The 122,518-nt window shown below is 46.1% G+C and overlaps 1 protein-coding gene and 1 pseudogene across 1 annotated transcript in view; one reads left to right on the top strand and one right to left on the bottom strand.

Moving 5' to 3' along the window:
- Positions 1 to 844: 844 nt before the first annotated feature.
- Positions 845 to 83,185, top strand: LOC123096870 (uncharacterized; annotated as a pseudogene).
- A 27,523-nt stretch (positions 83,186 to 110,708) lies between these two features.
- LOC123097390 (phosphatidylinositol 4-phosphate 5-kinase 6) overlaps positions 110,709 to 122,518 on the bottom strand; it is a 15,884-nt gene continuing 4,074 nt past the window's right edge. Inside the window, exons 4-8 of the mRNA XM_044519101.1 lie at positions 122,380 to 122,496; positions 121,971 to 122,164; positions 121,772 to 121,851; positions 121,617 to 121,701; positions 110,709 to 111,527 (exon numbers count right to left, since the gene is read on the bottom strand). Coding sequence (XP_044375036.1) covers positions 111,236 to 111,527; positions 121,617 to 121,701; positions 121,772 to 121,851; positions 121,971 to 122,164; positions 122,380 to 122,496 — 768 coding nt within the window. The 3' untranslated portion in view covers positions 110,709 to 111,235. The remainder of the gene's footprint in view (positions 111,528 to 121,616; positions 121,702 to 121,771; positions 121,852 to 121,970; positions 122,165 to 122,379; positions 122,497 to 122,518) is intronic.

Below are 122,518 nucleotides of genomic sequence, written 5' to 3'. Positions count from 1 at the left end.
ATGCCGCACCTGGAGCTGGGCTGGCCGAGGGGGTGCACTCGCCTCCATGGCGCTTTGAATCTATGGCTCCGTGGCCCTTCCTCCACGGTCTGGCTTGGAGCTTGGCGGGCGTTCCCCGGACTCCCCCTCTGGTCATGGACAACAGCTGGTTGGCTTCGGCCTTCAGTTCCTCTTCAAGCAGCGGGCCCCGACTGGCCGGGGCTCCTCGTGAGGTCGGGTCGGCACCTGGAGCGGCACCAGCCCCTATCCCCCTGCTAAGAGGGGGTGCGCCACTTCAGGTCCCGCCTGCGGCCCCCGTGGCGGAAGACGAGGTGGGGCGCGCGTTGGAGTTCGAGTGCGGGCGGAGCGTTGTTCGTCAGGAGCTCTTCCGGGAGGCGATGGGCGCGATGAGCCGACTTGGTGAAGAACTCGCGGGTGTCGACTCGTGCCTCGAGGCCGAGGGCCTTTGGCTGGCGGAGGAACGGTGCTAGCTGAGGGTGGCTATCAACCTTGGCGCTACCAGCATGATCTTGACCACGCGAAGGCTGAGGCGTCCCTCAAGGTTTCCCGTGAGGCTTGCTCCCGAGCCTTGGAGGAGGCTCGTGAGGCTGACCGCCATCGCGAGGCTGCGGAGAAGCGCGCGTGGGAGCTCCAATCCTGGAGTGCATCCCTGGAGCAGCAGGTGGAGGCGCGCAAGGCCGCCCTTGCATCGCTGAGGGGGACGCCTACTGAGGAATAAGAGATCCGGAAGCGTGAGGAGGCACTGGCTCTAGAGGCCGGGGAGCGCAGCCTTGAGCTTGAGCAACTGGAGATGAGGGAGTGCCAAGTTGCCCAAGCGGAAGATGCCATTGGCGCACGCGAGGCCATGGCTCAGGAGGAAGTTGATCGTCGGGTGGCTGAGGCTCGTGCAGATCTGGAGGGTAGGTATAACTTGAAGTTGAAGCTAGCGGGGACAGAGGACGCGGGTAGGGCTGCCGCCCTCAGGCCCAAGCTGGCCAAAGTGGAGAGGCGCGAGAAGGCCACGGCAGCCGCCCTGGTTACGGCGCAGGCCGAACTGGCGTCCGCCCACGCCGAGCTGCTCTCCCTCCAGAAGCGGGTTGATGATGCCGAGTCCGTTGCGCGGCAGAGTCGTGAGGACCTGCTCCTGCGGCGGACGCTGGAGCGCGAGCACGCCCCATGCTCCAAGACCTTAGGGTCAAGGCCAACGCGGCGTTGGGCCATGTCTGTGACGAGAATGCTCCGCAGCCGCATTCAAACGACTACGCCAGTCATCTGTGCTTCTTTGGTGACGTGGTGATGCGCTTGGAGGCTCGGTCCGATAGAGCTCGCCAGCTCGTGGAAGAGAGAAGCCGCGGCCTGCTCGGGCGCGCGTTCTCCCGCATCTTCCGCCATCTCCGGAACACCTTCCCTGACTTTGACATCGACACCGCCATTGCCCCCGTACCGCAGGCCATCCATGGCGACCTGGCGCGGTGGGTGGAGGACAATGTGGATGCGCTGGTCAGAGCCTTCACTTCTGAAGACGACGCGGTGGTGGTTGCCGCAGACGAAGGCGACGTGGTCGACGATGGTGATGTCGGCGTTAGTGAAGGCGAAGGCGACGTCAACGATGGTGGCAGCAACGCCAGCGATGCGTCTGAAGACGATGTGGAGGACGCGGCGAGCAACATATCTGGCTGATCTCTCGTTCCCTTACTGCTTTATCCTGTATGCAAAAACTTGGGCAAGGTCCCTAAGAATTGTGAAAGCATTTTGAGAGGGGGAGCCCCTCATGTAAACAAATCACAATTTTTACTCTTTTATGCCCAGCTGAGTGGGCGCCTTCGTGGATCCCTGAGCCTAGCAGCAAGTTTCGCTGCTGCGGCTTACCTTAGCCAGGGCGGCCCCCTAGGGACTGTAAGGTCGAGAGTTGCCGCGGAGCTCCTGAAGGGTCAGCTGATCCACTCGAGCAGGCCTTGCGAGGATCTAGCGCCAACCATCACATTTGGTGCGTGTGCCACGCCCAACCCCACTCGCGAGGGGCCTGCGAGGGGGAGGCTGCGAGCGTGAGCTCCAGAACAAGGCGAGAACCAGATGGCAAGAAATTGCTTGAATGAGAAAAAGCACCCCCCGCACGCATCGATAAAAGCTCAGCTTCAACTTAAATCCAAATCCAAAAGGCAAGGTTACAGAAAAGAGATCCAAAGCAAATGGCCGCGTCCGGCGCCTAGTCTAGTCTTCTTGTCTTCAAGTCTTCTCACCATCGCGGAGCTAAGTGCTGCCACTAGGCGTGGGAGGGAGCTCCCGAGGCCCGAGGGCGGCTCTCCGGAGACTCCGGGGCGTGTACAGCCCCACTCATTATTACGTGAGAGTGTCACGGGCGGCGATCTTCATAGTCACTGGGCCTTCTTCACAGGTACCGGCCTTGCTTCATATCGCCAGACGAGGGCCCCGCCTTGCGCCGCCCTCGACCACCTTTGAGCCGACCGGCAGCCAGGACGACACAAAGGGGGGAAAGGGGACGCCAGCGGCGCCCTCGGCGACCACGGGTCCTCTGCCGGGGTAGGCTTTTCAGCACCTCCCCAGCAGAGGGCCTACCTCCGGGGGGACCTTGCTCCGCGCGACGTGGCAAGGGATCTGGCTCCCGACTTCTCTCCCGCAGCCCCCAGCGCGACCCTCCTGGCGGGAGGGAGGCCGCCGAGCTGGGGCCGCCGGCCGCCGTGGTGACCTGATTCTCCTGCGACCCATGGTTAGTGTAAGCTTGCTCCTGAGGGATTAGTGGTACCCTGTATCTGTTGTCGACGGCGCGGTTGGCGGGGCTCTCCGGCAGCTCCTGGAAAGCTTCAGCTCCCAATGCCTCCTCCTCCCAACCTGGCCCAAGGAACGAGCCAGGGTCATCCTCCGGCGTGTACTCCTGGTCCATCATGCGGGGCACATAGGCTTCTGGGGCTGTCACCCAAAACACCTCGCCGTCGTGCCCCACACTCAACATCGCCCGGCCCAGCGCGGCATCCTGAGGATGGTAGCGCGACACCTCGCTGGGGCCATGGGGGCAACGCTCGTGCCCATGCTCATGGGAGGCGGCGTGGGAGCAGCGGGGCCCCCGGCGCCGCCGGCTGTCCTAGTGTCGATGAAGCCCCCAGGCGCTCCCGAGGGCGCGTGGTTGCGGCGAGGCCTGTCATGAGGTCCAGTGGCGGCCCGAGAAGGGAGAAGATAGTAGAAGGGCGGCGCTCCCGACGCCGCTGCGTCCTGCAGCTCAGCGACACGTTCCAGTAGTGCGTCACGGCCGCTCTCCATCAGCCGGCACCGCAGCAGCTCCCGCGCCACCGTGAGCGCGGCCCGCATGTTCGCCTGCTCCCGCCGGGTGTGTGGCACCGTTGCTGTGGCGTGACTTGCGGCCCTTGCAGCGGCTCGCGCTAGTCGTGGAGTTAGGGTGGACGACACCTGGCCGCGCCGCCCGCTCCCGAGGCCCTAGAGCGCGGGGTTGAGGTCGTCATGGGCAGTTGGCGCCGCCCGGGCGGGCCAGGCTGCCCAGGAGGTCGGGGTCGGCCCTTGGGTCGCTGGACATCGGGGCCGCGGAGCGTCGGCGGGTCGATCGGTGGGGAAGAGGCTCCGGCGCACCCCTACCTGGTGCGCCAAATGTCGGATCACGGGTTCCGGCAAAACCCTTAAGGTTCGAACACTGGGGTGCGCGCGGAGATTTCCTCCCTACCGATCTACGCCCTGGCTCGCTAAGATCTCGCGGACAAACTCGGCGAACTCACAACACAAAGACACAAGATTTATACTGGTTCGGGCCACCGTTGTGGTGTAATACCCTACTCCAGTGTGGTGGTGGTGGATTGCCTCTTGGGCTGATGAACAACAGTATAAAGGGTTGAGGGCCCTTGCCGGCAAGGCATTCCGGCAAGGATTCTTCTGGCCCACAACCCTCCAGGATGCAACGGCACTAGTAACCAAGTGTGAAGCGTGCCAGTTCCATTCAAATAAGCTTCATCAACCAACTCAAGCTCTCCAAACCATCCCTCTTTCCTGGCCATTCTCGGTCCGGGGGCTCGACATACTGGGCCCTTTTCCCCGTGCTGTCGGGGGCTTTGAGTACTTGTACGTTGCAATCGACAAGTTCACAAAGTGGCCGGAGGTGGAGGCAGTGAGAAAGGTGACAGCACAATCAGCCGTCAAATTCTTCAAGGGGCTAGTATGTCGTTTTGGTGTGCCAAATAGAGTCACCACCGACAACGGCACGCAGTTCACGAGCCGCGTCTTCATCCAGTGCATCCAGGACCTCGGCAGTAAGGTATGTTTTGCTTTTGTTGCACACCCACGAAGCAACGGCCAGACTGAGAGGGTGAATGCTGAAGTATTGTGAGGCCTCCGGACAAGAACTTTTGACAGGCTGCACAAGTGCGGACGGTGCTGGATTGATGAATTGCCGGCGGTTCTTTGGTCAATCAGAACGACTCCAAATCGAGCCACCGGCCAGACACGCTTCTCCCTCGTTTACGGGGCAGAAGCAGTTCTCCCCACGGAACTCACGTATGGGTCACCCCGAGTGCTCCCTTATGATGAGTTTGAGCAAGAGCAATTGTGGCAAGATGACGCAACGCTCCTCGAGGAAGATCGTCTTCGGGCGGCTGTGAGAGCAGCGTGCTACCAGCAAGCCTTGCGCCGCTACCATAGCTGCAAGGTTCATGCCCGAAGCTTTGAGGAAGGCGACCTTGTTCTTCGGCGTGTTCAATCGGCCAAGAATTCCAACAAGTTGATGCTGAAATGGGAAGGCCCTTATCGGGTAGTACGGGTCACCAGGCCCGGTGCAGTCCGCCTGGAGACCGAAGATGCTATTCTAGGGAGCAATTCCTGGAACATCGAACATCTTCGCAAGTTTTACCCATAAGGCGTGGTTGCTGGGCCCCCCGGCAGACCACCTTTTGTACAAGCCTTGCCGGCAAGGGATGTAACCCTTTGTACAAAGCCAAGCGCAGACCCTGAGCATAAATAAATGAAGCGCTGGCGCCCTAAGTTTTAGCATGCATGCTAGGTTGAGTCTCTCCCTCAGTTAGGGTTGATAGTGCTTAGCGGCGACTAACCCCTAGCATAGAGGTCGAGTGTGCATCTCTCTATTCCTTCCCGTCCTTTTTAGGTTCGCAGGGTGCATGGACATTTCTACTGAGCTGTTTGGAGGAAAGAGAACAGGCCGGCGCCCCGACCCCGGCAAGCCAAGGTTGCCGGGGGCTGCGGATCCGAAGGTCCGACCACGGCAAGCCAAGACTGTCGGGGGCTGCAACATCAGATAAGTTTTTCATTCCCCGCTCCCTACTTCCGTATGAAACTTGAACGTACAAGACTTCGCTCACTCTTATACCGTCATGCTCCCTTTTTCCCATGTCCAAAAAACCTTACTTTGGGCCGGAACTTGGTCGTAGAGCGGTGGGAAGGGAACGGACGAAGGGCCCAATCCTGCTTTGCCCCTACCCCCGCCATGGGCATGAGTGTAATCGAGCTTTAGAGCAGGAGGACAAGACGGCAAGGACTGTTGCCGGGTTATAGTGTTTATCCTAAGATAACGAGGACTCGTTCCTTGGTGTGGCCCCCGCCCACGCACCAAAGAAACCTGGCAAACACCCTTCTTTTCATTCATATGTTGTTAACGAGTACAACTCGTACGGAATTTATACCCGAGCGAGGGGATTACAAGGTCTAAATTCTACTAAGGCCCGTAGGTTTACAAACTAAAAAAAGATAAGTGCCCCGTGATCCCCGTTCTTGCCCTTTTCCTCCCAGGTGCGGTGGGGAACGCGTCGATGGAGAGCTTGACGAGGAAGGCCCTCGGCAGGGCACGTGACCAAGGGAGGGGCGACGTGGTCAGTCGGAGTCGGCATCCCCCCGCTCGACACCCTCGTCGTCGCTATCCCTGTCCTCCTCGTCACTCCCGCTTGAGGCAGAGTCTTCGTCATCGGAGGAGCTCTCCACGCAGCACTTTAGGCGAGTTCCAAAGTCTCCAATGACCTTGACAGGGAGCAGGTCGTTCTCCATTAATTTGAAATAGAAAACGAGCCCCGCCGTCAGGCTGTGGATACGAGCGAAGGTCTTCCATCTGCGACGAAGATACATGACGTGGGGGCGGTAAAATCGACATCAACCCGCGTGCCGCCGTTCCCGCAGCCCCTCATATGCAATCTCAGAGTCCGTGGCGGGTCGAGCTCCATCTCACGAGTGAATGGAGTAGGGAGACGAAGACGACGGCGCGCTAGCCGGTGCAGCCTGATGAAGAACTCGCGAGGCTGGTCCCCGACATGGCCCTCCATTGGGGGAGGGACTGCCGGCGGAGGCGAGGCCGGTGCGCCGCCCCATCCTCCTCTTCCCCGAGCGCCACGGCGACCTCAGCCTCGGCCCCTCCCCCTTCCCCTTGTGGCTGGCTCTGCCGCCACGAGCTCTTGGGAAGGAGGGGCGCGCTGTTGAGTGGAGACCTGATAATCCCCAAATGCAGGGAATCACCGTAGCAATATCCAAAGGTGGAAGTGATAAGTATGGAGTGTTGAACCCACAAGGAGCTAAAGGTAAGATCAATATTCTCTCAAGCCCTATCTGCCACTGATACGACTCTACGTACACCGAGCGTTTGCTTCCAACTAGAAATGAGAAATAAAACTACATTGTGGGTATGAAGAGGATAACTTTGCATGATATCGGAGAGCTAAAAATATAAAAGTAGGTGCTGTTATCATAAAGTTAGAATATATTACTAAATATTATAAATAGCGAGTGTGGAATAATGATGGATCGGTGTGCGGAATTGTCCTAGGCAATTGTTAACAAGACCGGTAATCACTATTGCAATTTCATATGAGGGAGAGGCATAAGCTAACATACTTTCTCATCTTGGATCATATGCACTTATGATTGGAACTCCAGCAAGCATCCGCAACTACTAAAGATCATTAAGGTAAAACCCAACCATAGCATTAAAGCATCAAGTCCCCTTTATCCCATATGTCGTGACCCACTTATCCGTGTTTATGCTTCTGTCACTCAAGCAACGCAGACAATAAGTAAACCATGGACATATTGCAACACCCTACAACGGGAATCCCTCACGCTTGCGCGACACGGAGGGCACCATAGGACAGCACCAAAATAAAACATACAACTCATACCAATCTAGATCATCAATCAACCCAAAGACAAAGGATATCTACTCAAAACATCATAGGATGGCAACACTTCATTGGATCATAATATGTGGCATAAAGCACCATGTTCAAGTATGGATTACAGTGGTGTGCGGGAGAGTGGAGCGTAAAAGAGATGAGGATGGTGATGATGATGGTGATGTTGATGAAAACGATCACCGCGGCGATGATTCCCTTCCCGATGGCACTCCGGCGCCACCGAGAGAGAGGAGGAGAGGTTCTCCCCCTTGTGCTTCCTCCTCCATGGCCTCCCCCAAGATGGGGAGAGGTTCTCCCTCTGGTCCTTGGCCTTCATGGCGATGATGGCCCCTCCGGGATCCTCCTCCATGGCCTCCGGTGATGATGGCCCCCTCCGGCAGGGTGCCAGAAAGGGCCTAGATTGATTTCTCGTGGCTACAGAGGCTTGCGGCAGCGGAACTTCCGATCTAGGTCAAGTTCTGGAAGTTTGGGAATTTATAGGAGAGGTTGACGTAGAGAACAAGTTAGGGGGGCCCACAACGAGTCCACGAGGCAGGGGGCGTGCCCCAGGGGGTGGGCGCGCCCTCCACCCTTGTGGGGCCCACGGGACTCCTCTCCGGTAACTCTTCGTTCCAGTATTTTTTATATTTTCCAGAAAAAATCTCCGTTGATTTTTAGCCCATTCCGAGAACTTTTATTTCTGCACAAAAACACCACCACAGTAGTTCTGCTGAAAACAGCGTCAGTCCGGGTTAGTTCTAATCAAATCGTACCAAAATCATATAAAACTATTGTAAACATGGCATGAATACTTCATAAATTATAGATACGTTGGAGACGTATCAGCATCCCCAAGCTTAATTCCTGCTCGTCCTCGAGTAGGTAAATGATAAAAGAAATAATTTATGAAGTGTGAATGCTAGCAAGTGCATAAGTTTGATCAATGATAGTTCCAATCACTTTTTCTAGCATCATTATATATCATAACAGTAGCTCAAGTCATAAAAAATTTCATGATCAAGTAACAAGCTATTCACATGTTAAAGTATAGATCATAAACTTTCTTGAAACTAACAAACTATATTCTCATTCATCAAACAATTGCAATTCATCTTATTTTCAGGAAGGGTCTATGTCAGAGCTTTGATTTAGCAAACTCAACATACTCAACTATAATTTAATCTTTCACAATTGCTAACACTCATGTGATATTTATGGGTTCAAAGTTTAAATCGGACACAGAGAAAGATATGGGCTTATAGTTTCGCCTGCCAACCTTTTACCTCAAGGATAATGTCAACAATAATAGTTCATGATAACTAACATCCAATTGGATATATATATATATATATATCAGGATCTTTCCAACACAATGTGCTTGCCAAAGGATAAGATGTAAAAAGGAAAGGTGAAGATCACCATGACTCTTGTATAAGGTATAAGACAAGAATAAAAGATAGGCCCTTCGCAGAGGGAAGCAGAGGTTGTCATGTGATTTTATAGTTGGATTTACAAAATCTTAATGCGAAAGAAGGTCACTCTATATTGCCACTTGTGATAGGGACCTTTATTATGCAGTCCGTTGCTTTTTATTGCTTCCATATCACAAGATCGTATAAACCTTATTTTTCCCACACTAATAGATCATACATATTTAGAGAGCAATTTTTCATTGCATGCAACTATGAAAACTTACTTGAAGGATCTTACTCAATCCATAGGTAGATATGGTGGACTCTCATGGCAAAACCGGGTTTAAGGATATTCGGAAGAACAAGTAGTATCTCTACTTGGTGCAAAGAATTTGGCTAGCATGAGAGGGAAAGGCAAGCTCAACATGTTGGATGATCCAAGACAATATAACGTTTCAGATATAGGAAAACATAACCCATTAAGTTGTCTTCCTTGTACAACATCAACTTTTTAGCATGTCATATTTCAATGAGTGCTCACAATTACAAAGGATGTCCAATATAGTATATTTATATGTGAAATCTCTCTTCCTTCAATATTCTTTCATGAATTGTTCAAGTGACCAATTCTACGTTTGCTAACTTTCAATAAGTTTACTACCTATATTTATTATGTGTGAAGTCATTACTCCCCATGTTATAAGCATATGAAATATATATATATATTTATAAATTCAGATTTATGACATTCAATTCATTCAACCATTTACTCATAGGATATACGTGAAGCACGTGAGTAAATGATAAACTACTCCAAAAAGATATAAGTGAAGAACACTGAGTAGGCAAATAATTAACTAGCCATGGGAGGATTCTATTTCATTCAAGATTTCAGATCCAATGATTTTATTCAAACAGCAAGTAAAATTGAAAATACACTCCAAGCAAAACACATATCATGTGACGAATAAAAATATAGCTCCGAGTAAGGTATACCGATAGTTTTGAAGACGAAAGAGGGGATGCCTTCCGGGGCATCCCCAAGCTTAAGCGCTTGAGTCTTACTTGAATATTACCTTGGGGTGCCTTGGGAATCCCCAAGCTTAGAGTATTTCCACTTCTTATTCTCCTCATATCGATATCTCACCCAAAGCTTGAAAACTTCAATCACACAAAACTTAATGGAACTTCGTGAGATAGGTTAGTATGATAAAGAGTAAACCATTCACTTTGGTACTGTCAAAGACAAGGTTCATAATTGTTCTCACACAATGACTACTGTACCATATCATTTCTACAATTTATATTGAGAAATATAAGCCATATAAACTAGAAAACAAGCAAACTATGCAATGAAAACAGAATCTGTCAGAAACAGAACAGTCTGTAATGATTTGAACATAAACCATACTTATGCTACTCCAGAAATTATGAAATAAATTGGTGGACGTGAGGAATTTGTCTATTAATCTTCTGCAAAAAGAATCAACTCAAAATCACTATTCTGTAAAAAATGGCAGCTAATCTAGTGAGCGCAAAGTTTCTGTTTTTTACAGCAAGGTCACATTAACTTTGACCCAAGTCTTCCCAAAGGTCTTACTTGGCACTTTATTGAAACAAAAGCTATAAAACATTATTACTACAGTAGCTTAATCATGTAAACACACACAAAAAGTAAGGGTAAATATTGGGTTGTCTCCCAACAAGCGCTTTTCTTTAGTGCCTTTTAGCTAGGCATGATGATTTCAATGATGCTCACATAAAAGAAAAGAATTGAAACATAAAGAGAGCATCATGATGAATATGACTAGCATATTTGAATCTAACCCACTTCCTATGCCTAGGGATTTTGTGAACACATAATTTATAGGAACAAGAATCAACTAGCATAGGAAGGCAAAACAAGTATAACTTCAAAACTTTAAGCACATAGAGAGGAAACTTTATATTATTGCAACTCCTACAAGCATATATTCCTCCCTCATAATAATTTTCAGTAGCATCATGAATGAATTCAACAATATAACCATTCCATAAAGCATTCTTTTCATGATCTACAGACATAGAAATTGTTCTACTCTCCACATAAGCAAAATTCTTCTCATTCGGAATAGTGGGGTCACTAATTCCTAAAGTTGACACTCTTCCAAACCCGCTTTAGATGATAGTATTATTCATACTCCAAAAGATATAAGTGAAGTTCATGGAGCATTCTACAATCAATATAGTCTAACCAATATCCAAGCTCAAAATATATAAGTGAAGCACACGAAGCATTCTATAAAACCATACTCAAAAGATTTAAGTGAAGCGCAAAGAGCATTCTATAAGGTCATACTCAAAACATATAAGTGAAGCACATGAAGTGTTCTATAAATCAATGAAGGGATATCTCATACTAGCATGGTTCTTAAAGAAAAAGAAAAACACAAAGGACACAAATCATGTGAACAAAACAAAAACCGAGGTATACCGATAATTGTTGAAGAAGAAAGATGGGATGCCAACCGGGGCATCCCCAAGCTTAGATGCTTGAGTATCCTTGAAATATTTACTTGGGGTTCCTTGGGAATCCCCAAGATTTAACTCTTGCCTCTCTTTATTCTTCTCACATCGGTAACTCCTCGTTCTTCGAACACTTCCTCGTTCTTCGTAAACTTAACAAAAACTTTGTGAGATCCATTAGTATACTAAAGCAAATCACTACCTTTAGTTACTGTTGCAAATTCATTCCAATTTCATATTAGTAATTTATCTACTGTATTCCAACTTCACCATGGTTCATACCCCCCGATACTACCCATAGATTCATCAAAATAAGCGATCAATACATAGAAAATAGAATCTGTCAAAAACAGGACAGTCTGTAGTAGTCTGGAAGTTTATTACACTTCTGTAACTCCAACAATTCTAGAACAAATATGAAAATTTAAACAATTTGTACATAAGTAATGTGCAAAAAATTTCACACCCATTTGACCTTCCAGTAAAAATTGTAAAATCACGCACTACAGCCAAAGTTTCTGTTTTTGTTCTGCACAAAGTAAACAAGCAATCCAATCATCCTAAAACCAAAGGTTGGCACATTATTTTTATAATACAATGGATATACACAAGGGGATAATTATTTACAGAGAAACTTCCATGAAAAATTCTACATTGTTTGCGTGAGCATGAACACAAGTGCTCAAGGTCGACCCTCACTTCTTCAATGCATAACTTTCCAATCACTTCTCTTTTTGAAAAACTTTTTAGGCATGAGAGGCAAGTAATTTTTTTTTTGTATTTTCATTCTTTTAAAAAAATTGTATGTTTCTCCCACAACTAAACAGAAACAAAAATGGAAAAACAAAATCTACTTAGTGGCGAAACCAAACAAGCACACACGAGAATATCAACCCCACGCTATTGCTCCCCGGCAACGGCGCCAGAAAAGAGCTTGATAATCCCCAAGTGCAGGGAATCATCGTAGCAATTTCCAAAGGTGGAAGTGATAAGTATGGAGTGTCGAACCCACAAGGAGCTAAAGGTAAGATCAATATTCTCTCAAGCCCTATCTGCCACTGATACGACTCTACATACACCGAGCGTTTGCTTCCAACTAGAAACGAGAAATAAAACTACGTTGTGGGTATGAAGAGGATAACTTTGCATGATATTGGAGAGATAAAAATATAAAAGTAGGTGCTGTTATCATAAAGTTAGAATATATTACTAAATATTATAAATAGCGAGTGTGGAATAATGATGCATCAGTGTGCGGAATTGTCCTAGGCAATTGTTAACAAGACCGGTAATCACTATTGCAATTTCATATGAGGGAGAGGCATAAGCTAACATACTTTCTCGTCTTGGATCATATGCACTTATGATTGGAACTCTAGCAAGCATCCGCAACTACTAAAGATCATTTAGGTAAAACCCAACCATAGCATTAAAGCATCAAGTCCCCTTTATCCCATACGCCGTGACCCACTTATCCGTGTTTATGCTTCCGTCACTCAAGCAACGCAGACAATAAGTAAACTATGGACATATTGCAACACCCTACAGCGGGAATCCCTCACACTTGCCCGACACGGAGGGCACCATAGGACAGCACCAAAATAAAACATACAACTCATACCAATCTATATCATCAATCAACCCAAAGACAAAGGATATCTACTCAAAACATCATAGGATGGCAACACATCACTGGATCATAATATGTGCCATAAAGCACCATGTTCAAGTAGGGATTACAGCGGGGTGCGGGAGAGTGGACCCCGTAAAAGAGATGATGATGGTGATGATGATGGTGATGTTGATGAAGACGATCACCGCGGCGATGATTCCCCTCCCGATGGCACTCCGGCGCCACCGAGAGAGAGGAGGAGAGGTTCTCCCCCTTGTGCTTCCTCCTCCACGGCCTCCCCCCTAGATGGGGAGAGGTTCTCCCTCTGGTCCTTGTCCTTCATGGCGATGATGGCCCCTCCGGGGTCCTCCTCCATGGCCTCCAGTGATGATGGCCCCCTCTGGCAGGGTGCCAGAGAGGGCCTAGATTGATTTCTCATGGCTACAGAGGCTTGCAGCGACGGAACTTCCTATCTAGGTCAAGTTCTAGAAGTTTGGGGATTTATAGGAGAGGTTGGCATAGAGAACAAGTCAGGGGGGCCCATAGGGAATCCACGAGGCAGGGGGCGCACCCCAGGGCGGTGGGCGCGCCCTCCACCCTCGTGGGGCCCACGGGACTCCCCTCCGGTAACTCTTCGTTCCAGTATTTTTATATTTTCCAGAAAAAATCTCCGTTGATTTTCAGCCCATTCCGAGAACTTTTATTTCTGCACAAAAACAACACCACGGTAGTTCTGCTGAAAACAGCGTCAGTCCAGGTTAGTTCTAATCAAATCATTCCAAAATCATATAAAACTATTGTAAACATGGCATGAATACTTCATAAATTATAGATACGTTGGAGTCGTATCAAGACCCTCGTCGCCACCGTCGAAGCACCGGCGTGCCCTCTCGCCATAGCAGAAGAAAGAAAGAAGCCAAGGTGGAAGGAGACAGATGGTGAAAGAGTGAGGGGTGCCATCCCCCCTCCCCTTCTTATAAAGGGGCGGGGTCGGGGCTCGGCCCCCCACTCAACCAATCCGGCCATCAGGAGCGCAGGGAATCAAGGCCGACCCGCTGCTCCAATCAGCAGCAGCCCGGTTTCCAGCCTCGTCATTCAAGGCCCGCACCCACCGCCTACCATCTTCAAGGTGTGGGGGACACGTGGCGAGCAAACAGAAATCGAGGGGACGAGTGAGGCGACCGTTTTCCACCCCGTGATCGTAGGGCACGGGCGCCTCGAACGCCACGACCCTAGTCCACTCAGTAAATGAGCCGCGCCCCTGCGTTTTCCTCTTTTTTATGGGGAAGGCGTGAGCCACCTCTTTACCACGATGTGACGCATGAGGGCAGGAACCGCCCCACACACGACCACCACGTCACGCACGGCCCTCCACGTCGCGCATTCAACGCGGGTCGTGGGGAAGCGCAGCGAGCGAAGGAGTTACTACAATGAAAATCCGCCCCGCCTGCCCGCGCAATGTTCTGGGCCTAGCCCAACAACGCGTTGCACTTATGTGTGGCCCAGGCCCGGGGGCTCCTGTTGGTGTACAAAAGAAGGGTCTCTCCTTTTGACCCCTCTACTTGTGCACGGGCAGTCAGAGCCACGCCTGCGGCCACACTTAGCAAGGCAAAGGGAGGAACCAAAAGCACAAGACGGGCAAAGCAACGCCAAGACCAGAGACACAAAGAGCAAGAGGGCGAAGTGGACTCCCCCGGCAAGACCCTTGCCGGGGCGGCCTCCGCAGCCCCGGCAAGACCCTTGCCGGGGCAGCTTGCCCAACGCCAGCAGAGCGCGCCACCCTTGAGCCCAAGGGTTCCAACACCATCAACCACATTGGAACCAAGGCTCGGGAGGCACCTCCATGGTGGCATGCAAATCTTTGTGAAGATCATAAAGACACGAGATCAGATGAGGACCAGAAGACGACGATCCTCGCGAGATCCTCACCGAGGCAATCCACGAGACCTCCGGCAAGATCCTTGTCGGGGACGACCGCGATGCCACGGCAAGACCCTTGCCGAGGCCTCGGCAAGGCCCTTGCCGAGGACACCTGCGGGGCCGCAACTAGGCCCACGTCTGCCAGGACTCCACCGCCGTTCCCATACAGCTGCCAGCCCAACCAGTTGGGCAAGCACCTGCGTGGCAACGTGCGGCTTCGAGGCCAACTCAGTAAGCACCTGCGTGGTGGCATGCAGATCTTCGTGAAGACCCTACCACCACGCCATCTCAGCAGCCTGCCAGCCTACGTGGCGATGCATGCCTCGTTGGCGTGGACGCGTGTCGGAGCGAGGCGGAGCGTCGACAGATGGGATGGGCCTCGTTACCGTCCCCAATAAAGCAATGGCACACCTAAGGGGCGCATTTAATGCGCCTTGTCCCGTAATAATAGGCGATAAGCTTGTACATTGTATACCTTTCCACCTCCTGTGTGCCACTGTGGCAACCCCTTTTGTCTATAAAAGGAGGCCCGAGGCGCACTAGAGAAGGATTCGGATCTTTGGACTACGCACGCCCGTAGCTAGTTGAAGAGCTCAAGAACACTCAAATATACATCAAAGCAGGACTAGGGTATTACGCATCTTCGTGGCCCGAACCTGGGTAAAAGATCCTTGTGCTGACTACCAGACCCGCTCTTTGCACAACCTCACGCCACCAACCGTAGAAGGGATCCCAGTGATTCCATAGGTGTCTTTTCCACCGACACCTTTCCAAGTCCATATTATCTGGTTAGCATCCAATGCTCCATGGCTAGTGAGACCAAGCCGTCAACCGTGTCATATGCTAGTCTAGTCGGCTGCGCGTCCACACAGCCCTTTCGACTAGGGACCTTTTAGGATAGTCATCATACAATGCATTGTCCCACAAACAAGTCACGTACTTGCTGATACACATCATTGATAATGTCCAAGGACTATCTTTATTCATAAACACATAGGAAATATCATCATACATGATTGCCTCTAGGGCATATCTCCAACAGTCTCCCACTTGCACTAGAGTCAATCAAATAGACATTGAATGCCCATAGCTCTAACGTGCCCCTCATGCTTGGGTTGTGGAAGCGGCTTAGTCAATGGATCTGCAACATTTGCATCCGTGTGAATTTTGCATAACTCTACATCACCATTCTTCATGATCATTCGTATCAGGTGATATTTTCAATCTATGTGTCTAATCTTGTGGTGATTCCTCGGCTCCTTGGCTTGTGCGATGGCACTAGAATTATCACAATAAAGGTCCAACGGTTTTTCCGAGGCTGGGAAAATACCAAGATCATCCAAAAAGTTCCGGATCCAAACACCTTCCTTTGCAGCTTCACAAGCCTCAATGTATTCGGCTTCTGTGGTAGAATCGGCCACCGTATCTTGCTTGGAACTCATCCAGCTCACTGCTCCTCCGTTCATGACGTACACGAATCCAGACTATGATCGACAATCATCTCTGTTGGTTTGGAAACTAGCATCGGCGTAACCCCTTACAACAAGCTCTTCCTCACCTCCATAAATTAGGAACATCTCTTTAGTCCTTTTCAGGTACTTCAAAATAGTCTTTACCGCTGCCCAGTGACTCTCACCAGGGTTGGCCTGGTATCTGCTTGTTAGGCTTATTGCAAAAGCAACATCAGGCCTTGTACATATCATGGCATACATTATGGATCCGATTGCCGAGGCATACGGAATCCTACTCATCCTGCTTCGCTCATCAGATGTCGAAGGACTCTGAGTCTCGCTTAGCCTTATACCATGTGAGAGTGGGAAGAACCCTTTCTTCACCTCACTCATGTTGAACCGCTTCAACCCTTTATCTATGTACGTGCTCTGGCTTAAGCCGAGCAGCCTCCTCAATCTATCACTATAGATCTTAATGCCTAAGATATACACTGCCTCACCAAGGTTTTCATCGAAAACTTGCCATTCAATGACTCCTTGACGGAGTTCAGCATCGAAACATCATTTCCGATCAGTAGTATGTCATCCACATGCAAGATCAAAAACACTATCGAGCTCCCACTTAACTTCTTGTATAAACAAGAGTCCTCTTCGCTTTTGATGAAACCGAGACCAGTGACGACCTCATCAAAATAAATGTTCCAGCTCCGAGATGCTTGCCTCAACCCATAAATGGATCTCTTGAGCTTGCATACCTTACTAGTGCTAGTCGGATCAACAAAACCCTCGGGCTGTATCATATACACGTCCTTGGTTAAATTTCCATGAAGGGAAGCCGTCTTGACATCCATCTGCCATATCTTGTAATCGAAATATGCAGTTATAGCTAGTACGATCCTCGCCGACTTTAGCATCGCTACCGGTGAGTAAGTCTCGTCGTAGTCAATTCCTTGAACTTGTCCATAACCCTTAGCGACAAGCCGAGCTTTGTGGATCTGAACGTTTCCATCCATATCGGTTTTCTTCCTAAAGACCCATTCGCAACCAATGGCTCTTACGCCAGGCGGCGGATCAACCAAATCCCATACTTGATTCTCATCCATGGACTTTAACTAGGATCTCATGGCCTCCAGCCATGCCTCGGAATCTGGGCTCACCATCGCTTCTGCATATGTGGCCGGCTCATTGCTTTCTAGCAACAATACATCACACACTTTGCGTAATATTTCCAACCTCCGTGGTTCCGGTGCCGCTTCCACTACGGGTTCCCTGACTGACTCCGGTATGATCTCATCACCAGCCGAGTAGTCCCCGAGTGATCCTCGAATTTCTTTGAGTCGGACCGTCCTCCCACTGGCCTCCTGACTGAGAAACTCTTTCTCAAGGAAAACCCCATTTCGAGCAACAAACACTTTGTTCTCTTCCTGGTTGTAGAAGCTATATCCCAAGGTTTCCCTCGGATATCCCATGAATATGCATTTATCCGACTTGGGTGTAAGCTTGTCTGACATAAGTCTCTTGAAAAATGCTTCACAACCCCAAATCTTTAGAAAAGACAAACTGGGACTCTTCCCGGTCCACATCTCATGTGGTGTCTTGTCTACAGATTTTGATGATACCCTGTTAACTGTGAAAGCTGCAGTTTCTAGAGCATATCCCCAGAATGACAAGGGTAAATCCGATTTGCTCATCATAGACCGGACCATGTCCAACAAGGTCCTATTCCTCCGTTTCGACACGCCGTTTCTTTGTGGCGTACCCAGAGGTGTGAGCTGAGGTACTATACCTCAGCTTTTCAGATGATCATCAAACTCCTGGCTCATGTACTCAGCTCCACGATCAGATCATAGAAGCTTTATAGTCTTGCCGAGCTGATTCTCAACCTCGTTCTGAAACTCTTTGAAGTTTTCAAAAGTTTCCGACTTGTGCCTCATCAAATAGATATATCCATATCTACTCAAGTCGTCGGTAAAAGTCACGAAGTACTGATAGCCACCTTTGGCGGTTGTGCTCATTAGACCACACACATCACTGTGTATAAGCTCCAATAGCTCGAACACCCTCTCGCAACTCTTTGCGAAAGGATACTTTGCCATCTTGCCGAGCAAGCATGATTCACATGTTTCGAACGACCCGAAGTCGGACAAAGTTCGGAGCCCATCATCACAGAGCTTCTTCATGCGTTTCAGACTAATGTGTCCAAGCCGGCAATGCCAGAAGTATGTCAGATTTATCTCATTAGGCTTATGACTCTTGACATTCACGTTATAGACCGGTTCCTGTTCCAGATTCAATATAAATAGCCCATCAACAATGGGTGCATAGCCGTGGAACATTCCATTCAAATAAAAGGAACAACCATTGTCCTTTAAATTGAATTCATAACCCTGACTCATCAAGCATGAGGCAGAAATAATGTTCCGACTAAGTGCAGGAATGTAATAACAATTATTCAATTCCAAAATAAATCCAGAAGGAAGCTGGAGCTGCATCGTGCCGACCTCCAACACAGCAACTCTTGCTTTGTTGCCGACCCTGATGTCAATCTGCCCTTGTGCCACACGCCTAGTTCTTACCAGCCCCTGCATCGAGTTGCAAATATGAACAACCGATCCGGTATCAAATACCCAAGAGCTACTAGGTATGTCACCAAGGTAAATGTCTATAACATATGTAACAAGTGTACCTTTGCCTGAAGCAGCATTTCCGGCCTTCTTGCCATGCTCCGCAAGCCACTTGCTACAATTCCTCTTCCAGTGACCAGTTTCCTTGCAATGATAGCAAATGGTCTTCGAGTCCGGTCCAGACTTTGGCGCAGCGGCGGAGGTTACCATCTCCGTGCCCTTTGCCTTTGCCTTCTTCTTAGACCAACTCTTCTTGAACTTAGCCGATTTCTGCACCATCAACACTTGATGCGTGCCTTTCTTAATATCCTGCTCTGCCACTTTGAGCATCCCATGCAATTCAGTGAGCTTCTTATCCATGCCATGCATATGATAGTTCGAGATGAACGTCCCATAGCTAGGTGGAAGAGAACCCATAACTGCATCAGTAGCCAGCTCATCCAAGAGCGGGAAGCCCAACCTATCCAAAGCTTGCACATATCCGATCATCTTGATCACATGTGGGCTCAGTGGATCACCTTCCTTCAGCTTGCAATCCATCAAGGATCGCCAGACGTTGAACCTTTCGGTCCTAGCCTGTGTCTGAAACATGCTCTTGAGACTCTCGATCATATCGTAAGCCTCAACATTTTCGAAATGCTGTTGCAAATCGGGCTCCATACAAGCCAGCATCAGACAGCCGATCTCCGTTGATTCATCAATGAGTTTCTGGTAGGCATTCTTAGTTGTGGTATTAGCATTATCGGCAGGTTCCTCTAGAAGTGTATCCCCTAGAACATGTTCCGTTTTACCATGCTTGAGAACAATTCTTAGATTTCTGTGCCAGGTGGTAAAGTTTGTTCCATTCAGTTTATCCTTTTCCAGAATTGATTTCAATGCAAAGTTGGGTTGAGCAGGTGGTGCCATTGATCTACAACAGAAAAATATGCAATCACTAAGCAATGTGTTTATGTAGAGTAATTCTAGCCTTATATAGAAATACTCCCACTGAAGTTGGCATCCCTTTGCAAACTCTCAGTGATTCAGGATCCGACTAGCACATGCGACTAGTGAGCTTTAGCATCACTCCTAGACAACATGCCTATCCGGTAAGCAACTCCTTGCTAATCGTATCTCTATACGACTCATGTCGGTCGGGTAGGTATCTCATACCCCGGCTCCCGACCTCATTTGCCACAAGGCCCAAAACTGTTTTGATAGCCTTGTCAAGTTAACCTAATGCAGTGCATGTTCGTGTCCGGCACGAACCCTTCAGTTCAAGGACACCTAGCAGCACCCCAATTTTATGAGCCCACTACTAGACGTACTTGACGTGCGAAGGTGCAACATCGGGAATGGCAATTTACTCGATATTCATGAGGGATCTTTCTACCATTCAAACATGCATAGAAACTAAGAAGCATAACAATCACAAATAAACATATATTGTGAAATAGTATGGCTCCTTCATGGCAGTTCTTCCAGGTCGGCTCCGACTACGATGACCATCTAGTAACTCCATCTTGTTTGTCACGCCGGGACGCCAAGCCACCAACCTGATCTCTATAATCCAACTACTACAACTAGTAATGAATTTTACATAGAGTCACAAGTCGACACGCAGGTCGTTATACATTATAATGACAACACTCTGGCTCCTGCCGGCTGACAAACATGACGCGCAGGCCATGTATAAATACACACATGCATCACATACACATGAGCCATACTATTCACATCAAACCTGCAAAACAAAGTTATGCATAGAATCGCATTTTACCGGTTTGAATGTCGGGTACGAAATACAAGGCACTACGCATACGGCGGTCCCTCGCGGGTGCGGGCAGCGCCCGACGTTTTCGGAAATCACAGATCACATCTGAACTCCGATCATGCTGAATTTTCCGATCTGACGGATCTTATCGATCATCGCGAGTCCGATTCGGATTTACGTTTCACAGTTAACCCCGATGGCGGATACCGACCGGTAGGGGTAGGTTGTGTCACGACCTCATTGACTCCGATCATCAGAAAACATAGCCACATCGATCCCCGTGTGCAGTTGATCTCATCAACCGTGCACACAGCCGATCTCATCAACGACAACAGATCTCATCTGTCGCCTCCACATATCTAATATGTATACGATCTGGATCCAAATCCTATAGCGGAGGCTATGATACCAGTGTTGGGTTCTACGGTAGGGTGCGTCGACTGAAAATTAGAATTTTCCTACGTGCAGAACAACCAAGAACATGCTATGGGAGATGGATCACAGATCGTTACCACTAGACGCGCAGTGTCGTGCATCGAAAGAAGAGTTGGGGTAGCGCGTCCGCGTGGAACGTCTCCTCCTCGTCTGATCTCCCTCGAACAGCCGGTCGTCAGATCCCTCATATAGGTTCGCCGGAGTGGCCCAGGTGCACCGCCTCTAACGGTATCCGTGCGTGCAGGAGGAACGTCGTGCGGCGGACTGCTAGGTCCGATCACACAATCAGCAGCGAGTGGAGGTGTCTATACGCAACACATGCAAACCCTAGTGATTGCGCCGAAGCGATCAACCGCATGAGTGTGCCGCACCCCACTTTATATAGGTGTCCGTCGCGGGCTCAACACTTGGGCCTCGCACGGACCCTGAAGCCCATAAGTCTACTTGGCCACAATCCAAATACAGCTCGGATCACATCCGACGAGTGTCCCCGGATCCGACCTCGTAGGTTCCTTCCCTTAAGCGCGCAGCCCCTTACGTTCAAGCCGGCTTGGTCGCAGTTCGGATCACCTCCGAACTGCACAGTTGGCAGCGGCCCCTAGCAAGGCATGCCGAACACCAAGTAGACTATGAAGCTGGTTAGGCGAACCTGTACATCATACTTCCATTCCTTTTGCCACACGATATATGTTGTCGGGCTCAAGGCGAGTCTGTCATCCTTGTGCTAGCCCGACCTCTTTCTCATTTCAGTGATGCCGACCACAAACCGGATTATCTCATAATCCTAATCGCATGGCCATGCTTATCTTGGTCGGATCACACGAGGGGCCCAGAGTATATCTCTCCTGATCGGAGGGGCAAAACCCATCTTGCTCGATCACGTCTCGCAGCATGGGTCTGGACAAACCCGAAACCTACCTTTGTAACTACCCAGTTACGGAGTAGCGTTTGGTCGGCCCAAAGCAAGTCTGTCACCATCCCGAGTACATGCGTCAACTCAGTTCTTAGAACATAGAATGTATGTTGTACTAGAGACTCACAGATGACATATCGCTACGTCTCATAGTTGGGTCTGTCCGACTTGGACCTTATCTCGACTCGGATCCGACTACGTCGAATCCGACCAGAACTTTCCAAGTCCATATTATCCGGTTAGCATCCAATGCTCCATGGCTAGTGAGACCAAGCCATCGACCGTGTCATATGCTAGTCTAGTCGGCTGCGCGTCCACACAGCCCTTTTGACTAGGGACCTTTTAGGACCGTCATCATACAATGCTTAGTCCCACAAACAAGTCACGTACTTGCTGATACACATCATTGATAATGTCCAAGGACTATCTTTATTCATAAACACATAGGAAATATCATCATACATGATTTCCTCTAGGGCATCTCTCCAACAGCCCATGCCTCCTTTTATAGGGGAGCGTGGCCGAGGGCTGGCTCCTCACCACCTAGGAGGCAACCACCCCACTCCACCAATCTAGTCCCTCTGCGCCGCTGACGATGTCCAGAATCGACGACCGCTCTCCTGCGCCTATCCACAGTGCTGAGCCTTCTGCCATGGCACACATTCCCGCGCCCTACGCTAATAACCCACAAGTATAGGGGATCGCAACAGTTTTCGAGGGTAGAGTATTCAACCCGAATTTATAGATTCGACACAAGGGGAGCCAAAGAATATTTGCAAGTATTGGGAGTTGAGTTGTCAATTCGACCACACCTGGAGATTAATTTTCTGCAGCAACATGATCAGTAGCAAAGTAATATGATAGTTTTGATAATAGTGACAGCAGCAATGGTAACAGTAACAGTGATAACAGTAATTTTGTAGCAAGTGCAACAGTAACGATAGCAGTAGTAACATAGCAGAAACAATATAGGATAAATTCATAGGCATTGAATCGGTAATTTGTTGGATGATATTCATCATGTGACAGTTATAACCTAGGGCGATACGGCACTAGCTCCAGTTCATAAATATAATGTAGGCATGTATTCCGTAAATAGTCATACGTGCTTATGGAAAGAACTTGCATGACATCTTTTGTCCTACCCTCCCGTGGCAGTGGGGTCCGTATTGGAAACTAAGGAATATTAAAGCCTCCTTTTAATAGAGAATCGGAACAAAGCATTAACACACGGTGAATACATGAACTCCTCAAACTACGGTCCACCGGGATTAGTCCCGACTATTCTCACTCCGGGGTTGACGGATCATAACACGTAGTAGGTGACTATAACTTGCAAGATCGGATCTAGAACATGGAATGGTGATAACATAAATAGTTCAGATCTTAAATCATGGCACCTAGGCCCAAAGTGACAAGCATTAAGCATGGCAAAGTCATAGCAACATCAATCTCAGAACATAGTGGATACTAGGGATCAAGCCCTAACAAAACTAACTCGATTACATGATGAATCTCATCCAACTCCTCACCGACCAGTGAGCCTATGAAGGAATTACTCACTCCCGGTGGGGAGCATCATGGAATTGGCGATGGAGAGGGGTTGGTGGTGACAAAGAACAAATATCCCCCTCTCCGAAGCCCCATACGGAGTCCAGATCTGGCCTCCCGATGAAGAACAGGAGGTGATGGCGGCTCCGTCTCGTGGAACGTGATAATTCTTTCCCCCTATTTTTTGGAAAATACGATTTTATAGCATCGATTTCAGGGTCTGCGGGGCCACCAGGTGGGGACAACCCACCTGGGCGCGCCTGGGGGGGCAAGCATGCCCTGGTGGGTTGTGCCCACCCAGGTGCCCCCCTCAGGTGGCTCTTGGCTCCAGAAATTCTCTTTTATTGGGTAAAAATTCCTCGCAAAGTGTCGTTCCATTCCGAGAACTTTTATTTCTGCACGAAAACAACACCATGGTAGTTCTGCTGAAGACAGTGTCAGTCCGGGGTTAGTTTCATTCAAATCATGCAAATTAGAGTCCAAAACAAGAGGAAAGGCGTTATGAAAAGTAGATACGTTGGAGACGTATCAACACCCCAAGCTTAAACCTTTGCTTGTCCTCAAGCAATTCAGTTGATAAACTGAAAGTGAAAAAGAAAAACTTTTACGAACTCTTTTGCTCTTGTTTGCATAAATAAGCTTAAATAACACCCAAGTTTTCAGCCAATATTATAACTAACCATGTCGACAATAACTCTTAAAAAGTATATTAACTCGTATCAATGACATAATCGGCTACCGAGCAATAATAAGATATCTCAAACAGCAACACGTTATCAAAACAACCATGATATAATATGACAATAGTGGTATCTCGCTAGCCCTTTCTGAGACCACAAAACTTAAATACATAGCACTTCCAAAGTTCAAGAAGCAAATAGACATTGTAATTCATGGTAGAAAAGATCTAGTCATGATGCACCCAACATTAGCTACACACAATGCATCAGTATGATAGCAGTCCTCTCAGGTTCTGGCGCTTATTTTAGAAGGTGATGACACAACATAAAAGTAAATAGATAGTCCCTTCGCAGAGGGAAGCAGTGATTTGCAGAGGTGCTATAGCTCAAGTTTTTAAAATAGAGGTAAATGATATTTTCAGAAATGCACCCTTCTCATTTACTTCGCAACTATCAGTTATCAATATCTTCCATGGTAAGCATGCTAGTGGCGGTTCCCAAGCGGAAAAGTAAAGGTTATGACTCATTGGGAGTTTTTGTTTGATTATTTGAGAGATCAATTATTTTTGTAGTTTGGGACTGGGCATCCCTATTACCGCCCTTTTCTTGTGCGATGGCGAGTGAATAAACACTCGACCTGAGAATAACCGACTTAGCATGGAAGATACCGACTACCTCCTGTCGTTCCATGAACGATCCAGGCACACAAAAAGGATATTTATTTGAAGTTTTTTAGAGATGGCACATGCAAATTTACTTAGGACGGCAGGGTAATACCACATATAGGTAGGTATGGTGGACTCATCTGGAATAGCTTGGGTTCAAGGTTTTTGATGTACAAGCAGAATTCCCACTTAGTACAGGCGAAGGCTAGCAAATAGGTTGAGAAACAGCCAGCTAGAGAGCAACAACGGTCATGAAGATGCATTATGCATAAGTAACATTGGACACTAGCATGATTAGGATATGAACACCATGAACATAAATATCATAGAGGCTATGTTGGTTTTGATTCAACTACGTGCATGAATATGTGCCAAGTCAAGCCACTCGAACATTCAGAGGAGGATACCATATCATCATACTACATCACAATCATTTTAACGCAATGTTGATATCCAAGATAAATCATTATCCACTCCTAGCTACTTATGCATGGCATGAGAAACTATAATCTCTAATTGTCATTGCAAACATGTTTAATCATAATGGGCTGAATCATGGATAGGTTAAACATATTTACAAAAATAGAACAAGTCGAGTTCATACCCGTTTCTCTCTGCCACGGCCAGTTCATCGAATATCGTCATTATTGACTTTCACTTGCACGACGGAACAATATGAAAATAATAACAGCGCAAGAATGCCATGGAATAAGCTGGAATCTGTAAACATTTTATTCAACGGGAGAAGACAAGGTAAAATGGGCTCTTTGTTAGATCAACAGTAATGCATATGAGAGCCACTCAACATTTTCATCGTGGTCTTCTCCTCGGTATGACTCAATAAAAATAAAAGAAATTCAGAGAAACACACTGAAATATTTTTTGGAGTTTTTGGTTTTCTAGAACAATCAAATAAAAGGGGAAAGCAAAAACAAGAAAAACTATTTACGAGGGAAAGCTCCCAATAGGCAAAACAAGAACAAGGAAATCTTTTTGGGTTTTGTTTTTAGTGCTACAGCTAACTACCCTAGAAATAAAAGGCAAAAGGAAACAGGAAATATTTTTGGATTTTCTCAAAGTTTTTCAAATAAACAAGAAGAAAGCAAGAAAATAAATCTAACATGGATAATACAATGAAAAAGTGCGAACACCGACAACTGAAATGTGTGGACATGAATATAAAGTTGGTGAGAAACACGTACTCCCCCAAGCTTAGGCTTTTGGCCTAACTTGCTAATCATCATAGTCGAACTGCTTGGGAGGCGGTGCACCCAAGGATCTCACGTGGAGGCCTCCTCTTCTGCTGCCAAACCCTGCGTTTGTTCGGAACGATGAATCTCAGGCATAATCGGATCCCCCCTGGCAACAGGATCAAAGAAGCAGGAGCAGGCAATGATTAACTATCATGAGTTCTCACATTCGAAACACAGGTTATATGAATAGGAATTAGGGTAATCGACAGAGTAGGTGGTAATTCATGCTGCACGATCTAGGTAACTGGCAAATAATCATGCGGAGTTCTAACATAAGCAGCCGCCAATGAGTGGCGTAATACTCCATGTATTTACCCTGGACGTATTAATGTGGAGGCGACGTGCAATAGCTCCAAGCTAAAGTTGTCGCCCTCTAAGACCACGCAAAAGCAAGGCTGGTTCTAGTGACCCACCTTCTCTCTAGCAAGCAAACATTTTGCAATGAAAAGAGCAAAATAATGAACATCGGGAAACTGCAAGCCAGCGGCAGTGATACTCGACACCCCTCCCTCAGCACCCACTGTCAAAGTACGATAAAAGCTTTCAAACTTAGCGGGCCTAGGCTCTGCCAAACTACCATCAGAAGGAAGCAAGCATATCTCACAAAATTTAGTAAGTGGTATTTGATGGGGTTCAGCATATAAATTAAATTGCACCTCAGGAGGATTATTCCTAGATAGAAAATTAAAACTTTGCACAAAGGTATTTGTGAGGAGATGATACTATTCACATTCAGCTGTGATGAAGTCAGTGAGGCCGGCATTAGCAGCATGTGTTGTGCAAACTCTTGAAGGATTCCAGCCCCTTCCATGAAGGGAGTATGCGGCCATTCGCACGATCGTACTTCCGCCAATCTCCGGGTATGGAGATCACTGTAAGACGATTCCTCAATAACTCCCTTGGAGTTCGTCTTGGAAGCAAACTTCCTAAAGATATTCATCTTTTTCCTACGAAGGAAATTCTGAAATTTTTGGTCCACAAAATTTTCTTAACAAAACTCTACAAAATTGGTAACAACTACTCATAGGGATATATAGAGGCCATAGCAAGCATTCAAACTACTTAGAACTTTAAGAATTCAACATGCAAGCTCATCTACAGCAGCACCAAGAGTAGCTAATTATTCAAAATATAAAACCGCTAAAACAAAAACTAATTGGACAAACGGAGGAGTCACATACCAAGCAACAATCTGCCGAAACAGTTTCGGAAACGGAGCTTCGAGCAAAGAGATCAAAATCCGCGGGTTTGAGAGCAAGAACACGAGAGAGAGAGAGAGAGAGAGAGAGAGCAATGGTGAATTTTTTCTGGAGGTAGGTGATGATGTGGTGTGAATAGATAAGTGAGGGGGCCCACGTGGAGACCACAACCCACTAGGGCGCTCCTGGGGGTCCTGGAGCGCCCACGTGGGTTGTGCCCACCTAGTGCACCTCCCTCTGATATTATTTGCACCCAAAATTCTTAAATATTAAGAAAAAATCGTATTAAATTTTCAGAGCATTCTGAGAACTTTTATTTTGGGATCTTTTTTATTGCACGGGAAATTCAAAAAACAGACAAAACATGGCATTTTATTTTATTTAACTAGTAGGAACAGAAAATAAAAGGTACGGATAGAAGGTAGTGCTCACTAAATTCATCAACTTCATACCTCCCAAAAATGATCCATTAATAAGATTGATCAAGTCTTATTAACAACCACTTTCGATTAGCATGAAACCGAAGAACTTTCGTAAATCACTAAGTTACCTCAACAGGGATATGAATGTCCCCAACAATAAGCATTTCATATTTCTTTTTGGAAGTAGGTAGAGGTAGTTGAAAACATCCAATACTGATTGTCGGAGATTTTTCAATAACATTAATACCAGACACTTGGAATTGTTTCTTCGGAAAGTGCACCGTATGCTCAATACCATTGATATGAAAAGTGACCTTTCTTTTATTGCAATCAATAACAGCCCCTGCAGTATTCAAGAAGGGTCTACCAAGGATAATCGATATGTTGTCGTACTCGGGCATCTCAAGTATAACAAAGTCAGTCAAAATAGTAACATTAGCAATAAGAACGGGCACATCCTCACAAATACCGATAGGTATGGCAGTTGATTTGTCAGCCATTTGCAAAGATATTTCAGTAGGTGTGAGTTTATTGAAGTCAAGATTTTATATAAAGAGAAAGTCATAACACTAACACCAGCTCCTAAATAACATAAAGCAGTTTTCACATAATTTCTTTTGATGGAGCAAGGTATAGTTGGTATTCCCGGATCTCCAAGTTTTTTAGGTACTCCATCCTTAAAATTATAATTAGCAAGCATGGTGGAGATTTCAGCTTCCGGTATTTTTCCCTTATTGGTGATGATGTCTTTCATGTACTTTGGATAAGGAGGCATTTTCAAGATACCAGTCAAGCGAGTACGCAAAAAGACTGGCCACAGCATTTCAGCAAAGCGTTCAAATTCTTCATCATCTTTCTTTTTAGTTGACTTGGGTGGAAAAGGCATAGGTTTTTTAACCCACAGTTCTCTTTCTTTACCGTGTTTTCTAGCAATATAATCTCTTTTAGCATATCATGTATTCTTGGGTTGTGGGTTATCAAGATCAACAGCTAGTTCTATTTTAACATCATTATCTGGTTCCTTTTCATTGTTTGGTTGAGTATCTTCATGAACATCAGCATTATCTTTTTCATTATCACTAGGTGAATGTTCATTACCATATTGAGTTTCAGCATCAGAAATAGAAGCATCATTATCATTATCAGGAGGTTTTTCTAATTCAGGTTCACTAGAAGCATGCAAAGTCCTATCATTTTTCTTTTTTTCTTCTTTTTAGAGGGACTAGGTGCAGTGTTATTGTTCCTTTGTGAATCCTGTTCAATTCTTTTTGGGTGTCTCTCAGAATAAAGTGGTTCCTGAGTCATTTTACCTCCTCTAGTTGCAACTCTAACAACAAAGTCATGTATGTTGTTATTCATTTCATCAAGGAATTCTCTTTGAGATTTAGCAACTTGTTCTAACTAGGTTTGTACCATAGTAGCATGTTTTCCCACACCTCTAACATCATTTTAGATTCTAAATAACAAATCACTCAAGCGAGCAATCATATCAGAATTGTATTTCAATTGTTTCATAACATTTGCATTGAAGTGATCTTGTTTTCTAATATAATTCTCAAACTCAAAAAGGCATTGGCTAGGGTGCATATTGTGAGGATAATCATTATCACTGAATTTCATTAGAGACTTTACCTCTACCACCTTAGGCAGTGGTGGTGTATCAAGCCCATGTATTTCTTCAATAGGAGGTAAATTTTTGACATCCTCAGCTTTAATACCTTTTCCCTTCATAGATTTCTTTACCTCTTGCATATCTTTAGGACTGAGATATAATATACCCCTCTTCCTTGGAGTGGGATTAAGCGGTGGTTCGGGAAGAGTCCAATCATCATAATTTTTCAATATGCTATTCAATAATTCTTCAGCTTGCCCAATAGTTCGTTCCCTGAAAACACAACCAGCACAACTATCTAGGAAGTCCCTAGAAGCATCAGTTAGCCCATTATAGAAGATTCAAGTATTTCATTTTTCTTAAGAGGATGATCAGGCAAAGCATTAAGTAATTGGCAAAGCCTGTGGGAGATTCTCTTCTTTAATTTGCACAAAGTTAAATATTTCCTGCAAGGCAGCTTGTTTCTTATGAGCAGGGAAATATTTTTCAGAGAAGTAATAAATCAAATCCTGGGGACTACACACACAACCAGGAGCAAGAGTATTGTACCAAGCTTTAGCATCACCCTTTAATGAGAATGGAAATAATTTGAGAATATAGTAATAGCGAGTTTTCTATCATGAGTAAAAAGGGTGGCTATGTCATTCAACTTAGTAAGATGTGCCACAACAATTTCAATTTCTTAACCATAGAAAGGATCAGATTCAACCAAATAATTAACTCTGGGTCAATAGAGAATTCATAATCCTTATCATCAATAAAGATAGGTGAGGTAGCAAACTTGGGATCATATTGCATTCTAGCATTCAGAGATTTTTCTTTGTACTTGCATAATAATTTCTCTAGATCATCTCTATCCTTACAAGCACGAATATCTCTAGTTGTCTTCTCATTCATAACATAACCTTCCGGTACCTTAGGCAATTCATATCTAGGAAGGCTAGTTATAGCGGGTGTTTCAAGATTTTCAGTTTCAAGCTCATCATCAGATTCAACAACATCATGTTGTCTTACTCTAGCAATTTGTTCATCAAGAAAGTCACCTAGTGGCACATCATCATCAAGCAAGGTACTAGCATCATCATACGCATCATTCATAGTAGAAGTAGCATCATCAATAACTTGCGACATATCAGGATTAATAGCATATGGTGGCGTTGCAAGTTTACTTATAACAGAAGGTGAATCTAAAGCAGAGCTAGATGGCAGTTCCTTACCTCCCCTCATCTTAGAGGGAAAAATCTTAGTCTTAGCATCCTTTGGATTCTTCATAGTGAATAATTGATAATAATTCCAAGTGACTCAACAAATATAGCTATGCTCCCCGGCAACGACGCCAGAAAAAGGTCTTGATAACCCACAAGTATAGGGGATCGCAACAGTTTTCGAGGGTAGAGTATTCAACCCAAATTTATAGATTCGACACAAGGGGAGCCAAAGAATATTTACAAGTATTGGGAGTTGAGTTGTCAATTCGACCACACCTGGAGATTAATTATCTGCAGCAACATGATCAGTAGCAATGTAATATGATAGTTTTGATAATAGTGACAGCAGCAATGGTAACAGTAACAGTGATAACAGTAATTTTGTAGCAAGTGCAACAGTAACGATAGCAGTAGTAACATAGCAGAAACAATATAGGATAAATTCATAGGCATTGGATCGGTAATTTGTTGGATGATATTCATCATGTGATAGTTATAACATAGGGCGGTACGGCACTAGCTCCAGTTCATAAATATAATGTAGGCATGTATTCCATAAATAGTCATGCGTGCTTATGGAAATACTTGCATGACATCTTTTGTCCTACCCTCCCGTGGCAGCGGGGTCCATATTGGAAACTAAGGGATATTAAGGCATCCTTTTAATAGGGAATCGTAACAAAGCATTAACACAAGGTGAATACATGAACTCCTCAAAATACGATCATCACCGGGAGTGGTCCTCACTATTGTCACTCCGGGGTTGCCTGATAGTAACACGTAGTAGGTGACTATAACTTGCATGATAATTCTTTCTCCCCTATTTTTTCTGGAAGAAATAGGAATTTATAGCGTCGGTTTTAGTGTCTGCGGGGCCACCGGGTGGGGACAACCCACCTGGGCCGCCTGGGAGGGTAGGCATGCCCTCGTGGGTTGTGCCCACCCAGGTGCCCCCCTCAGGTGGCTCTTGGCTATAGAAATTCTCTTTTATTGAGTAAAAATTCCTCGCAAAGTTTTGTTCCATTCCAAGAACTTTTATTTCTGCACAAAAACAACACCATAGTAGTTCTGCTGAGAACATCGTCAGTCCGGGGTTAGTTTCATTCAAATCATGTAAATTAGAGTCCAAAACAAGAGGAAAAGCGTTAGGAAAAGTAAATATGTTGGAGACGTATCATACGCGTCCGCCACCAACCCTGCGCAATACATGCAACGTACGTGGCGAAAATGGCAGGAGTAATGGGATGGGTAAAATGGCAATTACCTTCCCGTGAACATGGGCGGCCCGCGTGCCATTACGTGGGTAACCCCATGTCGTCCCGCACGACGCGCAGAAAAATCGGGAACTGATTCAATCACAGGTTAATGAAGAAGCAAGGAAGATGTCCAGGAAGACATGATTCCCATTATGGCATGTCTAAAGTGTTCGCGTGTGTATTGGTTAGGGCCTACCCCAACGATGCTCAGCAGCACGTACGGGCCAGGCCTGGGGGCTCCTGTCGGTGCAACAATCATTTGCGTTTGTTGCCTGGACCCATACACAGGCGTGCTGACATCGTACAACACAAGACAAAGGACTCCAAGAGAAGTGTCCCTTGCTGGTTAGGCTAAGCCAACAAGGTCGATGCAACAAGCAACATTAGAGCCAAACTGCGCTAGCTATGCCTCTGGGGTAACTGGAGACCGTGGCGCAAGCCCCTCCAAGAAGGCCCGGCAAGCCCTATCCCGGCAGGCAAATTACCACTGCTTCACTGCATCGCAATGCCAATCACTTGTCCATGTGGTGTCAAGCCCCCCAGATGATTAATTGGCTTCCACTAAGCACGTGGCAGCACAATGGAGAGCAGAACACTTCCATTTGACACCCGTCTAGAGGCATGTCAAGATGACAAGCTGAGGATGATTAAGCGGCACGGCAGGCTTGCCGGGTTTCACCCTCAGCACGACACCTAGCAATGCATTTTGTCCTTGTCGGGGGAAACGACACCTATGGGATCACTGGGATCCCTTTTGCTACGGTTAGCGGGCACGAGGTTGTGCAAAGAGCGGGTCTAGAAGCCAGCACGAGGATCGTTTACCCAGGTTCGGGCCGCGAGGATGCGTAATACCCTAGTCCTGCTTTGGTGTATATTTGAGTGTTCTTGAGTTCTTGAACTAGCTACGATGCGTATGTCGTCCAAAAGATCTGAATCTCCCTTTAGTACGCCTCGGGCCTCCTTTTATAGTCAAAAGGGGCTGCCACAGTGGCACACGGGAGGTGGAAAGGTATACAGTGTACAATCTTATCGCCTGTCATTACAGGACAAAGCACATTAAATGCACTGCTTAGGTGTCCACTTGCTTTATCGGGGGTGGTAACGAGGCCCGTCCTGTCCGTCGCCGCTTCGCCTTGCTCCGACACGTGTCCAGGCAAATGAGGCATGCAGCGCCACGTAGGCTGGCAGGCTGCTAATTTGGCGTGGTGGTAGGGTCTTCACGAAGATTTGTATGCCACCACGCAGGTGTTTGGCTAGTTGGATTAGTACCCACGTACTGCCACGTGGGTACTTGCTTCAGTTGGTGGGTTGGCCGCTGAGCTGGCGCGGTGATGGGGCGGCAAGGTCTTGCCACGGTCTCGCGTATATTCCCGGCAAGGGTCTTGCCGGGGCCTTGTGAGTGCCCTCGGCAAGAGTCTTGCCACCTTGCGAGTGTCTTCGGCAAGGAGCCTTGCCGGGGCCTCGTGGGCATCCTCGGCTAGGAGCCTTGCGATTGTCTTGTCTTCTGGTCCTCATCTAGGATTTGTAGGCTCTCTGTCTTCACAAAGATCTGCATGCCACCATGCAGGCACTTCCCAAGCCTTGGTTCTAATGCTGTCGATGGTGTCGGAACTCTCAGGCTCAAGGGTGGCTGCGATGTTGGTGTTGGGTGAGATGCCCTGGCAAGGCTCTTGCCGGGGCTGTGTAGGCCGCCCCGGCAAGGGTCTTGCCGGGAGGAAGCCTGTCTGATCGCTCCGTCTTCTGCGCCCTTGGTTGGAGCGCTTCTCTAGTAGCCTTGCACTTCTGCTTCCCTCCTCTGCCCTGCTAAGTGTGGTCGCGGGTGTGGCTCTGACTGCCCGTGCACAAGAAAGGGGCACAAAAGAGAGCCCCTACTTTTCTGCACTGACATTCCTAATTGCCAGAGTTAGGTATGATAGCACTGTTAGCTATCTAATCACTAGGTAATGAATGTTTTTCCACTATGGCTACCCCTTGAACTATAAAAGGAGGTCCTAGGCAAACTATGAAGGGATTCAGACCCCATCACACTTGTACGCGCATAGCTGCTCCCCCGAGGCAACCTTGTCGGGCTTGAGAGTTGCGTGTTGTTGTGATTCCCTCATCCAATCCACCAAAAGCAGGAGTAGGGTTTTATGCCTTACGGTGGCCCGAGCCTGGGTAAAAACCTCGAGTGTCATCATCGTCATGTTGCCTCATGGCCTCCGCTCTTTGTGCAACGTGAACTCCCCCTTGCCGAACCCCAAAGGGGCTCATGGCCCCATAGGTGATCGTGTTCACCCATGATAGACTCCTGCCTCCATCTACTATTATTACTCCACCCATCGACCGCTATCCAGCATGCATCTAGGTTATTAAGTTAATAAAAATAGAGTAACGCCTTAAGCAAGATGACAAGATGTAGACAAAGTAAACCCAAGCAATATGAATAAACCCCATCTCTTTATCCTTAAAGGCAACAATACAAATACGTGTCATGTCCCTTTCTGTCACTAGGATTGAGCGCCAAAACATTGAACCCATCACAAAGCACTTCTCCCATTGCAAGATAAATCTATCTAGTTGGCTAAACTAAATAGATAGATTGGAGAGAAAAACAATGCTATAATAATCATACTTAAAAGAATTCAGAAAAGACTCAATTAATATTCATGAATAATCTGATCATAAACTCACAATTCATTGGATCCCAACAAACACACTGCAAAAGAAGATTACATCAGATAGAACTCCAAGAACATCGAGGAGAACATTGTATTGAAGATCAAAGAGAGAGAAGAAGCCATCTAGCTACTAGCTACGGACCCGTAGGTTTGTGGTGAACTACTCATCTAGCCATCTAGCTACTAGCTATGGACACGTAGGTCTGTGGTGAACTACTCAAAGAGAGAGAAGGCAGCAAGGATGATGTAGAAGCCCTCCATGATTGATTCCCTCTCCGGCAGAGTACCAAAAAAGGCCTCCAGATGGGATCGTGGAAGAACATAAACTTGCGGCGGTGGAAAAAGTGTTTTGGGTGGCTCTCAATTGGTTTTCGGTTTTAGATAATTTATAGAGGTGGAATTAGGATAGACAGAGGCACGAGGGGCCCACAAGGCATCAGGGCCTGCCTAACCCCCCTGGGCACGCCCTGTTACCTTGTCGTCTCCTTGCTTCTCATCCGGTCTCCTCCTGAAGCTTCTAGAGTCTCTTTTGACCAAAAAATCGCTAAAAAGTTTCATAGCGTTTGGACTCCGTTTGGTACTGATTTCCTGGAAAACCAAAAACAAGCAGAAAACACCAACTGGCACTTGGCACTCGTTTAATAGGTTAGGCCTAGAAAATGATATAAAATGGCATATAATTGCATATAAAACATCCAAGATTGATACTATATTAGCATGGAGCAATCAAAAATTATAGATACGTTGGAGCTGTATCAAGCATCCCCAAGCTTAATTCCTGCTCGTCTTCGAGTAGGTAAATGATAAAACAAATTTTTTGATGTGGAATGCTACCTAACATGTTCATCATGGAATTTTATTTTATGGTATGAATATTAAGATCCGAATGATTCAAAGCAATAGTATATAATTTGACATAAAGACATCAATACTCGGGCATACCAACAAATAATCGTGCCTTTCAAAATGTAAATGCTAAAGAATTATATCCCTACAAAATCATATAGCCTTGTCATGCTCCATAACAAAAAATATAAATCATGCACTATTCCTGTGTCAGTCAAGCAATTAGTTCATATTTTTTAATGTGCTTCAGCTTTTTCAACCCCCACGCAATACATGAGCACAGGCCATAGATATAGCACTATGGGCAGAATAGAATGTGGCGGTAGAGATTAATATGGAGAAAACAAAAAAGGAAGAAAGTCTCACATCGGTGCGGCTAATCAATGGGCTATGGAGATGCCCATCAATTGATGTCAATGCGAGGAGTAAGGATTGTCATGCAATTGATGCACTAAGAGCTATAAGTGTATGAAAAGCTAAAACTGAAAATTAAGTTGGTGTGCATCCAACTTGCTTGCTCGAAGACCTTGGGCATTTGAGGAAGCCCATCATCGGAATATATAAGCCAAGTTCTATAATGAAAAATTCCCACTAGTATATGAACAAGACAGCATATGAGACTCTCAATATGAAAACATTGCCCCTTTCTCTCTTTTTCTCTCATTTTTTTGCTGGGCTCTTTTTAGCCTCTTGTTTTTCTTTTTTTATTTATTTCCTCACTGGGAAAATTCTCTAATAATGATGATCATCACACTTCTATTTACTTATAACTCAATATTACAACTCGACAAAACTAAAACATATGACTCTATATCAATGCCTCTCGCAGTTTACCAAGATGTGCAATGATGCTTGCGCAACATGTATGATAATGATGAAAGGTGGCTGAGCCACAAATACTATGTCAGCTATATGATAATGCAAAGCAATATGACAATGATGATGTATGTCACAATAATGGAATGGTGTAATAAGTTGCATGGCAATATATCTCGAAATGGCTATAAAATGCCATGATAGGTAGCTATGGTCGCTATTTTGAGGAAGATATAAGGAGGCTTATGTGTGATAGAGTGTATCATATCATGGGTTTGGATGCACCGGCAAAGTTTGCATCAAATCTCAAGGTGAGAAAGGGCAATGCACGGTACTGAAGAGGCTAGCAAATTGCAGAAAGGTGATAGTGCGTATAATCCATGGACTCACGTTAGTAATAAAAACTCACATACTTGTTGCAAAAGTCTATTAGCCCACGAAGCAAAGTACTACTACGCATGCCCCTATGGGGGAGGTTGGTAGGAGTTAATCATCACGGGCCCCGGACTTTCACGCAAAGGAAGACGCTGAATAATAAATCGTGCTCCGACTTCTTAGCATAACGGGAGACTATACGTGCATGCTTCGGGAATCACAAACCTTAACACCAATATTCTTACTAAACCACAATTATTCACTAGCATAACCCACATATCAACATCTCTATATCGCAAAACTATTGCAAGGAATCAAACTTATCATATTTAGTGATTTACATGAAAGTTTTTATTATATCCCTCTTGACTACCTCTGATATCAGACCAATTTCATGACCCGTCCATATTGCCATAGTATTTATTAGACTCTCAAAAAGATATAAGTGAAGCATGATAGTGCAACTATTTCTTTAAAATATAACCATCGTTCTGCTCTAAAAGATATAAGTGAAGCACTAGAGCAACTGCATATCTCTTAAGATATAAGTAAAGCACATAGAGTATTCTAACAAATCACGAATAAATGTGTGCCAATCTCAAAAGGTGTATGCAGCAAAGATGATTGTGGCAAACTAAAAATAAAACAAAGCAAAGACTCATATAATACACGACACTCCAAGCAAAACTCATATCATGTGATGAATAAAAACATACCTCCAAGTAATATACCGATGGATTGTAGACGAAAGAGGGGATGCCATTCGGGGCATCCCCAAGCTTAGATGCTTGGTTGTCCTTGAATATTACCTTGGGGTGCCTTGGGGATCCCCAAGCTTAGGGTATTGCCACTCCTTATTCCTTCATCCATCATGATCTAACCCAAAACTTGAAAACTTCAGCACACAAAACTCAGCAGAAACTTCGTGAGATCCGTTAGTATAACAAGAAAATCATAAACTCTAGGTACTGTTGTAAACCCATTCATATTTTATTATTGCATAATACCTAATGTATTATAAATTCTCATGATTTATACCCCCCCCCCAATACAATCCATAGATTCATTAAAACAAGCAAACTGTGCAACAAAAACCGAATCTGTCAAACACAGAACAATCTATAATGATCTGAACAAACGCAATACATTTGTAACTCCAGAAATTCAAAAAAAATAGGACAGTGTGGGAAATTTGTACATAAATCATTTCTAAAAAATTAAGAATTTTATCACGTTATAATGAATTTAAATTCTAGTATTCAGTGCAAAATTTTCTGTTTTTTCACAGAATAAAGTCAAATATCAACCAAATCATCACAAAGACTTTACTTGGCACAAACACTATCTAAAACATAAAAAAACAATCATAATAGTATCACAATTGTGTGGACACAAGAAAACATAAAATAAAACAAATTGGGTTGTCTCCAAACAAGCTCTTTCTTTATAGGCATTAAGATAGGCTTTGGAATTTCATTGATGCTCACATGAAAGACAAGAGTTGAAGCACAAAGAGAGCGTCATAAAACATGTGACAAACACATTTAAGTCGAACACACTTCCTATGCACTGGAATTTTATAAGCAAACAAATTATCAAGACAAGCAATATCTAGCATATGCAAGGAAGAAGAAACAAAAAAAAAAGCAATCTCAACATGAAGAGAGGTAATTTAGTAACATGAAATTTTCTACAACCATATTTTCCTCTCTCATAATAATTAAAAGTAGGATCGTAATCAAATTCAATAATATAGCTATCACATAAAACTTTCTCTCTATGATCCACATACATAAATTTTGTACACTCTTCCAAAATAGTGGGGTTAACATCAACTAAACTCATGACCTCTGCAATCCCACTTTTATCAAAAATTTCATAAGATTGAAGACTCTCCAAATATGTGGGATTCATTTTACCTAAAGTTGACACTTTTCCAAACCCACTTTCACTATTATTGCAAACATTACTATTAATATCATATTCATCATGTGGCTTAAATAAATTTTCTGTATCATAAGAAGCATCACCCCAATCATGATCATTACAATAAGTAGTGGACATAAAAAATTCATCATCCCCAAGCTTGTAGTTTTGCATATCATTAGCACAATTGACATTAATAGAATTTATTCTTGTTGGGGAATGCAGTAATTTCAAAAAAAATCCTACGCACACGCAAGATCCATCTTGGTGATGCATAGCAACGAGAGGGGAGAGTGCTGTCCATGTACCCTCGTAGACCGAAAGTGGAAGCGTTATGACAACGCGGTTGATGTAGTCGTACGTCTTCACGATCTGACCGATCCTAGTACCGAAAGTACGGCACCTCCGCAATCTGCACACGTTCAGCTGGGTGACGTCCCACGAACTCTAGATCCAGCTGAGTGTCGAGGGAGAGCTTCGTCAGCACGACGGTGTGATGATGGTGATGATGAAGTTACCGACGCAGGGCTTCGCCTAAGCACTACAAAGATATGACCGAGGTGGAAATCTGTGGAGAGGGGCACCGCACACGGCTAAACAATCAACTTGTGTGTTCTAGGGTGCCCCCTCCCCACATATATAATGGAGGGAGGGGGAGGCCGGCCGGCCCTCCTTAGCGCGCCCCCAAGAGAGGAATCCTACTAGGACTCCCAAGTCCTAGTAGGTTTCCACCAAAAGGGAGAGAGGGGGAAGGAAGGAGAGGGAGAGGGGGAAAGGAAAAGGGGGGCGCCGCCCCCCTTCCTTTTCCTATTAGGACTCAAGGGGGAGGGGGGCGCGGCATACCCTGGCCGCCCCTCTGTCTCTCCACTAAGGCCCATCGAGGCCCATTAGTTCCCCCAGGGTTCCGATAACCCTCCGGCACTCCGGTTTTATCCGAAACCTCCCGGAACCCTTCCGGTGTCCAAACATAGCCGTACAATATATCAATATTTATGTCTCGACCATTTCGAGACTCATCGTCATGTCCGTAATCACATCCGGGACTCCGAACTAGATTCGGTACATCAAAACACATGAACTCGTAATACCGATCGTCACTGAACGTTAAGCGTGCGGACCCTACGGGTTCTAGATTTATGTAGACATGACCGAGACTCGTCTCCGATCAATAACCAATAGTGGAACCTGGATGCTCATATTGGTTCCTACATATTCGAAGATCTTTATCGGTCAAACCGCATAACAACATACTTTGTTCCCTTTGTCATCGGTATGTTACTTGCCCGAGATTCGATCGTCGGTATCTCAATACCTAGTTCAATCTCGTTACCAGCAAGTCTCTTTACTCGTTCCGTAATGCATCATCCCGCAACTACCTCATTAGTCACATTGCTTGCAAGGCTTATAGTGATGTGCATTACCGAGAGGGCCCAGAGATACCTCTCTGATACTCGGAGTGACAAATCCTAATCTCGATCTATGCCAACTCAACAAACACCATTGGAGACACCTGTAGAGCATCTTTATAATCACCCGGTTACGTTGTGACGTTTGACAGCACACTAAGTGTTCCTCCGGTATTCGGGAGTTACATAATCTCATAGTCATAGGAACATGTATAAGTCATGAAGAAAGCAATAGCAACAAACTAAATGATCAAGTGCTAAGCTAACGGAATGGGTCAAGTCAATCACATCATTCTCTAATGATGTAATCCCGTTAATCAAATGACAACTCATGTCTATGGCTAGGAAACTTAACCAGCTTTGATTCAACGAGCTTGTCAAGTAGAGGCATACTAGTGACTCTCTGTTTGTCTATGTATTCACACATGTACTAAGTTTCCGGTTAATACAATTCTAGCATGAATAATAAACATTTATCATGATATAAGGAAATATAAATAACAACTTTATTATTGCCTCTAGGGCATATTTCCTTCAGTCTCCCAGTTATACTAGAGTCAATAATCTAGATTACACAGTAATGATTCTAACACCCATGGATTCTTAGTGCTGATCATGTTTTGCTCGTGAGAGAGGCTTAGGCAACGGGTCTGCAACATTCAGGTTCGTATGTATCTTGCAAATCTCTATGTCTCCCGCCTTGACTTGATCGCGGATGGAATTGAAGCATCTCTTGATGTGCTTGGTTCTCTTGTGAAATCTGGATTCCTTTGCCAAGGCAATTGCACCAGTATTGTCACAAATAATTTTCATTGGACCCGATGCACTAGGTATGACACCTAGATCGGATATGAGCTCCTTCATCCAGACTCCTTCATTTGCTGCTTCCGAAGCAGCTATGTACTCCACTTCACACGTAGATCCCGCCACGACGCTTTGCTTAGAACTGCACCAACTTACGGCTCCACCGTTCAATATAAATACGTATCCGGTTTGTGACTTAGAGTCATCCGGATCAGTGTCAAAGCTTGCATCGACGTAACCATTTACGACGAGCTCTTTGTCACCTCCATAAACGAGAAACATATCCTTAGTCCTTTTCAGGTATTTCAGGATGTTCTTGACCGTTGTCCAGTGATCCACTCCTGGATTACTTTGATACCTCCCTGCTAAACTAATAGCAAGGCACACATCAGGTCTGGTACACAGCATTGCATACATGATAGAACCTATGGCTGAAGCATAGGGAATGACTTTCATTTTCCCTCTATCTTCTGCAGTGGTAGGGCATTGAGTCTGACTCAACTTCACACCTTGTAACACAGGCAAGAACCCTTTCTTTGCTTGATCCATTTTGAACTTCTTCAAAACTTTATCAAGGTATGTGCTTTGTGAAAGTCCAATTGAGCGTCTTGATCTATCTCTATAGATCTTGATGCCCAATATATAAGCAGCTTCACCGAGGTCTTTCATTGAAAAACTCTTATTCAAGTATCCTTCTATGCTATCCAGAAATTCTATATCATTTCCAATCAACAATATGTCATCCACATATAATATTAGAAATGCTACAGAGCTCCCACTCACTTTCTTGTAAATACAGGCTTCTCCAAAAGTCTGTATAAAACCATATGCTTTGATCACACTATCAAAACGTTTATTCCAACTCCGAGATGCTTGCACCAGTCCATAAATGGATCGCTGGAGCTTGCACACTTTGTTAGCATCGTTTGGATTGATAAAACCTTCGGGTTGCATCACATACAACTCTTCTTCCAGAAATCCATTCAGGAATGCAGTCTTTACATCCATTTGCCAAATTTCATAATCATAAAATGTAGCAATTGCTAACATGATTTGGACGGACTTAAGCATTGCTACAGGTCAGAATGTCTCATCGTAGTCAACTCCTTGAACTTGTCGAAAACCTTTCGCAACAAGTCGAGCTTTGTAGACAGTAACATTACCATCAGTGCCAGTCTTCTTCTTAAAGATCCATTTATTCTCAATGGCTTGCCGATCATCGGGCAAGTCAACCAAAGTCCACACTTTGTTCTCATACATGGATCCCATCTCAGATTTCATGGCGTCAAGCCATTTCGCGGAATCTGGGCTCATCATCGCTTCCTCATAGTTCGTAGGTTCGTCATGGTCAAGTAACATGACCTCCTGTGACGCCCGGATAATCAAGCTACAGTAAACCTCTGCTAATGATGCCACATCACCAGAGTTACTCTTGCTAATCTCGCGTTAGTTCGAAACCGATTCAAATTCAAATTCAAAAGAAAAGCAAACAACAAAAGTTTTCAAAAAAATTAAAACTAAAATGTTCGGGTTGTTTCAAATAAATCGTAAGCAATTATGGTGGAGAAACCAAACTTTTATATAATGCTTAAATTAACTATAAGGATTTAAACAGTAGCAAAAACAATTAATTAAATGCCTTTTACTAATAATAAATTACTAAACTATTTTATTTTGTCACCAAACTTTTTGTGGCATTGGGGTATTTTGTAACACTAATTTAGGTACTACTTGTATATTTTATAAAACAAAAATATATAGCAAATAAATAGAAAATAATAAATAGAAAATAAATAAGAACAAAACAAAAGGGCCCCCCCCCACCGCTGGGCCTCGGCCCAGCTGGCCATCCAACCAGGCCGGCCCACCTAACCCTTGCTTAACCCCCTGCCTCCCCCGTGACCTAGCCACTACCCAGTCGCCCCCCCCCCCCACGATCCCCTTCTCCCCTCCCCGCGCGATCTGGATCGGGCGCACGCCCTGCCCCCGACGCGGTCGCCCCCGCCCTCGCCCGGAGCCTCCGTCGGCGCTCACCGCCGCCGCCTCGTCAGGCCACCACCTCGCCAGTGTCGGTGCCGCCTCACCAGACCGCCACCTCGCCCTTGCCACCCCGCCCAGGGCTACCTCACCGCCGTGCCGCCGTCCCCAACGCCCTAGGACCGCCTCGCCGTCGCCGTTCGCCGGAACCGCGTCCTCGACCTCCCCCTCGACGGACTCCGTCAACCCTCGCCGCCCGTACCCCTGCATCGGGGGTGAGCCCCTTCCCCCCTCCCACTACTTTCCTCGCACACACCCGTCGCCCGTGCGTGGCCACGCGCCCGCGCTGTCCCCGTCGCGGTCACCATCCCCTCCTAGCTCCAGCGCGCGCGCACCGCACCAGCCGTCCCCGCGTCGTCCCGCTCCTCGCGCCCACCATCGCGGTGCCCGCCCGCCTGCCTCGCTCCCCCCTATCGCCCGCTTCCCCGCTGCTGCCTACCCCGCCCGCCCGCGCCAAATCCTCGCCCGCGCAGACCCTCCGCGGCCACCCGCACCACAGGCCGCGCCCGCGGGTGCCTCGCGCCCCAGCCACTGCCGTCCGCGGCCACCTCCACCCGCGCCCGACCTCGCAACCGCCGCGCCTGCCTTACTCCTCGCACCGGCCGCGGCCTCGCCTAGCGCCGCCCTTGGCCGCCGGCGCCCTGCTGCTGGCCTGGGCAAGGGCCCCGATGGGCTGGCGCCCGTCGCCCGTATCCCCCTCGCCCGTTCGGGCTCTGCCCGTAGCCCACACCCGCTATGGTCCTGAGCCACTGACTAGGGGGCCCCACGCCCCTGAGAACAAAAAAATAATTTAAAAATAATAAAAAATAAAAATAATAATAATAATAATATATTAAAAATAATTAATTAATTAAAGAATTAATTAACCTAATTAAATTTTGATTAATTAAACTAATCTAATAACTAAGCTATTTAAACTGTTAGTTAATTAATTAATCAGTCAATGACAGGTGGGTCCCGCACGTTAGTTTGACCCAGTCAATGCCCTGTTGACTGCTGACGTCTTGATGACGTCAGCAGGCACTATTCTGGATAATGTTGAATTAAATAAATTAAATAAATTCTAAAATGTTTTAAAACTTTAGAAAATCATATAAAATAAACCGTAGCTCAGATGAAAATACTTTCTACATGAAAGTTGCTCAGAACGACGAGACGAATCCGGATACGCAGCCCGTTCGTCTGCCACACATCCGTAGCATAGCAAACCTGTAACATTTCACCTCCGGTTCATCTGTCCGAAAACGCGAAACACCGGGGATACTTTCCCGGATGTTTCCCCTTTCGCCGGTATCACCTATCCCTACGTTAGGTCACCCCTAGCACAACGTATCACCGCGTCTTGCTTTGTGTTACATTTGATTGCTCTATTATTTATTGTGTTCCCCCTCCGTTACTTCTTTCCGGTAGACTCCGAGACCGCTGCCGATGTTCGTGTGTTCGACTACATCGAAGACGACCCCTCCTTCTTGTCTGAGCAACCAGGCAAGCCCCCCCCCCTTGATCACCAGATATCGCCTATTCTTCTCTATACTGCTTGCATTAGAGTAGTGTAGCATGTTACTGCTTTCCGTTAATCCTATCTGATGCATAGCCTGTCATTGCTGCTACAGTTGTTACCCTTACCTGCTATCCTACTTGCTTAGTATAGGATGCTAGTGTTCCATCAGTGGCCCTACACTCTTGTCCGTCTGCCATGCTATACTACTGGGCCGTGATCACTTCGGGAGGTGATCACGGGTACATACTATATACATTATATACATGACACATGTGGTGACTAAAGTCGGGTCGGCTCGAGGAGTACCCGCAAGTGATTCTGATGAGGGGGCTGAAAGGACAGGTGGCTCCATCCCGGTAGAGGTGGGCCTGGGTTCCTGACGGCCCCCGACTGTTACTTTGTGGCGGAGCGACAGGGCAGGTTGAGACCACCTAGGAGAGAGGTGGGCCTGGCCCTGGTCGGTGTTCGCAGATACTTAACATGCTTAACGAGATCTTGGTATTTGATCTGAGTCTGGCCATTTGGTCTATACGCACTAACCATCTACGCGGGAGTAGTTATGGGTATCCCGGCGTCGTGGTATCAGCCGAAGCCTTCGTGACGTCAGCGACTGAGTGGCGCGCGCCGGATTGGACTGGAACGCCACTAGGGCTAGGTCTGCTTCCGGCCGCGTACGCAACGTGCAGGTGTGCATAGGGCGATGGGCCCGGACCCCCGCTGGTTAGACCGGCGTGCTGACCTCTCTGTTGTGCCTTAGGTGGGGCTGCGACGCGTTGATCTTACGAGGCCGGGCATGACCCAGAAAAGTGTGTCCGGCCAAATGGGATCGAGCGTGTTGGGTTATGTGGTGCACCCCTGCAGGGAAGTTTATCTATTCGAATAGCCGTGTCCCTCGGTAAAAGGACGACCCGGAGTTGTACCTTGACCTTATGACAACTAGAACTGGATACTGAATAAAATACACCCTTCCAAGTGCCAGATACAACCCGGTGATCGCTCTCTAACAGGGCGACGAGGAGGGGATCGCCGGGTAGGATTATGCTATGCGATGCTACTTGGAGGACTTCAATCTACTCTCTTCTACATGCTGCAAGATGGAGATGACCAGAAGCGTAGTCTTCGACAGGACTAGCTATCCCCCTTTATTCTGGCATTCTGCAGTTCAGTCCACTGATATGCCCCTTTACACATATACCCATGCATATGTAGTGTAGCTCCTTGCTTGCGAGTACTTTGGATGAGTACTCACGGTTGCTTCTCTCCCTCTTTTCCCCCTTTCCTTTCTATCTGGTTGTCGCAACCAGATGCTGGAGTCCAGGAGCCAGACGCCACCGTCGACGACGACACCTACGACACTGGAGGTGCCTACTACTACGTGCAGGCCGCTGACGACGACCAGGAGTAGTTAGGAGGATCCCAGGCAGGAGGCCTGCGCCTCGTTCGATCTGTATCCCAGTTTGTGCTAGCCTTCTTAAGGCAAACTTGTTTAACTTATGTCTGTACTCAGATATTGTTGCTTCCGCTGACTCGTCTGTGATCGAGCACTTGTATTCGAGCCCTCGAGGCCCCTGGCTTGTATTATGATGCTTGTATGACTTATTTATGTTGTAGAGTTGTGTTGTGATATCTTCCCGTGAGTCCCTGATCTTGATCGTACACATTTGCGTGCATGATTAGTGTACGGTCAAATCGGGGGCGTCACAAGTTGGTATCAGAGCCGACTGCCTGTAGGAATCCCCCTTTCCAACTCCTTGGCCGAAGTCGAGTCTAGACATTGCAAAACTTTTACTAACATGGCTGTGTGGCTTACGGGCCCACGTCGCCATTGGGTGGTATTAGGATCTTTTACTCCTCGTCTATACTCTGGGACTCTGATCTCTCTTCTATTCGGGTTAAGTGAATTTTGCTAAATCTAACATTAGGATCTCGTTATCACTTTCACCCGGAGAGCCCCTTATTACTGATGATCGTCTGCTGCACGTGAAGACCCTGAAGATACTCTCCGCTGATAACCCGAGAACTTGTGTTCATCGCTTTTGCAATTCCCTTTCATCGATAAACTCCTATGGATAACCACGTATACTCGCCATTCATACAATGTTTCCCAGTTGATCTTGTTATTACAAGATACCCCGAAATTCTCTCTGTTGTTCCGAGAATCCTTTGAGCTTACTGCCTTGCTGTTCTTTGTCACCTGAATACCCCTACGGATAATTCTCGCACTTACCGAGTATCCGGTCATCCCCAGTTGATTCAAGTATTTCACAATAGTCTTCAAAATACTATTCGATCTTTCCGAAAATCCTCAGGAGCCTATTGCTCTTGAAATTCTTGTTTGCTTGCATTATGGTTAATCCCATAAGTCTCGTAATCTTATTGGCATCTCTTGTCATTATCATTTTGAGTTCGTTGATTCAATTTGTTGCGAATGCTCGCAATCCTAAATCATATCCTAGAATTCATTCTTCCGGCTCAGACGTCGTTTTAAACGTGAGCTGGATCTCGACCTATCAAATTGCCATCGATTGTATCCCTAAGCCTACTCAACTTATCCATCCTTGATCAGAGCATTGCTTCTGACCCCCTGATTTGGAAATCATAATTCTTTTGCATTTGAACTTTGAGTTAGTCAGTTGCTTCTATAATCAGATATCCTTGCATTCTTCTTCCTCTGGTTGAGTACCGATGCTCACATCAGATCCCTTGTGGACCATCGGTTCCTTTGTTGGATTTTATCCGACAGTGTCCTTCATATTGAATAACCTTGTGAACCTTTCCATGGGTATATAATGCCTTTGGTAAATTGTATCATCTGTTTTTGAACAATGCTCTTCTTTCGAGCTTGTAATACTTACTCCGAAGTTTGTGGTATATGTTCCTAAGATGCCTTGATGGGTTGAACCTATGCCCTTCATAATATGTGTGAACTCGAAAGTTTTTCATGAGTCATACTCTTCTGGTATTTTTCCAGATAAAAAATTTTCACACTGCAACTTCATCAAACGTGAGAAGTGAATGAAAGGTTATGCATTGAAGAAGTGGGAGTCGACCTTGGACTTTGTGTTCATGCCCATGTACACGATGTATACCTTATCATGGAAGCTTCTCTTAAAATAATTGTCCCCTTGTAATAAGTTCATCTGGTATCCGTGGACGTGGTTCCGACCATGTTCTCCTTTAAATACCATTTCTCGTACAAGTTTAAGCACTTGTCTTCTGTAAGAGCAATACGCCAGCCCAACCTCTACTTTGGTTTGTCGTCGAGTATTACCCCCTGGTGTCTCGAGATTATCACGGAACTGCATAACTTCTTATGAGTTCTCCATCAAGTATTACATTCTCATGGATTCCAATTTTTCACGGGCTCCGAGTTATTAAACACTCAAGGACATCGATAACTGAATTGAGTCCACATCACGATTAAACAACTCTTAGTAATCTCCTTTGTTTACGAGTTCGTACTCGATCACGTCATCCCTAGCATGCTTGGCTATGTCATTATCTTGACGATTTTAACTATGCTACCTGGTCTTTATTCCCGGAGCACTACTTTCGATGTTGAGCTAAGCTTACGTCGATTTTCCTCGTCATATCATTTCGCCTTGAACAGCAAGCTTGATTTCGAGTTTGTGTCGTACCCTTGGTTCCAATAACTTTTCGCTTCATCATTCCTTTGACTTGATGTCATCGCCGATCGATTACCTCTTCATAAATTCTCGCTACAAATGTGACGTGAACATCATCAACATTCTGAGCTCTTCCAAGATATCTATCCAATTCTGGATGAGAAATACCATCCTTGCCCTCGATGATTTGTTTTATCATCGACCATTTTATTGCCTTCCATTCAACACAAACTTGTTCATGTTTTGTGTTGTACCTTGATTTCCTTGCTATCTAGCTTATGATATGTTCTACCTTGGAGTATTACCATCTTTTATGTCAAGAATGTCGTAAGAATTCACCACCTCGTATGACATCTTGGTACAGTGATACTTCTCCCCATCACCATTCTTTCTTGGTCCCCGTGTTGTTTCTAAACGGAATACCGACAAATGGTCTGTGATGTGTAAATTCTAAACTTCTAGCAACCCTATTGCTTTGAAGTTATTGGTCTATAGTTTCATTCTACGTCTATGGCTTAATGAATCATCATTCGAACATTGATTGTGCTACCTAGCCCATATTTCGGGTGCACATTTCAACCAATGTTTAACTGTGTATGTTTTCCTCGAGCATACATCATTAAGTCATTCGATCTAGCTAATGTTATCTCCTTGTTCACATAGTGGTGGAAATCCATCTTTTGGAAATCTCAATGGATTGTCGCTGAGTCAATCAGTCACCTCCTCACCTCTCCTTGATGTAATGATGAACCCTTGTTCGGAACTCGCTTCCATAGTTCATCTCCCGAGAATCTTCGATGTCGTTTCGACAATTTGTGTTGCACCTTTCTTCTCAGGCATCCTGAGTCTGAGTTATCCTGACACCAATCAGATCTGAATCTCGGTCAGATATGATGGTTGGAACATATTTCCAAGAGTTATAACATTGGTCTATTTATGACCCGGTAAGGTGATGTCATGCCTAGCACACCTGGCCGGAGGACCTATTGTTATAAGTTTTCCTTTTTAGCAAGGTTAGCTATTCTTCCATGAGGAAATTGTAAGACTTATTCTATAAGTTGTTCCTGATGGATCCTTTTTGTTTCCAAAGTCTGATCTTCACCTGTTGACCATGTCAATGCTATCTCGAAGCATGTCTATGGTACTCCGATTTTCAACAGGAACATTTGAAGCCCAATGCTAAATGTTTCCTGCTCAATTATCCAAACACCGTTGTATGGGTAATGTCATGAAATTTCTCTCCCCTACCTAAAGAGTTTTCTACATTATATCCTGTCATGGATATCATGCTCTGCTTGTCCTTGGAAGGATATACCCTTGAAATATGTGTTTAAACACATTTTCCTTTCCATTGTTCTGTTTAATCTGATAATCATATTTTCCTTTCCATTGTTTGGTTTAACCTTTCTGGTGATCTATATGATCTAAGCAGTAATATTCTCCTGCTTATGTAAACACCTCGGTGTACAATTCTGTCAGTAAGACCCTGTTACTATTGTCGATGACATTCCGGTAACCACCGATGGACGAGAACTTTGCCTATTGGCCCGCCTCGTTCAACGAGCAGGAAAATGGTTCTCTTCGTCCCTCGCCCTTGGTACCGATGTTGTTGCCGACATAACGACAGGCTATCCTCTGACATGCCTTGCTTACATGATCGTGCAAGATGTCACCGCCTTCCTACTTTTAACCCACATGGTGGGCCCATAACCCACAGTTCCACAGGATCGAAACCTGACTCTCCTATACCCCCTGTTCCCAAAGTTATTCCTCGCGCGTGGCCTCGTATGTAATTCACGGGCCACCGTCCCAAGTGATCAATTCTGGTATCGGACACAATACTTATTTCCGTTGCTCTGAACCCCTTTTCACTCTGTTTCAGGCAATGAACGATTGCCTATTCGCTCGAAACTTCTTATTGCACTGTCCTACTTTGCTCTCGATGTGTTTCATTTGTTCAACTCGAGAGATACTCATATGTTCATTCTTGGGATACCCCCAGATGATTTTCCCTTATAACATCCTATCGTTGAAGAGCTGCCCCTTTCCTATTCGTAAGTACGATGGAGTTCCCCGAAGAAAGGACAACAACATCATCATGATGCATAGGAATAAAGAATTGAAGACATCAACAAAAGGGATTAACTTCTTCGAGAAGATCCGTTATAATTTCGTAACCAGAACTTTCCCCCCTTATCCCACCTCTTAAATCTCGGGACGAGATTTCTTGTAGTGGAGGAGAATTGTGACGCCCGGATAATCAAGCTACAGTAAACCTCTGCTAATGATGCCACATCACCAGAGTTACTCTTGCTAATCTCGCGTTAGTTCGAAACCGATTCAAATTCAAATTCAAAAGAAAAGCAAACAACAAAAGTTTTCAAAAAAATTAAAACTAAAATGTTCGGGTTGTTTCAAATAAATCGTAAGCAATTATGGTGGAGAAACCAAACTTTTATATAATGCTTAAATTAACTATAAGGATTTAAACAGTAGCAAAAACAATTAATTAAATGCCTTTTACTAATAATAAATTACTAAACTATTTTATTTTGTCACCAAACTTTTTGTGGCATTGGGGTATTTTGTAACACTAATTTAGGTACTACTTGTATATTTTATAAAACAAAAATATATAGCAAATAAATAGAAAATAATAAATAGAAAATAAATAAGAACAAAACAAAAGGACCACCCCCCCCCCACCGCTGGGCCTCGGCCCAGCTGGCCATCCAACCAGGCCGGCCCACCTAACCCTTGCTTAACCCCCTGCCTCCCCCGTGACCTAGCCACTACCCAGTCGCCCCCCCCCCCACGATCCCCTTCCCTCCCCGCGCGATCTGGATCGGGCGCACGCCCTGCCCCCGACGCGGTCGCCCCCGCCCTCGCCCGGAGCCTCCGTCGGCGCTCGCCGCCGCCGCCTCGTCAGGCCACCACCTCGCCGGTGTCGGTGCGGCCTCACCAGACCGCCACCTCGCCCTTGCCACCCCGCCCAGGGCTACCTCACCGTCGTGCCGCCGTCCCCAACGCCCTAGGACCGCCTCGCCGTCGCCGTTCGCCGGAACCGCCTCCTCGACCTCCCCCTCGACGGACTCCGTCAACCCTCGCCGCCCGTACCCCTGCATCGGGGGTGAGCCCATTCCCCCCCCCCTCCCGCTACTTTCCTCGCACACACCCGTCGCCCGTACGTGGCCACGCGCCCGCGCTGTCCCCGTCGCGGTCACCATCCCCTCCTAGCTCCAGCGCGCGCGCACCGCACCAGCCGTCCCCGCGTCGTCCCGCTCCTCGCGCCCACCTGCCTCGCTCCCCCCTGTCGCCCGCTTCCCCGCTGCTGCCTACCCCGCCCGCGCAGACCCCTCCGCGGCCACCCGCACCATAGGCCGCGCCCGCGGGTGCCTCGCGCCCCAGCCACTGCCGTCCGCGGCCACCTCCACCCGCGCCCGACCTCGGCAACCGCCGCGCCTGCCTTACTCCTCGCACCGGCCGCGGCCTCGCCTAGCGCCGCCCTTGGCCGCCGGCGCCCTGCTGCTGGCCTGGGCAAGGGCCCCGATGGGCTGGCGCCCGTCGCCCGTATCCCCCTCGCCCGTTCGGGCTGTGCCCGTAGCCCACACCCGCTATGGCTCCTCCTGAGCCACTGACTAGGGGGGCCCACGCCCCTGAGAACAAAAAAAAATAAAAAAATAATTAAAAAAATATAAATAATAATAATAAAAATAATAATAATAATATATTAAAAATAATTAATTAATTAAAGAATTAATTAACCTAATTAAATTTTGATTAATTAAACTAATCTAATAACTAAACTAATTAAACTGTTAGTTAATTAATTAATCAGTCAATGACAGGTGGGTCCCGCACGTCAGTTTGACCCAGTCAACGCCCTGTTGACTGCTGACGTCATGATGACGTCAGCAGGCACTATTCTGGATAATGTTGAATTAAATAAATTAAATAAATTCTAAAATGATTTAAAACTTTAGAAAATCATATAAAATAAACCGTAGCTCAGATGAAAATACTTTCTACATGAAAGTTGCTCAGAACGACGAGACGAATCCGGATACGCAGCCCGTTCGTCTGCCACACATCCGTAGCATAGCAAACCTGTAACATTTCACCTCCGGTTCATCTGTCCGAAAACGCGAAACACCGGGGATACTTTCCCGGATGTTTCCCCTTTCGCCGGTATCACCTATCCCTACGTTAGGTCACCCCTAGCACAACGTATCGCCGCGTCTTGCTTTGTGTTACATTTGATTGCTCTATTATTTATTGTGTTCCCCCTCCGTTACTTCTTTCCGGTAGACTCCGAGACCGCTGCCGATGTTCGTGTGTTCGACTACATCGAAGACGACCCCTCCTCTTGTCTGAGCAACCAGGCAAGCCCCCCCCCCTTGATCACCAGATATCGCCTATTCTTCTCTATACTGCTTGCATTAGAGTAGTGTAGCATGTTACTGCTTTCCGTTAATCCTATTCTGATGCATAGCCTGTCATTGTTGCTACAGTTGTTACCCTTACCTGCTATCCTACTGCTTAGTATAGGATGCTAGTGTTCCATCAGTGGCCCTACACTCTTGTCCGTCTGCCATGCTATACTACTGGGCCGTGATCACTTCGGGAGGTGATCACGGGTATATACTATATACATTATATACATGACACATGTGGTGACTAAAGTCGGGTCGGCTCGAGGAGTACCCGCAAGTGATTCTGATGAGGGGGCTGAAAGGACAGGTGGCTCCACCCCGGTAGAGGTGGGCCTGGGTTCCTGACGGCCCCCGACTGTTACTTTGTGGCGGAGCGACAGGGCAGGTTGAGACCACCTAGGAGAGAGGTGGGCCTGGCCCTGGTCGGCGTTCGCAGATACTTAACACGCTTAACGAGATCTTGGTATTTGATCTGAGTCTGGCCATTTGGTCTATACGCACTAACCATCTACGCGGGAGTAGTTATGGGTATCCCGGCGTCGTGGTATCAGCCGAAGCCTTCTTGACGTCAGCGACTGAGTGGCGCGCGCCGCATTGGACCGTAAGCCGCGCTTGATTAAGGGGCTAGGTCTGCTTCCGGCCGCGTACGCAACGTGCAGGTGTGCATAGGGCGATGGGCCCAGACCCCTGCGCGCATAGGGTTAGACCGGCGTGCTGACCTCTCTGTTGAGCCTAGGTGGGGCTGCGACGCGTTGATCTTACGAGGCCGGGCATGACCCAGAAAAGTGTGTCCGGCCAAATGGGATCGAGCGTGTTGGGTTATGTGGTGCACCCCTGCAGGGAAGTTTATCTATTCGAATAGCCGTGTCCCTCGGTAAAAGGACGACCCGGAGTTGTACCTTGACCTTATGACAACTAGAACTGGATACTGAATAAAATACACCCTTCCAAGTGCCAGATACAACCCGGTGATCGCTCTCTAACAGGGCGACGAGGAGGGGATCGCCGGGTAGGATTATGCTATGCGATGCTACTTGGAGGACTTCAATCTACTCTCTTCTACATGCTGCAAGATGGAGATGGCCAGAAGCGTAGTCTTCGACAGGACTAGCTATCCCCCTCTTATTCTGGCATTCTGCAGTTCAGTCCACTGATATGGCCCCTTTACACATATACCCATGCATATGTAGTGTAGCTCCTTGCTTGCGAGTACTTTGGATGAGTACTCACGGTTGCTTTCTCCCTTTTCCCCTTTCTTTACCGGTTGTCGCAACCAGATGCTGGAGTCCAGGAGCAGACGACTCCTACGACACTGGAGGTGCCTACTACTACGTGCAGGCCGCTGACGACGACCGGAGTAGTTAGGAGGATCCCAGGCAGGAGGCCTGCGCCTCGTTCGATCTGTATCCTAGTTTGTGCTAGCCTTCTTAAGGCAAACTAGTTTAACTTATGTCTGTACTCAGATATTGTTGCTTCCGCTGACTCGTCTGTGATCGAGCACTTGTATTCGAGCCCTCGAGGCCCTTGGCTTGTATTATGATGCTTGTATGACTTATTTATGTTGTAGAGTTGTGTTGTGATATCTTCCCGTGAGTCCCTGATCTTGATCGTACACATTTGCGTGCATGATTAGTGTACGGTCAAATCGGGGGCGTCACACCTCCAGAACTGGATTACTATACCACTCTGGTGCGGATCTTACTCTGGTTGACCTAGGAGGTTCAGTAGTAACTTGATCTGAAGTTATATGATCATCATCATTAGCTTCCTCACTGATTGGTGTAGTAGTCACAGGAACTAATTTCTGTGATGAACTACTTTCCAATAAGGGAGCAGGTACAGTTACCTCATCAAGTTCTACTTTCCTCCCACTAACTTCTATCGAGAGAAACTCCTTCTCTAGAAAGGATCCATTCTTAGCAACGAATGTCTTGCCTTCGGATCTGTGATAGAAGGTGTACCCAACAGTCTCCTTTGGGTATCCTATGAAGACACATTTCTCCGATTTGGGTTCGAGCTTATCAGGTTGAAGCTTTTTCACAACTTGGGTTTCTTGCCAAACCACAGTTCATAAGGTGTCGTCTCAACGGATTTAGATGGTGCCCTATTTAACGTGAATGCAGCAGTCTCTAAAGCATAACCCCAAAACGATAGCGGTAAATCAGTAAGAGACATCGTAGATCGCACCATATCTAGTAAAGTACGATTACGACGTTCGGACACACCATTACGCTATGGTGTTCTGGGTGGCGTGAGTTGCGAAACTATTCTGCATTGTTTCAAATGAAGACCAAACTCATAACTCAAATATTCTCCTCCACAATTAGATCGCGGAATCTTTATTTTCTTGTTACGATGATTTTCCACTTCACTCTGAAATTCTTTGAACTTTTCAAATGTTTCAGACTTGTTTTCATCAAGTAGATATACACATATCTGCTCAAATCATCTATGAAGGTTAGAAAATAACGATACCTGCCGCGAGCCTCAATGTTCATTGGACCACATACATCGGTATGTATGATTTCCAATAAATCTGTTGCTTGCTCCATTGTTCCGGAGAACGGAGTTTTAGTCATCTTGCCCATGAGGCATGGTTCTCAAGTACCAAGTGATTCATAATCAAGTGATTCGAAAAGTCCATCAGAATGGAGTTTCTTCATGCGCTTTACACCAATATGACCCAAACGGCAGTGCCACAAATAAGTTGCACTATCATTATCAACTCTGCATCTTTTGGCTTCAATATTATGAATATGTGTGTCACTACTATCGAGATTCAACAAAAATAGACCACTCTTCAAGGGTGCATGACCATAAAAGATATTACTCATATAAATAGAACAACCATCTCGAATCAAACAAGATCCAGATATAATGTTCATGCTTAACTCTGGCACCAAATAATAATTATTCAGGTCTAAAACTAATCCCGAAGGTAGATGTAGAGGTATCGTGCCGACGGCGATCACATCGACTTTGGAACCATTTCCCACGCGCATCGTCACCTCGTCCTTAGCCAATCTTTGCTTAATCCGTAGTCCCTGTTTCGAGTTGCAAATATTAGCAACAGAACCAGTATCAAATACCCAGGCACTACTGCGAGCATTAGTAAGGTACACATCAATAACATGTATATCACATATACCTTTGTTCACCCTGCCAGCCTTCTTATCCGCCAAATACTTGGGGCAGTTCCACTTCCAGTGACTAGTCCCTTCTCAGGCTTAGGTCCAGACTTGGGCTTCTTCACTTGAGAAACAACTTGCTTGCCGTTCTTCTTGAAGTTCCCCTTCTTCCCTTTATCCTTTTTCTTGAAACTAGTGGTCTTGTTGACCATCAACACTTGATGCTCCTTCTTGATTTCTACCTCCGCATCCTTTAGCTTTGCGAAGAGCTCGGGAATTGTCTTATCCATCCCTTGCATATTATAGTTCATCACGAAGCTCTTGTAGCTTGGTGGCAGTGATTGAAGAACTCTGTCAATGACACTATCATCAGGAAGATTAACTCCCAGCTGAGTCAAGTGGTTGTGGTACCCAGACATTCTGAGTATATGTTCACTGACAGAACTATTCTACTCCATTTTATAGCTGTAGAACTTATTGGAGACTTCATGTCTCTCAATTCGGGCATTTGCTTGAAATATTAACTTCAACTCTTGGAACATCTCATATGCTCCATGACGTTCAAAACGACGTTATAGTCCCAGTTCTAAGTCGTAAAGCATGGCACACTAAACTATCGAGTAGTCATCAACACGCGACTGCCAGGCATTCACAATGTCTGTAGTTGCCGGCGCGGGTGGTACACCTAGCGGTGCTTCCAGGACGTAATTCTTCTGTGCAGCAATGAGGATAATCCTCAAGTTACGGACCCAGTCCGTGTAGTTGCTACCATCATCTTTCAACTTAGCTTTCTCTAGGAACGCATTAAAATTCAAAGGAACAGTAGCACAGGCCATTGATCTACAACAACATAGACATGCCAAATACTATCAGGTACTAAGTTCATGATAAATTGAAGTTCAATTAATCATATTACTTAAGAACTCCCACTTAGATAGACATCCTTGTAACCATCTAAGTGATCACGTGATCCAAATCAACTAAACCATGTCCGATCATCACGTGAGATGGAGTAGTTTTCAATGGTGAACATCACTGTGTTGATCATATCTACTATATGATTCACGCTCGACCTTTCGGTCTCAGTGTTCCGAGGCCATATCTGCATATGCTAGGCTCGTCATGTTTAACCCGAGTATTCTGCATGTGCAAAACTGGCTTGCACCCGTTGTATGTGAACGTAGAGCTTATCACACCCGATCATCACGTGGTGTCTCGGTGATAATCCCCAAGTGCAGGGAATCATCGTAGCAATTTCCAAATGTGGAAGTGATAAGTATGGAGTGTCAAACCCACAAGGAGCTAAAGGTAAGATCAATATTCTCTCAAGCCCTATCTGCCACTGATACGACTCTACGTACACCGAACGTTTGCTTCCAACTAGAAACGAGAAATAAAACTACGTTGTGGGTATGAAGAGGATAAGTTTGTATGATATCGGAGAGCTAAAATATAAAAGTAGGTGCTGTTATCATAAAGTTAGAATATATTACTAAATATTATAAATAGCGAGTGTGGAATAATGGTGGATCGGTGTGCGGAATTGTCCTAGGCAACTGTTAACAAGACCGGTGATCACTATTGCAATTTCATATGAGGGAGAGGCATAAGCTAACATACTTTCTCTACTTGGATCATATGCACTTATGATTGGAACTCTAGCAAGCACCCGCAACTACTAAATATCATTAAGGTAAAACCCAACCATAGCATTAAAGCATCAAGTCCTCTTTATTCCCATACGCAACAATCCCTCTTACTCGGGTTTGTGTTTCAGTCACTCACCAACCCACTATAAGCGAATCATGAACGTATTGCAACACCCTATAGCGGGAATCCCTCACGCTTACGCGACACGGAGGGCACCATAGGACAGCACCAAAATAAAACATACAACTCATACCAATCTAGATCATCAATCAACCCAAAGACAAAAGATATCTACTCAAAACATCATAGGATGGCAACACATCATTGGATCATAATATGTGGCACAAAGCACCATGTTCAAGTAGGGATTACAGCGGGGTGCGGGAGAGTGGACCGCGTAAAAGAGATGAGGATGGTGATGTTGATGAAGACGATCACCGCGGCGATGATTCCCCTCTCGATGGCACTCCGGTGCCACCAAGAGAGAGGAGGAGAGGTTCTCCCCCTTGTGCTTCCTCCTCCATGGCCTCCACCCTCTCGTCCTTGGCCTTCATGGTGATGATGGCCCCTCCGGAATACTCCTCCATGGCCACCGGTGATGATGGCCCCCTCCGGCAGGGTGCCGGAGAGGGCCTAGATTGATTTCTCGTGGCTACAGAGGCTTGCGGCGGCGGAACTTCCGATCTAGGTTAATTTTCCGAGGTTTCTGTATTTATAGGAATTTTTGGCGTCGGTCTCACGTCAAGGAGGTGCCCGAGCTGTCCACGAGGCAGGCCCACGCGCCTTGGGGGGGTGGGCGCGCCCCCCACCCTCGTGGGCAGCTCGGGACTCTTCTGGCCCAACTCTTTGCTCCGTGGTCTTCTTTTGGTCCATAAAAAATCATCAAAAATTGGCACGTCAATTGGACTCCGTTTGGTATTCCTTTTCTGCAAAACTCAAAAACAAGGAGAAAACAGAAACTGGCACTGGGCTCTAGGTTAATAGGTTAGTCCCAAAAATCATATAAAATAGCATATAAATGCATATAAAACATCTAAGATGGATAATATAATAGCATGAATACTTCATAAATTATAGATACGTTGGAGACGTATCAGCATCCCCAAGCTTAATTCCTGCTCGTCCTCGAGTAGGTAAATGATAAAAGAAATAATTTATGAAGTGTGAATGCTAGCAGGTGCACAAGTTTGATCAATGATAATTTCAATCACCTTTTCTAGCATCATTATATGTCATAACAGTAGCTCATCTCATAAAACTTTTCATGATCAAGTAACAAGCTATTCACATGTTAAAGTATAGATCATAAACTTTCTTGAAAACTAACAAACAGTGTCTTAGTCATCAAACAATTGCAATTCATCTTATTTTCAGGAAGAGTCTATGTCAGAGCTTTGATTTAGCAAACTCCACATACTCAACTATCATTTAGTCTTTCACAATTGCTAACACTCACGCGATATTTATGGGTTCAAAGTTTTAATCAGACACAGAGAAAGATAGGGGCTTATAGATTCGCCTCCCAACCTTTTACCTCAAGGGTAATGTCAACAATAATAGTTCATGATGCCTTACATCCAATTGGATATATATATATCAGAATCTTTCCAACACAATGTGCTTGCCAAAGGATAAAATGTAAAAAGGAAAGGTGAAAATCACCATGACTCTTGCATAAGGTAGAGATAAAAGTAAAAGATAGGCCCTTCGCAGAGGGAAGCAGAGGTTGCCATGCGCTTTCAGGGTTGGATGCACAAAATCTTAATGCGAAAGAACGTCACTTTATATTGCCACTTGTGATATGGACCTTTATTATGCAGTCCGTCGCTTTTATTTCTTCCACATCACAAGATCGTATAAAGCTTATTTCCTCCACACTAATCAATCATACATATTTAGAGAGCAATTTTTATTGCTTGCACCGATGACAACTTACTTGAAGGATCTTACTCAATCCATAGGTAGGTATGGTGGACTCTCATGGCAAAACCGGGTTTAAGGGTATTTGGAAGCACAAGTAGTATCTCTACTTAGTGCAAAGAATTTGGCTAGCATGAGGGGGAAAGGCAAGCTCAACGTGTTGGGCGATCCATGACAATATACTTTATTTCAGATATAAGAAAACATAACCCATTACGTTGTCTTCCTTGTCCAACATCAACCTTTTAGCATGTCATATTTTAATGAGTGCTCACAATTACAAAAGATGTCCAAGATAGTATATTTATATGTGAAATCCCTCTTCCTTCAATATTCTTTCATGAATTGTTCAAGTGACCAATTCTACGTTTGCTAACTTTCAATAAGTTTACTACCTATACTTATTATGTGTGAAGTCATTACTCCCCATGTTATAAGCATATGAAACATATATAAATTCAGATTTATGACATTCAATTTATTCAACCATTTACTCATAGGATATACGTGAAGCACATGAGTAAATGACAAACTACTCCAAAAGATATGAGTGAAGAACACTGAGTAGTCAAATAATTAACTAGCCATGGGAGGATTCTTTTTCATTCAATATTTCAGATCCAATGATTTTATTCAAACAGCAAGTAAAATTTAAAATACGCTCCAAGCAAAACACATATCATGTGACGAATAAAAATATAGCTCCAAGTAAGGTATACCGATAGTTTTGAAGACGAAAGAGGGAATGCCTTCCGGGGCATCCCCAAGCTTAGGCGCTTGAGTCTTCCTTGAATATTACCTTGGGGTGCCTTGGGCATCCCCAAGCTTAGGGTCTTTCCACTCCTTATTCTCCTCATATCGATATCTCACCCAAAGCTTGAAAACTTCAATCACACAAAACTTAACCAAACTTCGTGAGATAGGTTAGTATGATAAAGAGTAAACCATTCACTTTGGTACTGTTAAGGACAAGTTTCATAATTGTTCTCACACAATGCCTACTGTACCATATCATTTCTACAATTTATATTGAGAAATATAAATCATACAAACTAGAAAACAAGCAAACTATGCAATGAAAACAGAATCTGTCAGAAACAGAACAGTCTGTAATGATCTGAACATAAACCATACTTCTGCTACTCCACAAATTATGAAATAAATTGGTGGACGTAAGGAATTTGTCTATTAATCTTCTTCAAAAAGAATCAACTCAAAATCACTCTTCTATAAAAAATGACAGCTAATCTCGTGAGCGCAAAGTTTCTGTTTTTTACAGCAAGATCACATTAACTTTCTCCCAAGTCTTCCCAAAGGTCTTACTTGGCACTTTGTTGAAACAAAAGCTATAAAACATGATTACTATAGTAGCTTAATCATGTAAACACACAAAAACAGTAAGGGTAAATATTGGGTTGTCTCCCAACAAGCGCTTTTCTTTAATGCCTTTTAGCTAGGCATGATGATTTCAATGATGCTCACATAAAAGGTAAGAATTGAAACACAAGAGAGCATCTTGAAGAATATGACTAGCACAATTGATTCTAACCAACTTCCTATGCCTAGGGATTTTGTGAGCACACAACTTATGGGAACAAGAATCAACTAGCATAGGAAGGCAAAACAAGTATAACTTCAAAACTTTAAGCACATAGAGAGGAAACTTGATATTATTGCAACTCCTACAAGCATGTATTCCTCCCTCATAATAATTTTCAGTAGCATCATGGATAGCAACTTTGTTCTCATACTCAATTGGAACCTCTTCCGAAATAGTGGAATCATTACTAGCTAAAGTTGACACTCTTCCAAATCCACTTTCATAAATATCACACTAAGATTCAACACCCTCCAAAATAGTGGGATCACTAATTCCTAAAGTTGACACTCTTCCAAACCCACTTTAAATGATAGTATTATTCATACTCCAAAAGATATAAGTGAAGTTCATGGAGCATTCTACAATTAATATAGACTAACCAATATCCAAGCTCAAAATGTATAAGTGAAGCACATGAAGCATTCTATAAAACCATACTCAAAAGATTTAAGTGAAGCACAAAGAGCAATTCTATAAGATCATACTTAAAAGATTTAAGTGAAGCACATGAAGTATTCTATAAATCAATGAAGGGCTATCTCATGCTAGCATGGTTCTTAAAGGAAAAACAAAAACACAAAGGACACAAATCATGTGAACAAAACAAAAACCGAGGTATACCGATATTTGTTGAAGAAGAAAGATGGGATGCCAACCGGGGCATCCCCAAGCTTAGATGCTTGAGTATCCTTTGAAATATTTACTTGGGGTGCCTTGGGCATCCCCAAGCTTGAACTCTTGCCTCTCTTTATTCTTCTCATATTGATAGCTCCTCGACCTTCGGACACTTCATCCACACAAAACTTTAACAAAAACTTGTGAGATCCGTTAGTGTAATAAAGCAAATCACTACCTTTAGGTACTGTAATGAACTCATTCTTTATTTATATTGGTGTTAAACCTACTGTATTCCAACTTCTCTATGGTTCATACCCCCGATACTAGCCATAGATTCATCGAAATAAGCAAACAACACACGCAAAACAGAATCTGTTAAAAACAGAACAGTCTGTAGTAATCTGGAAGTTTGGTAAACTTCTGTAACTCCTAAAATTATGAAATAAATTTGAAAATTTGAAAATTTGTACAGAAGTAATGTGCAAAAAGTTTCAGACCCATTTGACTTCCAGTAAAAAATGTAAATTCATGCACTACAGCCAAAGTTTCTGTTTTTGTTCTGCACATAGTAAACAAGCAATCTAATCATCCTAAAACCAAAGCTTGGCACATTATTTTTATAATACAATGGATATATACAAGGGGATAATTATTTACAGAGAAACTTCCATGAAAAATTCTACATTGTTTCCGTGAGCATGAACACAAGTGCTCAAGGTCGACCCTCACTTCTTCAATGCATAACTTTCCAATCACTTCTCTTTTTGAAAAACTTTTTAGGCATGAGAGGCAAGTAATAATTTTTTGTATTTTCATTCTTTTAAAATTTTTGTATGTTTCACCCACAACTAAACAGAAACAAAAGGAAAAACAAAATCTACTTAGTGAAGAAAGCAAACAAGCACACACGAGAATATCAACCCCATGCTATTGCTCCCCGGCAACGGCGCCAGAAAAGAGCTTGATAATCCCCAAGTGCAGGGAATCATCGTAGCAATTTCCAAAGGTGGAAGTGATAAGTATAGAGTGTCGAACCCACAAGGAGCTAAAGGTAAGATCAATATTCTCTCAAGCCCTATCTGCCACTGATACGACTCTACGTACACCGAACGTTTGCTTCCAACTAGAAACGAGAAATAAAACTACGTTGTGGGTATGAAGAGGATAACTTTGTATGATATCGGAGAGCTAAAATATAAAAGTAGGTGCTGTTATCATAAAGTTAGAATATATTACTAAATATTATAAATAGCGAGTGTGGAATAATGGTGGATCGGTGTGCGGAATTGTCCTAGGCAATTGTTAACAAGACCGGTATCACTATTGCAGTTTCATATGAGGGAGAGGCATAAGCTAACATACTTTCTCTACTTGGATCATATGCACTTATGATTGGAACTCTAGCAAGCATCCGCAACTACTAAAGATCATTAAGGTAAAACCCAACCATAGCATTAAAGCATCAAGTCCTCTTTATTCCCATACGCAACAATCCCTCTTACTCGGGTTTGTGTTTCAGTCACTCACCAACCCACTATAAGCGAATCATGAACGTATTGCAACACCCTACAGCGGGAATCCCTCACGCTTGCGCGACACGGAGGGCACCATAGGACAGCACCAAAATAAAACATACAACTCATACCAATCTAGATCATCAATCAACCCAAAGACAAAAGATATCTACTCAAAACATCATAGGATGGCAACACATCATTGGATCATAATATGTGGCATAAAGCACCATGTTCAAGTAGGGATTACAGCGGGGTGCGGGAGAGTGGACCGCGTAAAAGAGATGATGATGGTGATGTTGATGAAGATGATCACCACGGCGATGATTCCCCTCCCGATGGCACTCCGGTGCCACCAAGAGAGAGGAGGAGAGGTTCTCCCCCTTGTGCTTCCTCCTCCATGGCCACCACCCTCTGGTCCTTGGCCTTCATGATGATGATGGCCCCTCCGGGATACTCCTCCATGGCCACCGGTGATGATGGCCCCCTCCGGCAGGGTGCCGAAGAGGGCCTAGATTGATTTCTCGTGGCTACAGAGGCTTGCGGCGGCGGAACTTCCGATCTAGGTTAATTTTCCGAGGTTTCTGTATTTACAGGAATTTTTTGCGTCGGTCTCACGTCAAGGAGGTGCCCGAGGTGTCCACAAGGCAGGCCCACGCGCCTGGGGGGGCGCACCCCCCACCCTCTTGGGCACCCTGGGACTCTCCTGGCCCAACTCTTTTACTTTGACGTCTTCTTTTGGTCCATAAAAAATCATCAAAAATTGGCATGTCAATTGGACTCTGTTTGGTATTCCTTTTCTGCAAAACTCAAAAACAAGGAGAAAACAGAAATTGGCACTGGGCTCTAGATTAATAGGTTAGTCCCAAAAATCATATAAAATAGCATATAAATGCATATAAAACATCTAAGATGGATAATATAATAGCATGAATACTTCATAAATTATAGATACGTTGGAGACATATCACTCAGCACGACGAACTTTCGCAACGGTGCATACTCAGGGAGAACACTTGTACCTTGAAATTTAGTGAGAGATCATCTTATAATGCTACCGTCAAACAAAGAAAAATAAGATGCATAAAGGATAAACATCACATGCAATCAATATAAGTGATATGATATGGCCATCATCATCTTGTGCCTTTGATCTCCATCTCCAAAGCTCCGTCATGATCACCATCGTCACCGGCGCGACACCTTGATCTCCATCGTAGCATCGTTGTCGTCTCGCCAACTATTGCTTCTATGACTATCGCTACCGCTTAGTGATAAAGTAAAAACAATTACAGGGTGATTGCATTGCATACAATAAAGCGACAACCATATGGCTCCTGCCAGTTGCCGATAACTCTGTTACAAAACATGATCATCTCATACAATAAAATTTAGCATCATGTCTTGACCATATCACATCATAACATGCCCTGCAAAAACAAGTTAGATGTCCTCTACTTTGTTGTTGCAAGTTTTACGTGGCTGCTACGGGCTGAGCAAGAACCGTTCTTAGCTTCGCATCAAAACCACAACGATTTTTCATCAAGTGTGTTGTTTTAACCTTCAACAAGGACCGGGCGTAGCCACACTCGATTCAACTAAAGTTGGAGAAACTGACAACCGCCGGCCACCTGTGTGCAAAGCACGTCAGTAGAACCAGTCTCGCGTACGCGTAATGTCGGTCCGGGCCGCTTCATCCAACAATACCGCCGAATCAAAGTATGACATGCTGGTAAGCAGTATGACTATTATCGCCCACAACTCTTTGTGTTCTACTCGTGCATATAACATCTACGCATAGACCTGGCTCGGATGCCACTGTTGGGGAACGCAGTAATTTCAAAAAAATCCTACGCACACGCAAGATCCATCTAGGTGATGCATAGCAACGAGAGGGGAGAGTGTTGTCCACGTACCCTCGTAGACCGAAAGCGGAAGCGTTATCACAACGCGGTTGATGTAGTCATACGTCTTCATGATCCGACCGATCCTAGTACCGAACCTACGGCACCTCTGCAATCTGCACACGTTCAGCTCGGTGATGTCCCATGAACTCTAGATCCAGCTAAGAGTCGAGGGAGAGCTTCGTCAGCACAACGGTGTGATGAAGGTGATGATGAAGTTACCGACGCAGGGCTTCGCCTAAGCACTACAATGATATGATCGAGGCGGAAATCCGTGGAGGGGGGCACTGCACACAGCTACAATCAACTTATGTGTTCTAGGGTGCCCCCCTCCCCACGTATATAAAGGAGGGAGGGGGAGGCCGGTCGGCCCTCCTTGGCGCGCCCCCAAGAGGGGAATCCTACTAGGACTCCAAGTCCTAGTAGGTTTCCACCAAAAGGGAGAGAGGGGAAAGGAAGGAGAGGGAGAGGGGGAAAGGAAAAGGGGGGCGCCGTCCCCCTTCCTTTTCCTATTTGGACTCAAGGGGGAGGGGGCGCGCGGCCTGCCCTGGACGCCCCTCTCTCTCTCCACTAAGGCCCATCGAGGCCCATTAGTTCCCCCGGGGGTTCCGATAACCCTCCGGCACTCCGGTTTTATCCTAAACCTCCCGGAACCCTTCTGGTGTCCAAACATAGCCGTTCAATATATCAATCTTTATTTCTCGACCATTTCGAGACTCCTCGTCATGTCCGTGATCACATCTGGGACTCCGAACTACATTCGGTACATCAAAACACATAAACTCATAATACCGACCATCACCAAACGTTAAGCGTGCGGACCCTACGGGTTCGAGAACTATGTAGACATGACTGAGACTCGTCTCCGATCAATAACCAATAGTGGAACCTGGATGCTCATATTGGTTCCTACATATTCTACGAAGATCTTTATCGGTCAAACCGCATAACAACATACGTTGTTCCCTTTGTCATCGGTATGTTACTTGCCGGAGATTCGATCGTCGGTATCTCAATACCTAGTTCAATCTCGTTACCAGCAAGTCTCTTTACTCGTTTCGTAATGCATCATCCCACAACTAACTCATTAGTCACATTGCTTGCAAGGCTTATAGTGATGTGCATTACCAAGATGGCCCAGAGATACCTCTCCGATACTTGGAGTGACAAATCCTAATCTCGATCTATGCCAACTCAACAAACACCATTGGAGGCACCTGTAGAGCATCTTCATAATCACCCAGTTACGTTGTGACGTTTGATAGCACAGTAAGTGTTCCTCCGGTATTCGGGAGTTGCATAATCTCATAGTCATAGGAACATGTATAAGTCATGAAGAAAGCAATAGCAACAAACTAAACGATCAAGTGCAAGCTAACGGAATGGGTCAAGTCAATCACATCATTCTCTAATGATGTGATCCCGTTAATCAAATGACAACTCATGTCTATGGCTAGGAAACTTAACCATCTTTGATTCAACAAGCTAGTCAAGTAGAGGCACAATAGTGACTCTCTGATTGTCTATGTTTTCACACATGTACTAAGTTTCCGGTTAATACAATTCTAGCATGAATAATAAACATTTATCATGATATAAGGAAATATAAATAACAACTTTATTATTGCCTCTAGGGCATATTTCCTTTAATTCTAACATCATTGCAATCATGCTTTTCATTCAAGGAACTATCACGAATGACTTTATAAATTTCTTCTTCTCACATTTCCTCACAATTTTCTGATTCAAGTTTTCAAGCAAAACTTCATAGAGATAATCAAGTGCACTCAACTTGCTATTGATTGATTCATCATAATTGGATTTTTTGAAAAGATTAGCAAGTGGATGAGGATCCATAGTTATCCAAATTTTCTTTTTTTCTTTCTATTCTTCAGTCATGACATGAAGGCAATAAAAGGAAGCAAGCAAGCAAATAAAAATGTTTTTGTGTTTTTGTTAAAAAATTAGAAGTGGGGGAGATGAAAACGAGGGACAACGGTAAATAAAAAGGAAAAAATTAAGAGAAAGTAGATGATAGTTTGTGTGAATGTACTTGATAGGTTTTGGTGATGTCTCCCCTGTAATGGCGCCAGAAATTGGCAAGTTGATGGGAGACTACTTTGACGTGAATTCTCCCCGGCAACTGCGCAAGAAATTCTTCCTTTTACTTGTGAGCTGTGTTGGGATTTCCCCAAAGAGGAGAGGATGAAGCAGTACATTAGAGATAAGTATTTGCCTCAGTTAAGAACCAAGGTTATCAATCCAGTAGGAGAACCACACAGAACCTCGTTACCAGACCTACACACACAAAAGCAAATACTTGCACCCAACGCAAACAATGGGGTTGTCAATCCCCTCGGTGGTTATTTGCAAGGATCAAATATCGTAGTGGTAGGTAATAAGATAAATTGCACAACAAAATAAAAGAAATAAAATTTCAGCACGGCATTTTTGTGTTCTTGTATATGATAAAAGTAGACCCGGGGGCCATAGTTTTCACTAGAGGCTTCTCTCTCGAGCACATAACATATGGCGGGTGAACAAATTACTGTTTGGCAATTGATAGAAACGTGCATAGTTATGAAGATATTCACGGCAATGATCATGTATATAGGCATCACGTCCGAGACAAGTAGAACGACTCATGCCTGCATCTACTACTACTACTCCACCCATCAACCGCTATCCAGCATGCATCTAGGGTATTAAGTTAATAAAAATAGAGTTACGCCCTAAGCAAGATGACATGGCGTAGACAAAGTAAACCCAAGCAATATGAATAAATCCCATCTTTTTATCCTTAATGGCAACAATAGAAATACGTATCATGTCCTTTTCTGGCACTGGGATTGAACACCACAATATTGAACCCATCACAAAGCACCTCTCCCATTGCAAGATAAATCAATCTAGTTGGCCAAACTAAACAGATAAATCAGAGAGAAATACAATGCTATAATAATCATGCATAAAATAATTCAGAAGAGTCAATTAATATTCACGAATAATCTAATCATAAACCCACAATTCATCGGATCCCAATAAACAGACCGCAAAAGAAGATTACATCGGATAGAACTCCAAGAACATCTAGGAGAACATTGTATTGAAGATCAAAGAGAGAGAACAAACCATCTAGCTACTTGCTATGTGAAGGAAATATGCCCTAGAGGCAATAATAAAGTTTTTATTTATATTTCCTTACACCATGATAAATGTTTATTATTCATGCTAGAATTGTATTAACCGGAAACTTAGTACATGTGTGAATACATAGACAAAACAGAGTATCCCTAGTATGCCTCTACTTGACTAGCTTGTTAATCAAAGATGGTTAAGTTTCCTGACCATAGACATGTGTTGTCATTTGATGAACGAGATCACATCATTAGAGAATGATGTGATGGACAAGACCCACCCGTTAGCTTAGCATAAATGATCGTTTAGTTTTATTGCTATTGCTTTCATCATGACTTATACATGTTCCTCTGACTATGAGATCATGCAACTCCCGAATACTGGAGGAACACCTTGTGTTCTATCAAACGTCACAACGTAACTAGGTGATTATAAATATTCTCTATAGGTGTCTCCGATGGTGTTTGTTGAGTTGGCATAGATCGAGATTAGGATTTGTCACTCCGTGTATTGGAGAGGTATCTCTGGGCCCTCTTGGTAATGCTCATCACTATAAGCCTTGCAAGCAATGTGACTAATGAGTTAGTTACAGGATGATGCATTACGGAACGAGTAAAGAGACTTGCCTGTAACGAGATTGAACTAGGTATGATGATACCGACGATCGAATCTCGGGCAAGTAACATACCGATGACAAAGGGAACAACGTATGTTGTTATGCGGTTTGACCGATAAGGATCTTCGTAGAATATGTAGGAGCCAATATGAGCATCCAGGTTCCTCTATTGGTTATTGACCAGAGATGTGACTCGGTCATGTCTACATAGTTCTCGAACCTGTAGGGTCCGCACGCTTAACGTTCGATGACGATTAGTATTATGAGTTATGTGATTTAATGACCGAAGTTTGTTCGCAGTCTCGGATGAGATCACGCACATGACGAGGAGTCTCTAAATGGTCGAGACGTAAAGATTCATATATTGGAAGGTTACATTCGGACACCGGAATGGTTCGGGTCGTTTCGGATAAGTTTCGGAGTACCGGGGGTTACCGGAACCCCCCCCCCCTCGGGAAGTTCATGGGCCTTCATGGGCCTTAGTGGAAAGAGGAGAAGGGCCACAAGGGGAGGCCCCCCCATGGCAACTTAGAATTGGACAAGGGAGGGTTCGGCGCCCCCCTCTTTCCTTCTCCCCTCTTCCTACTTCCCTCTCTCTCCCTCTCTTGGAAAGGAAGGGGACTCCAACTAGGATTGGGAATCCTAGTTGGACTCCCCATGGTGCGCGCCCCCGTTAGGCCGGGCACCTCTCCTCCCCGTTTTATATAAGTGGGAGGGGGGCACCCCAAATACACACCAAGTGTTCTCTTAGCTGTGTGCGGTGCCCCCCTCCACAGTTACACACCTCGGTCATATCGTCGTAGTGCTTAGGCGAAGCCCTACGCCGGTAACTTCATCATCACTGTCGCCATGCCATCATGCTGACGGAACTCTCCCTCGTCCTCAACTGGATCAAGAGATCGAGGGACGTCATCGAGCTGAACATGTGCTGAATGCGGAGGTACCGTACGTTCGATGCTTGGATCGGTTGGATCGCGAAGACGTTTGACTACATCAACCGCATTATTAAACGCTTTCGCTTTCGGTCTACAAGGGTACGTGGACACACTCTCCCCACTCGTTGCTATGGATCTCCTAGATAGACCTTGCGTGATCGTATGTTAAATTTTTGAAATACTGCGTTCCCCAACAGTGGCATCCGTGTCTGGTCTACGCTTAGATGTTATATGCACGAGTAGAACACAAAGAGTTGTGGGCGATAATAGTCATACTGCTTACCAGCAACGTCTTACTTTGATTCGGCGGTATTGTTATATGAAGCGGCCCGGACCGACATTACATGACCGTGTTCATGAGACTGGTTCTACCGACGTGCTTCGCACACAGGTGGCTAGCAGGTGTATGTTTCTCCAACTTTAGTTGAATCGACTTTGACCACGCCCGGTCCTTGTTGAAGGTTAAAACAGCACACTTGACGAAAAAATCGGCGTGGTTTTGATGCGTAGGTAAGAACGGTTCTTGCTAGAAGCCCATAGCAGCCATGTAAAACTTGCAACAACAAAGTAGAGGACGTGTAACTTGTTTTTGCAGCACATGTTGTGATGTGATATGGTCAAGACGTGATGATATATAAATTGTTGTATGAGATGATCATGTTTTGTAAAAGTTATCGGCAACTGGTAGGAGCCTTATGGCTGTCGCTTTATTTTATGAAATGCAATCGCCATGTAATTGATGTACTTTATCAATAAGCGGTAGCGATAGTCATGGAAGCAATAGTTGGCGAAACGACAACGATGCTAGGATGGAGATCAAGGTGTCAAGCCGGTGATGATGGTGATCATGACGGTGCTTTGGAGATGGAGATCAAAGGCACAAGATGATGATGGCCATATCATATCACTTATTTTGATTGCATGTCATGTTTATCCTTTATGCATCTTATTTTCCTTAGTATGGCGGTAGCATTATAAGATGATCCCTCACTAAATTTCAAGGTATAAGTGTTCTCCCTGAGTATGCAACATTGCTACAGTTCATTGTGCCGAGACACTACGTGATGATCGGGTGTGATAAGCTCTACGTTCATATACAACGGGTGCAAGCTAGTTTTGCACGCGCAGAATACTCGGGTTAAACTTGACGAGCCTAGCATATGCAGATATGGCCTCGAAACACTAAGACCGAAAGGTCGAACGTGAATCATATAGTAGATATGATCAACATAGTGATGTTCACCATTGAAAACTACTCCATCTCACGTGATGATCGGACATGGTTTAGTTGATATGGATCATGTGATCATTTAGATAACTAGAGGGATGTCTATCTAAGTGGGAGTTCTTAAGTAATATTATTAATTGAACTTCAATTTATCATGAACTTAGCACCTGATAGTATTTTTGCATGTCTATGTTGTTGTAGATCAATGGCCCGTGCTACCGTTCCTTCGAATTTTAATGTGTTCCTAGAGAAAGCTAAGTTGAAAGATGATGGTAGCAACTACATGGGCTGGGTCTGTAACTTGAGGATTATCCTCATTGCTGCACAGAAGAATTACGTCCTGGAAGCACCGCTAGGTGCAAGACCCGCTGCAGGAGCAACTCCGGACGTTATGAACGTCTGGCAGAGCAAAGCTGATGACTACTTGATAGTTCAGTGTGACATGCTTTACGGCTTAGAATCGGAACTTCCACGATGTTTTGAACGTCATGGAGCATATGAGATGTTCCAGGAGTTGAAGTTAATATTTCAAGCAAATGCCTGGATTGAGAAATATGAAGTCTCCAATAAGTTCTACAGCTGCAAAATGGAGGAGAATAGTTCTGTCAGTGAACATATACTCAGAATGTCTGGGTACCACAACCACTTGACTCAACTGGGAGTTAATCTTCCTGATGATAGTGTCATTGACAGAGTTCTTCAATCACTGCCACCAAGCTACAAAATCTTCATGATGAACTATAATATGCAGGGGATGGATAAGACAATCCCGAGCTCTTCGCGATGCTAAAGGTTGCGGGGGTAGAAATCAAGAAGGAGCATCAAGTGTGGATGGTTAACAAGACCACTAGTTTCAAGAAGAAGGGCAAGGGAAGAAGGGGAACTTCAAGAAGAACGGCAAGCAATTTGCTGCTCAAGTGAAGAAGCCAAGTCTGGACCTAAGCCTGAGACTGAGTGCTTCTACTGCAAAGGGACTGGTCACTGGAAGCGGAACTGCCCCAAGTATTTGGAGGATAAGAAGGATGGCAAAGTGAAAGGTATATTTGATATACATGTTATTGATGTGTACCTTACTAATGCTTGTAGTAGCACCTAGGCATTTGATACTGGTTCTGTTGCTGATATTTGCAACTCGAAACAGGGGCTACAGATTAAACGACGATTGGCTAAGGACGAGGTGACAATGCGCGTAGGAAATGGTTCCAAAGTCGATGTGATCGCCGTCGGCACGCTACCTCTACATCTACCGTCGGGATTAGTTTTAGACCTGAATAATTGTTATTTGGTGCCAGCGTTAAGCATGAACATTATATCTAGATCTTGTTTGATGCGAGACGGTTATTCATTTAAATCAGAGAATAATGGTTGTTCTATTTATGTGAGTAATATATTTTATGGTCATGCACCCTTAAAGAGTGGTCTATTCTTGTTGAATCTCGATTGTAGTGATACACATATTCATAATATTGAAGCCAAAAGATGCAAGGTTAATAATGATAGTGCAACTTATTTGTGGCACTGCCATTTAGGTCATATTGGTGTAAAGCGCATGAAGAAACTCCATGCTGATGGGCTTTTGGAATCGCTTGATGCTTGCGTACCATGCTTATGGGGAAGATGACTAAGACTCCATTCTCCGGAACAATGGAGCGAGCAACACACTTGTTGGAAATAATAAATACTGATGTATGCGGTCCAATGAGTGTTGAGGCTCACGGCGGGTATCGTTATTTTCTGACCTTCACAGACGATTTAAGCAGATATGGGTATATCTACTTGATGAAACATAAGTCTTAAACATTTGAAAAGTTCAAAGAATTTCAGAGTGAAGTGGAAAATCATCGTAACAAGAAAATAAAGTTTCTACGATTTGATCGTGGAGGGGAATATTTGAGTTATGAGTTTGGTCCTCACTTGAAACAGTGCGTAATAGTTTCGCAACTCACGCCACCTGGAACACCACGGCGTAATGGTGTGTCCGAATGTCATAACTGCACTTTATTAGATATGGTGCAATCTATGACGTGTCTTACTGATTTGCCGCTATCGTTTTGGGGTTATGCTTTAGAGACGGCTGCATTCACGTTAAATAGGCCACCATCTAAATCCATTGAAACGACACCATATGAATTGTGGTTTGGCAAGAAACCCAAGTTGTCGTTTCTTAAAGTTTGGGCTGCAATGCTTATGTGAAAAAACTTCAACCTGATAAGCTCGAACCCAAATCGGAGAAATGTGTCTTCATAGGATACCCAAAGGAGACAGTTGGGTACACCTTCTATCACAGATCCGAAAGCAAGATATTCGTTGCTAAGAATGGATCCTTTCTAGAGAAGGAGTTTCTCTCAAAAGAAGTGAGTGGGAGGAAAGTAGAACTTGATGAGGTAATTGTACCTTCTCACGAATTGGAAAGTTGCTCGTCACAGAAAACGGTTCCCGTGATGCCTGCACCAACTAGTGAGGAACCTAATGATAATGATCATGAAACTTCGGATCAAGTTACTACCATGCCTCGAGGTCAACCAGAGCACGTTCCAGTGATTATCACAGAAATTAGTTCCAGTGATTCCTACACCAATTAGTGAGGAAGCTAATGATGATGATCATGAAACTTCTGATCAAGTTACTACCGAACCTCGTAGGTCAACCAGAGTAAGATCCGCATCAGAGTGGCACGGTAATCCTGTTCTGGAAGTCATGTTACTTGACCATGATGAACCTACGAACTATGAGGAAGCGATGATGAGCCCAGATTCCGCAAAATGGCTTGAGGCCATGAAATCTGAGATGGGATCCATGTATGAGAACAAAGTGTGGACTTTGGTTGACTTGCCCGATGATCGGCAAGCCATAGAGAATAAATGGATCTTCAAAAAGAAGACTGACGCTGACGGTAATGGTACTGTCTACAAAGCTCGACCTGTCACAAAAGGTTTTCGACAAGTTCAAGGAGTTGACTACGATGAGACCTTCTCACCCGTAGCGATGCTTAAGTCTATCTGAATCGTGTTAGCAATTACCGCATTTTATTATTATGAAATTTGGCAAATGGATGTCAAAATTGCATTCCTTAATGGATATCTTAAAGAAGAGTTGTATATGATGAAACTAGAAGGTTTTGTCGATCCAAAAGGTGCTAACAAAGTGTGCAAGCTCCAGCGATCCATTTATGGACTGGTGCAAGCCTCTCGGAGTTGGAATATACGCTTTGATAGTGTGATCAAAGCATATGGTTTTATACAGACTTTTGGAGAAGCCTGTATTTACGAGAAAGTGAGTGGGAGCTCTGCAGCATTCCTGATATTATATGTGGATGACATATTGTTAATCGGAAATGATACTGAATTTCTGAATAGCATAAAAGGATACTTGAATAAGAATTTTTCAATGAAAGACCTCGGTGAAGCTGCTTATATGTTGGGCATCAAGATCTATATAGATAGATCAAGACGCTTAAGTGGACTTTCGCAAAGCACATACCTTGATAAAGTTTTGAAGAAGTTAAAAATGGATCAGTCAAAGAAAGGGTTCTTGCCTGTGTTACAAGGTGTGAAGTTGAGTCAGACTCAATGCCCGACCACTACAGAAGATAGAGAGAAAATGAAAGTCCTTCCCTATGCCTCAGCCATAGGTTCTATCATGTATGCAATGCTGTGTAACAGACCTGATGTGTGCCTTGCTATTAGTTTAGTAGGGAGGTACCAAAGTAATCCAGGAGTGGATCACTGGACAGCGGTCAAGAACACCCTGAAATACCTGAAAAGGACCAAGGATATGTTTCTCGTTTATGGAGGTGACAAATAACTCGTCGTAAATGGTTACGTCGATGAAAGCTTTGACACTGATCCGGATGACTCTAAGTCACAAACCGGATACGTATTTATATTAAATGGTGGAGTTGTCAGTTGGTGCAGTTCCAAGCAGAGCGTCGTGGCGGGATCTACGTGTGAAGCAGAGTACATAGCTGCTTTGAAAGCAGCAAATGAAGGAGTCTGGATGAAGGAGTTCATATCTGATATAGGTGTAATACCTAGTGCATCGGGTCCAATGAAAATATTTTGTGACAATACTGGTGCAATTGCCTTGGCAAAGGAATCCAGATTTCACAAGAGAACCAAGCACATCAAGAGACGCTTCAATTCCATCCGCGATCAAGTCAAGGAGGGAGACATGGAGATTTGGAAGATACATACGGAACTGAATGTTGCAGACCCATTGACTAAGCCTCTCTCACGAGCAAAACATGATCATCACCAAGACTCCATGGGTGTTAGAATCATTACTGTCTAATCTAGATTATTGACTAGTGCAAGTGGCAGACTGAAGGAAATATGCCCTAGAGGCAATAATAAAGTTGTTATTTATATTTCTTTATATCATGATAAATGTTTATTATTCATGCTAGAATTGTATTAACCGGAAACTTAGTACATGTGTGAATACATAGACAAAACAAAGTGTCCCTAGTATGCCTCTACTTGACTAGCTCGTTAATCAAAGATGGTTAAGTTTCCTCACCATAGACATGTGTTGTCATTTGATGAACGGGGTCACATCATTAGAGAATGATGTGATGGACAAGACCCATCCGTTAGCTTAGCATAAATGATTGTTTAGTTTTATTGCTATTGCTTTCATCATGACTTATACATGTTCCTCTGACTATGAGATTATGCAACTCCCGAATACCGGAGGAACACGTTGTGTGCAATCAAATGTCACAACGTAACTGGGTGATTATAAAGATGCTCTACAGGTGTCTCCGATGGTGTTTGTTGAGTTGGCATAGATCGAGATTAGGATTTTTCACTCCGTGTATTGGAGAGGTATCTCTGGGCCCTATCGGTAATGCTCATCACTATAAGCCTTGCAAGAAATGTGACTAATGAGTTAGTTATGGGATGATGCATTACGGAACGAGTAAAGAGACTTGCCGGTAATGAGATTGAACTAGGTATGATGATACCACGATCGAATCTCAGGCAAGTAACATAATGATGACAAAGGGAACAACGTATGTTGTTATGTGGTTTGACCAATCACTACAAGAAATATGTCAACTATTGACCTTCTGTCAATGACCTTGGAAGAATCGGTTATAGATCTATGACCATTTGAGACCAATTGGTCAAAAGCTGTTCGGGGGGCTCCAAACCCTAAACCATTGCGACCATTTTGGTCAGAAAGGTCGTAATTTCCTTACACGAAATGGTCATATAGAAAACAGCGCTGGTCCGCTGCCTTATTTCTAGTTGTTAATGACCAATATAGATGGTCATAGCCTTGTAAATTGTGGTGGGTTGTGATGACTAGGCGCCATCTCAACAGTTTTGCCTATGTGTCATGTCCATGTGTCAATTTTTGCCCTAGGTTGTGAAGCAACCTATATTTCTGTTATTCCAAAAATTCCCCAAAAATTCTCATAAATTGTTTGGATCATATCTTCATCAAATATGTCAAAAACCTTCCTTGCCTAGTTCAAAAATAACTCAACAATATTCATTTTCCTATTCTGTTCAGAGCAGCACTTTGTGAAGGAAGTGTTATTTATATATTCTTGATTTCCCTAAAAATTTGTGAAGACATTCTTCTTAGTATATGATCATCCTCAGCCAAAACTCACGCCCATTGGCCATGTGCATTTCCCATACCGCTAATCAAACACTTGGCTGCTAATTCATCTTTGAGCATAGTTCGGTCTCCTCATGAGAATCTTATGTTGTAATTTTCTTCCTAGCACCTACCTGTGGAGTGCCCAGCCAACTAGACATGCCTAGGCCGCCCAGAACGCATGGCAACGCCACGGTCACGCGGTGACCACGCGACGGGCATGCGAGCGTATGCGCTCTAGAGTTGGGGCCCTCGGCCACCGTCCAAACCTCTATGTCTCGCCATCAAACCATGTATTTATGATTAAATAGATACTTATTTACCTAGAAATGATTTTTGGAAAAAATAAAGACCAAACTATGAGGCAGCTGCAATTCAAATTTGACCCGCTTCCAGCTGAATCGGCGGGAATTTGTCTTTTTCACCAGAGGTGGATCAAAACTTTTGACACCCAACCATTTTGTCAATTGTGCATTAAATATGGCCTAGTATTTTATAAAATTGATTAGGTCCAATTTTGCAACAAATATATGGTAGGTCCTTCACAAAAAAACTCATTTCGGGCACTCAGAAAATGGAAAATGTATTTTCCGTGAAAAGAAAATGAAAACTCCCTTAGGCAACATTGTTTGGAATTCCAATATGCACCCTTGTGCACAGTATGAGATCATTTGAACAAACTATGCCATGAATGTGGCCATAAGGTTGATTATTTGGCTTGAAAGCCATGAATCTTCACGCATCATAGCTCATTTCTGAGAACACCTTTTTAAAATAATTTCCATATTACAAGTTTATAATTTTTGCTGGTAACTTGGTCACATATAATGACGTAATGCGAAGGTTTTCCAATTTTTTGATTTTTTTTGAATTTTTTATGCCCGTTTCAAAATGCGGTCAAAACGGCGGGAATGACCGTTCCTAGCTAGTGGTTGAATCTTGGAATTTTTTTGGTGTTTCTCTGATTAAATAGATACTTATGTACCTAGAAATGATTTTTGGAAAAAATAAAGAGCAAACTACGAGGTAGCTACAGTTCAAATTTGACCCGCTTCCAGCTGAATCGGCAGAAATTTGTCTTTTTCACGAGAGGTGGATCAAAACTTTTTACACCCAACCATTTGGTCAATTGTGCATTAAAAATGTCCTAGTATTTTAGAAAATTGACTTGGTACAATTTTGCAACAAATATATAGTAGGTCCTTCGCAGAAAAAAAAACTCATTTTGGGCACTCGAAAAATGGAAAATGAATTTTTCGTCCAAAGAAAATGAAAACTTCCTTAATCAACATTGTTTGTCATTCCAATATGCACCCTTGTGCACAATACGAGATCATTTGAACAAACTATGCCATGAATGTGGCCATAAGATTGAGCATTTGGGTTAAAGCCATTCATCTTCACACTTGATAGCTCGTTTCTAATAACACTTTTTTAAATAATCGCCGTATTACAAGTTTATAATTTTTTCTGGTAACTTGGTCACATATAATGACACAATGCGAAGGTTTTCCAATTTTTTGAATTTTTTATGCCCGTTTCGAAATGCGGTCAAAACAGCGGGCATGACCCTTCCTAGCTAGTGGTTGAATCTTGGAATTTTTTTGGTGTTTCTCTGATTAAATAGATACTTATGTACCTAGAAATGATTTTTGGAAAAAATAAAGAGCAAACTACGAGGTAGCTACAGTTCAAATTTGACCCGCTTCCAGCTGAATCGGCAGAAATTTGTCTTTTTCATGAGAGGTGGATCAAAACTTTTTACACCCAACCATTTGGTCAATTGTGCATTAAATATGTCCTAGTATTTTAGAAAATTGACTTGGTACAATTTTGCAACAAATATATAGTAGGTCCTTCACAGAAAAACTCATTTTGGGCACTCAAAAAATGGAAAATGAATTTTTCGTCCAAAGAAAATGAAAACTTCCTTAATCAACATTGTTTGTCATTCCAATATGCACCCTTGTGCACAATACGAGATCATTTGAACAAACTATGTCATGAATGTGGCCATAAGATTGAGCATTTGGGTTGAAAGCCATTAATCTTCACACTTGATAGCTCGTTTTTTATAACACTTTTTTAAAATAATCGCCGTATTACAAGTTTATAATTTTTGCTGGTAACTTGGTCACATATAATGACACAATGCGAAGGTTTTCCAATTTTTTGATTTCTTTTTTGAATTTTTCATGCCCGTTTCGAAATGCGGTCAAAACAGCGGGCATGACCCTTCCTAGCTAGTGGTTGAATCTTGGAATTTTTTTGGTGTTTCTCTGATTAAATAGATACTTATGTACCTACGAATGATTTTTGGAAAAAATAAAGAGCAAACTACGAGGTAGCTACAGTTCAAATTTGACCCGCTTCCAGCTGAATCGGCGGAAATTTGTTTTTTCACGAGAGGTGGATCAAAACTTTTTATACCCAACCATTTGGTCAATTGTGCATTAAACATGGCCTAATATTATATAAAATTTATTTGGTACAATTTTACAACAAATATATGATAGGTCCATCACAAAAAAAAACTCATTTTGGACACTCGAAAAATAAAAAATGTTTTTTTGCCAAAAAACTCATTTCTCAAGACACATTTTAAAAGATATTTATCTTATTTCTTGTTTGTTATTTTTCCTGAAAACTTGTTCATATTTAGTGACACAATGAGAAGGTTTTCCATTTTTCTTTTTGAATTTTTCAGGTCATAAAATAGCTGACATGATTTCAACACGTTAATTTTAGTCAACCATGACCAATTTAAATGGTCATAACGTCGTACTGTAATCTGATTGGTTCATGGACGTGTCACGCGGATCGTGCATCAAACACCGTCGGATGATCGGGGATCCAACGGCAGTCCTCAGCCCTTCCACACCATCCCCAAAACCCTAGCTCTGTCTTGTGGCATTTTCCATCCACCCCCCCCCCCCCCCGCCTCCTTTCTTTCCCTCGCTCTCTCCTCTCCCCTTCTAGATCCGGCAGAGCTCCTCCCCGCCAGCCCCTCCCACTCCAGCCGCCTCCCCCATTCTCTCCAGATCCCAATCCAAGTCTCCCTCGTCCACCACCCCCTTCCTCCCATCACTACACCAACCTCGCCGCCGGCCCACCCCTGGTCCTCCCGCCACCTGAGCGCGCCACCCACCGCGTCCACAGAGACTGTCGTGGACCTGCGGTGCGCGAGCTGGAGGACGGCGGGGAGGCCAACAACCTGGCGCCGTGGGCCGCCGTGCCGCAGGACTGCGTGCCGCACGTGCACGCATACCTCACCGACCCCGCCTACCGCTCTGACCTCGACCTCATCGCGGGGAGGCCTCCGCCTACGCCCGCGCCGCCGCTGCCACCGGCGCCTGGGTCTTCGACGTCGACAAGACGCTGCTCTACAACCTCCCCTACTACGCGCGGCACGGATACGGGTGGGCGACCCACGCTTGTCACATTTCGAGATCACGAGCCTGCTATTAACACGCGCGGTTAATTTTCTGTTCGATTGCAGGCTGGAGTCGTTCGATCACCGGGAGTTCGACTGGTGGGTGGAGACGGGGGAGGCGCCAGCGTTCCCCTCCAGCCTCCGCCTCTACAGGGAGGTCCGCGACCTCGGCTTCAAGACCTTCCTGCTCACCGGCCGCAGCGAGGCCCATGAGGGTAGAAAGAGTTGCCGTGGACTTGCTATGTACGTACGCCTCCTCTCCAAACCCCCACACTGCGTTCAGGTTCAGTCAGGAAGTGTCAAGACCATTCAGGTTCGGTTTCAGTTTGGTGCTGTCGGACATTAAATTCTCAACATCTGCATTGTGAGTAACACAATAGCGAGACCACTTTGTCAGTTTGGCTGCAGCTTGTTAGTCTCAGCAGGTTTCAGTCGACATCTAGCCGATTTAATTTCTGGTTTCTTTTGTACCTCAACTTGGACCATAACATGTTGGTCGCAGTAAGTGCTACAACTAGTAGATCAGTGTAGGAAGGCTCCACAGGGTAGAAATAAGCATTGCTGGGAACAATTTTGTTGGTCCAGTGCACTGTGGAATCAACCAATCAATCAATCCGGCAACAATTTAGTCTACTTATTCAGCCATAATAGCTCATTCCAGTTATCATCGTGCCTTTGTCCACAAATACACATTGTTCTACACTAGCAATGACCTGTTCATTCAGGAGGACATACCCAGCTCAGTTTCATCTTCACTAGTTGCAACTGAACAACTGTGCTCAGCAAAGCATTGCTTCTTCTTTCTTCTCTCCGCGCCTGCAACTAGTATGCAAGTGGGCTCGCTAACAACCTGTTTATAAAATGGGTGGATAGCTGGAACCTGTATACAGCCTTGCTAATTCATGTGACTGGCTCCTACGTTCTCTTAGAAATGCGATGCACTCATTTTGTTGACCTGCTTGAGGGGTTTCTTTTCATAGCCTGAGCCACTTGCCGACAAAGTTTTGTAGTGCAATTGCTCAGGATTGCATAGTCTGGGATTCTCTCAGTGAACTTACTCTTGCAATTTTGTGCAATTGAAGTTTTGTAGTGCAGTGACTTAAGGTTGCATAGTTTGGAAAGGATATGCTGCATTTTCTAGGCCAGCTCTTGCACTTTTGTGCAAGTTCCATCTTGCTAACTGCTGTTACTTCCCTATGAAGAGCTGTTAACCTTCCATTTTGTAAAAAAATAGTACTCCTTGTCAAGTCATTGCGGTGTTCTTTCGGTGGTAGCCTCAGTGTTGTTTGCATGGTTCAGAAGTTCAGATGGGATTCTACAATCAATCTCTTTCCAATTTGCAAATAGCATATGTTAATTCCGTCCGCTGTATTGCTTTTCAAGTCACTGTGATGTTCTTTCAGTGGCATTTAGTCTGCTGTTGTATGGTTCAGAAGCTCGGATGGGATTGTGCAGACAATCTCTCTCCGGTTACTTTGCGCATTTAGTACGGATTAAGTTCAAGAACTGCTTCTGTAGCATCATTGCTTTTCCCCAGCAAGCTCAGTGAAAAGATGCATTGGCTGCTTTTGGTGCACATGGAGGAACATTTTTCTATAAAATAACTACTGTGTAGTGAATTGTACTGCTGGAGTAACATTCTTCTATGAAATAACTATTGTGTAGTGAATTTTGCTGTTGTAGATCAGATGGCATGGAATAGGCATTAGTCTAAAAAGATTTTTGTTTTCTGGCACCTATGGGTTCTTGGCCTTTGTTTATCTGTTATGATGTGTGCTGTGCAAATATACATAAACCACACTAACCTACTACTGCTATTTTCAGGTACGCCATCACAAAAGCCTTCTGTGTTGCTTTTGTCATGACATTATTCTCGGTATTTGCCCCTGTGCCAGTCGGAGGTGCTGCTGCTACATTTGGTCGAGCTACCGCTGCCGCCCCAAAGGGCAACCTTCATCAGACACTACCTCATAACAGTGCCTCAAAGTTCTGTGCCCCATCTCCCCTCTTTCTAAATTACCGAAATAAAAACATTGTAAATACTAGTAGGAAAACATGTTAAATCTTTTGTGTATAGAACTAGAATAACCCTGCAGTTTGGTTCCGCAGAGTGGTAATTCAACCTTGATGCTTTATGGGTTTGTGTTCCTTTGTTTTATTTTCCTTTTGATCTGTACTGTCAGTTGGCTAGTTCTGCATTTGTCTTCTTTTTTTCAACCTTGTTTCATACTGGTAGAAAAATATGGAACCGGAACATCATCAACTTTTGTGGGAAATACTAATCTTGACATTGTGACAATTCATCCTGGCGTGACTGTTTGAGCATATTTTGTGTAGTGTCCACCTAAGAGCGGTGATTTTGTTGTTACGGTTCAGAATAGTGTTTTTATACTTGATCAGCGCACCTCTACCGTTCTGGTTACTTTTGCTTTCTTCTATGTAGTTGTCCAGGGCATGACAGTTTTATGTGTGGCTTGTTATTGTGTTACCAGCCTACTTTCTTGTACTGACTCTACAATCAGTGACACACCTCTTATGATTTTTGTATTATCGATGGCTTAATATTTAAACCGTTTAGCTTGATTTGAAATTGAAATCATAGGTTTTTTTAATCTCATTTTGAATTGTTTGTAGTTGCTCCAGGTCCTTCTCTAGCTGTGTTTATAACTGTCTTTGTTCCTTTTTTTTGATAACAGGACTAGTTTGACACGATTGACTTGTCGGACAACGAGATTGTCAAGCTTGAGAACTTCCCTTTCATGAATCGCCCAGGGAGCCCGCACCTGATTACAACTTACAATGAGAGGGAGCAGGTGACGCCCAGGGAGCACAGCATCCGAGTCCCGGCCATCCTTCGCAGCAAGGACGAGGAGGGCGTCAAGGGCTGCCACGTCGCCAGAGCCGTCAACAACTACACCTCCCAGCTCCTCACCTACGGATCATCATCACAATCGCCATCTTGTAAATCTTCCCGCCAATGTAATGTTCAGTTAGATCATACGAACTTCAGCACATCTCTTTTGGTTGACTGAATTCATACTCAAGATGCCATGTTTTTCTGCATGGAATACTGCAGATAACCTGACGGAAGCGCCCTTGTTCCTCTCACACTTCATGGGCGACATCCACAAGGTAGTACTCCTGCCAAACCCCCAAGTGCCCGATCTTTGCAAGTGTTTCTGTTGCGGGTTGCAACTTAAGCCGATGCTTCTTGTTTATGTAGCCACTAAAATATGTACTCCACCATGTAAGGCTAGTTCAGACTTGAGGCTGAACCCTTCTCTGTGTAGTATGATTTCGAGGAAACATATCTCAATAATGCTGAAACTTTTCACGTTGGCGTTGCTATGTTTGATGTGGTGGTGCCAAACAAAACTCATATGCTTATGCTGCGCTTACTTTTAATCTTGTGAACATGCTAATTTAGAGGATGTATTGTAGTTCCACTCATTTATTCTGTGTGATGAGCTTACTTTTGTACTGTAGCCACCTTCTTGTTTACTTTGCTGAATCCTGTCTTGTGTACTAATCACGAGTTACTAGCATTTGGCTTCTCTGTGCTAATTAAACCTGATAAGTATGTATACTTCTTTGAGATACAAATTCCACATTGCATGTTTATGAGGTTCAATTTCTACAGGTGTTGCCAAATGAATGTGTCAACGTGTCTCTCCTTAGGGGTTGATTTAAACCGCATATGATCTACTGTATCAATTTTTTGTTGTTCAACCATTGAAATCCTGGTTCATTTTTCAAACATCGAAATGTTGCTCACCCTGTCTTTCTATGCTTAAATGATAAAAATTTCGCAGTTTGCTTGTTCTAACCATTTTGTGTCCAGGATGAACAAGTTGGGAGAAGCATTGGAGCTAGTTATACTGTGATAGATGTGTTACCTGATGTGAACATTTTTTTTATTGTACAACTAATGTGAACCATGTTTGATTGTAATAATGTGCCAAGTTTGGCTCTTTTTTATTGTATTCATGATGTGAACCATATTTTTCCGGATTAGTCGTGCTCTGTCTGAAGCATTTTGTTTTCTCTCTATTCTGATTTAAATATTGTTATTTATTTACTGGAAAATTGAGATCTGAAGAATATAACAGTGACAACTCGGACCCACTTACTAGAACCTTACAACCGGGTCCCATCTCACTAGTGGGCCTATCTTTTGAAAAAAAAACTTTGGAGCCAGAAAGGCCATGCCCTAGAAAATAAAAAGGCCAAATTGTTGGGCTAGGCCCATGTATCTAGAGAAAGTTAATAGAAAAAATACATTAAAAAGGCCGAATTGTTGGGCTAGGCCCATGTAGAAAATCGAATTGGACCGGGCTGATTCTTGTGCCACATCAGTTTGCCACGTCGGATGCCTACGTGGCCTGGGAGGCTGCTAGTGACCAAAACAAAACAGTAGACATATTTTGGTCGTAAACGTCTACGACCTTCTCATAGAGAAGGTCATTAATTTCAGTTTACGACTGCCAGCTTTTGACCTTCTGTTTTTGGTCACATAAAGGTCGCAAATGAAAAACAATGACCTTTCAGTGACCAATAGTCAAGGTCACAAGTTGATATATTTCTTGTAGTGGATAAACATGTTCGTAGAATATGTAGGAGCCAATACGAGCATCCAGGTTCCGCTATTGGTTATTGACCGGAGATGTGTCTCGGTCATGTACATAGTTCTCGAACCCGTAGGGTCCGCACGCTTAACATTCGACGACGATTAGTATTATGAGTTATGTGATTTGATGACCGAAGTTTTTTCGGAGTCCCGGATGAGATCACGGACATGACGAGGAGTCTCAAAATGGTCGAGAGGTAAAGATTCATATATTGGAAGGTTACATTCGGACACCAGAATGGTCCAGGTCATTTCGGATAAGTTTCGGAGTACCGGGGGTTACCGGAACCCCCTTCCCCCCCCCCCCCCGGAAGTTCATGTGCCTTAGTGGAAAGAGGAGAAGGGCCACAAGGGTAGGCCCCCCCATGGAAAGTACGAATTGGACAAGGGAGTGGGTGGCGCCCCCTGTTCCTCCTTCCCTCTCTCTCCCTCTCTTGGAAAGGAAGGGGACTCCAACTAGGATTGGGAATCCTAGTTGGACTCCCATGGCGCGCACCCCCATTAGGCCGGCCACCTCTCCTCCCCCCTTTATATACGTGCGAGGGGGCACCCCAAAGACACACCAAGGCTTCTCTTAGCCGTGTGCGGTGCCCCCCTCCACAGTTACACACCTCGGTCATATCGTCGCAGTGCTTAGGCGAAGCCCTGCGCCGGTAACTTCATCATCACCGTCGCCACGCCGTCGTGCTGACGGAACACTCAATCGTCCTCAACTAGATCAAGAGATCGAGGGACATCATCAAGCTAAACGTGTGCTGAAGGCGGAGGTGTCGTACGTTCGGTGCTTGGATCGGTTGGATCACGAAGACGTTCGACTACATCAAGCGCGTTATTAAACGCTTCCGCTTTTGGTCTACGAGGTTACGTGGACACACTCTCCCCGCTCATTGCTATGCATCTCCTAGATAGATCTTGCGTGATCGTAGGTAAAAAATTTGAAATACTATGTTCCCCAACACTATGGACCAGTAGGTCTGTTGGTGAACTACTCACGCATCACCGAAAGGCAACAAGGATGATGTAGAAGCCCTCCATGATCAATTCCCCCTTCGACGGAGTACCGAAAAAGGCCTCCAGATGGGATCGCGGAAGAACAGAAAGTTGTGGCAGTAGAGAAAGTGTTTCGGGTGGCTCTCTGTTGGTTTCCCAATTTTAGAGAATTTATAGAGGTGTAATTAGGTCAGACAGAGCCACGAGGGGCCCACAAGGCATCAGGGTGCGCTCTGTTGCCTTGCTGTGTCCCCACTTCTCGTCTGGTCTCCTCCTGAAGCTTCTAGGGTCTCTTTTGTCCAAAAAAATCATAAAAAAGTTTCATAGAGTTTGGACTCCGTTTCGTAATGATTTCCTGGGAAACCAAAAACAAGCAGAAAATAACTACTGGCAGTTGGCACAGGTTTAATAGGTTACTCCGAGATAATGATATAAAATGACATATAGTCGCATATAAAACACCCAAGATTGATACTATAATAGCACGGAACAATAACAAATTATAGATACGTTGGAGACGTATCAGAGGTTAACACCTCGGAAATATAGTATACGGGCCTTTGCACCTGGAACTTATGTCCTTCAGCATCGCGTTCGACTACTAGTACCGAGCTGACGACTTGATTTGTGGCTGAAATGTATAGTAACATCGGCTCGCCTACTCCGGGTGCTGCGAGTATAGGGTTGGTAGCAAGGAGCCTTTTGATTTCCTCTAGTGCGTCTCCTGCCTTGCTCGTCCATTTGAAGTTTTTGGTCTATTTCAGGAGTTTTTACAGCATCAAGGCCTTTTATCCTAGTTATGATATCAATCAACTGAGGGTGGCCACGCAACCAGCGAGCTTTTGAACATGTTTGATTTTGGTAGGTATTGCCAATTCTGTGACAGCTCGGATCTTGGTCGGATTAGCTTCGATTCCTCTATGGGAGACGATGAATCCCAACAGTTTACCTGCTGGTACCCCGAGGACGCATTTCTCGGGATTTAGCTCAATGTGATATACTCGAGACTGGTGAATATGTCCGAGATCTTTGACGAGATGACTGACATCCTTGGTTTTGACAACCACATCATCTACGTAGGCCTCGGCTATTTTGCCAATATGGTCTTTCAGGCATGTTTGAATCATGCGCTGATAGGTTGGGCCGGTGTTTTTTTACTACGAACGACATTGTGTTGAAGCAAAATGGCCCATAGGGCGTTATGAAGGTTGTTGCTTCCTGATCTGACTCCTTCATCTTGATTTGATGGTACCCTGAGTATGCATCCAGGAAGCATAAAGAGTCGTGTCCTGCTATGGCGTCAATGATCTGGTCGATACACGGTAAGGGAAAGGGATCCTTAGGGCAAGCCTTATTGACGTCTTTAAAATCAACGTAGAGGCATCAGGATCTGTCCTTTTTGGGCACCATGACCAGGTTAGCCAACCAGTTGGTGTCCTTGATGTCACGAATGAATCCAGCTTCTAGTAATTTAGCTAGTTCCTTGCCCATAGCTTGATGCTTGGTCTCAGAAAATCGCCGAAGTGCCTGTTTAACTGGTTTGGAACCTTTAATAATGTTTTGGCTGTGTTGGCTAAATCCCTTGGGCTCCCTGGCATGTACAAAGGATGCCAGGTGAAAATGTCCCAATTTTCTCGAAGGAAATTTCGTAGTGCCTCATTGATTTCTGAACTCAGCTCGGCACCAATGGACGTTGTTTTGTTTGAGTCCATTGGGTGTACTTGAAACTTGACGATTTCATCGGCTGGCTTGAATGAGGTTGATTTGGATCTTTTGTCTAAGATAACATCGTCCAAGTTGACCGTGGCCCGGAGTGCAGTCTATTCTTCGGCTGCAAAGGCCTCTGCCAGTGATTCGAGGGCGAGTGAGGCGGTTGTGTTTTCGGCCCTGAGTGCCCTATTGGGGATGCTGGTGATAGTTATCACTCCATTGGGGCCTGGCATTTTGAGCTTCACGTACCTGTAATGGGGTATGGCATGGAACTTTATGAAGCTTCTCGCCCCAGGAGGGCATGGTAGCCACTTCAGATGGACACGACGTGGAAGGTTAGCTCCTCGGACCGATAGTTCTCGGGAGTGCCCAAGACCACATCAAGCGTGATCTTCCATTTGCATCATGCCTCCCTGCAGGGGATAATTCCTATGAATGTAATGAAGCTATGCTGGATACGAGTTGTACTGAATTATATTTTTTCCAATGTCCCATCATAAATGAGGTTTAAGCTGCTGCCACCGTCCATTAATACCTTATGAAGTCAGCGTCAAGGAATGGGGTATATCTGTGGACTATACTGCAGAAATGCCAGAACTAGAGGGAGAAGGCTCTATGTAACACAACTGTCTCCATCTTACAACAAAAGAAGAGAGGTAGATCATCTTGCAGCAAAGGAAGGAGTATGGGCGCATGATACGTCTCCAACGTATCTATAATTTATGAAGAATTCATGCCATGTTTACAACAATTTTATATGGTTTTGGTATGTTTGAATGGAACTAACCCAGACTAACGCTATTTTTAGCAGAACTATCGTGGGGTTGTTTTTGTGCAGAAATAATAGTTCTCCAAATGCAACGAAACTTTTTGATGGATTTTTTTGGAAGGAAAGAGACACCAGAAGATTTGTGGGAGGTCCAGAAAAGCCACAGGGGGCCCACAAGCTACCTGGGTGTGCCCCACCCCCCCCCCCCCGGTGCCCTGGTGCCTTGTGGGCCCCCTGTGGCACCTCTTTGCGTGAGACCGACACCAAAAATTCATATATATTCAGAAACCCCTGAAAGCAAACCTATATGAGAAGTTCCACCGCCGGAAACCTCTGTACCTTCGAAATACCATATGGAGCCCTGTTCCGGCACGCTGCTAGAGGGGAAAATCATCACCTGTGGCCATCTTCAACATCCCAGCGGCCACCATGATGAGGAGGGAGTAGTTCACCCTCGAGGCTAGGGGTATGTACAAGTAGCTATGTGTTTCATCTCTCTCTCTCTCGTGTTCTTGATTTGGCATGATCTTGTGTAGGATCGAAAGTATGTCTAGAGGGGGGAGATTAGACTACTTGACCAAATAAAAATCTATCATTTTCCCAATTTTAGTTGTGGGCACAAGTCAAGCAATCAACCTACACATGCAATTCTAAGAGTATAGCAGCGGAAAGTAAAATATTGCATATGAAGGTAAAGGGGAGGGTTTGGAGAAGGCAAACGCAATGGAGACATGGAGATTTTTGGTGTGGTTCCGATAGGTGGTGCTATTGTACTTCGAAGTTGATGGAGACTTCAACCCATGAAGGGTAACGGCAGCGTGAGTCCACGGAGGGCTCCACCCACGAAGGGTCCACGAAGAAGTAACCTTGTCTATCCCACCATGGCCATCGCCCACGAAGGACTTGCCTCACTCGTCTAGATCTTCATGAAGTAGGCGATCTCCTTGCCCTTACAAACTTCTTGGTTCAACTCCACATCTTGACGGAGGCTCCCAAGCGACACCTAACCAATCTAGGAGACACCATTCTTCAAAAGGTAATAGATGGTGTGTTGATGATGAACTCCTTGCTCTTGTGCTTCAAATGATAGTCTCCTCAACACTCAACTCTCTCTCTCAGATTTGGCTATGGTGGAAAGAGGATTTGAGTGTAAAGCAACTTGGGGAAGGCTAGAAATCAAGATTCTTGTGGTAGGATTGGAATGTCTTGATCTCAACACATGAGTAGGTGGTTCTCTCTCAGAAAATGTATGGTGCAAGTGTAGAGACGTTCTGATGGCTCTCTCACAGATGGAGAAGGGGTTGAGGGGTATATATAGCCTCCACACAAAATCCAACCGTTTTCACACATTTTACTCATCTCGGTGTGACCGAATGGTGAAACTCGATGGCACCAATCTCTTCAAAAATTTGAATGTTAGGAATCTCGGTGGGACCGACTGGAACAACTCGATGGGATCGATGTGCTAGGGCTTAGGGCAAACATCATCTCGGTGGCGTCGATTGCATCAACTCGGTGTGACCGAAGTGAAGCAATAAGGCAATAGAGAATCTGTCAAGCCAACTCAATGAGACCGATTGCATAACTCGGTGAGACCGAAATAAATGCAACAAGTCACAAAGTGTTGGCAAGGCCATCTCGGTGAGGCCAAGACCCATATCGGTGAGACCGAACTGCTAGGGTTTCTTGCTGTGGCTATGTCATATGAACTCGGTGGCTCCGAGTAGAAAGAATCGCTGGGGACGAGTTGGAGTTTGGGGTTTCGACATATTTGGATAGAGAAAGTAGCTGAGGGATTTGGAGCAATATCACTAAGCATTTTGAGCAAGCAAGCCATTAAGCAACACCTCATCCCCTTTTAATAGTATTGGATTTCCTATGGACTCAATGTGATCTTGGACCACTAAAATAAAGATGAAGAGTCTTGAGCTTTTGCCAATATTTGTCCTTAGCATTTTGAGGGGTCCACATCTCTAGTCCATGCCATGCCATTCATTGAACTTCCTAAAATATTTATATTTAATGGATATTAGTTCGATGAGCTATATGTTGTTATGAATTACCAAAACCACCCGGGGATTAGTTGCACTTTCAATCTCCCCCTTTTTGGTAATCGATGATAGGATATAGATCAAAGCTTCGACAAATGATAAAATGAATGAAATACATCATCGCTTTGAGAAGTCTGTGATAAGAAAGAGCTCCCCCTAAATTTGTGCATTATTTAAAACTTGCGGTTGAATGCAAATGCAAAATCGATTAGGATCATGGGTCACTATTCCATGTCACATACATCTTGGTGGAGCACACAAAATGATAAGATTGAAATAACATGCACGCATCACCAAATACATAAGTGAATGACCATACACAAATAATCATAGAGATAAGCATATATCACACATTAAGCATACTATGATCAGTCACACAACCACAAAAAGTATCTCACGAGCATAAAACAATAAGTAGCACAAACCAAACGGACGAAGTAGCAACTAGCAATAAAAACCAATGAGCAAAAGAACGAGACACACACACACTCTCTCTCTCTAAGCCTATGATCTATACATTTTCTCCCGGTTTGTCTACAAGTTACCAAAAAGCTTGAAAAAGTATAGTGCTATACGACACTCCAGGCACAATCTCTGGGAACTCCTGAAGGGGTCTTCTGGCTTATTGCTTCGGTGTGCATAGATGGCATGGAGAGAACTGCTTCTACAAATGCCTCGGCTGATGTCTGTTGAGCTGGTGGTGTCGACACTAGGGGTGGCACTGTACCAGTGGCGGCAGGTGCAGAGTGTGTTGTCCTGGTGTCTGCTTCTGGCACAGCTGAAGACCTGGGTGCCCTCGGCATTGTCTGAAACCTCTCAGTGGTAGTGTCCTCATTACCATCTTCGGCATCATCTCTCATCTTCTCCACAAAAGATTGTATCTCTATGACCTTGACATCAAGATTGTACATTTTGTCTTCAACTATCCGCTCTAACCTCTCCTAGTTCTTGGCTAAGTTGGCCAGACTTCACTCAATCCTTAGTGTTGCTTCTAGCAGATATGTCAATTGGTCTTGCTTTGATTTAAGATTGACTATTGATGCATTGGGTGCATTTGTTGCCTTTGCTGCTTTTGCTTCTTTTGTTGCCTCTGCCTTCTCTTGGGCCTCAACTGAAGTTGGATGTGAAGCATCCATCACCACTTCATTATCTTCAAATTATCGCTGAATAGGAAGGTGCTCTATGTCAAGTAGATATGTACCTATACCAACCTTGGAGTTGATAAGCATCTGGATGTGTGGTGCATATGCACATGACCTCTTCTGATCAGCTTAACAATCAGGCTAATGACTTTGAATTTCTGTGGAATGTCAAACAAGTGGAGCAGGTTGATGAAGTGGCCACGAATCATCCTCTCATCTCCAGATTTGGGCAACAAAGTATGCCTCAAGAAATAGTTTATGGTGGCCAGACTAGCAAGTAGAAAGTATATGGATCCAAACTTGTGTGTATCCAAAGCCTCATCAGGAATGTTCTTGTACATATGTGCCATAGTGTTGTGATCCATTCTGGGCTTCCCATGGACATCAATGTCATTTTCATCTTCCTTTGGGGCATTGATGAGAGTGGCCCACATAGAGATAGATAACCGGTATCTTGTGCCCTCAGTCATCCACACAATTCTGCCTTCTGGATAAAAGTGTGTTGTGGAGTAAACTACATCACCATCTCATCATTCCATTTTGTAAGGTTTTGTCCAACAAAATCATGAACACATGTAAGCCTGAAGCTCTCATGAACATGGGGGAAGTAATCTTCATTTGCATCTGCGTACTTCCAATCCACCCACTTCATGTTGCTTATAATGGGCTTCTTGTCAAGCAGCACTATCTCATAAAAATCTTGTTGTTCTCGAGTACGGAAACGATAGTCACATGTTGTTCTCCTCCTTGCAAAATATGGATCCACTTTCCTCCATTCTCTCAATCCACTATCCTTCCTGAGCTTCATGTATTCAGCCACTAGATTTCTATCATCATGATCTGGAATCTTTGGCTTCAACTTTCTGAGCACTTGTGGCTCTTCATCCTCTTGAACCTCTGGCACAGGGGCCTTGTTCTTTTTAGCAGCTGGGATGTTTCTAGTTGATCTCTTAGGTGCAATAGCCTTAGGTGCATAAACTGGAGCTCTGGGCTTGGAGGGAGCACCTGCCATGAGCTTCTGAGATTTGGCAGGAGGTGCAGCTGGTTCCTCTTCCTCATCAATCATCATTGATGGTCTGCCAATCACTCTGGCAATGGTATTCTTCATTGTCTCTTTCCTATTTCTAGCACCAGCTTCTTCTTCTGTTTGCTCAAGAGTGAATTCCATGGTCTCTTGTGGAACTGTAGATTTTCTGGCCTTAGCCATTGGAACTCTCTTTGCAGGGACTTTCTTTTGGAGAGCTGGCTTAGTAGCAGCTGCTGTGACATACTCTTTCTTGAGCTCTTTATTCTTTGAGGTTACTTCCTCATCAACAACAAAATCCTCATCCTCACTTTTTTGAGGTTCTCTTCTTCCTTTGTCTTGTGGCAGTTATAGGCACATTGCTTGGAGTGCTTCTGCCGCCCTCATCATAGCTTCCACTAGGGCTTGTGCCCTCACTGAGATTAACCTCTTCCTCTGACTTGTTCTAGCTGTCACTTGCATCAGACATCTTGCAGACAGACCCTGTGAATAGATAGGTATGGGCAGAGTGGATGAGCATCCCAAAAAGCAGCTGGTTTTGCAAAAAAATTGAATTAAAACTTTAGATTCCGTTTTCTGCAGAAAGAATTTCAGAGGTACCGATATGATAATCTCGGTGACACCGAAGCATTAATAGAGTCTAAACACACAAGATTGGTCGGGCCGAGTTGTTGTTCGGTGGCTCCGAGATGCTAGGGTTTCACTAAGGTTTTGCTTTCGGTCTCACCGAGCAGTACACTTCGGTGGCTGATACGTCCATTTTGCATCATGTTTTCCTACTATTATTTAAGATGTTTTTATCCATAATAATGCTTTTTGGAGTAATTCTAATGCCTTTTCTCTCATAATATGTAAGGTATACACAAGGAGGGAGAATTCCGGCAGTTGGAAATCTGGATCTGAAAAAGCTACGTCAGGCTACCTATTCTGCACAACTCCAAACAAGCTAAAACTTCACGGAGAACTTTTATGGAATATATGAAGAATATTGGAGCAAATAACTATCAAAGGGGGCCCACAGGGTGGGCACAACCCACATGGGCATGCCAGGGAGCCCAGGCGCGCCCTGGTGGGTTGTGCTCACCCAGGGCCACCTCAGGTGCCCATCTTCTAGTATATAGGTCATTTTGACCTAGAAAAAATAAGGAGAGGACTTTCGAGATGGGGCGCCGCTGTCTCGAGGCGGAACTTGGGCAGGAGCACTTTTGCCCTCTGGCTGAGCGATTCCGCCGGGGGAACTTCCCTCTCAGAGGGGGAAATCATCGTCATCATCATCACCAACAACTCTCCCATCTTGGGGAGGGCAATCTCCATCAACATCTTCAACAGCACCATCTCATCTCAAACCCTAGTTCATCTCTTGTGTTCAATCTTGTTACTGGAACTATAGATTGGTGCTTGTGGGTGACTAGTAGTGTCGATTACATCTTGTAGTTGATTACTATATGGTTTATTTGGTGGAAGATTATATGTTCAGATCCAATATGTTATTTAATACCCCTCTGATCTTGAGCATGGTTATCATTTGTGAGTAGTTACTTTTGTTCTTGAGGTCGCGGGAAAAATCATGTTGCAAGTAATCATGTGAACTTGATATGTGTTCGATATTTTGATAGTCTGTATGTTGTGATTCCCTTAGTGGTGTCATGTGAACGTCGACAACATGACACTTCACCATATTTGGGCCTAAGGGAATTCATTGTGGAGTAGCAATTAGATGATGGGTTGCGAGAGTGACAGAAGCTTAAACCCCAGTTTATGCGCTATTCCGTAAGGGACTGATTGGATCCAAAAGTTTAATGCTATGGTTAGAATTTATTCTTAATACTTTTCTCGTAGTTGCGGATGCTTACGGGAGGGTTAATCATAAGTAGGAGGTTAGTTCAAATAAGAACAGCACCAAAGCACCGGTCCAACCACATATCAAACTATCAAAGTAGCGAACACAAATCGAACCAACATGGTGAAAGTGACTAGATGAAATTCCCGTGTACCCTCAAGAACGCTTTGCTTATCATAAGAGACCGTTTTGGCATGTCCTTTGCCTCAAAAGGATTGGGCTACCTTGCTGCACTTTTGTTACTACTATCGTTACTTGCTCGTTACAAATTATCTTGCTATCAAACTACTCTACTACTTACAATTTCAGCACTTGCAGACATTACCTTCTGAAAACCACTTGTCATTTCCTTCTGCTCCTCGTTGGGTTCCACACTCTTACTTATTGAAAAGATCTACAATTGATCCCCTATACTTGTGGGTCACCAAGGCTATTTTCTGGCGCCGTTTCCGAGGAGTGAAGCGCCTTTGGTAAGTGGAATTTGGTAAGGAAACATTTATATAGTGTGCTGAAATTTATTGTCAGTTTTTACTATGGAAAACAATCCATTGAGGGGTATGTTCGGGGTATCTTCACCCTGACCGGAACCACATTAGCTACCCCTCAACCTGCTGCACCTACTGAAAAATTGAATATGAAATTCCTTCGGGTATGATAGAACAACTGCTAGCTAATCCTTATGCAAGAGATGGAACCGAACATCCTGATATGCACTAGATATATGTGGAACAAATTTTTGGATTGTTTAAGCTTGCAGGTTTACCCGGAGATGAAGTTATGAAAAAGATTTTCCTTTATCTTTGAAGGTAAAAGCATTGGCATGGTATAGGCTATGCGATGATATTGGATCTTAGAATTGGAATCGATTGAAATTGGAATTTCAGCAAAAAAAATATCCTATGCATCTAGTTCATCGTGATCGGAATTATATATATAATTTTTGGCCTTGTGAAGGAGAAAGTATCACTCTAGCTTGGGGGAGGCTTAAGTCAATGTTATATTCATGCCCCAATCATGAGCTCTCAAGAGAAATTATTATCCAGAATTTTTATGCTCGGCTTTCTCGTAATGATCAAACCATGCTTGATACTTCTTGTGCTGGTTCTTTTATGAAGAAGACTATTGACTTCCGGTGGGATCTTTTGGAAAGAATTAAACGCAACTCTGCAGATTGGGAACTCGACAAAGGTAAAGAGTCGGGTATTAAACTTAAGTATGATTGTGTTAAATCTTTTATGAATACCGATGCTTTTCAAAAGTTTAGCACTAAATATGGACTTGACTCTGAGATGGTAGCCTCCTTTTTGAATCATTTGCTACTCATACTGATCTCCCTAAAGAGAAGTGGTTTAAATATCACCCACCTATTATAAGAAATTAAAGAACCGGTACCAATTAAAGAAGAAACCATAATTTACAATGTTGATCCAGTTGTTCCTTCTGCTTATATTGAGAAACCACCTTTCCCTGTTAGGATAAAGGAACATGCTAAAGTTTCAAGTGTGGTTAACAAAAGCTATATTAGAACACCTAAACCTGATGAACAAATCAAAGTAGAACCTAGTATTGCTATGGTTAAAGATCTCTTGGAAGAAGATATGGATGGGCATGTTATTTACTTCTGCGAAGAAGCTGCTAGAATTGTAAACCTCATAAAAAGGATAAACATAGACCCGTTGTTGGCATGCCCGTTATCTCAGTTAAGATAGGAGATCACTATTATCATAGTTTATGTGACATAGGTGCTAGTGAGTGCTCTTCCTTACACCTTATATCAAGAAATTATGAATGACGTAGCACCCGCAGAGATAGAAGACATAGCTGTTACTATTAAACTTGCTAATAGAGACACTATATCACCAATTGGGATTGTTAGAGATGTTGAAGTCTTGTGTGGGAAAATAAAATACCCTACTGATTTTCTTGTTCTTCGTTCCCCACAAGATGACTTCTGTCCCATTATTTTTGGTAGACCTTTCTTGAACACTGTTAATGCTAAGATAGATTGTGAGAAACAAACTATCGGTGTTAGTTTTGGTGATGAGTCTCATGAGTTTAATTTCTCCAAGTTTAGTAGAAAGCTTCGTGAAAAAGAATTTCCTAGTAAGGATGAAATAATTGGTCTTGCTTCCATTGTTGTGCCACCTACTGATCCTTTAGAACAATATTTGTTAGACCATGAAAATGATTTACATATGCATGAAAGAAATGAAATAGATAAGATTTTCTTTGAACAACGTCCTCTGATTAAACACAATTTGCCTATTGAAACTCTAGGAGGTCCTCCTCCACCTAAAGGTGATCATGTGTTTGAATTAAAACAATTGCCAGACACTTTGAAATATGCTTATCTTGATGAAAACAAGATACATCCTGTTATTATTAGTGCTAACCTTTCCGAACATGAAGAAGAAAGATTATTGAAAGTTCTAAGGAAGCACTGAGCTGCCATTGGATATACTCTTGATGATTTAAAGGGCATTAGTCCCACTCTATGTGAGCACAAAATTAATATGGAACCTGATGCTAAACCCGTTGTTGATCACCAACGTCGGTTAAATCCGAAGATGAAAGAAGTGGTAAGAACGGAAATATTAAAACTTCTGGAAGCAGGTATAATCTATCCCATAGTTGATAGTAGATGGGTAAGTCCTATTCATTGTGTTCCTAAGAAAGGAGGTGTCGACGTCCTGGCAACGGGGGTCCCCAGACTTGCCTGCCTGCGGCCCACGGCGTGGCTCCGCCAGCGGCACCGTACAGCTCATCTTCACCAACAAACACTCAAGACCCTCGTGAGGGGCCAAGCCTCTTGAGGCGGACGACACAAGACCTCCTCGGGAGCGGCCTCACCAGGCTGACTCGCGAGGGGCGGAGAGATCAAGGCAATGGACACATCGCGAGGTTCAAGTGACGCAAGCCATGACGACTGCAGCCAGGCGAGCGCCAGGCGGGCACCAGCACGCGTAGTGTCCTCGTTTCCTCTTTGGTGCTAAAGGGGCAAGCACGGGCAAGGAGTCCCGAGGCATCAGGCAAAGGTTTCCATATCGTACAACCAGACCAAGACCAGCAGGACGGCAGGACGGAGCTCACCGTGGAGCCCAAGATGGTGTCACCACCAGAGCCTTTGGCAGGCGAAGACCACCTTTAGTCAGGATAGCTTGTAGTAGCTGTCCCCCTTTAAATTGGCCGTTGTGGCATCCTTCCCGCTCAATATTTGGGGAGAGTACCAGGCCTCTATAAATAGGACTAGACACCACAGTAGGAGGCAACTCATCGTGAAACGGATTCAGATCATCCTCACCCACACAAATTCACCAAGCACAAGAACACCTCACCTCGGGAGGCTGTTCTTCCCTTGTACTGTTCATCCTCAATCCAAGAGGAAAATTAACCACACCACACTGGAGTAGGGTATTACACCACAACGATGGCCCGAACCAGTATAAATCTCGTGTCTCTTGTGTTGCAGGTTCGTCGAGCTAGGCTTTGAGATCGCGGTGAGGCTGATGGCGTGATTAGGTAGGGGGAATCTTCGTGCGCACCCCAGTGTTCGAACCTCAAGGGTTTTGCCGGAACCCGAAATCCGACATTTGGCGCGCCAGGTAGGGGTGCACCGAAGCTTTCTTTCTGCCAATCTGCGTCCCGTCGCTTCGTCGTCTCCATGGCGGACGCTCATCGAGCCCGCGCTGAGTGTCGGGCCGCCCTCGCCGCTCGCGTCGCTCAGACCGCTCCTGTCGGCGGGCCTCCCCGTCGTTCTCCGTCACCCGCCGCCACCGGCCCGGTGGGAAATGAGCAGCAAGCATCCTCGCTGCACCCCTCGGTGCGGCGGGACGGCCGCACCGCTACTCCGTCGCTGACCCCGGCCGGCTCGTTGTTTCACTCTCGTCGCGCTCCCACGGACGCGCAGGCCGCGCTGCTCATGGCGCACGAGCTCCTGCGTTACCGCCCCGTCGACGACCTCTACGAGGACTGGCTGGACCGCATCGCCGAGCTCATCAGCGCTGCAGGGGGCTCCCCTGCGCCATCTCTCTCGCTGCCTCGCCCTCTGCCAACTGCGGGCGACGTGGCGCATGGGGCGCCTCCACCGCCTCTGCACCAAGACGGCGTCCTGGTGCCAAGGCATGCGGCCCCCCGGCGTGACCCACCGTGCCGGGCGCCTGCGCGAGAAGAAGGAAGCTGCCAAGAAGTTCCTCGTCTGCAAGAAAACGCTCCCGCGCTCCCAGTACCACTACGACAAGACTGTGCGCCGCCTGCGATGGCGATGCGTGGGCATCAAGGGCAGGCTCCACATCAGCAAAGGGTCCCGGTAGCCACTGCAGGCTGCCGCGCCTTCACCCCTGAGCTGCATAGCATCGCTGGCCAGGCAAGTTCAAGCCAGACCTGCCTCCTCGCTACGACGGCACCCCCGACCCCGCGGAGTTCCTGCAGCTCTACGAGCTGAGCATCGAGGCGGCCAATGGCGACAAAAAAGTCATGGCGAACTAGTTCCCCATGGCTCTCAAGGATGGCGCCCATTCGTGGCTCCTGAACCTGCCCCGGGGTTCGATCTCCTCCTGGAACGAGATGCGCGACCGCTTCGTCGCCAACTTCCAGGGCACTCGCGACCGCCCTCCAGCCGCGGGTGACCTACGCCGCATCAAGCAGCAGCCAGGAGAGACCCTCCAGAAGTACATCCAGCGCTTCAACAACGTTCGCCTCAAGATCCCCAAGGTGATGGACGAGGCCATCATCTCCGCGTTTTCTGATGGCGTCCGCGACGTCAAGATGAAGGAGGAGCTCGCCATCCACGAGGAGCTGTGCACGACCTTGGAGCTGTTCAACCTGGCGACCAAGTGCGCAAGAGATGAGGAAGGGCGCCTTTCCCACCTCGAGCTCCCGGCTACCGACCCTGAGGAGAAGAAGGCCAAGGCCAAGGACGTGAAGCGCAAGGGGGTGGCCGTACTCGCGGCGGAGCCGGACACGAAGCGCAGCCGAGACCATCCCGAGTCATCCAAGAGCAGCCGGCCCTTCTGCGCCTTTCACAATGTTCACAGCCACAACACTAATGACTGTTAAGAGCTCAGGGCCATTCGGGATGGACGCCTCGGTCGACGCCCCGAGCGCAACCACCGGGGCTACGACCGAGGAGGAGGACATGGCGGAGGACACTGGGACGATCGTGGCCCACGCCAGGAGTGGCGCGATCGGCCTCGTGAGGATCGCTGGCAGGACCAGCCTCGTGAGGGAGCATGGAGGGATCAGCCTCGCGAGGACCGCCCCCAGGGCAACGCTGGCCTTCCACCATTGCCGCCACCACCAAGAAGGAACGACGAACACCATCAGGATGAGGGGGCTGGGGGCTTCCAGGAGCCACGAGCTATCGCCTGCATCTTGGGTGGAGCTCAAGCCCCAGCCTCTCAGCGAATCTTCAAGCAGTTTGCTCGCGAGGTGAACGCAGTCCTCCCCAGGCTTGAGGCCACACGCCCGCTTTGGTGGTCCAAGTGCGCCATCACCTTCAGTTCGGCAGATCAGCTCAAGTGCGCGGCCACCGCTGGCGCCCTCCCGATGCTTTGCTCACCCGTCATTAGCAACGTACAAGTCACCAAGACCCTCATCGTCGGCGGCGCAGGGCTTAACGTCCTATCCGTCGAGACGTTCGACAGCCTTCAAGTGCCCTACGATCAGCTTCAACCTACCAAGCCCTTCTCAGGAGTGACCGACGGTTCCACCACGCCGATAGGGCACGTCCGCCTCCCTGTCACCTTCGGACAGCGCGACAACTACCGACCGATCTCATCGACTTCGACATCGCCCACATCCGTCTGCCATACAATGCCATCCTCGGGTATTCGGCCCTGGCCAAGTTCATGGCAGTGACACACCACGGCTACAACGTCCTCAAGATGCCAGGAAGCGGTGGGATCATCACAGTCCCCTGCGAAGATAGAGATGTGGTGTGCTCCCTCGAGCGCGCCTTCCAAGCAGCGTCAATCGAAGACCCCGACAGCAATGCAGCACAGTACCCTCCTGAGATCGTCCCCAGAAGAAGAAGCAGCTACTCCGCACAGGGCCTCAGGAGAGCGGCGCCGCAAGTGGTGCCACGTCAGGATCGGCGCCCGCGCATGGGGCGCCTCCCTCCCTCGCATAGGAAGGCGTGCCCGGCGCCCTCCTCGGGCAGGGCTCGGGGGCTCTCTTCTGGAGGGCCTCCGACCTTGCCAACATCACGAGGGAGGCGCTCGGGCACCATGTGGAGGCGTGCTTCGCAGCACGTTTCCCTCAGGAGGACACCGGACGAGGAGCGCCCGGCGCTCAGGAGTTCATTGCCAAGACCACTCAGGAACTGCAGGATGCGAGAGCCATGCGCGGCGACCGCCGCTCACCTGGCGTGGCTCCCCATCCAGGCGAGGATGGCGGGCTGCGCGTCTGCATCGACATCCCAGGGCTCAACAGGGCCGCATCTCAGGAGCTCCTCTGGCCTTCGCGCGTGGGACGCTGCAAGGGCCCACCTCACAGCTACGTTCGCATGCCTTTTGGCCTGCCGAGCGTGGCGACCGCCTTCCAGCGCAACCTGCGGAGCATCCTGGCGGCTCAAGAGGCCAGGCATCACGCAGTCCTGGCGGAGATGGAGACGGTCTTCAAGGAACCGCCCGGACCCCCAGAGCCCCCCAAGGCTCAGGGTCCCGGTGGCTCGTGAGGAGCAACCCCTTCACCACGCGTCTTCAGCTACCCCAACATTCCTTCAACAACAGAACCAGGTGACATTTTCCAAGTTTATTTAGCTGGGAGCGCCCCTCAGGCTGCATCATTCCTAGGCCGCGTGAGTCCGTCCCTGCGGCATGTATCCCTTTACATCTTTGCTTACCTTGCTGGGGGCGCCCCTCGGGCTGCATCATCCCCAAGCCGCTCGGGTCTGACCCACTGGCGTGTATCGTTCTTGCATTTACCTGAGCTAGTTCGCTTTCCATGCGTAATCTATCTATGGTTATCACCTGCTTGATTGTCACCCACCACGGGAGCTACACACTCTGGCCCGGCGCCTGTGCTCGGGTCCGTCCCTGCAGCGCCGACAAATCTGAGTGGTCGAGCTCTGGCTCGCGGCACGCCCCGCGCATGTCACCTCACCAGGCCCTCGGTGCCTTCATCTTCTTGCAGGGCGACCTGCGGCAGACCGGCAACCATCGTGGCAATCTGTGTTTTCCCTCGTGCTGACCTGCAGGAACCTCCCAAGGACAACAGCAGGCGGTACCGCAGGCTCCCTCTTCTCCCATGTGATTCGCTTGCGTGTTAAAAGGAGGCTCCTGAGCATCGCGACTTAGGAGCTCTTACTAGCTCTCCAGCCCTCACCCCCTGGCCTTGACCACGGCATCGCGACCTAGCATACCAGCGACAGCTGAGCTCGCTCGAGGGCTAGGACCTGAGGACGTAGAGCACGAAGGAAAGTGTGGGGAAGAAGGGGAAGCACGCACGGGCCTAACCTAGCTGCGCCACGGCCGCCAACGCACGAGTCTGGCACAACGCAAGGAAACGACTCCAGACCGCCAAGATAAGTTTCGCGCTCGGACCAACCAATCGCTACGACACGGGATTCTCACTTACTGCAGCCCTGCCACGGCAACGTCGCCTCCCTTTCTTACCTCTCGGTGGCCGATTGCGTGCTAAAGGGGACCTCCTGACCATCGCGTCTCAGGAGCTCTTACTGGACCTCGGGCCGCTCACCTCCTGGCCTTGACCACGGCATCGCGACCTAGCATACCAGCGTCGGCTGCAGCCTGCCTGGGGACCGGGACCTGTCAGCGTAGAGCACCATCCGTCGCGAGGGTAGAAAGGGGAGACTGAGCCGAAACAGGGCATGCGCTCGCACAATTTCATAATAAGGATAATGTCAACAAAAGACATTACTGGTTCTTTACACACCCCCACGGGGTTCATTTCAATTCCTTGCAGGGAACAAAAGAAAGGAAATTCAAGGAGCCCTATCTACACACGCCAGCGCAGCCGACGCCATCACCAACAGTGGGCCATGGGGGGCCGGCGCCAACCCCATCCAGATCAGCGACGGCCGGACGCTGCGGCCTTGCTCCGGGCATGGCGAGAGCTCCGAGGCACGTAGCTGTCGTCGCTCGTCTCCGAAGTCTCGTAGAGCTCGGGAGAGTCGCTGGACTCACAAGCGTCGCCGCTGCTGCTGGAGGAGCCGCTGGAGAAGCCAACGGCGCGCCCGGCGCTGGCCGCTGCACCATCCCGACGACCCCCTCCGGGGCAACACTCCAAGCGGCGGCCTTCCGCGTCGAAGACCTTGAAGAACAACGTGGAGGCGCCGTCGTACCTGAAGTGGATGGCGAGGGCACCTTCCGCGCGGCAGAACCGGGCAACCTCGCCCCAGCCGCGGGTCATGAAGATCTTTCCTAGGGAGACGGTCTCGACCTCCGCTCCAGTCGCCGGGGCGTCGCAGTCGGCGTGCTGCAGCCAAAGCTCCAGGGGGGCCCTCCGCGGCATCTCGGCGGAGAAGAACTGCGGGAAGCGGATCCAGGTGCGCTGGGGCATCGCCGCCCACATCACGAGCTCGCGCGAGGAGTCCGCGGCGTGGACTCCTGGGGCGACAGCGTGCGCCACCGCGGCTCGACGACCGCGGCCCCGGCGCGGGCGGCGGCGCTCGTTGCCTCTTCCTCCGGAGCCCTCAGCTTGGGCGTACAGAGGCAGCGGGTACCCGGGATGAGGTCGCTCGTACCAAGGCCTCGTCACCTCTGGCCTCACGACCACGTCGCGGCGGTGGCTCGGCCTCTTCTTCGGCGGAAGAGGCCCAGGCTCGTCGCGGGGGGTTTTCCCCTTCTCTGCGGCCGAAAACCTCCGAATAGGCGCCATGGGAGTCGCCACTGGCAATGGAGCAAGGAAGAAGAGGTGGGCGGAGCAAGAAGAGATGAGCAACGGGGGCTCCGCCCCCCCCCCCCCCCCTCCTCATTTATAGCAGGAAAAGGCCAACCGGCGATCCCCACGATCGTAGGTAATGATGATATTTCTCTGCATGCAGCAGGGACTCGTCAAGTCGGGCAGTTGTCGAGGCAGCGTGGGGAAGCGGAGACGCCCACGTCCAACCAATCGCCACGTGTCAACCAAGGCAGCAGGCTATTGGGGCCCGCGGTGCTCCGCACTTGCCCTTTGGCTTCACTTCGAAGCCAAGTCCGAGTGCGCCTTGGGCCCGGGGGCTACTCTCGGCGTCCTGGGAACGAGGGTCCCCAGACTTGTGTGCATGCGGCCCACGGCTTGGCTCCGCCAGCGGCCCCGTACGGCCCATCATCACCAACAAACACTCAAGACCCTCGCGAGGGGCCAAGCCTCGCGAGGCGGGCGACACAAGATCTCCTCGGGAGCGGCCTCACCAGGCTGGCTCGCAAGGGGCGGAGAGATCAAGGCAAGGGACACCTCGCGAGGTTCAAGTGACGCAAGCCATGACGACTGGAGCTAGGCGGGCGCCAGGTGGGCGCCAGCGCGCGCAGTGTCCTCGTTTCCTCTTTCCTGCTAAAGGGGCAACCGCAGGCGAGGAGTCCCGAGGCATCAGGCAAAGGTTTCCATATGGGTGCAACAAGACCAAGACCAGCAGGACGGCAGGACGGAGGTCACCGTGGAGCCCAAGACGGCGTCACCACCAGAGCCTTTGGCAGGCGAAGACCACCTTTAGTCAGGATAGCTTGTACTAGATGTCCCCCTTTAAATTGGCCATTGTGGCATCCCTTCCCGCTCAATATTTGGGAAGAGGACCAGACCTCTATAAATAGGACTAGCCACCACAGTAGCAGGCAACTCATCTTGAAATGGATTCAGATCGTCCTCACCCACACAAGTTCACCAAGCACAAGAACACCTCACCTCAGGAGGCTGTTCTTCCCTTGTACTATTCATCCTCAGCCCAAGAGGAAATCCACCACACCACACTGGAGTAGGGTATTACACCACAATGGTGGCCCGAACCAGTATAAATCTTGTGTCTCTTGTGTTGCAGGTTTGTCGAGCTAGGCTTCGAGATCGCGGTGAGGCTGATGACGTGATTAGGTAGGGGGAAATCTTCGTGCGCACCCCAGTGTTCAAACCTCAAGGGTTTTGCCGGAACGCAAAATCTGACAGGAGGTATTATTGTTGTTCCTAATGATAAGAATGAACTTATTCCACAAAGAATTGTTACAGGCTATAGAATGGTAATTGATTTTAGAAAATTAAACAAAGCAACTAGAAAAGATCATTACCCTCTGCCTTTTATTGATCAAATGCTAGAAATATTATCTAAGCACACACACTTTTTCTTCCTTGATGGATATTCTGGTTTTTCACAAATACCTGTTTCTCAACCTGATCAAGAAAAGACCACTTTTACTTGTCCCTTTGGAACTTATGCTTATAGACGGATGCCTTTTGGTTTATGCAATGCACCTGCCACCTTTCAAAGATGTGTGACTGCTATATTCTCTGAGTTCTATGAAAAGATTGTTGAGGTTTTCATGGATGACTTCTTTGTTTACGGCAAGTCTTTTGATGACTGTTTAAGCAATCTTGATCGAGTTTTGCAGATATGCGAGCAAACAAATCTTGTCTTGAATTGGGAGAAGTGCCACTTTATGGTTAATGAAGGTCTTGGGTCATAAAATTTCTGAAAGAGGAATTGAAGTGGACAAAGCTAAGGTTGATGCAATTGAGAAAATGCCATGCCCGAAAGATATCAAAGATATTTGTAGTTTCCTAAGTCATGCTGGTTTCTATAGGAGATTTATCAAGGGCTTTTCTAAAATTTCTAGGCCTCTTACGAGTCTTTTGCAAAAGGACATTCCTTTTGTTTTTGATGATGATTGAATAGAAGCCTTTGAAACACTCAAGAAAGCCTTAATTTCTGCACCTATTGTTCAACCACCTGATTGGAACTTGCCTTTTGAAATTATGTGTGATGCTAGTGATTATGTTGTTGGTGCTGTTCTAGGACAAAGAGTTGATAAGAAACTGAATGTTATTCATTATGCTAGTAAAACTCTAGACAGTGCTCAAAGAAATTATGCAACTACTGAAAAAGAATTCTTAGCAGTGGTGTTTGCTTGTGATAAATTTAGACCTTATATTGTTGATTCAAAAGTAATTGTTCACACCGATCATGTTGCTATTAAATATCGTATGGAAAAGAAAGATGCTAAACCTATACTTATTCGATGGGTTGTCTTGCTACAAGAATTTCATTTGCATATCACTGATAGAAAAGGAGCTGAGAACCCCGTAGCTGATAACTTGTCTAGGCTTGAAAATGTTCCTGATGACCCACTACCTATTGATGATAGTTTTCCTGATGAGCAGTTAGCTGCAATAAATGTTTCTCATAACACTCCTTGGTATGCTAACTATGCTAATTACATTGTTGCTAAATATTTACCACCTAGCTTTACTTAGCAACAAAATAAAAAATTCTTCTATGATTTCAGACACTACTTTTGGGATGACCCACATCTTTATAAAGTAGTAGATGGTATTATTAGACGTTGTGTACCTGAGCATTAACAGGGATAAATCCTTCGAAATTGTCACTCCGAAGCTTACGTAGGGCATCATGCTGGAGATAGAACTGCTCACAAGGTATTGCAACCTGGATTTTATTGGCCTACTCTCTTCAAGGATGCCCGTAAGTTCGTCTTGTCTTGTGATGAATGTCAAAGAATAGGTAATATCGGTAAGTGTCAAGAAATGCCTATGAATTATTCACTTGCTGTTGAACCATTTGATGTTTGGGGATTTGATTACATAGGACCTTTTCCTTCCTCTAATGGGTATACACATATTTTGGTTGCTGTTGATTATGTTACTAAATGGGTAGAAGCTATTCCAACCATTAGTGCTGATCACAAAACCTCTATTAAAATGCTTAAGGAAGTTATTTTCCCAAGGTTTGGAGTCCCTAGATATTTAATGACTGATGGTGGTTCACACTTTATTCATGGTGATTTTCGTAAAATGCTTGCCAAGTACGATGTTAACCATAGAATTGCATCACCTTATCATCCTCAGTCTAGTGGTCAAGTTGAGCGTAGCAATAGAGAAATAAAATTAATTTTACAAAAGACTGTTAATAGGTCCAGGAAGAATTGGTCTAAGAAATTAGATGATGCAATTTGGGCTTATAGAATAGCATATAAAAATCCTATGGGTATGTCTCCTTATAAAATGGTTTATGGAAAAGCTTGTCATTTGCCTCTTGAGTTAGAACATAAAGCATATTGGGCACTCAAAGAACTCAACTATGATTTCAAACTTGCCGGTGAAAGAGGTTATTTGATATGAGTTCATTAGATGAATGGAGAACCCAAGCTTATGAAAATGCAAAATTATTCAAAGAAAAAGTTAATAGATGGCATGACAAGAGAATCCAAAAGCGTGAGAATATGTTCTTTTGTACAACTCTCGTTTCAGATTCTTTGCACGAAAACTCCTCTCAAAATGGGAAGGCCCATATGTTATCGAGGAGGTTTATCGGTCTGGAGCCATCAAAATAAATAATGCCGAAGGTACTAACCCGAAGGTTGTCAATGGGCAACGAATAAAACATTATATCTCAGGTACGCCCATTAATGTTGAAAGTAATATTATCCAAACTTTGACACCGGAAGAACACATAAAAGAGTCCTTCCGGAACACTCCAGAATCGTGAAAATAAGGAGGTACGTGATACGGTAAGTAAACGGACACCGAAAAATCTGCAAAAATATTTTTTGTCAGTTTTGGAATATTTAGAAAAATAGGAAAATAAGAAACTTCCAGGAAGCGTACCCTGGTGGGCACAAGACACCAGGGCGCGCTAAACTTGCCTCGCGTGCCCAGGTGGGTTGTGCCCACCTGGGGCACCTTCCGGACTCTGTTTTTCTTCCGTATGCTTGTTCCCCAACATAAAAATTATTTATATACTCCCCGAACCTATTGACCACCGTATCGCGGAGAAATCCTCTGTTCTCTTTTCTTGCTGTTTTCTGTCAGATCCCATCTACCATGGCCGCTTCAAGCTCCTCCAAGGACAAGTTCTTCAAGAACGTCATCAACCCATATTTTCGGGAGGTGGTGCAGTACCCTCAAACCATCCAGATGCATGATGGGGTGTTGCACATCTGCGATGTGCAAGGACCCAAGGGGACGGGAACCATGGAGGCCAGGCTTGAAGCTATGGAGCAGGAAGTCTTCCGGTGCAAGGGGATGGTGGAGCGTGGGCTCAATGCCAATCACCTCATGATCACGGACCTTTCCCATGATCTCAAGGTGGATGGCAAGCCCATGAAGGACATCGTCTTCACCCTCAACGAGCAAATCAACTTTCTCCAAAGCCAGATCTATGATCTTCAAAACCAAGTCTTTGAATACGAGGTAAGGTTTAAAGGTATGAGTTTGGCTGCTAGTTGCAGGACCCGTGAGACTCATTCTTCCTCTTACGATGGTGGGCCTCTGCCGTGGAAATCCGAGGACAAGATCTCTTCTTCATCACCACCACCCTCATCTTCACCACCAAAGGAAAATTGAGTATCGGGTATGGGCACTCCCCTTGGCTTTCGCCAAGCTTGGGGGAGGTGTCCCGGTATCGTATCATCCCACTATCTTTTTTCCTTTACCTATTTTAGTTCGATCTTTTGCTTTAGAATGAATAAAATTTTAGTTCGATCCTTTCTTTTCAAGAGTTTGCTTAGTGATCTATCCTTGTAATTAATCGTGTGCAAGATATATAATAAAGTTTGGTTTGAGTTTTTGCTTTCTTTACTTTCTTGCTACAATTAAAAGAAAAGATATAAATAAAAGGAAAGGAAATAAATCAAGAAGATCATATACTAATCTTATGGTAGGTGATGGCACCACATAAGGAAAAGTATAAGTAGAAAATTTTATTAGAGATTGACAAGCATAGCATTAGTCAATGATGCAACTCATGAAAGAATTAATAAGGGAAGAGAAGATTCACATATAAATATACTATCGTAGAAATCTTTTGTGATTGTGAGCCCCCATCAAAATCTTTTGACGTTCGACAAGGAAGACAACTTAATGATTTATGTTTGTTCATATTCACAAAGAAGTCATATTGTCATAGATCCTTTAACATGTGGTGCTTGCCCCTATCTTTGCTAGCCAAAAATTCCGCACTAAGTAGAGATACTACTTGTGCATCCAAAAACCCTTAAACCCAATCTTATTTTCAAGTGTCCACCATACCTACCTAGGGATTGAGCAAGATCCCTCAAGTAAGTTGTCATCGGTGCAAAAAGGCAATAAAAATTGCTTCCAACTGTGTGAGATCATTTAGGGTAAGAGAAAATTGAGCGTTGCACGAACTTGTGATGGTGAAGAATAAAAGCGACAGACTGCATAATAAAGGTCACTATCACAAGGGGCAATGCAACGTGACGTTCTTTTTCACTAAGGGGTTGAGCATACAAACAAATAAGCGCATGACAACCTCTGCTTCCCTCTGCGAAGGGCCTATTTTTTACTTTTATGTATTTACTTTTATGCAAAGAGTTAAAGTTTCTTCTCTCTATTCCTTTTTATTTTGGGACAATTGCATTTTTACCCCTAGTTGGTTCCTACCCACGGGTTTTGCCCTTACTTTTCGAGCTTGCTCAGTTTTGCCCTTACTTTTTCCGTCGTGGTCCCTCGAATGCCCTTTGACCGTTTGACCAAAACTTTGAAAATTCAAAACTAATTCATATGAACTCAGAAAAATGCAAATAAGATATGAAAATGTTCAGATAAACATTACCTTTATGTGCATATCATTTGCATTCAGGACAAAAGCACCCTTTAAACGACCAGAGGTAATTAATGGTATTAACATTATTAAAAATAAAAAGGTATAAACAATATTTTTTTCATGAATAAAAATTACATGCAAATGTAGGTGATGTTTTCTGAACATCCAGATATCTTATTTGCATTTTTCTGAGTTTGTATCATCTTGTTATGAATGTTCTAACGACTTGGATCATTATTTGGAAACTTCATAAAATATGGATACGAACTCAGCAAAATGCAAAAAAGATATCAGGATGTTCAGGAAACATCACCTATATTTGCATGTAATTTGTATTCATGAAAAAAATATTGTTTATACCTTTTTATTTTTAATAATGTTAATAACATTAATTACCTCAGGTAGTTTAAAGGGTGCTTTTGTCCTAAATGCAAATGATATGCACATAAAGGTAATGTTTGTCTGAACATTTTGATATCTTATTTGCATTTTTTTGAGTTCATATGAATTAGTTATGAATTTTCAAAGTTTTGGTCAAACGGTCAAAGGGCATTCGAGGGATCTCGATGGAAAAAGTAAGGGCAAAACTGAGCAAGCTCGAAAAGTAAGGGCAAAACCCGTGGGTAGGAACCAACTAGGGGCAAAAATGCAATTGTCCCTTTTATTTTTCTCCTTTGGCAAGCATCATGTGGTGAGGAAAGATTTAGGCACATATGTCAAGTTGAATATGGGTGGCATGAGTTATTATTGTTGACATCACCCTTGAGGTGAATACATTGGGAGGTGAAACTATAAGCCCCTATCTTTCTATGTGTCCAGTTGAAACGTTTTGCTCATGTGTATGCGGTGAGTGTTAGCAATCATAGAAGACTATATGATGGCTGAGTATGTGGACTTGCCTAAAGGCTCCGATACGTGACCCTTCTTGAAAATACGATGAATTGTAGTTGCAAAGTTGACTGAGAACATAGTTTGTTGGATTCTAATAGAGTTTCTGCTTTGTTCTTCGATTGTGTGATGAACTGTTACTTATTCATGAGAAGTATATGATAAAAATTCTATGATAAAAGCCTAATGTTTAATTTTATTGCTACTATAATAATAAACATGATGCTTCTATATCCGTATTTTGTTTTTATCGACACCTCTCTCTCTCTCAAAGCATGTGGACATGTTTTTCGATTTTGGTTTTCGCTTGAGGAAAAGCGAGGTCTAAGCTTGGCGGAGTTGATACGTCCATTTTGCATCATGTTTTCCTACTATTATTTAAGATGTTCTTATTCATAATAATGCTTTTTGGAGTAATTCTAATGCCTTTTTCTCATAATATGCAAGGTATACACAAGGAGGGAGAATTTCGGTAGCTGGAAATCTGGATCTGAAAAAGCTACATCAGGCTACCTATTCTGCACAACTCCAAACAAACTGAAACTTCACAGAGAATTTTTATGAAATATATGAAGAATATTGGAGCAAATAACTACCATAGGGGGCCCACCAGGTGGGCACAACCCACCTGGGCGCGCCAGGGAGCCCAGGCGCGCCCTGGTGGGTTGTGCTCACCCAGGCCCACCTCCGGTGCCCATCCTCAATTTGCGTAGTTCGTCTTCGTCCGCATCGACCACTGTGCCGACCCGACGGACTCACGCACCACCCCCTACACGGTCAGCTCGCCACTTTTTTTCTTGTCTCGAGGGTGATCGTTGCACACGGCGTGCCCTTCCGAGAGGGCGACATGGCGACAGGTCCAGGGAGAACCCAAGGCTCTGATACCAAATGACCGCCAAAATCACCTAAAACTCACAGGATTGACACAATGGCTAGATGTAGAAGAAGACTCAGGTGTTTGCGCTGTGTAAATGTTGCAACTTTATGCTTACTTTATGTCTTTTATTCAACAAAAAACAGAAAGAGCGATAGGATCGTACCATGATCTGATTCGGTCGTGCCATCCCATGACTAACGGAAAAGTAGCTGGCTACTACGTCCACTAAGCTAACTACCTGAAGATCCACTAACTACGGCATGGTCGGACACAGAAAGTTGTGGGCTCATGCGACATTTATGTTATTTGCATGGAAACATAAAATCTGGAACGTGAAATCTAAGTGGAATGTAAACTCCCTAAGTGGAACGTAAACTATACAAGGAACATAAAATCCACAATGAAACATAAAATCCACCATGGAATGTAAAGGATCTGTGCACAGGTTTACGCTAATATTCATGTTTTTGGTTTGCCCTGCTGCCATCATCACAAGATGACCTGAAAGCACACCAAATGCCGATGCCTCAGCTGCCACTGAGTGGGGCCATCTCACCACTGCACCAGTTGAGAGTTTGCAAGACATGGTCATTCTCAATACATCATCACCAGATTATATTCCACTGGGAATTCACAATATTCTCCTTATATCTCATAGTCAGAAACACCACCATCATGAATATACCTTGCTTTCCAGTGCATCCAAAGGTGGTAGTAAAGAAAATATTCAGGACCCATGCATCTTATTTAAGACGTGGGGATACCAAAACTGAGTTGATTAATCACTATGGATTTGGAATCCATATTAGCTTGATGGTGTAGCCTAAAATCAACAATAAATGAATTTTCTCTCGGTATGCCAAAGGTTTCAGACTTTCAATACAGTTAACTTTCAAGAATGGTGACATTGGTATCCTCAGGCAAAAGAGCATTTGCAACGCCTGACTGGCCTGTGCACTTGTGGTTACATGCTTCTATGTGTGATTTGAATCTGTAAGTTACATCTACTCCTGTAAATATTAGTGAGTGAACTCCGTGTGTTATGTACGTAGCTACTCATATATTACATGAAAGCTAATCCAATTCCTGGAAGGCGAAGCATCAGCAGGTTCTCCAGCAACTCGCTCATCCTGATGTTTTCTACGGAAGCTGCTGAAGGCAACCGACAAGGTACAAATTTGCACATGACATGCTATGCTGCATTATGCTCAGCTTGATCTTTGGCCCAGAAAAGTTGATCTTTGCTTTCAAAATTACATCAGCTGCTGGAGAAGGTGTCCATATGCTTTTAGCTGTCTACTCTGTCTTCTTGGAATGCTTTGTATATGAAATCTTTAAAGCGCCTGGAGTACTGTCTTGGATCTACCGCTGAAATGGATGTCGAGTCATATTGGAATGATTTGTATGCATGCTCAATCTTTTTGCCTATATCGTAGTCTTGAAGTATGTCTATTATTCCAAAATACAATATAACATCACAGTATTCCCCAGTTGGCTCTCCAATAACATCACTGTCGTTCTTTCGGACTGTCAGTTCAGCTCTTGACAGCATATTCGCCCCAAGTTTAATCTTACACCACCTGTCCAACCAAATAATATCAATTATGTTTATTGTTACAAAGACCTAAAGACCATTAAAGTACCTTCATCAGATACATCTTCCAGGGGAAAATGGCATCAGAACAATCCTAAACATAAGGTGTTATGACCGGCGTCACTTATAGCCGGAGGAGGCCCAATGGGCGCGCCTAGTTAGGGGCTTAGCCCAAGTTATCTTATTTTTATTAGCATCGAGATTATATAAACAGTTGTAAGACACCCGTTTGGAATTAAGCAATAAGACATAATCTATTGCCCGGCTCCCTGAGGAGCCGGAACCCTAACCTAGCCGCCTCCTCTCCCATCGCCGCCGCCTCTCCTCCCGCGCAAGCCGGCGCCAGCACATCGGCCGCCACGGTCACGTCCTCGCCAGCCTCCCTCCTTCCCCTACAATCTCCGGCCAAGACCCGGTAGGGCCCTAGCTCCTACCAATTTGGTATTAGGTAGCTTAGGTGCGATCATGTCTTCGCCGCCGCCCACCCCAACCCTCCCGCTGCCGACCGCCTCCACCGCCCCGCTGGCCACCACGGCCAGCGCCCCTCCACCGCCGGTGCCGGTCACCTCCGCCGCGCCGGTTCCCCGGAGGAAGTCAACGGAGCGCTCCGCGATCTCGCCACCACGGTCCAGGGGATCCGCCTCTACATGGCCGGCCCCTACGGGCCGCCGCCACCGGGCCACTGCTTCTGCCGTGGCAGCCGCCACACCATGCGGCATCCGCCGCGCTCGCCGGGCTGCTGCAGCTGCAGCTGCCGCCGCCACCTGGCTACCATGGCCGACGCAGGCCCTGGCGGCCCCCGCTGCGCCCGTCGCCCCGCTGCAGCAGCAGCCGCAGCTCCCGGCGCCACCGCCGATCAGCTCCGGGCCGGCTACGACCGCGCCGGCGGGAGTCCCGATCCACCAGGTCAGGTTCCCGCCCTTGCCGTCACCGCTACCGGCCTGGTTGACCGGGTCGTCGCCGCAACCGGTCTACACGATGGCCTCAAAACCGCCGTACGTCCACTCGCAGCCGGCGCCCACCCTGCAGTACGGCGGGTCCTCCAGCACCGCCGGTCCCTACGCTGGCCTCGACGGGCAGCCGTTCCATGGGGGGCCCCTGTGCCCACCGAAGCGGCGCCGGCCCCCTCACTGCTCCGCACCGACGCGCCGTACTCCCACGGCGGTTATACTCATACACCGCCGCATTTCGCCAAGCTCGACTTCGCCACCTACGACGGCACCGAGGACCCCCTCAACTGGCTTAATCAGTGTGACCAGTTTTTCCGATGGCAACGCACACTCGCATCAGACCGCACCTGGCTCGCCTCATATCACCTCCGGGGCGCCGCATAGACGTGGTATTACGCCCTCGAGCAGGACGAGGGCGGCATGCCCCCATGGGAGCGATTTCGCGAGCTTTGCCTCCTTTGCTTCCGGCCGCCGATGTGCGGGAGCTGGCTGGCGGAGCTAGGCTGCCTCCCCTTCACCTCCACGGTGCAGGACTTCGCCGACCGCTTCCAGGCCCTGGCGTGCCACGCACCCGGCGTGACGGCTCGTCAGCGGGCCGAGCTCTTTCGCCGGCGGTCTACCGGATCATATCCGTGTGGACGTGGAGCTTCGGGGACTCTAGGACCTCCAGACGGCGATGTACTACGCCTGCGCCTTCGAGCGTCGCGCGCAGGCCTTGTAGCAGGAGACACCGTCTCGGGGGGCCCACCAGTCAGCCAGGCCGCCCCCGACACCACCTGTGTCGGGCCATGTATGCCCGAGACTCTACTTGGAGAGGGCTGACTATGTCGAGGAGGACACAGCCGCCGACGGGCTCGGCGACTTGCCCACCCCAGTTATTGTGGAGGTCGCACCGGCAGCCGCTTCGGCGACGACACTGGTGGTCTCCCTCCATGCACTCGCGGGCATCCGAGACGAGCGGACTATGCTCTTGCCGGTGATGATCCACGGTGAGCGCCTGGTGGCCCTCCTGGATACGGGTTCCACGCATAACTTCCTGCCCGAGGCGACCATGCCGCTTAGCGCTACAGCCGACGGGCGGGGAGCAACTCCGGGTCACCGTGGCTAACGGCGACCGACTCCGCTGCCACGGGCTGGCGCGGAACGTGCCCATCACCATCGGCGACGAGCACTTCACCATCACGTGCGCCGGCATCGATGTAACACCCCGGATGTAACTTTCCATATTTGTAACTCCAACTCTTGCCATTTTCGGCTATGTGTTATGATATTCCCTTCGTGGTCGGGTTTTTGTCTTTCGTTTTGCATTTTGTTCATGTCATGCATCTCATATCACGTCATCATGTGCATCTCATTTGCATACGTGTTCGTCTCATGCGTCCGAGCATTTTCCCCGTTGTCCGTTTTGCAATCCGACACTCCCACTTGCACCGGCGCACCCCTCTTGTCTCTTTTCGTGAGCGGGGTTAAACGTTCTCGGAATGGACCGAGGTTTGCCAAGTGGCCTTGGTACACCACCGGTAGACCACCTGTCAAGTTTCGTTCCATTTGAAGGTCATTTGATGCTCCAACGGTTAACCGGGTAACCGCAAAGGCCTTTTGTGTGTTGCAGCCAAACACCCCTCCAAACAGCCCAATAACCCATCTAAGCCCCCTCCATGCTCTCGGTCGTTCGATCACGATCATGTGGGCGAAAACCGCACTCCATTTGGAGTCTCCTACCTCCCTCTAGCTATAAATATGTGAGCCTCCCCGAAATCCCGCAGTCCAAAAAACCCTAGCCCCGCTCCCTCCGCGCGCCGGACACGTCCGGTCCGCGCCGGACAAACCCCGCCCTTCGCCGCCTCGTCGCCGGTGTCGCCGCCGCCCGTTCGTCGTACGCGCCGCCGTCCTCCGGTCGCCGTCCCCGCCGCCGACCTCGCCGCCCAGCTCCTCCGGCCGGATCCGCCTCTCCTTCCTCCTCTCCATCTCCGGCAAGATCCAGCCCCGCCTCGGCATCCGTGCCAAAGTCCCCGGATTTGTAATATTATGTGGCTCTGTTCATCGCATCATATCTACTTGCATACTGCTCCGTTTCATGCGCATGATATATCGAAATGTTCATCACGAGATGCTCTTCATTTTGTTCCATTGTGCCATGCTCGTTTGAGTCCATCTTGAGGCCCAAATCTCTGATGCAAGAGTGCTATATGATGTTTACTGCTGTTACTTATCAGAACTTAATGTTTTGTTATTTTTGTTGCATTTGACGTGTGCATCTTATGAGCATGAGCCCTACATGTATTTTGATCTATGCCATGCCATCTTTACAGGGGTGTATGCCATGTATTTTTGTGATCTATGTGGTGACTAGCACAAGCATGCAAACTAGGCTTCGTGATGTTTATGTTTTCAAGGACTTAGGATTTTGCTAAGTCCTTTACCTGCTGTTATTTTGATGCCATGTATCCATGCGGCTACAGTGAGATCCATGCTTCTTTTGAGTATGTTCAGTAAGGATGTTTTGAACATATGGTTATGCTCTATCCATCCATGCCCCTGTTTGCAATTATGGAGTGCCCTAACATGTCTCAATCTTGCTCTACTTTTGCTATAAAATGTTCCTGGCAAAATGTTAACATGATATTCAATTTTGCCAAGGTTGTTGTAGTTGATCCATACATGCTATGAACTTTCTCTTGCCATGGTTAGCTTCATGAACATGCCATCTTGCTGTAGGTATGCTTGTTTTGTTATGCATTGCTTTGTGATGAGTGAATCGAGCTCACAAAGATGCCTTCATAATTCTGTTAATACCATGCTCTGTTTTCTGCTAAGTCTGAAACCTGTTAACGAAACTTGTTATGTTTACATGAGTGCCATCTTATCTTCTGTGCCTTTTTGGCTCAAGGTCAGTAAAGGACTTTTGTTCTATGCATTTAGTAGATTCATGCCATGCCTTGTTTTGCTATGATAAGTTCCTGTAGCATGTGTTTTGCTTGTTCTGAACATTGCTACCTGATGCTGTTTCAGTCATGTTCAGTATTTTCACTAAGTCTGTCAAGCTGATATCTTTTGCACTTTTGCCATGCTTGTTTGGAGCCAGTTATTGTGTGATCTAGCCGTAGCTCAGTGTTCATCTTTTGTCAAGCATCTCTTGTAGATCACTGTCATATGCTCTGTTGCTATGTTGGGGTGCTGTAGCATAGTTACTTGATGTATTCTAAGTGCTATCATGTTGTTAATCGCAGAATTGTGTCATCCTTATTTTGCTTGCCATTTGCAAACCGTGCATCCGTTTCCGGTGATCTTTATAACGATTTCGACCGAAATCATCTCATCTTTCTAGTGGCATACTTGGTTTGCCAAGTTGATGCCTTGATCATCTTTTTCCTCCCGAAGCACGCTTATGCATCGCATATCACATCTCGCATATCATGCATGTATTGCATCATGTTGCTTGTGCATTTCCTGTGATTAATTGTGGTTCCATTGCTTGTGTTCTTGCTGTGGGTAGAGCCGGGAGACGAGTACGCTTACGAGGAGCCTGTTGAGAACGCTTACGAGGATCAAGCTTTCGACAACTCTGAGAACCTTGCAGGCAAGATGACCATACCCTCGAAATCACTTCTATCTTTGCTTTGCTAGTTGTTCGCTCTATTGCTATGCTGCGCTACCTACCACTTGCTATATCATGCCTCCCATATTGCCATGTCAAGCCCCTAACCATCCTTTCCTAGCAAACCATTGTTTGGCTAAGTTACCGCTTTTGCTCAGCCCTTCTTATAGCGTTGCTAGTTGCAGGTGAAGTTGAAGTTGGTTCTATGTTGGAACATGAATATTTTGGCATATCACAATATCTCTTATTAAATTAATGCATCTATATATTTGGTAAAGGGTGGAAGGCTCGGCCTTATGTCTGGTGTTTTGTTCCACTCTTGCCGCCCTAGTTTCCGTCATACCGGTGTTATGTTCCTTGATTTTGCGTTCCTTACGCGATTGGGTGATTTATGGGACCCCCTTGACAGTTCGCCTTGAATAAAACTCCTTCAGCAAGGCCCAACCTTGGTTTTACATTTGCCTACCTAAGCCTTTTTCCCTTGGATTTTCGCGAGCCCGAGGGTAATCTTATTTAACCCCCCGGGCCAGTGCTCCTCTGAGTGCTGGTCCAAACTAGAGCCTCTTGCAGCGCCACCTTGGGAAAACTCGAGGGCTGGTTTTAGTTGTACGTAGTGTTCATCCGGTGTGCCCTGAGAACGAGATATGTCCAGCTCCTATCGGAATTTGTCGGCACATCGGGCAGCTTTGCTGGTCTTGTTTTACCATTGTCGAAATGTCTTGTAAACCGGGATTCCGAGACTGATCGGGTCTTCCCGGAAGAAGGTTTATCCGTCGTTGACCGTGAGAGCTTATAATGGGCTAAGTTGGGACACCCCTGCAGGGTATTATCTTTCGAAAGCCGTGCCCGCGGTTATGAGGCAGATGGCAATTTGTTAATGTCCGGTTGTAGAGAACTTGTCACTTGACTTAATTAAAATACATCAACCGTGTGTGTAGCCGTGATGGTCTCTTTTCGGCGGAGTCCGGGAAGTGAACACGGTCTGGGTTATGAATGAACGTAAGTAGTTTCAGGATCACTTCTTGATCATTTCTAGCTTCGCGACCGTTGTGTTGCTTCTCTTCTCGCTCTCTTTTGCGTATGTTAGCCACCATATGCTTAGTGCTTGCTGCAGCTCCACCTCATTGCCCCATCTTTTTCTATAAGCTTAAATAGTCTTGATCTCGCGGGTGTGAGATTGCTGAGTCCTCGTGACTCACAGATTCTACCAAAACAGTTGCAAGTGCCGACGATACCAGTACAGATGACGCAACCGAGCTCAAGTGGGAGTTCAACGAGGAACGTGGTCGTTACTATGTTTCGTTTCCTGATGATCAGTAGTGGAGCCCAGTTGGGACGATCGGGGATCTAGCATTTGGGGTTATCTTATTTTCATTTGGATTTGACCGTAATCGGTCTATGTGTGGATTTTGGATGATGTATGAATTAATTTATGTATTGTGTGAAGTGGCGATTGTAAGCCAACTCTCGTTATCCCATTCTTGTTCATTACATGGGATTGTGTGAAGATGACCCTTCTTGCGACAATACCTACAATGTGGTTATGCCTCTAAGTCGTGCCTCGACACGTGGGAGATATAGCCGCATCGTGGGCGTTACAATCGACTTGGGCTGCTTCGACTTCATCCTCGACGTCGACTTCTTGAGGACCCTCGGTCCCATCCTCTGGGACTTCGACGCCCTGACGATGAACTTCTGGCGCCAGGGGCACCGCGTCCTATGGGAGGGCGTGGGTGGCGCCTCACCGGCAGCGCCGCAGCTGCAGCTGGTCGCGACTGCTGCAGGGCCCGAGCACCCTCTGTTGGATCATCTTCTACAGCAGCACCGCGACCTCTTCGACGAGCCTCAGGGCCTGCCGCCAGCCCGGGTGTATGACCACCGCATTCATCTCCTGCCGGGCACGGCACCGGTGGCGGTGCACCCCTACCGCTACCCCCAGCTACAGAAGGACGAGTTGGAGCGGCAGTGCACGCTCATGCTCGCCTTGGGCATCATCCGGATCTCTACTTCACCGTTTTCAGCGCCAGTCCTCCTCGTCCGTAAGTTGGACGGCACGTGGCGCTTCTGCATCGACTACCGTGCCCTTAACGCCAGACGCTCAAGGACAAATTTCCTATTCCGGTCGTTGATGAGCTCGTGGACGAGCTACATGGGGCGCGCTTCTTCACCAAGCTCGACCTCCGTTCGGGCTACCACCAGGTGCGGATGCACCCGGACGATGTCGTGAAGACGGCGTTTCAGACTCATCACGGCCACTTCAAGTTCTTGGTGATGCCTTTTGGCCTCTCCAACGCCCCGGCGACCTTTCAGGCCTTGATGAACGACGTCCTCTGCCCCTACTTGCGTCGGTTTGTGCTTGTTTTCTTTGATGACATTCTTATCTACAGCACCTCGTGGGCGGAGCACCTTCAGCACGTCGCCATCATCTTCAACGAGCTTCGAGCGCACCATCTTCATCTTAAGCACTCGAAGTGCTCGTTCGGCACGCCTTCAGTCGCCTACCTCGGCCACGTCATCTCGGCCACGGGTGTTGCTATGGACGCCGACAAGGTGGCGGCTATCGCGGCCTAGCCGCACTCACCGCGGGCTCTCCGCAGCTTCCTGGGCCTCGCAAGGTACTACCGAAAATTTATCCGGGAGTTCGGCCTCATCGCGTCCCCGCTCACGCACCTGTTGCGACACGACGTCTTCGCCTGGGATGCGGAGGCCACTGAGGCGTTCGAGGCCTCAAGAGGGCCCTCACGACGGGTCCCGTCCTCCAGATGCCCGACTTTGACCGTCCGTTCATGGTGGACTGCGACGCCTCCGGTGTGGGGTTCGGCGCCGTCCTCCATCAGGGCGACGGGCCGCTTGCGTTCTTCAGCAGGCCCTTTGCCGTGCACCATCATAAGCTCGCGGCCTATGAGCGGGAGCTCATTGGCTTGGTGCAGGCCGTGCGCCACTGGCGGCCATATCTTTGAGGGCGGCCGTTTCGTATCCGCACGGATCACTACAGCCTCAAGTTCTTATTGGACCAGAGGCTCTCTAACGTGCCGCAGCACCAGTGGATTAGCAAGCTCTTTGGCTTCAACTTCACCGTCGAGTATCGTCCGGGCCGTCTGAACACCGTGGCCGATGCCCTGTCCCGCCGCGACGCCGACCATGACGCGGACGCCGGCGACGCCGACGGGGAGGCCCTCTGCATCCGCTCGGGGCCCTCCTTTGCCCTCATCGACGACATTCGCCGGGCCACCGCGGACGCGCCGGACGCTCAGCTCCTTTGGCAGCTTTCTCGATGTCGGCGACTTGGAGGAGCCGTGGCGTTTGGCGGATGGCTTCTTCCTGCATGGGCGCCGCCTCTTCGTGCCGGATCACGGCGACCTCCGTCACCAGGTTCTGCTGCTGGCACACTCGGCCGGCCACGAGGGTGTGCAGAAGACCCTCCACCGTCTCCACGCCGATTTCTACCTCCCCGGCAATCGGGCCCTGGTCCGCGACTGGGTGAGGTCTTGTCTTACGTGCCAGCGTAACAAGACGGAGACGCTGCGCCCGGCTGGTCTGCTACAGCCCTTGGAGGTGCCCTCTCAGGTCTGGGCGGATATCTCTATGGACTTCATCGAGGGCCTCCCCAAGGTGGGCGGCAAGTCCGTCATCCTCACGGTGGTCGACCGCTTCTCCAAGTACGCCCACTTCATCGCGCTCGGCCATCCCTACACCGCCACCTCCATGGCATGTGCCTTCTTTGACGGCATCGTCCGCCTACACGGGTTTCCCTCTTCGATCGTCAGCGACCAGGACCCGGTGTTCACGGGGCATGTCTAGCGCGATCTCTTCTGGATGGCGGGCGTGAAGCTCCGCCTAAGCATGGCCTTCCATCCTCAGACGGACGGCCAATCCGAGGTGGTCAACAAGGTGATTGCCATGTATTTGCGTTGTGTTACAGGTGATCGTCCTCGTGCTTGGGTGGATTGGCTCGCATGGGCGGAGTACTGCTACAACACCTCTTATCACTCCGCGCTGCGCGCCACGCCGTTCGAGGTGGTCTATGGCCAACCGCCCCCGCCCATCCTGCCGGTTGACCCGGAGACAGCTAGGACGGAGGCGGCGGGCGACCTTCTTCACAGCCGGGACGAGATGCTTGCGGAGGTGCGGCAACGCCTCATTCAGGCCCAGCAGCTGGCCAAGCACTACTACGACGGCCACCACCGCGAGGCGGAGTTCGCGGTGGACAACTGGGTGTGGCTACGCCTTCTTCACCGCTCTACGCAGTCCCTTGACCCGCGTGCAAAGCGCAAGCTGGGTCCTCGCTACGCCGGGCCATTTTCCGTGCTGGAGCGCATCGGCAAGGTGGCCTACCGCCTTCAGCTTCCGGCCGGTGCTCGCATCCACGACGTCTTCCATGTGGGGCTGCTGAAGCCCTTCCGTGGGGAGCCGCCACCGGCCACGCCGGCGCTTCCTCCGACCTCCGACGGCCACCTCCTTCCCGGACCAGCGAAGGTGTTGCATTGCAGGTCCAGCTGCGTCGCGGGGTGTGGTACTTGTTGATCCAGTGGGAAGGCCTTTCGGAGGAGGACACCACTTGGGAGCAGCATGATGAGTTCCGCCACCACTATCCAGACTTCTAGCTCGAGGACGAGCTGTTTGCGCAGGCGGAGAGAGATGTTATGACCGGTGTCACTTATAGCCAGAGGAGGCCCAATGGGCGCGTCTACTTAGATGCTTAGCCCAAGTTATCTTATTTTTATTAGCATCGAGATTATATAAACCGTTGTAAGACACCCGTTTGGAATTAAGCAATAAGACATAATCTATTGCCCGGCTCCTTGAGGAGAGCCGGAACCCTAACCTAGCCGCCTCCTCTCCCATCGCCGCCGCCTCTCCTCCCGCGCGAGATGGCGCCAGCACGCCGGCCGCCGCGGTCACGTCCTCGCCCACCTCCCTCCTTCCCCTACAATCTCCGGCCAAGACCCAGTAGGGCCCTAGCTCCTACCATAAGGTGATAGCCTAAACTGATCTTTCATTAGATTTGACAAAATGTTTAGTACCATTAGTACTCAAAAGTGTGAACTAAGCATGTGAATCCACGGTAAATCTGGTGAATATGAAAACATGTACAAGATAGGAAGGTTCTAAACAGAAAATGTTTAATACTAGGTAACAATGGGGACCATATGACTGGATTGACACACTGGAGAATTTACACCACCAGAAACTATATGTCGTATACGCATTAACCTTAGAAATATCATTACCAAGAAATGACACAATAGGAAATATTACTAAATGAACCTAAAATACTTTCTAGTCAGAAGAATGAACATCCTGGCTATAGAAATTAATGTCAATTTTGTCGTTTAAAATAGATGGGTACCTAAAACCTTTCCATGTCAAAATTTGTACTGCAATGAAGCTGAAACATGAATCATCTCAATGATGAGCTGGCTCAAGAACTACGTACTTACCAGCTACATGATTTAGAAAGAGGCAAATTAATTATAACTAGGACTGTAGTATTAGGCAAGAGAACATAATTTAGTGTCTTATTTACCTGTTTGGATCAGAAAGAAAGTGATTCCTGTCCCATCTTGAAACGCGGGGTGTGGCAGGTTTGTCACCATCGATGTCAATGGCACCTTTAACCAAAGTAAAAATCAAGTCAGCATTTTGTATTTTTACAAAGTGCCTTAAGTATCTCTCTCTTACCTCTAAAATGTACGCCCACCAAGAGACTGTAATCCATAATCTTCTCCTGCTCCAGAAACTCACAGTCTTTGTCCACTTGCCTGCTTCAAAGTATGTAAGAACTAGATTAGTACATAGGGTTCAGATATCATTGGTTAGCATTTGGTGCCTAGGTCATTCACAAAACACAATACGAAAATTAGACATAAGATGTTCGCACCTTCGGAACTCTTCAAACCATTGTTTTTGCAACCGAAAGATAAAATTAAGATCAAGATCTTTCAGAGTTGTATACTCATCAATCTCTGCCTGTGGCTTGTCAGTTGTCCGGCCAAGAGATGATCCTTTCAGATCAAACCGCCTATGAATAGTGTGATCGGAGCAGAACAGGTTCCCCATTATGACAAAACGAACCTGGGTGGTAGTACAGCATCAAGCAGACCGTCAGGATTGATATTATACTAGTACTTGACAACAGCAGATTCATAAATTGGAGTAATTACAGCGTGAGGACAGAATGAAAACCCTTATATACGTGCTATTTTGGCATTTCACTCTTTCTTCTAATACAAATGGTGCACATTTTGTGTGTGTTTGCGCAAAAAAGAAACAAGTATATACTTTCTAACCTTCTTCTGGTTTGCTCCAGCCAACTTCACACAGTGTAGACCAAAAAACTTTGCCACTAGGGTATTCTCAAATGCACGGACATGATTGTAATAAGCATGAAGCATCTTCAGAAGCATCTGTAAGGTAGCAAATAATCCA

Source organism: Triticum aestivum, chromosome 4D (genome assembly GCF_018294505.1).
Source record: "Triticum aestivum cultivar Chinese Spring chromosome 4D, IWGSC CS RefSeq v2.1, whole genome shotgun sequence".
In the NCBI taxonomy this organism is placed as follows: Eukaryota; Viridiplantae; Streptophyta; class Magnoliopsida; order Poales; family Poaceae; genus Triticum; species Triticum aestivum.
The sequence above is the reverse complement of the archived record's forward strand: the minus strand, read 5'-3'. Positions and strand labels throughout refer to the sequence as shown.